Source organism: Ostrea edulis, chromosome 5, assembly GCF_947568905.1.
Source record: "Ostrea edulis chromosome 5, xbOstEdul1.1, whole genome shotgun sequence".
NCBI lineage: Eukaryota > Metazoa > Mollusca > Bivalvia > Ostreida > Ostreidae > Ostrea > Ostrea edulis.
The window spans coordinates 22,951,393-23,095,571 of record NC_079168.1 but is presented as its reverse complement, the minus strand read 5'-3'; the positions used below and the strand labels follow the sequence as shown (position 1 = coordinate 23,095,571).

Sequence of the window (144,179 nt, the reverse complement as noted above, 5' to 3'; positions counted from 1 at the left end):
CAGTCCTTTCAATGGGAAACATAAAATGGACCAATTCACATACCCCCAGGACTATTGTGCCCAGCCAGTGTGACAGTAAGTTGTCTGCTGATTTTGCTCTTCGAGAATACTGTTTAAACGATGCATTTTGTTTCACGTTTCATAGAGCGTTTTCAAAGAAAGACTAGTGTATCAGATCCCCTAGTTGTAATTCTCTCCATAAACGTATTTCAAATGCAAAGAAAATGCTTATGTTTTAGATATAGATCATTGCAGTCCAAACCCATGCAATGGTCATGAATGCACTGACAGAGTACGACGCTACACATGTCATTGTACTAAAGGCTATTCTGGTGAACATTGCGAGATTTCAACTGACTACTGCAGGGATACGCTGTGCAAAAATGGAGGATCGTGTCAGAATAGAAATAATACCTACACTTGTTTGTGTTCACAAATGTATAAAGGAAAGAACTGCGAAATTCCTATTGGTAAATTTTCATTTTACGATTCAGTAAAAATATTAGCTTGCGAAAGCTGACTCTTTCTGATGGAAATTTGTCCGTTGTCTGATCGTCCGCCTGCCCGAAAATCGGTTTATTTCAGACGGCTACATTCTGCAATATTAATATTTTGACCTTTTTGATTTATTCTCATCAAGAACCACTGGATGCATATAAACAGCTTCATGTATAGACGGTCGGATTTTATGTGAACAAAGAACCACATCCCTTTTGCATGCAGAAATTATTAAGAAACATCAAATATAGGGTATAATTATGTTTAAGAATGTTTCTCTTTAAATCGTTTCAAGCACCACTGCGCTTGATAAGCGAAATGTGTGAATCTAATGTATTCGAGTTGAACCCCCTTTACCAGGATGCAGTAGTGTTTTAAAGATTATAATTGAAATATACTTGATTTATTGATGATTGTTTCCATATGTTTTGAATTTTATGTTTTCTTATACAGTGTAGATCTAGGTAGGGTGTTGATATTGATAAATGATACGAATGGGTAAACTATTTTAGTGAATGGAGGCTGGAGTGTGTGGACCGAGTTTTCCGACTGTTCTATGTCCTGCAATGGAGGTCTGCGAACACGATCACGTGTTTGTAACAACCCGTCCCCAGATCCTGACGGTCTGCCGTGTGATTCTTCACAGTCAACACAAAGTATACCATGCAACACGGAGACGTGTCCCAGTAAGATGTAGTATATTGAGACATGTGCCAGTAAGATGTAGTAGTATATTGAGATGTGTTCCAGTAAGATGTAGTATATTGAGATGTGTTCCAGTAAGATGTAGTATATTGAGATGTGTTCCAGTAAGATGTAGTATATTGAGACGTGTGCCAGTAAGATGTAGTATATTGAGACGTGTCCCAGTAAGATGTAGTATATTGAGATGTGTTCCAGGAAGATGTAGAATATTGAGATGTGTTCCAGTAAGATGTAGTATATTGAGATGTGTCCCAGTAAGATGTAGTAGTATATTGAGATGTGTTCCAGTAGGATGTAGTATATTGAGATGTTTCCCAGTAAGATGTAGTATATTGAGATGTGTTCCAGTAAAATGTAGTATATTGAGATGTTTCCCAGTAAGATGTAGTATATTGAGATGTGTTCCAGTAAGATGTAGTATATTGAGATGTGTTCCAGTAAGATGTAGTAGTATATTGAGACGTGTTCCAGTAAGATGTAGTATATTGAGATGTGTTCCAGTAAGATGTAGTATATTGAGATGTGTTCCAGTAAGATGTAGTATATTGAGATGTGTCCCAGTAAGATGTAGTATATTGAGACGTGTGCCAGTAAGATGTAATATATTGAGATGTGTTCCAGTAAGATGTAATATATTGAGATGTGTTCCAGTAAGATGTAATATATTGAGATGTGTCCCAGTAAGATGTAGTATATTGAGATGTGTTCCAGTAAGATGTAATATATTGAGATGTGTTCCAGTAAGATGTAGTAGTATATTGAGATGTGTTCCAGTAAGATGTAGTATATTGAGACGTGTGCCAGTAAGATGTAATATATTGAGATGTGTTCCAGTAAGATGTAATATATTGAGATGTGTTCCAGTAAGATGTAATATATTGAGATGTGTCCCAGTAAGATGTAGTATATTGAGATGTGTCCCAGTAAGATGTAGTAGTATATTGAGATGTGTCCCAGTAAGATGTAGTATATTGAGATGTGTCCCAGTAAGATGTAGTATATTGAGATGTGTCCCAGTAAGATGTAGTAGTATATTGAGACGTGTGCCAGTAAGATGTAGTATATTGAGACGTGTCCCAGTAAGATGTAGTAGTATATTGAGACGTGTGCCAGTAAGATGTAGTATATTGAGACGTGTGCCAGTAAGATGTAGTAGTATATTGAGATGTGTTCCAGTAAGATGTAGTATATTGAGATGTGTTCCAGTAAGATGTAGTATATTGAGATGTGTTCCAGTAAGATGTAGTATATTGAGATGTGTGCCAGTAAGATGTAGTATATTGAGACGTGTGCCAGTAAGATGTAGTATATTGAGACGTGTCCCAGTAAGATGTAGTATATTGAGATGTGTTCCAGGAAGATGTAGAATATTGAGATGTGTTCCAGTAAGATGTAGTATATTGAGATGTGTCCCAGTAAGATGTAGTAGTATATTGAGATGTGTTCCAGTAGGATGTAGTATATTGAGATGTTTCCCAGTAAGATGTAGTATATTGAGATGTGTTCCAGTAAGATGTAGTATATTGAGATGTTTCCCAGTAAGATGTAGTATATTGAGATGTGTTCCAGTAAGATGTAGTATATTGAGATGTGTCCCAGTAAGATGTAGTAGTATATTGAGATGTGTTCCAGTAAGATGTAGTATATTGAGATGTGTTCCAGTAAGATGTAGTATATTGAGATGTGTTCCAGTAAGATGTAGTATATTGAGATGTGTCCCAGTAAGATGTAGTATATTGAGACGTGTGCCTGTAAGATGTAATATATTGAGATGTGTTCCAGTAAGATGTAATATATTGAGATGTGTTCCAGTAAGATGTAATATATTGAGATGTGTCCCAGTAAGATGTAGTATATTGAGATGTGTTCCAGTAAGATGTAATATATTGAGATGTGTTCCATTAAGATGTAGTAGTATATTGAGATGTGTTCCAGTAAGATGTAGTATATTGAGACGTGTGCCAGTAAGATGTAATATATTGAGATGTGTTCCAGTAAGATGTAATATATTGAGATGTGTTCCAGTAAGATGTAATATATTGAGATGTGTCCCAGTAAGATGTAGTAGTATATTGAGATGTTTCCCAGTAAGATGTAGTATATTGAGATGTGTCCCAGTAAGATGTAGTAGTATATTGAGATGTTTCCCAGTAAGATGTAGTAGTATATTGAGATGTGTCCCAGTAAGATGTAGTATATTGAGATGTGTCCCAGTAAGATGTAGTATATTGAGACGTGTGCCAGTAAGATGTAGTATATTGAGATGTGTCCCAGTAAGATGTAGTAGTATATTGAGACGTGTCCCAGTAAGATGTAGTATATTGAGATGTGTCCCAGTAAGATGTAGTAGTATATTGAGACGTGTGCCAGTAAGATGTAGTATATTGAGATGTGTCGCAGTAAGATGTAGTATATTGAGATGTGTCCCAGTAAGATGTAGTAGTATATTGAGACGTGTGCCAGTAAGATGTAGTAGTATATTGAGACGTGTCCCAGTAAGATGTAGTATAATGAGATGTGTCCCAGTAAGATGTAGTAGTATATTGAGAAGTGTCCCAGTAAGATGTAGTATATTGAGATGTGTTCCAGTAAGATGTAGTAGATTGAGATGTGTCCCAGTAAAATGTAGTATATTGAGATGTGTTCCAGTAAGATGTAGTATATTGAGATGTGTCTCAGTAAGATATAGTATATTGAGATGTGTCCCAGTAAGATGTAGTAGTATATTGAGATGTGTTCCAGTAAGATGTAGTATATTGAGACGTGTCCCAGTAAGATGTAGTATATTGAGATGTATCCCAGTAAAATGCAGTATATTGAGATGTGTTCCAGTAAGATGTAGTATATTGAGATGTGTCCCAATAAGAGGTAGTATTTTGAGACGTGTCCCAGTAAGATGTAGTATATTGAGACGTGTCCCAGGAAAATGTAATAATATATTGAGACGAGTCCCAGTAGGATGTAGCATATTGAGATGTGTCCCGGTAATATGTAGTAGTATATTATTGCTAGGCAGATACGGGTACTTAATTAAGCTATGCAGGAAATAATGGTGATAAAAATTTACATCTAAAAATGTAGAGAAATACTAATTATAAATTGTATAGTATGTAATGGGAAATGCTGTAGGCTAATTTGCTTTCAAATCAATATCTTCATGATGGAGAAAAACGTTTGTATGGCTACGTAAAATTTTCATTAATATCAAAATGAAAAAGTATATAAAATATGTTACGATAATCTAAAAAAAAATCCTATAAAAATACAAAATTAAGAGGAGGATATGTATGGGCACCTTGCCATACCAGGGGTGGGATCAGGTGCATAACAGGAGTTAGAATCCCCTGATTACCAGTAACACCAGTCGTGAACCCTATATCATCCTGCTCCTGGCAAACAGTCATACACAGTGAAAATTTGTATGTAAACAACTGCCTAACAATTGGTATGAAACACTTTCGACCCAATGAAAGCTTGTATGTGCAAGTTTGATCATTTTAACGACCATTTAATCTGCAAAATACTGACTTTCCTGTAATATCAACTTACTTGTCGGTAGCCTGCCTTGTTTTAAAAAAAAATGATATACAGAACATGCTATAACTTATATATATGCAGGTGATAATGGAATAGTGCTACACAAATATGGGAAGTTAACGATGGAAAACCCGAATCTCGTTTGTTATAAAGAGTTATTAGGTTATAGTTAATATCTGTATTCAATGAAATATCCAAATATGAAGCCAAGACTCTCTGTAATTTGGTCAACCATGATGGACATCAAATTCAATCTGTAGTTTTACATTAGGAAGACATACAGCGAATTATATATTGATATCTCAAAGTTTATCGATAAAAGCGCGAAAAATGGATTTTATGTATAGTCTTCATGACTATGTCTTGTAGACGTGGGTCAATTATGATGAAAGTAGAAATCGATTTAAGTTTCATATCAATAACTGATAACATAGTGAAAATGCGAAAAAGAACTGGGATCTGCTGATTTACGAACATGCATAGAAAATACCTATAATCACCTCTGATTTCGATAATAGTGAACTAAGAAAGATAATAGAAATACATAAACATAGCAAACCTGATATTTGATATCGAAACTTATGATGTCATAGTAGATGGTGCCATTTAGCTATATGAGATAGGCAAATCTCTTTAGGCTTTCGAACATGGGAGGAGCTAATTTCCCATGGTAAATGAAAATCTCCTCGGATCGAATGTTTTAGACATGGACTTTTCAAGCCCTGTGTGCATCCCAAACTGAAATAGTCAAACATTTGTACTAATTATTGACTTTTATACCCCCGTCATTAGACGGGAAGTATTTAGTTATGTGCTGTCCGTGCGTCTGTCCGGCTGGCTGGCTGTCCGTCCGTTCGTCCCGGGTCATGTTTTCCGGACTTTTTTTCGTAACGGATGCATGCACAACTTTGAAATTTGGTTACAATATCTCCCTAAAATTTTGTAAGAATGAGTTTGCATTTCAGCTGGATTCGTTGACTTATTTAGGGCTCAATAGTAGGTCAAATAGTTTTCCAGACTTATTTTCGTTACAGATACAGATATTGCCCTGATATTTAGTCAAAGGCTCTCTGTCCGACGGGCGTATATTGTACCGTTTGCGGTACTCTTGTTTATCATATCATAGAAGTAAATGATGTATAAAATACTATATTGCGTTACATTTTAATGACCTTCTTTTGTGAATATTACTGGTTTATAGATAAAATGTCGGATGTGTGTGCATGCCTCTCCAACCTTTCAGGCTTATTTTAACTTACGCTAGCTAACGTTTGTGAACTATTCTTCGTCACCAATCTTTTCGTAGTTTTGACTTCTACGGAACACATTGATTTATTTCGATACTGGTTAAAAGGATTTAACATCCACAGAAGAAATTCAAATGATGTCTTTAGTCCCAGTCTGTCTACCATCCATCCACCGTGTGAAATATGTTTTATTCTGCATATAGATGTATATGTATTTGCAAATGAACTGATTGTATCTGAGTCTCCAATTGTCATGGATATTTTGTGACGTATATATATTTTTAGAATCCCTAAAATTAAGAAAAACTCTATGTAGATTTCGAATTAGTGCACATGACCTTCGAATTGAAAGAGGAAGATATGAATTTACAAAAACCAATTCTGGCCAGAAGATTTCTTTAGAAAGAAACAAAAGAATATGTGAATTATGTAACCTTAATTGTGTTGAAGATGAATTTTATTTCCTTACTGATTGTCCATTCTCTGTTGAAGAGAGAAATATGATTTTAATGGTATATACAAGGTCAACAAAAATTTTATCTATCTAACAAATAAGGACAAATTTACTTGGTTGATGATTAATGAAGACAAACCAGTAATTGTCAAATTGAGTGAATATTTAGTGCAAACTTTCAGAAAAAGAAGTGATGCTTTAAAACTGCAAAAATCATTATAGTTTATTATTCATATATTGGTATAATACTGATACTGTCCATCTACTTGTATGCATACATGATTAGCAATTCATATATGTATGTACTTGTTTCCCCAACATGCTGCATCCACATGCAGTTTGCAGTCTATGTAACCTGTAGTTAATGTTGTAAACTTTCTTTCTTTTTTGAATTTCCTTCTTTATAAACTGTCTTACTGTTATGCCCTCTGGGCCCAAAATTGGAATAAACTTATCTTATCTTATCTTATCTTATATTAATTTTCCCAGTCGCCATAACTATTTTAGATATAAACTGCTGCACTAATATTTTGTCTTCTTTGTACCAGCATGTCCAGAACTCGAACTTTCTTTTGGTAATGTGAAGAACTGTTCTGACGTGAGTGGAGACACAGTGTGTGAAGTCTTCTGCCAACCAGGTTATACATTCGCACCAGACAACTTGCCTCTGATGGAGTACAGATGTGGACAGAGTACAGGTTACACGTGGAACGGTCAGACACCTGCCTGTGGAAGTAAGCTATGTAGATATATCTCAGAATTATGGAAATAAATTTGACAGTTGACGTTCGAATCATGCATGACTCGTTGTTCAACAGGAGCCAAAATGCCGAGTAGTTTATCAACAGTGTCATTTATACAGTACAACCAGCCTATTCAGTGTGATAAGACGTCGACTGCCTTAAGTATTGTTCAGGGTAAATTGGAGGCTAACCTGTCCTGTTATCAACTTGCGATTTGTACAGTAACAACAAAGATGGGCGGTATGTTTCAATTTGCTACACTAAGATAATAAAAGTTATTTTTCAACAGCTCTCTATAATTCGTCTCCAATTGTTTCTCTTGTAACAATCAAGCAGATAGGCTGGCTTGAAATATAAAGACGTGTATTTGGATTACTGCAGTTTTGTAATATAATCTAGAAAGATACTGTGCCATTTGTTTTAATTCATTTAATCTATGTGTGCTTAATTACATTTCTACAGATTGTCAAAGTTCTGTATCCTCTATCAAGGTAACATTGACTGCAACACTTCCGGAAAAAGATCTGGATCTGGAGACATACTATACAAGCGGAAAATGTTAGTAAACGAAACTGATGCTGAATATGTTATTGCATTTTGCACACGGTCTGTGTGTCTTTTTTAAAAAAGGAAACCATTTTAATTGATAAATATTTTCATTGATTTTAGCAGTTTCTCAAATTAGTGCCAAGTTTGTGCTCTTGTCGTGTAATACGAAACATTTTAAGAACAAATTGATCGTAGTTTGGGTTTGCTTATAGATTCCTCCTTTGAATGAAAGATTTTGAGGCTACTACTGAAATTATCAATTTTCAGGATTATATGACTGTAAAAACAAGTGCCTGCCCCACTTCTTTACATACAACCTCGCATTGGGTCAAATGCTGTTTGACGTGTTTCATACCGATTGTTAAGCCGTTCTTGGCGCACTGATTTTGTCTGCGGATAACTCCGTTTACCTGATCAGGATATGGGGCTCACGGCGGGTGTGACCGGGCAACAGGGGATGCTTACTCCTCCTAGGCACCTGATCCCACCTCTGGTGTGTCCAGGGGTCCGTGTTTGCCCAACTATCTACTTTGTATTGCTTATAGGAGTTATGAGATTGATCACTGTTCGTTATCTTCACCTTGCATTGACATAAAGAAATATTCACAAAATAATATTGCATCCTGTAATCTATGTTCTGATCATGCCACACTATAACGTCATCTTCACCATGTTGATAGAAGAGAGTCCTGATACAAGATTGTTCAAATGATTCAACTTTTTGCATCCGAATATGGATAAGCATGTAAATAATTAAGTTTTCCAATTTAGAGTTTTAAAAAAATACCAAACAACTACGAGAGGTTTTTTTAAGTGGAGGCGTAATAGCATACATATGTGAATTAACATTAGTATTAGTGGTCTTTAAGGTAGTTCATTACACCGAAATATTTAATGGCTAGTTAATGTAAAACTTATACGGTACCAATTTTGATGCACCAGATGCGCATTTCGACAAATAATGTTTCTTCAGTGATGCTAAATAGTTAAAACACCTCTTATAAAGTATGATTTCACAATCGAAAGAGTGATACAATTTCTCAATTATTTCATATGAAATTTTTTGTGATTTTCCCCGGAATGATAAAAAGTATATTGTTTGCAAATAAAATATTCTAGATTGTAAATTTTGTGATTTTGGTGCATGATAGGAATATCTAATTAGACATGCCTACAGGACTCAGATAGAAAAATATTGATGAAAATTGAAATCGTTACTTGGTATTTTTTTTTTGAAATCTACGGATAAAATCTTCAAAAAGCATGTCAGTTAGAATAGAGATATATCAAAGTAATATATCTTTAAGGAAATTGAAACAAAATTACCAAATTTCAGATATACCGCTATATTCAAACGATAAAAAAATAAAGTACCGATCGCGATCAAAATTAATGGAAATTACTAAAAAAAAATTCATAATGTTGCTAAGTGTATGCACTTTTCATCAAGAAATTAGTTTTATTTATACATTCATTTTATTTGTAAACCATTTTACATCAAGGAAATGTAGTCTTCTACAGTGTTCTCTATGACTACTTTTAAAAAGTCCGATCGGGCTAAGTTCAGATTTGAAAAATCGCATTATTTCTGAATTTTGACTATTTCATCTCAATTTCTTTTTTCAAAATATATTTCTCTGATATATCTTTTGAAGATTTTGTCCGTAGATTTAAATAATATTAGCAAGTAACGTTTTTAAGTTTCATAAATATTTTCTTCTTTAAAAAAGTAGAATGTCTATCTGAGTCGTTTAGGCATGTTTTCTTAGATATTCATTATCAGGCATCAAATCACAGCAATATTTGGACTCTAGAGTATCTTATTTGCAAACAAAACACCTTTTTTATCATTGCGGGATAAATCACAAAAATCATATTTATCAATTCAGAGCTTGTATCCCACCTCTGGTGTATCCAAGGGTCCATGTTTGCCCAACTATCTATTTTGTATTCCTTATAGGAGTTATAAGATTGATCACTGTTCGTTATCTTCACATTTAATGTACATGTACGTGTGGATAGAGATCAGTCTCAATCTCTTTTCAGTGAGTGAATCCCTTCAGACACTGGTAACCACAGTGGAGGAATTGGAAAATTCTACATTGAAACTTAATGGCACTGCTCACATACTTGAATTTGACATAGATGTCGATACATTTTCACCTACCGAGACACGGGTAACTGGAATCGTGGACTGTGATGAAGGACAAGGCAGTGATGTATTCATATGTCGTGAGAAAATTTTCTTGTTTTAAATATGAGAGAGAGAGAGAGAGAGAGAGAGAGAGAGAGAGACCAGTATTTTAACTATGTAAATTGCTATAGATTTGTAGTGGTTAATGTCTGCAGGCAATGACATAAGTGATTCAAACACGTCTTGTCGATTTTTGATGTCTGAAATAAAGAACTGCAGTTTTGTACCAGCTTTAAGGTAGATGACTTTAGAATATCTAACAAAAATATATCCATTCGTTCTTAAAGTACGATAAACTGATAATTATTATGATCTTCAAAACCAAACTTAAGATGCCGGATGAAATAACAAAACTGGGGTCCATATTTCAATGCAGTGACAACATGACTGAACATGATGATGCAGTTGTACATTTACATTAAGCTATACTTTCAATTCGTTTTATGTCTGTCACTATATTTCTCCCATAGAAGTTGATAAATACGATAAATATGGGAGTTTCATACATTTAAGAATACAAAAACCTAACAAAATATTTTTCTCAAGAACAAAAGGTTGCAATTGTTATCTGGAATAAATAAATATGTAAATAAATAAATATGTAAATAAATATTACCTTGCATGTAAGACTCTAAAGTGCGATGACCGTTCCAAAGTGTGATGGTCACGCCAAAATGCGATGGTCTGTCCCAAAGTGCGATGGTTTGTTAACGTTACGAACACCAAAGTACGATGGTCACGCCAAAGTCCGATGATGCGGGGTTCAGTAACGTTTGTGACGTCACGTCATTGTGACGTCCTTCTTAGCGTCTTTCAAATTGACATCGAATAAATACAACACGGACGACAGTAACGGCAAGGTTTACACTGTTGAGGATAGTGAAAATGACAAAATACATTTGTTGTCGAACTATCTACTTCTTCCAAACATTCTTTAATTCATGAGCATTTATTACTTGTGACGTACACGTAATAAAATCCTGGGGATATGTGATAATGCAAAACATTCTTCACGATTTCGCGTTGGAAAATTTTGTGTTTATTAACACGACACCTAGATGGTAACAAAATAAGTCGAACTTCTTATTTTTATGCATTAATTTTGCACTGATATTTTAGTGAAACAACACACGGTTGGTACAGTCTGTACCAAAACACTGTTTCGTTTACAAACCAATGAATTTCGGCGTGTCACACCATCGCACTTTGCCGTGTCAGACCATCGCACTTTGGCGCATGTATGTGCACCATCGCACTTTGGCGTGTCACATCATCGGAGTATTGCGCAGATCATCGGGGTTTGGCGTGACCATCGCACTTTGGAGTCCCATCGCACTTTGGAGTCTTACAAATATATATTGTAAATGTACAGACGTACCTTTGCCAAAACGTCATTATCTTTTTTTAGATCAGAGTTTTGACAATACATATGCTCATTTAAAACTAATCACGATATTGCAGTTGACTGTCCTATGGGGACCTACTCAACATCAGGGAAATGTAAACTTTGCGAAAAGGGAACTTACCAAGATGAAATAGGACAAATTACGTGCAAACCTTGTCCAACTGGTCTAACATCGAAATTCCTTGGATCTCAAGATGCATCCAGTTGTTCAGGTGAAAATAAGAATATTTTCATGTGCAAAGTTTCGTAAATTTACTGAGGAATGGAAACTTTGATACCAAAACAAATTAGTATTTTTCTTTGTTCTGAATACGACCATTTTTATCAGTATCTTCAGATGTTACCAGCAGTACACACAATGTTTCGAAACAAATCACAGAATCAGGAAAGTCGGGTAATTCTCTTTTAACACAATTTTCAAACCACATATTTTGAAGCGGATTATATGATTATTCAATTTAATATGAACATTACATATGACGAGATAATTTTGAAGTTCCCATCCAAATGTACAGTTTTCACTAGATTTCAACTGACTAAGTTTCAGTAGTTTTTACATACTTTGTTTTCTTTTTAGATTTAATCGTGGTAGTCGCGGCGACTGTTGTAGTAGTGACTGTTGTAATCTTCATTGGAGTGATCAGCGTGTTGTTTTACAAGGCTAAATGCGTCAAAGGGTCTGTATCACATATTATTTCTAAATAGCTGAATTGATACTCCCAAGTTTGTGTGTATAACTAATGTTTGTATATATACGTATTAACCAGCTGAATTTAAAGTAGTGCAAAGTACCGTAAATCTAGTTATTTTTGCTGCTGATTAATCTTTAGTGTTTTTGCGAGTCAGTTGAATTCGCAAAAATATTTTTCTCAAAAATATTGTTTCACACGTTTTTTCATGTTTTTACATAAATTCGCAAAAATAACATACACAAAAATAAATATATCGGCTGTTTATTCAAATTCGCAAAAATAAATCGACGCAAAAATATCCAGATTTACGGTAGTACTTCATTTTTATAAGTGATGCAAAGACTACCTACTTGTTTGAGCTAATTTCATACAGAAGCAAACGTCATTCGGACATAAAAGCTGAATGATTATTGCAATTACTTTTCTATCGACAGATTTCTGGGAAATATTTTGTTGAGGACTATATCTTGGTGACACTGAACTATTTCAGGATTTTAAATTGAAAATTATCATTTTAATCAAAAGTAAAATTTTAAACCGTTGGAATTGACAGTGATGTGTTCAGGTACAAGGGTAAATTGTATTTATGTGAACCTGAAGAATGAGATAAATATGATATGATTAAAATTGATAAATGTGACTTTTGATAAACGTACTGATCACTGTTGAAATTGAAAGAGATATAAAACAAAATATAAAACAAAAATTGGTACCGTATAAGTTTTACATATACGTGCAAGTTAACATATCTGAATCTGCAATAAATTTTCCATCCATTCATTTAGCTATGATAAGCACAAATATACTTCTATGATATTTTGTCGTTCTAAGTGCAAAAAGTTCATTTTCGTTTGTTGCATCATTTTTCTCTACATTAATCTTTCATATTGAAAGACATTGCATTTTTCTAGTTTAAAATGAAATCGTCACTTATACAAATATATATTCTATTTTATAAGTGAAAAAGAGTCTGAAAATATATATACACTCTGAATTAAAAGCGGATTTGTAATGTTTTCCTTGACACGACGGGCTCATGCACACAAAAATTGTGAACGAGTTTACCCACCTATCATCTTCACTTCTGCAAAATACATATATATTAAAAAACATACCTTTGTATGAATAGGTGAATATCTTATATACAAATAGTTTGTAAATTATGATTCTTTATTACCTAAGAATTAGATAGGTTACATGAGGAATATATTTTTGTTCCAGCTGACAACGCTTGTAACAACATGGTCCTTGTTTGTAAAGCCCATTAATACAATTGTATTTTAAACGAACTTAGCATTGATTCCACATTTGGTATTCGTACTTACACTCCAACTGTCCTTTCAAAAAGAAAATTCTTCAAAACCATGTTTCAGTTTTAGCCACATGAAAGGTGAAGATAACGAACAGTGATCAATCTCATTACTCCAACAAGCAATACAACGTAGATAGTTGGGCAAACACGGACCCCTGGACACACCAGAGGTGGGATCAGGTGCCTAGAAGGAGTAAGCATCCCCTGTCGACCGGTCACACTCACCGTTAGCCCTATATTCTGATCATGAAACATCTTAAGCTTAAGTCAAAATCTGAATATTGTGATGAAATGGTAGAGAAGTCAATCATTCCAAAATAGAATTGTGATTCAACATTACTTCATCAAATTTCTAGTGTCTGCAAATTAAGAGTTCCGGATAAAAAATAATGAACATTTTACAGGTGATTGGAATTTTGACTTAAGTCTGAGTTTGTTACATGATCCCAGGGCCTGGACACACCAGAGGTGGGATCAGGTGACTAGGATGGGTAAACATCCCCTGTCGACATTTAATATCCCAGTCAATAGATCGGATGAATATGTGTTATCTATTCTAGATTCCTAAACTTTATAAAACCCATACTAACAAAGATACATTGCTGGATCCAGTAAATGTTCCACCAAGCCCCAATCTTTGCTCCTCACGACAATATTAACAGATGTGAGAAAGAACCTTCAAACGTATTGTACGACTACTGTGCCATAAATGGTGTAAATCAACTGTTGATTCTAAAAAACGTAGTAACTTTGAAATCGCAAAATTTTCTCAAATCAACAACATCAAAACGACATGTATGACTTTTCAACACTTTAGACGACCATTCCTCACGATAAATCAAAGACTAGACTTTTTGACATCATAGACATTTGCTTCTTCAACAAAAATGGAAAACGGATATATTCATATTTTGTGATCAGTCATCCAAAACTTTTTTTTAATAACCCCCCCCCCCACTGATTTCACGCACAAGTATTCTGAAGTTGACATTAAAGATATGCTGGAATTCTTCATTGACAATATATTCGTGTATTTGGTGATCAGGTCTTCCAACAGTCTGTTGGAATTCCCATGGACACGAATTGTGCTCCTTTGTTATGTGATCTGTTTTTATATTCTTACGAGGCAGAATTATTCGAAAACTGCTATGTGAGAAGAACAAATCTCTTGCTGTGGTCTTCAACTGGACATTTAGATATATCAACAACGTCTTATCTATTAACAATAAGATCTTATTTTGCGTAAGATCAGTTTTTAAACTCAGACAGGCTACAGTTGATGGTACAGGAGTTTCAACAATATTGTTTAAAGTCAGCATTTTGCAAATCATATGGTTGTTATAACGATCTAGTTTGCCACTACATGTACAACATATCATTGGGTCAAATGCTGTCTGACGTGTTTCATTGTTAGGCTGTTCTTGGCACACTGATTTTCACTACGAATAACTCAGTTTACCTGATGAAAATATAGGCCTCACGGCGGGTGTGACCGGTCGACAGGGGATGCTTACTCCTTCTAGGCACCTGGTCCCACCTCTACTATATCCTGGGGTCCGTGTTTACCCAAGTATTTTTGTATTGCTTATAGGAGTTATGAGATTGATCACTGTTCATTGTTATCTTCACCTTTCATTATGGCTTTTGATCGTTGGTGACTCGGGAGAGTGCATTTTCAGAAGGAATATACAATACATGCCCCATGCAAAGTCATGATGAGATTAAGGTCTTATGCCAGACTCGTTGACGAATATGAAAATACGGGGTTTTAAGGAAAGCGAATGACAATGAATTAAGAGTGGTTTCAATAGAATATGTAGTATATTGTGAATACTGCAAATACGTAATACGATATGCACTATAAAACAAATAATGTATGATGGATAATAGCTGTATACTAGTAGTTGTAAAACCTTCTGATTATAATTTACTTTTGATTGTTTACAGACAGATATTGTTTACCAGGGGAAAATCATCCATTAGCATCGGAAGTTTATTGAGTCTTCGAAAGATTTCCCCAGAATTAGATACATCTAAGGCGAATGAATATAACAATGTGCCACCAAAAAGTCAAATATTATCTGTAAAAGATCTATGTGAGTGAAAATTCAAAGAAAGGAATTCATGGTAAGAGATTGGATTGCATAGCGGTATCATTGTAGAGTGTAAACCTTTCAATCTCATCGAAACTGAAAGGTTAGAGAGAGGATGAATAGTTCATTATCATTGTAGATAGAGACAATCCTGCCAAGTTCAGTATACATTTCAATTCTTGAACTTTGTGAAGATTATTTCATTATCAATGTAAACAGAGGCAATTCGACCAAGTTGAGAATACATCAAATTGATTGAATGTTCTGTAACATCAATATCGTATATTGAAACTACTCAGAGATATGTGCATTTATCATGGGGCCAATCGAAACATCGCTCAATCTTTTCCGTCAAGTTGAAAGAAAGAATTTGAATGTAATATGTCACCATATTGCACATACTTTGATTGACATGACAAGAAAAATGACGTCTCCCACAATTTGCACATTGTGAGTCATACTCTTCAAACTGTCACAGTAAAAGAAAAGTTCTTAACTGAACAAGGATTTCAATTCATGTTTCTTTTAAAATTGACATCATAGCATACTTTTCGTTTCTTCATCTCTTTGATAGCCTACCTCTTATATCGAAGTAAATACTTGGCCTCTGTTTTTTGAAAGTCGCCATCGTTTGTTTACACGTGATACCATGGGAAAATTGAAGCAGCTATTTATGGAATCCACTAAAATATATGTACTTATGTAAAACAGATCACTGTTGTCGGAAAAGCGCCCAAGGGGATTCATATTTTCACCTTGAAAATAGTTGAATTCTGAAACCTTTATTCGAGCTTTTTCTCTCGACTCAGTGGAAAAGGCTGAGCGATATTCCTACTGATCTTGGAATGTGTCTGCGATTTGCGTTTATACACTTTTCTGGATCTTATCGGGTTAAGATTGTACCAACACATACGCCACGATAACCATATGGCATAATTTTCGACTTTCTGGTCAGGTACATATACATACCTCATTTGCCATTGACTGTAAATATTGCATATTATATCGATATTTAGTCTTTATAATGAACGATGCATTGTACATTGCTTTATGACATGCAGTTTGTACCTACTTTCTATTCAACGTAATGTGACGTTACATACTCGAAAACTAACCATAGTGATTGTGCATTTTAACAAGATTGTTTGATCGTTACTGTTGTTGAATTCGTAAACTGTTTATTGTGGTGGTATTGTGAATACTTAAATGTGGCATCGTCATCCCCGCAGTCTGATGGAAATTAAAAATAAATTCTTAATAAATAGTGGGAATCTTGTTTTTTCATCAGGCATTATCAAATACTGTATTAGATCATTGGCTCAACAATTACAACACACAAAATTAGGTTTGTAATTACACAATGTACTTCTCTTCTGAATAGCTTCCCAAGCGGTTCATGTTTGACCACTTCTTAATTTTGTATTGCTTATGACGATACATTATTTGTCGAAATGCGCATTTGGTGCATCAAAATTGGTACCATGCAAGGTGACGATAACGAACAGTGATCAATCTCATAACTCCTGTAAGCAATAAAAAATAGATAGTTGGGAAACACGGACCCCTGGACATACCAGAGGTGGGATCAGGTGCCTAGGAGGAGTAAGCATCCCCTGTTGACCGGTCACACCCGCCGTGAGCCCATATCCTGATCAGGTAAACGGAGTTATCCGCAGTCAAAATCAGTGTGCCAAGAACGGCTTAACAATCGGTTTGAAACTCGTCAGACAGCATTTGACCCAATGCGAGGTTGTATTGACGAACTAGATCGTTATAACGACCGTAGAATTTGCGAAATGCTGACTTCAATCGAGACTGTTAAAACCCCTGTACCATCAACTTGTTTGTCAGTAGCTTACCTCGATTTAAAAACTGACTATACGGAGAACAAGCTCTTGCATATCGAATCAGTTGAGATATTATATAAACACCATATGTAGGTGATAATGGAATATTGCTACCGTATAAGTTTTACATTTTGGGAGTTTATCTTCAGCTTTAACTTGAACATATAGATATACAACCATATAAAATGTGGGATCGCCGATCAACAGGGCTCACCCACAGCAACAACATTTTCCCGTGTCGTTCGTAACGTCAAGTACAAAATGTAGCATGCTGAAGTAATATCAATCCTGCTACCGACACAATTACCATACAATATATTCAGAACTGTATTGAACTTGTACCTTATTGAAATTGTCTATATGAAATAAAATTAGTAAATCAACATCCATTTATCGACAATCAACATCACAATTCTACATTTAAATTGAAGTTGACAATTTTGCCTTGCACCATTTCCATTTTAACTCCGAATGTGACGAGTCGTGAAATAATGGAACATCCATATAAGCAGGCATCTAATGATATATCAAAAGAGAAATCTTGACAGCAGAAATACTGAACTGAAGGAAAAAGAAGAGGGTTGAGTGCGTATTTCAAATTTTCCGCTCTAAATTTTTACCGATCTTCTCGAATGCTGCAGTTTGGAAAAGGGAAGTGATACTGTGGTAAATTCTGAATGATGCCTATATATGAAAGTAACGAACAGTGATCAATATCATAACTCCTATAAACAATACAAAATAGAAAGTTGGGCAAACACGGACCCCTGGATATACCAGAGGTGAACTCAGGTGCCTAGGAGGAGTAAGCATCCCCTGTCGGAACAGAATTCCGGATTATACATCGTCTGACATTGATGCCTAAATCAACATGAGCTGCCTTAGATTAAACAGCACAAACAATAACCAAATAACACTTACTTACGTTCAATCAATGATACCCATAGAAGAGCAAATGCGGGCTTAGATAGTCTATTAACAATGATAGCTTTCATTCATATGTCGACTTGATATATCCCTGTGAGCTCGAAATAAAGGACACCACAGAGTCGTCAACTTCTGCTTCATACTTAGATATTTTATTGAAAGTAGACATTAACGGCAAACTGACAACTCAACTGCATGACAAACGGGATGATTTCAGCTTCTCCATCGTCAACTTCCCACATTTATGTAGCAATATTCCATTATCACCTGCATATGGTGTTTATATATCTCAACTCATTCGATATGCAAGAGCAAGACGGACGGCTGGAAACACCAGTGGGTGCGATTATACGCCTTTGTATACACTGTACCTGTCACACCCACCGTGAACTCTTCTTAATTTTGATCAGCTGATAAACGGAGTAATCATTAGTAAAAATAAGTCCAAGCATTTTGTATGAAACACGTCAACCTTAGAACGTTTTGATTTTGAATTAATTTAATCTAAACATTTCATTGAGAATCTCAAAAGGGCATGTTTTCAAAGGAGAGAAAGAAGAACGTTTTCTTAAAGGTGTTCACAATATAAACATGATGAATACACTAATGAAAAAAAAAACATGGTTGGAAAAATCTACTTTATTTTGTTCATTCCTTAACTGGCAGGGTAATTTGTTCTCCGTCACACAACCTATTTCTTGTAATATATTAGTTATTTATGAAATTAATCGCTATAAAGATAAACACATTTAATCTATAGGCAAGTGCGAAAACTCTTGCACCCTTGTTCTGTCTCAAAAGTTTTATTGACGACGAATTATTATTACAGTATACTGAAAAGTCAAGTTTGCATCTTTAAGGAAAAGGTTCAACTTTGAAACACACCTTAGCATCAACAATTTCTGTGGTCATGCCCGCAACGTTTCAACAGAAAGCAAAAAGTATGAGCTCTTACTAAGTGACACATGACAGCATTTAAAAGGCATACAACTTTAATGAAGCTAGGGAGGAAGAGACCCATCCTATGACCAATGTTTAACGACTATGATCATGCAGAGGGTCTTAACCAAAACACATGGAGTTCAGGATACTGTGGAGGATTCTGGTATTCCAAATCTTTATGTGATGTCTGTATCGTAACAACCCGAGCCAAATCAACCAGCCTAGTAAAGTACAATCCTGGGGTGGGGTGGGGGGTATATATCAGGTGATGACTGTATAAAAGGGCAATTTATCGGGGTATGTACTTTTGGGAACAGGTGCGAGTCGTGTATTCGATTCTATAAGGGATCATTTGCATCAAGGCCTTTGGGACAAAATATGGGCAGAGTAGTATATGTACATCGAGTTGGCTTTGCATTAAAACAGGCTCGAGATTTATAATCAGATGCTCATGTTACAGAGGAATTAGGCATTATTTTGAAGCATGGATTATTATCGCATGCTAATTATTTTGTCCATCGCCTTTCATAAACGAGTGCAAACGATTTTTAGGGGATTTATTATTTCTATTGGTATGTGTGCAGCGGTCATTTACAATTGAGCATTTTTAAACTTCTTATTGACTACCCTTTCCATTCTTTTCACGTTTGGCACAACACATGCATCTTCAGACTTCTGCGTTTATGCGAAAATTGAGTGACCACCCGATAATATCATACATGAATTTCTGAAAATTTGTAAAACAAATATATGTAAAAAAAAAATAAAATAATAAATTTCGTGATTTCTATTTCACCAGATAGCATTCATTATTTTAGAAAGAGTTTCAATTCTATAGAAATGTACAAATCTTGGTTTTTGTTGTTGTTGTTTTTTTTAATGGTCAATTTTATCACATTCATCGAGGATTCTTGAACAACGACAAGTATAAATAATCCACATTGTTGAGTGAGAAAAATTGTTTCGTTGTAAGCGTGTTTACTGAGTAAGGTGTAGAGAGTTTGTACCATGGTCGGGTCGGGATAAAAATAGAATTATTTTTCAAATCATAGAAATCAGAAAAATTTAGAGGGAAAACTTCCAAAACAATGTGATTGCGAAATAAAATAGTGGAAAGATAATGATTTGGAGTGATTAAGTTCAAAACAATATTTGGTAGCCCATACCATTGTTGATTCGGATATGGTAAACAGTGCCGACAACGAAAAATAGTATGATTGATTGATTGTATCTTACTTAACGTCTAGCTCGAGAATTTTTCACTCATATAGAGACGTCACCAAGACCGATGAAGGGCTTCAAATTTAGGCCTATGCTTGGCGCTTACGGCCATTGAGCAGTGAGGGTTCTTTAGAGTGCCACATCTACTGTGACACAGGACATCCATTTTTAAGGTGATCTCCGAGGACCCGTGACATTCACACCTGATGCCGAAAGTTTGGCGATGGAACTGTCACTCCCAAAAATAATATGATTGCCACAAGAACACGATTAAACAAAAACATCATCAAAGTCAATTAATAGACACATAAATCTTGCATTAAAATCGACAATCCAAGAGGTAAGTGGGAGAGACGTCTAAGGAAAAGATATTATATTATTTTTCAAGCTAATATATTTTTCAAGGTCAAACAAATTAAAGCCGCAATCTAGAAATTCTAATATCGCAACATTAAGAGCTATACGAATCCGAACTTATCTTTATTTAGAATAATGTATTATCACAGTTTAGAGGTCTCATGATGATATATTAATAATATACTAGTCTTCAAGGTCAATAAATATTTCCCCTTATTATCACCCCCTTTAAAAAAAGAATTAAAGCCCTAATGTCGAGACTAGAATATGAAACACACACACACACACACACACACACACACACACACAAACACACACACACACACACAGAGAGAGAGAGAGAGAGAGAGAGAGAGAGAGAGAGAGTTATATAAATTCATAATTGTAATGATTTCTTATAATGTTCTAACATAATAAGGAAGTATGGAAGGTGAAACAATAGTCGCAATTTTGGGAATCCTCATTATGGCTATATTAAGTAATTCAAGGTCAAAGTCATGTAACGAGGGAAACGAACTGTATTTCTATTAATCATACAAAAGAAGATATCTTACCGGGTGAATTTTGGCGATTAGCTGTGGAAATTGATTTTAACTAAGGATTTATCCTGAATTCATGCCGTGAAATCATTCAATCAAATTATTCATTCCACCTGGACGGAATGATTTCAAACGATGCACCCAGGATTTTATGTGGTCTTACTCTCTGCATCGGTCAATATTGGGTTATGATCAATAACAACCACTTGCATGTCTTGCGAAGTGTGACCTTCTTAGTTGAAATGTTCCCCTACGGGTTCGGTCACACGTTTGGTTTTGATGGTTGATCGGTGGTTGTTGGTCCTAAGTCTAATATTTGTAGTTTCCCAAACATATTGTTGTCCACATTGTTTACAATTGATGAGGTATATGCAGTTGTTGGTTTTACAGGAGAGTTGACCAAATATATTATAAGTTTTGTAAATGTTGTATTATAAATGTAGTTTATCGATACTTGTCGTTTTTGCGTGTTATTTGTTTATGTAATATATGCCTCTTGATGAAGACGCGGGTTGCGTCGAAAATTCGAGTTTTAAATAACCAACAGTGTCGTGGCCTTTTCAGTGCTTTTATAAATTTCTTTACTGGCCTTGTATCTTCTCAGATCCGACACTTTAAGAAAGTAGGGTGTTGTTGGGTTTTTGTGCTTACATATATACTTGTATGCTGAACACACTTCATCAGCATGTTGTGCACTTTTTTAATCCTTTAAATGTTGTCAATAATCCTCATACTACAGCTGGGACAATATGATATACAAAATGTTTATCACCAAACCATAATATTATCCAGCTTGAATGATAATTTACACAATTAACCAAAACTCATCAAAAAATCATATCTAAGTTGAGGACTACAACATTTCTAAGGCTACACAGTGCAATATATACATGGAGATAAAAATACAAATTTATAAAAAAAAATTGGCAAGGGAAAGCGTTTAGTTGTTAGACAATATATTTAGGTTCTTATACAGACACCAAACACCCCCCCCCTTGTGTAACAAGCTGGTTTTCTGTTCTTTAGTGGTTTCTTCCCATTGCTAATATAAAGCGTCTGTGTCTTCATTACCCATTAATTATTATTCTATCACAATCACACAAAACATATTCATCAGACAAAATTGCTTTTCCTTGTCCATGCAAGGTGAAGATAACGAACAGTGATCAATCTCATAACTCCTATAAGCAATACAAAATAGATAGTTGGGCAAACACGGACCCCTGGACACACCAGAGGTGGGATCAGGTACCTAGGAGGAGTAAGCATCCTCTGTTGACCGGTCACACCCGCCGTGAGCCCCATATCCTGATCAGGTAAACGGAGTTATCCGCAGTCAAAATCAGTGTGCCAAGAACGGCTTACCAATCGATATGAAACATGTCAGAGCATTTGACCCAATGATAGGTTGTATTGACGAACTAGATCGTTATAACGACCGTAGAATTTTCGAAATGCTGACTTCAATCGAGACTGTTGAAACCCCTGTACCATCAACTTGTTTGTCAGTAGCTTACCTCGATTTAAAATTGACAATACACAGAACAAGCTCTTGCATATCGAATCAGTTGAGTAATATAAACACCATATGTAGGTGATAGTGGAATATTGTTACATAAATATGGGAAGTTGACGATGGAGAAGCTGAAATCATCCCGTTTGTCATACAGTTGAGTTGTCAGTTTGCCGTTAATGTCTACTTTCAATAAAATATCAAAGTATGAAGCAGAAGTGGACGACTCTGTGGTGTTCTTTATTTCGAGTTCACAGGGATATATCAAATCGACATATGAATGAAAGTTATTATTGTTAATAGACAAAACGTCATCGATATATCTAAACGGATTTAACAAAATCTGGACTTCAATAAAGAGATACACTTACATTTAACTTTCATTAGTATGGCACTGCAAACCCTGACGTTTCGAGAGATATATGAAAGCGCCGACTGACCGCATTCCATTTTTCCAGACGTCATGTGAAGAGGGGAACTAGGGGCAACATGTACAAAGTCTGGTCAAATATTTAAACATTCAAGTACAAGGAAGTTGGAATGCATCCAATGGACAAAACGCAAATGGCAATGGGATTGAGAAGGTTCAGTTAGCTCCACAATGTTTCATTATTTGACGATAAAATTATCTTGGGTGTATTTATTAGCTATCTATACATAAATTACCTGATATGTGCATGTAAATTGTTAATATTTCTTGTATTAACTTTTCGACAGCTTTGTTGCTTTATAATCTTTACATTTTGAAATTACCAATAGAAGATCTCAAAACAGTAATTCATTAGAAAAATATCGCACGCAGTTTGCACGCTACTTGATTCTTGTTCAAATTTCCAAGACGGATACAATCATACTATGTATGTTGTACATGTATTGCAATATGTTAATAATCCAACTAAAGAGTTGGAAAATCAATTGATTTAGTTTATACAATTTAAAAGACATTGACAGTGTTCTATATATATAAACGTCGTCATCTTTTTACCTGGAAAGAAAGAAAGAGGAAGTTTAATACTTTTAAAACCTTAAAGTGCAGTTCTGTTAAAACTCTGCAAAAGGATTGTGAAATAGAATGGCGCGGTCGTTAATCATCAACACTTTTTGGATATTGTTTATGCAATTCATTTTGATAGTTAAAGGATTTAAGGTAATTACCTCAATAATGTTAGTTACATGTATCACAGATTATGTCAACGAGCAGGAATATTACAAAATTCTATTATGATGCGATTTATATCAACCAAAATTTCGGGTGTTTGAAACGAGAAGATGCAAGTAGCGTATTAAAAAATACAGATACCTGCACATGATGAATATAGTGATTAAACTTTCTTTCAAGCCAGAAGACACAGCTTGCGATGTTTTTGACTTAGAGCCCGGACGAGTTCTTCGATGTACAGATAAAGACAATATCCCCGTCACTGCTGCCTCAGAAGTTCCTCCTGGATCAACGTGTGACATCATATGTCCATATAAGGAAGTTAAAGCTTGGGTCACATGTGATGATGGGAAATGGAATGATTACTATTTGACTTGTATGCCATATTTGATAACCATTTATCGATCATTTGAGAATATTTTCAGATATTTATGAGTGATGTAATCCTGTGTCTGTTCTTCAGATTGTAAGGAGGCACTCACTACGCAGAATTCACGTCTCTCACGACCGAAGCGATGGTTCCGGTTTCGCAGAATTTTTCGGGCGATCGGTCGATTCTTCCGCTGCTTGTTTGGGTGTTCAAGGCGTCGTTAGTTTCAATTTCATCTGTCAAATTCAAGACAGTTACTCTAAAATTTAAAAAATTGAAGAGCAAAATTTATTGTAGTATAACTTAGTTATTCGAAAGCTTGTGCATGTGATTGATTCTCAAAAGTTTCTAAAATGATGGTGAAAAATTCAAGAAATCGAAATGTTTTAGACAGTTACCAATAACCACGTTAATTTTATGCATTTAAATTTTTGCAGGAGATAACACACCACCAAGCTTAAGATGTCCACAGAATATACACAAAATTGCCGAAAAATTACAGACATGGACAGTTGCTACTTGGGTGGAACCAACAGCGAACGATGGACGGGATGGAGGAATCACGTCAGTATATGCGACTTGTATATATATATATATATATATATATATATATATATATATATATGCAAAGTGAAGATAACGAACAGTGATCAATCTCATAACTCCTATAAGCAATACAAAATAGATAGTTGGGCAAACGCGGACCCCTGGACACACCAGAGGTGGGATCAGGTGCCTATGGGGAGTAAGCATCCCCTGTTGACCGGTCACATCCGCCGTGAGCCCCATATCCTGATCAGGTAAACGGAGTTATCCGCAGTCAAAATCAGTGTGCCAAGAACGGCTTAACAATCGGTATGAAACACGTCAGACAGCATTTGACCCAATGCGAGGTTGTATTGACGAACAAGATCGTTATAACGACCATAGAATTTGCGAAATGCTGACTTCAATCGAGACTGTTGAAATCCCTGTACCATCAATTTGTTTGTCAGTAGTTTACCTCGATTTAAAAACTGACTATATCCAGAACAAGCTCTTGCATATCGAATCAGTTGAGATATATAAACACTATATGCAGGTGATAATGGAATATTGCTACATAAATGTGGGGAGTTGACGATATATATATTCCAATGCAAGTTCATAGTAGAATATTAGCATGATAGACTATATGTAAGACCTTTATTTTTATTTTGATAATGATTATATTGGATATTTTTGTGAAAGTGAATGGAGCGAGCCAGTGAAAAACTAGTTACATTGTATTTGAATTGAAAATCAATAGTCCAACGAGGGAAGGAAAAGCATCTGGGAGTTACTTCAGTTCTGGTGTGACTGCTGTCGGATACTATGCTCGAGACCGAAGTGGAAATATGGCAAGATGCACCTTTACCATTACTGTCACAGGTATTTCATTTACAACATAGCGTTACCTATGCACATATAATCTAATCATCAAAAGGTGTACCTAACAAATCGCCATATTTATTGTTTTCTTGATGAAGTCGTACGTTGTCCTTGGCCGTCCCGAGTTAGTAATGGATACTTCATCTGTCACCCCAGTGACGATGCCAGGTATGGAGCGACTTGTCGTTTCGGTTGTTACCCTGGATACCAACTGGTAGGAAATACTCAGCTGGAGTGCCTTGTAACTGGACATTGGAACCATATTCCTCCACATTGCGAAAGTAAGTGGATTTCTGAGGAATTCAGTATTGTTATGTAATGACGGAATATGAGTAGAATGTGTTCTAAACTTTACAGAAATAACATGCCCGGTACTTCCACCACCTGTTGGAAATTTGAATTACGTATGCACCGACGATAACAAATTCCGCAGCATATGCACGTATGCTTGCACTGCCGGATATGACATCACCCCTGGTATGTCACGTGTTCGAGTCTGCACCGCGTATGGCATGTGGCGAGGAGCAGAACCTACTTGTACAGGTACATCTATCAACGTAAAACAATGTAAGATAGTTTAGTATTTACGTAACGTTTAGACACTGCAATCATACAATTCAATGCAGATATCGAGCCTCCCAAACTACAGGGATGCATGCACACAGTGTACGGTTTTGCGGACAGAAATTCGACAACTGGTGTGGTAACATGGAGAGAACCTACCGCCCTGGATAATCATGACGCTGTTGTTAATGTTGTAAAGGTGGGGAGTGTATCACCAGGTGACAGACTCCCAGCAGGAAGTTATAAAATAATATACAAAGCTACGGACGCCGCAGGAAACCAAGCGCAGACGTGTAAAACTGAAATTGCTGTGAAAGGTATATATTGCGTTCTAGAATAGAGTGTCAAAATGTGTTTTCCTCAAAACTTATGATTATGATTTAGATTTTCAAAAGCATATATTTCCAGTCTGTTGAGAAGGAAAATCGAAAAATGTCACAAATTTTGTTTCAGATAAAAGTATACTGACAATGCGCTTAATAATTGACTTTTGATTTCTCATTTTGCAGTTTTGAAGTGTCCCGTAGTATACCCTACGCCTTTCCTAAGTGTTACATGCCCTTGGGGGACAAAGTATGGGAGTCAATGCGAGTTTAATTGTGATCCCGGATCAGTGCGCAATGGGTCTAAAATTGTCGTCTGCGAAAAGAGCGGAAGTGGTAACTACGGATATTGGACGTGGGGAGACAGACAACCCTATTGTCAAGGTATTAATTACTGTAAAATTATGATTTTTTTTTCAAGTCGATCAAAATTTCTCACAGCTTAGCAAGGCTTCTGAAATATCGAATTCTGTTTACAAGTTATCCAGAAATGTATCAAAGAACCAAACGTTCCCCAGAATGGTGCTCTCGCTTGTGATTATTGGCTCGGTGGAAAATTTTGCCAAATGCTGTGTAAATCGGGATATGACGTACAACTTGGGCAGAGCTTTGTCGATATGCTTGTATGCGGTGATAGTGGTCAGTGGCTGCCAGCCGGGTCTCTTCCCCTTCCAGACTGCGCAGGTTAGTATGCTGAATCAATCATTGTGGAAGAAACTTGAGATATTTGAAAATATCATTTATAATATGTACTTGACATTGACTTTAACGGCAAACTAAGAAACTTATACGACAAACGAGATGACTTCAGCTCCTCTATCGTCAACTTCCGATAGCAATGTTCCGCTATAACCCGCATATGGTGTTTTGTCTCTCAACTAATTCAATATGCGAGAGCATGTTCTACATAAGATTGATTTTTCAACCGAGACAGGCTACCGACAAATAAATGTATGTAATAAGGATTTCAATAGTCTCGCATAAAGCCAGCATTTCGATCATTCTATAATCGTTATAATCTTTTTTGCAAACACTATCTGTCATTTTGATGAATGTTGTCTGGCGTGTTTTCTACATACTGATCATAATTATGAATCATTCCGTTATCTGTATCACCTGATTCTACCTTTGGTGTTTCCAGGGTCCGTGTTGGCCCTACTCTCAATTTCGTTTTCTATAGGATTTATCAGACTGATCATTGTTTTCTTCACCTTTTCATGTGAGAAATATTTCAATACCTTTCTACACTTAAAATCATATTTTTTGAAACGTGAAGCTTTGTTTCGTTCTTTTTAAATATGAAGAATTTCTATTTTCGTTGTTTCGTTTTTTCCCCAGCCAAATCGAGTTTTCTCTTTTACACTAACATATTGATTATTTTCTGTATAATGTAGAAAGTAGATTGCCGAGAAGGGGGAAAATCCCGATGTCTGCGACATATTATTTTACTGGGGATTGTACAGATCTGGCAGTCCAAGATAAAATCAAAGAAAAATTCATCCAAACGCTATCGGCATCTGTGTTTAAGGATGCATGCTTGATTCACGCAAAAGATTGTAATGTGGAAAATGTACAGGTACGTCATAGATATGTGATCGAAGTCAGACGTGTAACATTGCATGTCTCCGTTTAGTATATCATATTTTTTGATTATTTGTACTAACTTTATTATTCCCTTTACTATAATGTTTGTGTTGAAGTATTTTATTACTGTACCGTTTCAGGTGAAATGTGGTCAAATAGCGCGCAGGAAGCGTTCTATTGACGGGACATTACGTATCTACTTCGATATTGCAGCAAAATTCGATGATGCAACTTTTAATGAATCCTTCACACAATTTAGACGACATCAGTCTGAAATAATAGATATCATCATTGAGTCTAAAACTACAGGGACTTTAGATTTCAACATTAGTCAAATCGCTCTCATGGAGGCAACAGACATAGACAATCTCGATGTTGTGTTAGAATGTCCAGAAAACACAATACCGTCTTACAAAACTACTTCTTGTGGTGAGAATTTTCTTTCCTGAATAATGCATCTATAATAATCAATTTGTGATGTGATATATAGATCTATGTATCTATCTACATATACACGATATACTCGTATCTATCTATCTATCTATCTATCTATAATTTTGAGTTTCAAAGTACCACTCAGACAATTATTTTTCTTTCAGTTGAATGTCCGGAAGGAGCATTTTACAACAAAGCGACACAAACGTGTGAAATGTGCTCACGTGGAAAATACCAACCTTCCTCCGGACAGTCTTATTGTCTGTCTTGTCCATTGGGTCAAACTACTAGAACGACGGGGACACATTTCCTTTCACAGTGTGAAGGTTAGTGATATTTTGGTGTGAGGATTGACGTGATGTTGTGGTTCGAAGACCGATATAAATATCAACAATTGTAAATTTGGTAGAGGGATGTGAACCAGGCTCCTGGTCCCCGAATGGTACACCCGAGTGTTCTCTTTGCATGATTGGAACCTTCAGTGATTCATATGGTGCCTCTCAATGTACTCCATGTCCAGGGTCAAAATCCACAACAGAGGAGGGGTCAATAAGCATTACACAATGTCAAGGTAAAGGATCCATACAATAATCCAAACACTTGAAGCTGAGAACATATACTAATCACAAAATGCATCGCGGTTTAAATTCAAGAAAATCTTTAATGAAATATGTAAGCTGTTACCATTCTATATCATGTTTTTGAATGTGTTGTTCATCTTGCATCAATCAGATTTTGACTTACGCATGACGGAAGTTGGAAGTGAAGCATCAGCTGGCGTTGCTGTTCCATTTTCTATCGATACTATTATCACATTTTGGCTTCAGAGAGAAACCTTTACAGGAAACGATTTTAGACTTGAAATAGTCAACGTAAATACTGGTACTTTGACATTCTATCTGGCTTTTGGTGCGGAAATTAAGATAGGAAAACAAGGGTAAATATTTATTTGATGAACTTATATTTTGAAAAAGTTAAATACAAGAAGAATACATTGCAGTTCGCGAAAAATCAAGGCCCTTTCACACCATTGTAATATAATTTATTAAATGATGCTCTTGCTCTTTCGTATTTCAGATATGAAAACACGACGAACTATATTTCTGATAATGAAAGATGGCATTCATACGTGATAAAGCATGGCACCGACTCCACGGAACTGTACGTGGACGGAAGATTAGAAGCAAAATCATACTTAGCTATAGATTTCCGTGGGAATATGACGGTATCCCTGAAAGGTATGCATAAGACAAAAATAAATTCACAAAAATCTAGGAATCATATCGATGTTCCTTAAAATAACATGCATTTATATCATTGTTTTAAAGGTCGGGGAACCGTCTCTGGATTAAACATATGGAATATGAATTCAACCACTTTTACATTGATTATGAACAAATCCCAAAAATGTAACACTGGTGAATTGGGAGACTTGGTTAGCTGGAAAGCATTTGAACTTGCGTCTAATGACAATGTTTTCAAACAAGCACCGAGTGAATGTGACGGTACTTATTTTCATTATTTGTTTCCCTTTGCTATGTTACCTTACCTGATATATCTATTGTACATACGTGGGGTAATTAATCCATATAATTATAGATGTTAACGACTGCCTCTCCAATCCCTGCTTGAACGGAGATTGTATCGATCTACTTGGGGGACACGAATGTCATTGTTATTTTGGGTTTTATGGAGACAACTGTGAAGAGAACATAGACGATTGCATTGACCACGCATGTGAAAACAATGCAACCTGTGTAGATGGCGCTGCAAACTATACATGTCAATGTCAATACGGATATAAAGGAGAATTATGTGAAATAGCAATGGGTTTGTATCACAGTGGCGAAATCGAACAAGTGATGATAAATATGTCTGTCAATAAAATAAAACATATTTTGACGCGTGACCTTTTTCAGTTGATGGGTCATGGGGAGACTGGGGTGAGTGGTCGTCCTGTTCAGTAACGTGTGGGAATGGAACACAACAAAGATCTAGAATTTGTAACGACCCAGCTCCTGACAACGGGGGACTGGACTGTCCAGATAACAGCACAGAAAGTCAGATATGCAACGAAACAAAATGCCCAGGTAAGATTAATTGCAAACATCATTATTCTGTTCAAATATCAAGCCATTCTTGTTATATATTTAACATGAACCATTGTTTTCTTTAAAAATAGAATGCAGTTCATTAGAGCGACTTGACAACGTAATATGGACATGCACAAACGACAGCGATAATATAAACTGCACTATAGACTGTGCTGCTGGATATGACTTCGATCACGAAATCAAACCCTATTATTTATGTGGAATCGACACGTTCTATCTGTGGGATTTTCAGACAGATGACAATCCAGATAGGAAAATGCCTTCTTGCTCAGGTTTGCAAAATTAATCAATTCTAAATTACTTTGTCTATTCACTTCTCTTTCTTAGAATAGTAGCCAAACAGTTACAGTTAAGGTAAATCATTGAAGGAATCAGCAGGATTCCAGTTCCCCGAGAGAAAGCCTCTGGAATGAACTTACCATAGGAAAACTGAAATGACCCTCAATGATATATTCTAACCGTTTTGTTATACCGATACATTACTTCAAAACCAGAATAATACTTGAAAATTAGTACAATATTTTAAACCGGGACTCACTTGTCATGATCGTTGTCGTTTGTACCGTAAACTGGTTCTTATTGATGAAAGGTGAAGATAACGAACAGTGATCAATCTCATAACTCCTATAAGCAATACAATATAGATAGTTGGGCAAACACGGACCCCTTGACACACCAGAGGTGCCTAGGAGGAGTAAGCACCCCCTGTCGACCGGTCACACCCACCGTGAGCCCTATATCCTGATCAGGTAAACGGAAATATCCGTAGTCAAAATCAGCGTGCCAAGAACGGCCTAACAATCGGTAAGAAACATGTCAGACAGCATTTGACCCAATTGTAGGTTGTTTCAAGTATATTAGAACCAGTTATATCGTGCTGAAATTCCTTTTTATAACGAATATTCATTATTACTTTCGGAATATATCAGAACTTTTCATAAGAGGTTGCGTCCCATGGGGATCCGGGTTAGAATAGGTCATCAGTACCCCTTGCTTGTCGTAAGAGGCGACTAAATGGGGCGGTCCTTCGGATGATACCGCAAAAAAACGAGGTCTCGTGTCACATCAGGTGTGGCACGATAAAGATCCCTCCTTGCTCAACGGTCATAAGTGCCGAGCATAGGCCTAAATTTTGCAGCCCTTCACTGGCAGTGGTGACGTCTCCATATGAGTGAAATATTCTCGAGAGGGACGTTAAACAATATTCAATCAATCATAAGAAGTTGCTAGATGATTCGAATAGGTGTATATCAGTTCATCAATTACAAGAACAACAGTCATTTAATATGATTTCAGGATTTACTTTTACATAGTGAAAAATAAGAAGATGTATAATCTTAATTGGTGAAATATTTCCTTATTTCTAGAAATAAAAGATAGTAAAAAGTTGCAAGTATCGTATGTGGCATCTTATAAAGACTTAGAGTGTGACACCTCAATCAAATACAAAGATACACATAAATTCATACCCGAGGCAGTTCAACTTGGACTCAACAACATTGAATGTGTTTCCACTGGAGTCTGCTTCCTGGACAGAGTAACAGTCACAGAATGCAATCAACGACAAAAGAGGTCTACTGTGACGAGCAACGCGGGAGTTGATGTGTCTCTGTCATGTGATCCTGCCGTCCGTGAGTTTTACGTTAATGCTTACTTTTCTAAACTATTTTTAAAAACATTCCTAATACGTAGAAAAGTTAGATGCGATTGGAAAATAAGCTCCAAATGATAAGATAGAGAAAGAAAGAGAAAAATTGATACTGAGCGGAATAGGAAAGTTTTATTCTACCCCAAAAATGCATCTCTCAGGATGTCATCGCCCAATGTCATATTCATCATGATTTTGTCAATACAATTTCAGATGGAACAGAAACCTGTTACACGTTATTGTATGCAGCAGTGAATGATATACAATTAATGGCTATGAATCAAACACTTGATGTTGATATACAAGGAAGCATATATAAAATTGACCCAGACAGCGCCTCAGCTGATGGTACAGTGTCTTGTCCAACAGGAATGGTCCAGATGAAATTTTACTGCAGTACGTAATTATAGAATGGTTTTAATATCTATTCATATTTTCATACGGATCTATATTTATTTTTGTTACAGCAGAAACAATCGGATGTTTTTTTTCTTTTACAGTTCCGTGTGCTCCTGGGCGTTATTTTAGAGATAACGAATGCCTCGTGTGTGACTTTGGGACTTACCAAGATCGATCCGGGCAGCTTTCTTGTAAGGAATGCCCGGATGGAACAACCACTCCTGGGAGAGAGTCTCGGAGTGTGACTGAGTGCTCTGTCAAAGTGGATACCAGTGCTAATGGTAAACTCTTAGAACATGCGACACAAAACCGTGGACCTCAGTATGTTTGACAAATAAAAATGTTGTTTTTATTTCATTTTCAGAATCCATTCCAATAATTGCTGGTGTTTTGATATCAGTTCTGGTACTGACCATTGTTGTAATATCTACCATCGTTTTTAGACGATATTTGTAAGTATTTTACTTGTTTATTGACTGAAAAATATGAGTGTTTGAATGAAATAGTATTCAACCTTTTAAATGCTCGTAATTCTTTGCAGACATCAGTCCAACAAAAAGAAAGACATGGTGTCATCTTCCATATTGAACATACAATCTAGGGAGCGGAAATTTGTTTCAAAAACTTCCTTTGACCGTGTGTAAGTAACCGCACGCATGCCATAGAATGTCTTACCACTTGGATAATTTTGAATTTGAGGTTTTTGATTGTGTGTTCTGTTCTTTTTAGGCAATTGTCACGGACATGGGAAAGTCCCTCAAAACAATCAATCCCATCGACAATAAAAGACAGTAAAGAAAATGATGATATAGATGTGATCTATTTAGAAAAGTAGCAGAAACCATCTTCACTTTTCTGTGTACAAATTGATAGTTGTAGAACTTTTAACTTGTAGAAAGAACTTGATAAATTGTAAACAGTTACAAAGTACGAGTTACACTTCATTAGTAAGAGTGTGGGACAGGGAAATTCCACCGAGGGGACAACATTCGCAGTCTAGGACGAGGCTTTGCCGAGTCCTAGACAGCGAATCTTGTTCCAGAGGTGGAATTTCCTTATCCCACACGAGTAAATAATGAAGGATTATTTTTCTCACATTTTACCTACAGTTTAGTGCATAGATTTAGGAGCTTTGAGAAAATTCTAAATTATCAAAATCCTCATTTAAACTTCGATGCAAAAACTAATTAGATAGACAGAAAGAGCCTACCCGAAAATAGTTTACATTGTGTAAACTAAAAAACCCAAGGTTGTTCACCAGAAAGTTATACTACATTAAAATTTAAACAAAAAACACAATATTGTTTTTACTTCACCGCTTAACATAAATTTTCACCGGGTAACGTAAATCATAGAAAATGTATTACGTCACAATCAAATTACGTCGCAGCAGTGTAAGACAGAAAATCGCACATGTATGTCTCACATGAGTAAAGTCGATCTCACACTAGTGATAATGTGAGAAATATATATCATATACTTTGTAATGATTATGCAGGTTCTGCACTGCACCGTGATACCGGTGACGTCACAATAGCCAATAAGACCCGTCCAAAAATCCATATCACATATCAGACCGACGTGCAAAAATGCATATCAAGCCGAAAATTAAGTATTCGCCCGTAATAATCAGTGTATCAAAGTTTCTATCATAGTATCTGTCTATCTATCTATCTAACTATCTATCTATCTATCTATCTATCTATCTATCTAACTATCTATCTATCTATCTATGTATCTATCTGTATCTATCTATCTATCTATCTATCTATCTATCTATCTAACTATCTATCTATCTAACTATCTATCTATCTATCTGTATCTATCTATCTATCTATCTATCTATCTATCTATCTATCTATCTATCTATCTAACTATCTATCTAACTATCTATCTATCTATCTATCTATATATTGATTTTATTTACGTGCATAGATTGCAATACATCTAAAAAAGGATTCTTACATGTCCTTCTAAGGAACGGTGCTTATGCGTTATAACGCATTATAAATAAGTTGTTAGGACTTTGTACATGCATATATTATAACGCATTATAAATAAGTTGTTAAGATTGTGTACATACATGCATTATAACGCATTATAAATAAGTTGTTAGGACTTTGTACATACATGCATTATAAATAAGTTGTTAGGACTTTGTACATACATACATTATAGCGCATTATAAATGAGTTGTTAGGACTTTGTACATACATGCATTATAAAGCATTATAAATAAGTTGTTAGGACTTTGTACATTCATGCATTATAAAGCATTATAAATAAGTTGTTAGGACTTTGTACATACATGCATTATAACGCATTATAAATAAGTTGTTAAGATTATGTACATACATGCATTATAACGCATTATAAATGAGTTGTTAGGACTTTGTACATACATGCATTATAAAGCATTATAAATAAGTTGCTAGGACTTTGTACATATATGCATTAGCTCATATATATAGTATATCAATTTCACTTTGCATGTTCGATCTCATCATTGAAATATTTTCAAAACGATCAGTAAAGTTGGACGATCAAAAGGTTGATTTTTTGGAACATAACTGAGAATCTAATACAATACTTTATTACAAATTACACCCGGAAGTGTCCTTGATCGTACTAGCGCTTAGTGTCGGATCTAAAATGAAATGAATTATGACCTTCCGTTGTAGAATACTTTGAATGTGAACACCTATTTAAATGCCATAAACCGGTACTTAGCACTTCCAATCGGTTGTGAATATGATAGAAAATATGGCGATTTGTTTGGCACCCCCTCGTCTGATCTTAATCACTATTTAAGGAAACACGACATTTCACGAATATGATCATTAACATTTTCCAAATAACCTGACAGAGAGCCAAAATGACACGCAGTATCAGCGTCTTACTGAATGACCCACGTTAAATGAACAATGATGTAGTTTAAATACTATTTAAAGATCTTCATCATATTGAAGTTATCAAGTTGTTATGCGATTAACCTTTTAGTTACTTTCAGATAAGTATTTTGCTTTAGTACATTGTATTATTTGATCAGACAGAAAATTAATTTCGTTGAAAATGTTCTGAAGACGAGTTTGAATACAATAAAAATTCGAAGTATTTCTTTTTGTTTTTGTTGAGTTTGATATTAATTGAAGTAGTTGAGTTTTGGATGAACATATAAGTATTTTGAAGTGTGAATTAATGTAATTATACTGTATGTATGAAGAATGCGAGGCGAGTGGCTTTATACCTGGACCTCGGCAGTAGAATATCTGGTTGCTAGTCTAAAGAGTGAGGCATATCCCATTGTGATACACGCTCCACTAAGTTGGCTGTAGATGAGACTTTCCCATAGAGGAACACCCCTAATAGATCTAGTCTCCCACGTCAAGCTACCTCCCCGGAAGTCTGGTCCTAAAGTGAGACTTCCACCCCAGAGATGTGTGTCTACAGTGAGGTAGACCCATTCCATATCAATCTTTCCCAAAGGCAACGCCCTGTGTCTAGAATGAAGGTTTTCCCGTGAAGAAGATAAATGCAGAACCAGCCTTTCTTCCCCTGCCTCGAAGTGAGTCTGTACCCCGGAAGTCTGACTTTGGGTGGAACTTCAACTTTCCACACCAAGTAGGTTGGTTTTGGGGGTTATCTTCCCAGAACCAGTCTTTCACTATATCAGTGAGCTTCCAAACGGTCTGTTTGTGCGTATCAATGTAACTCAACAGTAAAAAAAAACCGTTAGTGACAATTTGACAGAATGACTGCCACCCGTGCACAGTGCAAATTCAAATTTGAATAGCACGTGATCGTAAAGGTCAGTATATAGATATTTGAGGACTTCGAAATAAAATGTAAGATTTTACAAGTTTATACGCATCTTTTGAAGCTCATATATCTATTGAACGTAAGATTTACCAATTTTATGGAAAATGAATTGATGCATATCTTAAAAACCTTACTGTGTTTAAATAAAACCGACAATATATATACAATAATAAGCACGTGACATGTAACATGCAGATAATAAGGGAAACATAACTGGAATTATACTGAAATTTAATTTACTAGCGATTTCTAAATTGCTTTTGGGATATTTGATATTACATAGTTTGTATTGTGAATAACTATATGTACATAAATATACATATATAATGCAAATGTGAAGCATTGCTAAGATGAATCAAGTAAGCTAGAGAAGCAGAAATATTCAAAGATATTCTAGGGGCCTCATTGTGGAGAAGATACATTATCTAAAACTATCGCTGACAACGACACACATCCAGGCCGCGCGTACACCTTTCAGTTTCTAAGTCTGGGGTTGATATGATCTTCATGAGAGATGTCTTGACCCAGAGCAGAGCTTTCCACAGCGCAGTAAAGGCAGACTTACAATAGACATGTCAGACATGCAAAAACAGACGTATATATCAACATGCAAAATCACATTTTCGTTAAAAAGAATAAGAAATGTTGAAATGACAAATTTTAAATGTCAACAGTTTTTATTTTTTTTTTAAACTGCTAATTCATAGATGAAAGGTTAAGATAATGAACAGCGATCAATCTCATAACCCCTATAAGCAATACAAAATAGAGAGTGGACAAACACAGACTTATGGACACACCAGAGGTGGGATCAGGTGCCTAGGAGGAGTAAGCATCCCCTGTCGACCGGTCACACCCGCCGTGAGCCCTATATCCTAATCAGGTAAACGGAGTTATCCGTAGTCAAAATCAGTTTGCCAAGAACGGCCTAACAATCGGTAAGAAACATGTCAGGCAGCATTTGACCCAATGATAGGTTGTATTGACGAACTAGATCGTTATAGCGACCATAGAATTTGCGAAATGCTGACTTCAATCGAGACTGTTGAAACCCCTGTACCATCAACTTGTTTGTCAGTAGCTTGGCTCGATTTAAAAACTGACTATACGCAGAACAAGCTCCTGCGTATCGAATCATTTGAGAGATATAAACACCATATGCAGACATATAAAATTTAGTTGTGGATATTAGAGAAATCGCTGTATATTAGACATGCAGTATAGTAAATTCCAGCATAGATGTTATTGCCCTTGAGAACGTTTTTTTTTTATCATAAATAATTGATTATCGATCGAAAATTAAAAACAATCAATATCAATAGTTTACCATATTTTCTTTTTTTCATTTTATAAAGTGAATAAAATTCCTCTGAAAAGTATATTTCTACCATGCCTCGCGTCTCAAAATGAGTGAAAAATTCTCAACGCACCAAACAATCACATTGAACTCCGTTTAAAAAGGGGATTTTTTCTGAAATTTCAATGAGCTGTATTTTCTACTATCATCAATAGATTTTAAGCCCATTTTGCTAATTAATATGACATGAATGGTGTATTTGAAAAGACACAAAATATCCTTGGACGTGACACTTTTTGTACTTAAATCAAATCAATCAAGTATTACCTTGAGATGCAGGTAAATGCCTTCTAAAGGTTTAAACTCGATCATGGTGGCGATATTGAACTTTTTCCATTGGCAAATAGTAATTGCAATCTACCCTGTGTGTCAGAAATTTCAATGAACAGTGTACCCGGAAGTGTCATCGATCGTCCTTGATCTGGATTCAAGACAAACGACAACTTAATCATGACCTTATTTGTTAATTCGTACAATTATTCAGTTAGCTTGAACGTCTATCTATTAGCTGCAGATCTGTAGCATGATTTTCTGCATTATACATAGAAGGATTTTTATAAGGGGTGAATCTGTAGCTCTGTGGTCTGTACCAATATTTTCACAGAGTGCTACAGATCAGAGGCTAATCTAGTCATATAACACAAGAACCATGTTCAATCTAAGACATAACTTATCGTGATTCAAAATATTGCATTTTCGCTGGAAAAAATAATTTTAGATTTCGTCAATATTTAGATAGCATTTTGTATATGATTCCAATAGTCAGCAATGTGTTCAAAGAGTCATACAGCATACTTAATATATGATTTGGGAAATATTTGACTTGTTACCATTATTTGTAATTTCAAACACCGTCTGTCTGCAAGTATGATCAAGCAATGATTTTAAAAAGGCAAGCTATTCTGTTCATTATGCATATATAAAATCATTTGCCATAAAACGAAAACAAATTAAGGACCTACAAAGCAAAAGAAGTCCAAGTTTCTACCGAGCACATTAAGTCCATAAATCTCCCATCAAACTGTTAATATGAATTGGCTTGAATATATTTCCTAACTGTCCATACACTTTTGAACATAGCTGTTAAGTTTTAATTGCCTTTTAATGTTGATATTGATGCAGTGTATAAACAAATCATAATTATTTGCGTAATATTACGTGAAACATCTATTAAATAATACAAGTCTGAATATGCAATGGGTTTCGCTCAATGTAGCGTGATATATATTACATTAAAATAAAAATTTGGCAATTTATAAAGCAAGTTCTTTTATAATTGCAGTTGATTAAATTCATGAAAGAACATTTTCTTATGCATCTTTGAAACTAAAATACATATTTCAAGTACAGATATAACACAGTTCTAATACGGTTGAATATACCTTGAAACTTCCAGCACAGTGCACAATGCATTGACCCACTATGCAAGTTTTTGATACTGGTACTTTTACAATGATTTTTCTTGTGCATTTTCTAGAAATGAAAGACAAGAAGGGCGGGTCCATTCTTGTCGGTGTATACTGACTAAATTCAATGTGATGTTCATTCCTAATTGTCCAAATCATAACAACGAATCACATATTGCGGGCCTAGGTAGACACTATTTTTATTTGAACAATAACATCGTATCATTTGTCCTTTTTTTTTTTTACCAAGGAATTCTAAAACATTTAACAAACTTGCACGTACATTTTAATTAGTATGATGTAATACCCATGTTGGTTTTCTATAGAATGACCGGAATCGTTATTACAACTTATTATCTCGTTATTACGGCTTAATATCTCGATACTACGACTTAGTATCTCGTTATTACGACAGATTATTTCGTTATTACGACTTAGTATCTCGTTATAACGACTTATTATGTCGTTTGTACGACTTAGTGTTTCTCGAAAGTACGAGTTATCATCTCGTTAATTCGACTTATTATGTCGTTCGTGCGATTTATCAATTCGAAATTACAACTTATTACCTCGTTTTAATAACTTATTCTGTCGTACGTACGACTTAGTATATGTCGTTTATACGACTTATTATCTCGTAATTACGACTTATTATATCGTTCGTACGACTTTGTATCTGGTACGTACGACATATTATCTCGTAATAATGACTTATTATCTCGTACGTACGACTTAGTATCTCATTCGTACGACTTAGCATCTCGTACGTACGACATAGCAAAAAATTATATCAATTGGCAGCAATACGCTTCCGTAAATTTACAATTGAAAGTTTGGAAAAGTTACCGGTTGTGTCCACACTAAAATAAAATTAATGCTACCACAAACTAAATGTCACCGTTATCAACGTCGACCAATTGATTCGAACTATCAACGCAAATTACATAGAATTACCATCATAGCGGTTCTCTATCTTTTGCGGGGGGGGGGGGGGGGGGATTGTCGCTATGCGTATATTATCAAAGACACCGAAATTCACGAGGTGATGGGATAATTGTTTCAAAAATATGCCATTTAGACTAAAGTTGGAGTATTTGTTCAAATATCGATCGTTCTTGATACCCTCAATCAAATATACAAACCAACTGGCTAATCATAACTATCGTAAAAAGACCAACGGCAATTAATATCAATATGAATTACTCTACAAATTATAAATGATTCGAAAATCAAAAACGAAAGTTGAAACAAGGAACCACTTCATTCAAACAATTCACAATTGCTCATGGAAAATAGATTTTTGTACTTTAAATAATCGACATTTTAATATCTTGCAAGAAAAAAGGTGTACTGTGCATTATATCCATGGATTAAAATATAACCCAATCTTCTACCTTATGGTAGGGGCCTCCGTGGCCGAGTGGTAAGAGCATCGCGCTCAAAATCACACGGCCTCTAACCTCTGTCGGCACGGGTTCGAATCCCGCTCGCGCCGGTTAAGTGAGAAAGTTTCCCAGTTTACTTTCGGAGGGCTGGTGGTCTCTTCCCAGGTACATTATATCTGGGTTCTCTCTTCCACCAATAAAAACTGGGCGCCACCAGCTAACTGAAAAATTGTTGAGTGTGGCGGAAAACATCAATCAATCAATCATTCTACCTTATGTTACCTGCATTAAAATTGGGACGAGACCACTTAGGGCGAATAAGTAATCGGGACGAAACCAACCGTTACCGCTATGAATAACCACTGTCTAAAAGGGGGATTTTTTCTTAAAAAGTTCAAATGAACTATATTTTCTACTATTATCAATACATTGTAAGCCCATTTTGTTAATTAATATGACATGAATGGTGTATTTAAAGGGACACAATATATGACACAGTTCGTACCTTAGTCCAATCAATCGCGTCTAACCTTGAGATGCAAATAAATGCTTTCTAAACGTTTAAACTCAATCAAGATGGATATATTGAACTTTTTTCCATTGGCAAATGGTTATTGCAATCTACCCTGTGTGTCAGAAATTTCAATTAAAAGTGTACCCGGAAGTGTCGTCGATCATCCTTGATCTGGAATGACAACTTAATCACGACCTTATTAGTTATAACTTAATTAATAAAATTATTCAGTTAGCTTGAACGTCTATCTATTAGCTGCAGATCTGTAGCATGGTTTTCTGCATTATACATACATGTAGAAGGATTTTTATAAGGGGTGAATCTGTAGCTCTGTGATCTGTACCAATATTTTCACAGAGTGCTACAGATCAGAAGCTAATCTAGTCATGTAACAAAAGAAACATGTTCAATCTACGACATAACTTATCGTGATTCAAAATATTACATTTTCGCTGGAAACAAAGCAGGTCAGATTTCATCAATATTTAAATGAAATTTTGTATATGATTCCAATAGTCAGCAATATGTCCAAAGAGCCATACAGCATACTTAATATATGATTTGGGAAATATTTGACTTGTTACCATTATTTGTAATTTCAAACACCGTCTGTCTGCAAGTATGATCAAGCAATGATTTTAAAAAGGCAAGCTATTCTGTTCATTATGCATGTATGAAATCATTTGCCATAAAACGAAAACAAATTAAGGACCTACAAAGCAGAATAAGTTCAATGTTCCACCGAGCACATTAAGTCCATAAATCTCTCATAAAACTGTTAATATGAATTGGCTTGAATATATTTCCTAAACTGTTCACATTATAGTCCATACACTTTTGAACATAGGTGTTGAGTATTAATTGCCTTTTAGTGTTGTTATTGATGCAGTGTCAATACGAAAAACATCCGAAATTGGTATAAACTACTGCTACTTTTTATTGCACCATATAAAACCGTTTTGGTTTCGTATAAACAAATCATAATTATTTGCGTAATATTACGTGAAACATCTATTAAATAATACAAGTCTGAATATGCAATGGGTTTCGCTCAATGTAGCGTGATATATATTACATTAAAATAAAAATTTGGCAATTTATAAAGCAAGTTCTTTTATAATTGCAGTTGATTAAATTCATGAAAGAACATTTTCTTTTGCATCTTTGAAACTAAAATACATATTTCAAGTACAGATATAACACAGTTTTAATACGGTTAGATATGCCTTGAAACTTCCAGCACAGTGCACAATGCATTGACCCACTATGCAAGTTTTTGATACTGGTACTTTTACAATGATTTTTCTTGTGCATTTTCTAGAAATGAAAGACAAGAAGGGCGGGTCCATTCTTGTCGGTGTATACTGACTAAATTCAATGTGATGTTCATTCCTAATTGTCCAAATCACAACAACGAATCACAACATTGCGGGCCTAGGCAGACACTATTTTTATTTGAACAATAACATCGTATCATTTGTCTTTTTTTCTTTACCAAGGGATTCTAAAACAGATTCATCAAACTTAAACTTGCACACACATTTTAGTTAGTATGATGTAATACCAATATTGGTTTTCTATAAAATGACCGGAATCTTACATGTATATCTCCTGAATTGCCAAAACCGTGATACACGTTGAAAATGACACCCGCAAAATTAATTAACAAATCGCGAAATGAATTGTATACATATAAGCTATATATGAGAAATGATCAATGTAAATAAATATAATGTGTTGATTAAAACACAAGAAACAACACTTAGGGATGAGTGGAAATAATTTCAAGTGTAGAATTGACTGGAATGTACTTTACTTTTGTGTTCTAGCAGTTCTATTGATAATGTATAAACTCTATTTAATACGATTTCAACAGAGTTAGGTCGTTTTTAAAATTAAAATCTCCTTTTTCAAAGTAGAGCAGACTTGGTCGTATCCTTGAACTTAATATTTATTGAACACACATCGTAATGGTTTTTCCTCTTGCCAATGTTGATTTTAATGATCCGTCTATTTAAAGACAATTTTTAGAGGGGGATTTCCTTTCAAATCCCAAAGAGATCGACATGCATCATAATATCCTGCAAAAAATTCTGGTAAATCCAATTTGTCCTAAAAATAAAACACATCGACGTTTTCCAATGTCTATAGACGGTGGCTTTGTCTATAGACGGTGGCTTTTAAAGGTAGGCAATTGAAGCATTACTTTATAATTCAAAATATATTCTTAAATAAATAATGCAAAAATATCAAAATAATGCATCTGTAATGAAACATCGAGATTTTTTTTCAACTTTTGTTTTAAAGAAATGCTTTTTGATACAGAAAAAAACCCTCTTATTTAAATCTGTACTATGTAATGTATATAGAATGTGAAAAGGCTTTTCATCTCTTATTTAGGTGGATCCTAAAGTGCTCAGAGAATGAAACCATTTGTTGAATTGCTTATTTTTCTAGTGATAACAATTGTAAATTCATATTCAGACAACACTCGAGATTTACGTGTAAGTACATCTACCATATATCAACTAACATTCAATATACTTTATGTTGTTTTCTGTATAATCAATGTAAAATCCATTACTTCTATATCATATATTATTTACTATGTATCTGTATTACGTTACAGTAATTCGGTACTTGTCATTTGGCTTAAAGAATAAACAAACTGTGAAGTCTTCTTAGCATTGATGTACACCCAGCTCCACGCATTTTGGAGATATAGTTTTAGCTGAACAAACCGAAAACATTGATCAAAAAGTCGAATTAGTTTGAATTTATCCTTTCCTTGTTTATGAACACAAAAAATTAAAATGTTCAACATTATACATCTATTGCATGGCTTCTTCGGGAACAGTCAAATTGTTGTCCCGGGGTAGGAGAGAAGACCTCGGAAACGCCGGTCTTGGCAACTATTTCCAAGTATTCTCTCCTATGCCGGGACGACCATTTGACTGTTCCCTAAGAATGTTTAGTACCTAACCTACTATATGAGTATTTAATTCAGCAATAACAATTAAAGCAAGTAATTGGTTTTTCTTATGATCCAATTATGTAACAATATCAACAGCATTTTGTATATTTTTTTATGTATTGGTAAAATAGATATGCATTTAAAAAAAAGAACCGGATAGTGAAATAAAAAATAAAATTCCATGTTAAATCAGAAATAAAATTCAGGCCCACTAGAAGTACATTTCATAATTCACTATAATAACAGTATGCATATATTTACTGTTCTTCTTATTACGTTTTTATACTCCATGACTCCGTTTTTCCTGATACCTCGGACAAATCGTTGTCCATTACGTCGTTGAATCTAGCCATACTGACAGTGAAATTGTCGTTTGGTCAACAACGTTGTGATCACTTGAGCGCTTGAACATTACCGACACGCTTTACGTGTAACCATGTAGCAGTTCAGTCTGTGATTGGGCATCGTCACAAGTTAGCAGGGGACATTAAACATGTGGGTAGGGGGTATATATCAAAGTTAGGTTATAGCAAACTAGCGAAGTCAATAGTCAATACTTTTGAAGTCAATAGTTGTATTTCATATTGATGTCGTTCGTAAAACATAACCCTAAATTACATAATCCATGCATACTGGTGTAGGTGCACAAAACATACTCTGAGAAGTTGCCCCTTTATCGTTTTGTTTATCTTGCATTTGGGCTAAGTCCGCACCACCCAAACCCCATCAGAGAGTACCGTGCGAGGTGATTTAGACACTTTGCAAAATCAAGAACTCTTGTCTTCCCTTCTTGAAACCGTTTTGACTGTTTCCCTAGTAGGCATGCATGAAATAATTGTTTCATTACCTAATCTGCTAATCGAGCAATAGTTTCTAACGTGACCGGGGAAACAGTTCGTCACGTGATCGGGTAATAGTAGGTCACGTGATGAATTATTTCACTTCTACTCATTTTGTGTACCTTTCTCTGTTAATTAAAGTTGGAAAACAGAAGGAAAAAATGTAATACCAAATGGATATTTTATATAATAGATTAAGTAAAAAAAAGTGTAATATCAATTTATATAATAGATTAGGTAATAAAAATGAAAAATTACATATACATGTAGCAGGAAAGCCAATGGCAATGATTACTACTGCCATGTTGATCTACCCGAAATGTCACTATACGTACTTATTGCCTGGCTTCTTGGAGAACAGTCAAACAGTTATGTAGGGATAGGGGAGAAGACTTAGGAAACTGTTGCCTGAGGTCAAGGACAACAGCTGCCCAGGTCTTTTCCCGTGCCCAGGGACAACAATTTGGGACAAGAGGCCACTTTTTTCTTTTATTACTCATCCTACATGTGATATCATTATTCTTTAATTCGGCAATGACAAAATATGCAATTATCAGCAATTATTTCTATCCAATGTTGTAACAACATCAACAGTGTTTTATATATTTTTCATATATTGGTAAAATGGAAAATTAAAGCATAAATAGAAAAATAGTAAAAAATAACATTATAATTCATATAGTAGGTTTGGTAATAATACATAATGTTGATTGAAAAATATATGTACACTGTAAGTATACTAGCAGTCTGTCGTATTAATATGCTAGTGATAACCGTTTATCATACATGTAACTGTCATTGTTTTGCGTTTATTGTATATAAGTTGTTTTGTGTACATGTTTGTGAGTGTGTTTTCGTATTTTCCAAGTTTTTATTCCCTTTTATTCCTCTAATAATAGACTGATGAATTGTCATATACCGACCCAGTTTTGTGTGATCTGAAGCAAGGTAGCGACCATGCCACACCTTTTTTTTTGTTTCCTTGTTTTTCATTTTCTTTAGAAACAATGACGTCATCTTTCATTATCAGACTATAAACTATTTCGGGTTCGTTGTTTATGTTATGGAATGAGATGTACATTAATTCGACAGACTATGGGCGAAATTCTCAAATATATGCCATAATATGTCGATAAAAACAGACAAACGAGATTAAGAGATGGTGTGTGAGAATACTGCATCCCAAACTGACGAAAATGCAGTTTAAAGATTAAAGTGGATAAATAAAGTATACTATTACACTTATACACTAAGTGTCAATAATCCATCAATGATAGATTTATATTCAAACTGATCATTGAAAAGAAATGATTAAAATACATAAAGGGTGTTTTGAACTATATCTATCTAAGCATTTCATAAAGTGCATATAGCATAAAAACTTACGTTTAACATTTTTGGATTGTCAGGAGTCTACATCGTACAATATTACTGCAAATACGAAGCTGTCCGGAGCTGGCGAAACTTTTCCCTTGAAACATTATGTATCAACTTCTAGCAAAACACGAGGTAAGCAGTTTAACATGTTTATGGTGATACCGTTGGGGCGAGTGCAGTCTGTGTATACTTTTGATTTATCCATAACAGGCACGTAGAATCAGAAAATTCCACTCCATCCACTACAGGCCTTTTTCATCCACCATTTTTGTTTCTAGTAAAGATTCATATTGTATTTCATCGCATTTGTTTTTCGTAACAACATTGTGCATTTCTAGTCAAGATGCTCGTATATCCCCGAGCCGATTTCGTTCTGTATGTTTAGGACTCACATTTTTCGTCATTACAAATAAATGGCAAGCTTTTACACCTCAACATGTTTTCTGTTATGATTTACATGTAAACAAACAGAGCTGAAATGCTTGAAATAACAGTAAAATTTTAACATAAACATTTGTATGTTATGCAAATTTACGTTCATTGTTCAATTCTTGCCAGGTTTGTACTTTAAAAAAATCTGGGCATGTGGTTACTCGAAAAAAAAAATCTCTGTTGAGGCCTTGCTCTACTAAGACTGGACAACATAAGAACTGTTTTACTGTCTTTCTATATTTATAGAACATTTTGCATTTGCAAAACACCTTGTGGTCAAAAGGGACACTTTCGGAAAATTCGGAAAAGGTTTCGTTGTTGGAACCATTCTCGGAGGACCCGTTGGTGGAATTGTGGGTGGACTACTTTGTGTAATCTTCTGTTCTGGTAAGTGTAAAGTTGAAAACTACGATGAATTAACACAAATCCCAAGAATCATACATGTGAGTTTTTTAAAATTCGAAAAACTTAATGTTCCAAAACTATTTATATGTCATACATATTGAGATATATCAAGACTTTCGATTGTCATAAAATGCGTAAATATTACGATAATCCCAAATCCTGATAGATAACATAATAGCACTTTCATGAATTGTCTCCCGCATTTAACTTTTTTGCGCTTTATGGCTATGAAACATGTTACAGTATATAAATACGATTTTTAAAAATGAAATCCAATTGTGAAAATGCGTTTTCTTAAATGTGAATCTTAAATGTGAATCACCAGCATGATTATTAGAAATAAAAAGTAGAAGATAGATGATCATGATCAGTGTAGAAGTAATCAGAATAATAGATAATCAGTTCCGTGATCAATAAACATTTAGATGATCATGATCAGTATAGAAGTAATCAGAATAATAGATAATCAGTTCCGTGATCAATAAAGATTTAGATGATCATGATCAGTATAGAAGTAATCAGAATAAAAAAAATAGATAATCAGTTCCGTGATCAATAAAGATTTAGATGATCATGATCAGTATAGAAGTAATCAGAATAAAAAAAAAATAGATAATCAGTTCCGTGATCAATAAAGATTTTCCTCATAGAAGATAAATGATTGATATCAAGAAATATAATCAAAGAATGCACTCGATATTTAGAATCGATTTGTAGAATGTATCTTCTTATTGTAAACAGATCCTCCTCCTCCAAATAATCCGCCAAGCTTTGATTCCTGCTATGGTCCAGAGGACCAACTTGCTGATTCAGAACAAACATCAACTGCTGTTTCATGGCCCACTCCTTCCGCCTCGGATCCGGAAGATGGATCTATACCGTAAGTCAGAAGTTTAACAAAACATGCAATTCTCAATGAAATACAAGAATAGACACAAGGATATATAAGACGATATACAATAGATCTGCGTTCCCTGAATATATATATATATATATATATATATATATATATATATATATATATATATACAAAGCAGTAAATGACCAACGACACGAACAGCCAGATTGTCAAATTTTCGGGACGACCTGTCCCTTCTTCAGGACAAACGAAAAGAATTACATAATGTGGCCAAAATTAACAGGGAATAATAACAAAAACTACATATAAATACATCTAGCACTACAACTACAATCTACAAACGTATTTACAACACAGACTACATGTTTGTTGGTTTTTAGGCTTGCTAATCAATGTTAAAAGCGGAGCCAATTAGGACATACCTTATTCGCCCAAAGAGCTGGACGAATAAGGCATGTCCCGATGCTTTGCAATGCATGTATGTATTGTATATATTTACCCAGCACGTCATTAGTACAAGGAAGCCCACCCGGAAGTGTCTTCGAGCGTGGATCACACACTATTATATATGCAGCATCGGACAGTAAAGGCGCCTCCACTCACTGTTATTTCTCTTTCAAGGTGACAGGTAAATTAATCACTGCTTCAGTAATTTCCGTTACATGAACATTGTTTAAACTTTGCAAGTTAATTATCATAATCTTCATAGCATGATCTCAGGAATGATATATTAATTATATAGTAGATCATGATATCAATATTGATGGAAAACATAATGAAAAAATGATTAATATTGCAATATTGTACATTTCATTTCGTCAGAACTTTGATTATGTGCCTTTCCATTTATTTCATAGATGCTTTATTTCTAGTGATTACTTGTGATCCTATCGTATGGCCGTTGAATGGATATGTTCGATGTGACAAACCGGAATTCATCTACGGATCCAAATGCTCTGTGTACTGTTTCGAAGGGTATGAAATGGTGTCTAATTCTACAGTGGAAACAAATCGAATCATGTGCAGCAAAACAAGTGACAATCAGCCAACTTTGGATAAAACTGTCCCACAATGTCATGGTAAAGAAGGCATTACTGTTTATCAACAACGCCGCGATACATGTAAATGTACATGAATTCTTCATGTATCTAGGATATATCAAACGGAAAGTGGACCTTAATATATGAAATAGATTCTGAAAAGGAAACCAATGGCCATGATGATTAAAATACCGGTTTTAAATGTAATATCATTATGTTTTACTTCCTGTAGTTGAATATCAGTAGTTTGATTCTTTTAGCGATTACCTGTCCGGCGAACGCCTCCGCCCTAAACCCAGAAAACGGACAAGCTGTATGTACACACAGCAACCACAAGTATGACAGTGCTTGTATAACTCAGTGCAACAGCGGGTACAGCTTATCATCTAGCCAGCTGTTTACATTTTGTCAATTTGACAAACAGTGGTCTTCTGCACTCCCAAATTGTAAAGGTATTGGTTTCGTAAATGTCTTCAAATTATCATTCATATACAATTGATTCATCAATAATTGAATTATTTTACATTATCATCATTTCTTTTGACTTAATTAGATAGCGAATCACCCGAGATGAGCAACTGTCCAAGTACAATATTTGCATATACCGATCGAAACAGCCAATTCACAGTTGTTAACTGGTTGGAACCGACTGCGACAGACAACAGTGGATCTGTAGATGTATCGAGGACGAAAGGACCCGCTCCAGGGTCCACCTTTCCTCTTGGATTAACGGAGATTAAGTACCAGGCCAAAGATGATGAAGGGAATGTGTCTCCAGAATGTGTTTTCTTCGTCAATGTAGAAGGTAATTGAAACATCCACTCCTTTTTGTTTATCAAACAAGATGTGATTGTGAAACATTGATACCCGCGTATAGCAGCAATTTTGATAATGGTAAGGTTAAAGTTGTCAAACGCACGTTCAAATATAAGTACTAAAAGAAAGGTGTGATCACAAGAAATGCACATGTGAAATATGAAAGCCTTATCACCATCCATTCAAAAGTTATGGCAAACATTGAAGTTTTCTCGAACACACAGACAGACGGACAGACCAAAAACTATATACTCCAGAATCTCCAATTAAGGGCATAAAAAATTTGCATTTTCTTTCAAAATATTAGAGTTAAATCAAAATTTATTTCAGAAAAAATATTTTGATACATACATTTGTACTAACAATACGTTTGTAATAATTTTTTTCAGACATTCGCTGTGATCCACCATTAATCGTGGACAAATATCTGTTTTATCAATGTCCAGATGGTTACACGTTTGGCTCCACCTGCCAATTGAACTGCATGGGAAGTTTTCCTCTTATTGGTAATGACACGATCACATGTGAAAGAAATGAGAGTTACACCCCGCCCCGTGGGTACTGGAATATGGATGACGTCGAGCCATTTTGCCAAAGTATGAGTATTTTATATTTTAAAAAATCATAGCCATTTTCGTTATTTTGTTTTTCAAACTGTTTCAAACAACGCTTTGTTTTCAAGAAAATCCCTGCGATAAACTTCCGCCACCAGAAAATGGCGCAATTATATGTGACACCTGGTTATTTGGAATGCAATGCCAAATGCAGTGTTCCGATAAGTATGACATACCATATGGTGCAGTGGGCTCCAATGGCGTTCCATTTACTGGACGCTTTACCTGTTCTGAATCTAAAGGAGAGTATACACCATCTAATACAGTGCCCGGATGTACACGTAAATAAAATTCAATTTCTTTCTCATTTAATGGGTAGCGAACATACTACTGTAGTACTGTACTTATCACAATGCGTTGTATCCAAGGATGTCTTTCACTGTCACTCTGAGTTGAACGTTTCATTCCAGAACTCCGTAGACCCGGAATGACTACTTTAATCGGAGAATTCTTTTATTACACCGGTGACTGTAACGATCCTACTGTTTTGGACGAAATCAAACATAATTTCATCAATCAGATGCAACTCCTTGAAGCCCAAGGATGGAATGGTGTGTGTCCATCACAAATTGACTGCAATGTCAATAATACAGAGGTCACGTGTGGTCCTGTAAACGGTAAGAAGAAGCGTGACGTTTTTAATATCCTCCGGGGAAAAAGAAGTACCCATGAGATACGGGTTGAGGTAACAATGACAACAACATGGTACGATTTTAATTCAACTGGAGCAACAACCTTCTATTTCCTTGAAGACGTCCAAAAGAACATGTTCAACGTAATAAAATCGGTTGCGTCCAGTGGTGATCTAACCGTTGGAGGTATGGTTCCAGACACTAACAGTTTTGCAATTGGGTGGAGTGATCCGAATTGCCCGGAGGGATCCATCGTGAGGTGGTCAACATTGACATGTGGTAATGGAATTGATCTATTCTAGATACATGGACAATTTTGTAAATTTACCAAAAGAAAAGATTGATCTGGATATTTGCGAAATTTGTCTAATGACTTTCAACTGTTTCAGTTCCATGTGCTCCCGGAACATACCTTGACAAGTCAGATCCAATAAATCCAACGTGTAGAAATTGTCCGGTAGCCACATTCAAAGATAACGATGTTGATACTAGTTGTACTCCATGCCCGACAGGGACATCAACATTGACCACTGGGTCTGAAAACACCACTGATTGTTTACGTGAGTTATAAATTTCATTCACGCGTGCACCCAGCTTCACACACACTTACACACATACATATGCACCCCCTGTTGACCGATTATATCCGCCGTAAGCCTGATATGATTGATGTTGCTAAAACTCGGAACGGAAAACGGAACGGTACGGAACGTAGAATCTGCATTAATACATATCATTTGACACGTTATGTGTATTGTAAATTTAAAATACTTATCATCAACACAGGAAGCAGAAATTGCATTTCTTCAGAATTACAGAGAGAACGGGAAATAATTTATGTCTCATGCTGTTATCCTTACAGAAAACACCTCACCGAAGCTTGTTTGTGCTTAGAATAGATCAAAATACAGCAACACTGTGCAAGAGTAAAAAATGGCATTTATTAACAAAAATACCGAAAATAAAGGTTCAAAAAGTAAACAAAGCACAATCAGCAAATTATAAAACATTGTCATATCATTGCACCAATATCTGTCCTGAATTCGCCCATAAATAATGTACCCAAAACAACACTACTACTGATTAGTTCAAACAGGAGAAAATCAGCAGATATAAAACATCTAATTCAACAGGATTTCAACACATGAAAGGTGAAAATAACGAACAGTGATCAATCTCATAAGCAATACAAAATAGATAGTTGGGCAAACACGGACCCCTTGACACACCAGAGGTGGGATCAGGTGCCTAAGAGGAGTAAGCATCCCCTGTCGACTGCTCACACCCGCCGTGAGCCCAATATCCTGATCAGGTAAACGGAGTTATCCGTAGTTAAAATCAGTGTGCCACTAACGGTCTAACAATCGGTATGAAACACGTCCGACAGCATTGGACATGTTTCATACCATCTGACCTGATCCCCCGAAATGATTATCACAAATAGCAATACTACTGTCTAGACTTAAACCACTGCCTAGTTGAAAACTTGTTCAAAAGCGTAAAAAGGAAACAAATTATGACCTACGATAAGGGCAAACATTTTCTGGTTCCACAATTTGATATACTTCATAAAATATACGCATATGCATATAAGGTGAAGATAATGAACAGTGATCAATCTCATAACTCCTATAAGCAATACAAAATAAAAAGTTTGGCAAACACGGACCCCTGGATAAACCAGAAGTGGGATCAAGTGCCTAGGAGGAGTAAGCATTCCCTGTCGACCGGTCACCCCCCTTGAGCCCTATATAATGGGTCGACAGGGGATGCTTGCTCCTTCTTCGCACATGATCCCGCCTCCGGTGTATCCAGGCGTCCGTGTTTCCCAAACTCCCTATTTTGTATTGCTTATAGGAGTTACGGGATTGGTCTCTGTTTGTCATCTTCACCTTTCATTAAGCACACGATGGGAAACTCGTAAAATATTGTCGTTTTATAACCATATTACTGAATTCAAGTTAATATACATGTAGCAAAACGTCTCCTTGTGGATCCAAAACAGGCATTGGGTGTTGTTGGAATCTATCTTTATTTTCTTTATTTAAAGGAAAATGCAAACCTGGGGAGTATTCAACCACTGGTCTAGAGCCCTGCCACCTATGTCCACAGTCAACCTATCAAAATGTAGAAAATTCCACGACATGCATAGAGTGTCCGGCTGGTCACGCCACGACCTACCCAGGAAGTACTACCTCTAGTAACTGTTCATGTAAGTCTCACTATCGAATTAAATTTCATCATTTAATGAATTCAAATTAGGTATTGCCGTAACGAAGAAATGCTTGGCGGTTTTCCGTATTCATATCCTAACAAAATTTGTATAATGATGAAATAGAAAATTTCAAATTGTAAAGGAAAATAACAAATGAGTGGCTGTAGCGAGGGAAAACCTAAATACTGAGCAAAGTCGCTTGAAATTTCACTGCAAGGGGAGAATCCCTAAGGGTTATTAGTGTGTATGGATATTTATAAATTGCTTATAAAGTACTGGCTTGGTCAGAGCGGAGGTGTAACCGATAGAATGGCATGGTAGGATTGACCAGGGGTCACTCGTTAGTTTGAATTATTTATATGAAATAAGAATCATTAACATTTAAGGAGATTTGGAAGAAGGAATTGTGCAAGTTTGAAATTCGAAAGTAAAAATTACAGTCCTTTAGAAAATGATAAATAAGTAGGGACTTTTGAAACTTGTGCGGTGGTACATGTCTTAATGCGAGGAACAGGAACACAGAATTTTGTTTCATTTGTACAGGTCCCCTTCACATAGCCTGCGGAGAGAGCTGATTTAAGAAAAGGGCATTTAGAAATCCTGGATAATTTATTTTGTGTTTATGAATGACAGGCTTTGTGTCATAGTTTACTATACTACACCATTATAGAACAGTTATAAGGAGTCTGATATTATAAGTGGTGGATAATCCGGGTGTCAGATTTGGGACAATATGTGATTTTTGTGTCATTAGACCTCTCTCACTCACCCCTTAGGAACAACCAAAGACGGGGAAAAATTCATTTCGTTTTTAGTCTTTCTATTGTATTATTTCTATATCTTGTACACAAATGTCAAAGTAATTATCATTGTTTCTGTTTTTCCTAGATTTTGACATAGTGCTTTCTACAGCTAACTCTGTAGTGTTATTTGAAAATCCCTCTTCCGATCAATCTACAGCATTTTCTTTGATGACATGGATTTTTCCTTCTCTGACGAAGACTAACTTTAGCTTGTTTCAAGTCGATTCGGCAACGGTTTCAATTAACGTACACTACACAGATAAATTGGTTGTGAACATTAACAGGTAAATCAATCCTTTTTTCGTCTTCTGAAATACATTGAAATATACATTAGATAATTATAGTCTTTATAATACGTTTAATGTATGATACATATAATTGACTTTGATATTCTAAATCTTAGCAACATTGTTGATGTTGGTGTTACATTTTCGCCAAATTTATGGTCACATCTTGCTGCCCGTGTCAACTCCGTAACGTCATCAATGGATATATTTGTAAATGGTGTCCCCGTGTTCCAAACGTCTATTTCTGGATATGTAGTGGTCGGAACTTCAATAATTGACAATACGTCCAAACTAAGCTTGGGATTATATGAAGACTCCAAGACAGGTAAAACAAAATTTTATGAAGTTCGCATTCTCTTTTATGTACATGTATGACAATTATTGATAAAAACCAATTCTTCTGGATAACTTAATGTAGATTCTTCATTTGATATATTTACAGGTTACTCATTGTCGGGATATCAAATTGAGTTCACTGCATTATCTGATACTGACATTGTTAATATTGCCAACAAGTCTTGTCAGATTACGAGAACACAGGCGCAAATTACAATGGACGATTTGAAAAATATTACCAACGTATTTGGGAACAAGATTACACTTCAAAGTCCGAGCCTGTGTGATAGTACGTATTTCTTGTACTTAAAACTGAAGTAATTCAGTTTAAACCCGAATGTTTCCATACATAATTCCTTTGGTTTCCTGTTAACAGATCAATAACTGATAATCCAGTGAAGTGACTGGTGAACAATTCAAATTGTAAACAAATAGGACAGCATATATACTAGTACATGAGTATTTACAAGTAGATAGTGCTATCAAGCGTAGTAACCCTTAATGATATTCAGTATATGTATATATCTTATTATCTAAGGCAAGAATGAGGCTGGCTTCACAATGAGTCTCGGAATTTTGCGTTTTGATAGATGATAGCACCTGGTAACGCCCTCGTTATGAAATTCTATAAATCCAGTTGAGAGTGTTACCTACTTTACATTCAAGGTCTGTGTGATAGTATATACAGTGTACATCTGTATTCTGAGTGTCTTTGAAGTCCGTGTTTTTATCTTCTCTTGTACAGCATGTCTTCTTTTTTACCATCAGATATAGATCAGTGCATTCCAAATCCCTGCAATGGTCATAGATGTCAAGACAAAGCGAACGGCTACAAATGTTTGTGTTCCAGTGGATATCATGGAGAAAACTGCCAAAATCAACCAGACTACTGCAGATACAATCCATGTAAAAATGGAGGCGTGTGTGCCACTACCGAATTTAATTTTACTTGCACATGTCAGGATGGATATAGAGGAGGAATATGCGAAATCGAAACAGGTATATCGTACTGATCACATTGTGGTTTTTATGCATCCCATACTCTTTGATTTCACAAAATCACGGTTATATTAAAGGGACACTAAAGAATAAAATAACTTTAATTAGTTTCTATTTTGTTAGAATACCTAATGATATCAATTTTGCATATAATGCTTACAATCTAATTAAAATCAGATCTTCTCTAACCGTTACACTGGAGACAGTGTAACGGTTAGAGAAGATATGATTTTAATTACATTGATAATGCTTATGTCCATGTTGTAGCGAAAAGATTATTGAGCAAGGAAAAATCCAAGACTATTAATCATATATTTAGCATTATGTTCAAACAATTGCAGTTAATGGTGGATGGAGCGCCTGGGGGTCGTACAGTGAATGTTCAGCGTCTTGTGGAGGGGGGCATAAATCGCGATCTCGTCTTTGCAATAGCCCAGTTCCAGATCCCGATGGCATTCCCTGCAATTCAACAGAATCTAATGAGACGATAGAGTGCAATACTGATGCATGCCCAAGTAAGATTTAAAAAATACAATACTTCTGGTTTTCATAACTAACTGCAAAATATCCATCTTTTGATCTCCTCTAATTATACTTACTCCTCCTAGGCACCTGATCCCACTTCTGGTGTGTCCAGGGGTCTGTGTTTGCCCAACTATCTATTTTGTATTGCTTATAGGAGATATGAGATTGATCACTGTTCGTTATCTTCACCTTGCATGTGTATAAGAGTTTAATAATAAAGTTCAGAGTTATCTTTCATATAGGTTGTCCCTCCATAAAGAGAGGATTTGGAAATGTCCTCAACTGCACAGACACGACAGATTCACACAGGTTATGTACTGTGAGATGTCGAAATGATTTAACGTTCATGTCAGGAAATTTACCCCTGTCTGTGTATATCTGTGGAAGAAATACATCGTACGTATGGAACGATGACCCGCCTTCCTGTGGAAGTAAGCTGTGAAAATATTTAACTTAACTTCTATCGTATCCCTGATTTAATACATATACTGATTAATTTCGTCTTCACCTCAGTTTTGAGACAATACTAATTATAATTTGTGTATTTCTAGGAATATTCAGTCCTTCTAGGATATCGATAGTTTCCACTGCAAGATACAGGACCTCCATTCCGTGTGTCAGTGCGTCCACTGCTGCTGCCAATCTTAAGAGTAGTATGGAACATAACCTTCAATGTTCAATGAACCGTACCTGTTCAGTTGATGTAAACGTCCCAGGTACGTGTAGTACATAGAGTTCTCACTTTATTCCCCATTCACATTATTAGGTGTGTCTTGTGTTTAAAGGAATTCGAAGTATCTATGATTTATGTTGTAAATCCTCCTACGAGAGAAAAATTACTTTTTTAGGATTATAGTAAACTTGTAATCGTTACATTCGTTATCTTCACCTTGCATTCAATAGTGCAAATGTTAGGCATGTTGAAATACCCATGACTTGTTGTGTTTCGGAAATAAGGATAATAATTGTATATATTCACATTTTTTAAATCAAGATATAGAGTAATTGATATGACAATGGTTAAACAGGGGATGTTTACTTCTCTTAGGCACCTGATCTCACCTCTAGTATATCCAGAGGTCCGTGTTTGCCCAACCCTCTATTTTGTATTGCTTATAGGAGTTATGAAATTGATCACTGTTCGTTTTCTTCACCTTTCATAATATTGTACAACAATAGAAAAAATCTTTGATCATTATAGGTTGCTTGGCATCAGGTCGCCGACGACGACGCTCGACAACATCCGACACACAGACAATCACATTGTCGTACAATCTTACTGCTGGGGACAACCTAGACTTACAAGTGTTTTATGAATCCAATACTGGTAAGGAAAACTAAATAAACTGACAATAATCTGTTTTCTCATCAATAATAAAAGACAATAAACAGCATAAATCAAATTTTAGTGAGCCAAAACCTCCAGGATTTACTTTTGGGTGTGTCGGAGCTAGAAGCATCAGCAAGTCAAATCAATAGTTCGCATAGTATTTTGTTGTTTGAATTGAATGGGGTACAATATACATCAGAAGCAGTGTCAACAGAGGCCATCGTAGAATGTTCTACTGGGCAGGGCAGACAGGAGGCGTTTTGCAGTATGTTTTTAATTCATGTATTTAATTTACCCGTTATTTCTCTTGCTCTAGATCATTAGAAGACGTGTAGTATTCTCATTTCACATGTGTGTGTTGCAGTCGTCTGTCCACCAGGTACGCATGCTCAATCGAATTCATGCTCACTGTGTCCTTCGGGTTCGTATCAAGACGAGGATGGTCAAACATCTTGTAAGCCATGCCCAGAGGGATTGACATCGCCAACAGAAGGCAGTCAGAATATCTCAGATTGTTCAGGTAATGAACTATTTTTGAAAACAATAAATGCATAAAAGGCCATACGCGCCCGTGTTTATTTCGCGCAGATGCATTGAAAGACTATTTGGTTCTTATCTCAAAAAAGAACAATAAGTTGATTTAACAGTAAAAATGTTCCAGATTATAGTATGTTTATTAGCAGATCTTTACTTACCTTAATGCTGGCTTAGTAAATTTGCATGTGGCTATTCTAATGTAGTACTTGCAGAATCAACAAGTGCTACATCCCTTACCTCGACAACTACGGATTCTCCATTAACAACGTTACGGGAAACAACAACGCCTTCTAAAACAACGACACTAACAAGCATGCATTCTCCATTATCTACGACATTTGCAACAGCTACAACTTCTCCATCAACAGAAATATCATCAACAACAATGATTTTTCTACCAACATCAGCAACCACGTCTCTTATTTTAACAACCACGCCTTCTCAATCAACAACAATGTCCTCAACAACCACGCATTCTCCATCAAAAACGACGCCTTCTTCATCAACAACATCAACAACCACGCCTTCTCCATCAACAACACCATCAACCACGCCTTCTTCATCAACACCAACAACCACGCCTTATGCATCAACAACATCAACAACCACGTCTTCTCCATCAACAACGACGCCTTCTTCAACAACATCAACAACCACGTCTTCTCCATCAACAACGACGCCTTCTTCATCAACAACATCAACAACCACGTCTTCATCAACAACGACGCCTTCTCCATCAACAACACCAACAACCACGCCTTATGCATCAACATCAACAACCACGTCTTATGCATCAACAATGACACCTTCTCCATCAACAACGACACCGTCATCAACCACGGTTTCTGTATCAACAACTACACTATCAGCAACCAATTTGCTTTCATTATCAAGAACACCAGTGACATCAATATCATCTAATATGCCTGATACAACACTTGAATCAACTTATGCACCAACAAAAACAATAAATTCAAAGAGAACATTTCAGGAAGGTATTGTACATAAAGAAATAAATTTATATCATTAATGTAGAGAGCAAAACCCATTCTGAAATATTGTTATAGTTTGAAAGTAAGTTGATTTGAATTTTGTTAGTTAAGTAATTAAATTTGAAACCTTTTCCCTGATATTTAGATGAACGTACAACAGCTCTTGCAGTTATAATTACGTGTACGATAATTGTAATCGTGGTATCAACAAGTGCACTGAGTATACTGGTATATAAAAAATGGCAGAGGTAAGACAAATATCCAAATATCCATCAATATACTATTTTTAAAAGCAAACAAATCTTAACAAAGCTTCATTTTTATTTTATAGAGCTCGACATCGAATGAATCCAAACTTGGTAGGAAGTTGGGTAAGCCTAAATATGGTGAAACCACAACGTCTTGGCATGCCCTCAAAGCCAATCTTCAACAAAAAATTGCCGTTCAGTGACCAAGAAAACTGGCTTTCAAAGCCAGAAATATAACGCATGATAGGACATGTAATTAAACACTGAGTGTTTCATTGATGAATTGTGTCCCTCATGCAGTTAGGGCTTTGTGTTTTGAGAGTATAATGAGCATGTGCATGTATAATGTATAAGTGTGAAAATCCAAAAGCAAACACTCACGCGCATTTAAATATGCACATGTATGGATGATTCTCAGTGACCAAATCAGAATCATGTTCAACTCAATTCAATTTCCATGGACTAAGTTGTATGATTTTCTATGCACCTGTTTTGTTACTTAACCTTATTCTTATGTAGTATGTATTCTCCTTCAACTCCTCGAATCAATTTTGGACTCGTACATAGTGTGCAAGTTAGAATAATGATTGTCGTTTCATGTAATGCTCATAAAGCCCTTATAAGTTTTTCTTATTTATCAAAACATGCTAAATTGAAAACAAAATATATTTGTGTGATGATACTGTTTACATTTAACGAAAAATATATTTCTGTTTTTCAGTTTAGATTTGATTATGAATTATTTTTCAGTGGAAGTTTTCTATTTTGTCTTTTGGGTATCAAAGAAAGATGAATGTGTAATGCGGCTCAGATAAAAAGTTCCTCGCAATATATTCATGCGCACTTTGCCTGATGACGTAGGAATCTGAACTAAGTTCAACTACCAAAAGTAAAACAAACAAACCTCTACTTACATTCAAGAATTGCAGCAATTATGATTGGCTCTTTTGTTTCATGCACTACTATTTGATGTTCCGTGTGTAACGAATATTGTACAACTTCTTTATGCATGCATGCATCATCTCTAGTATCTGATGATACATAAATCCACACTATGATTGTGAAGATAGCATACATGATATGTTGGATGAATACCCCATTATATCCATATCTCTAATTGTTTATGTATGTATTACGATTCCGAATTTCCTCTACGAAACGAACCCATTTACACCCATCCATATTACAAATGGATGAAATAATAACGTAAACTTACCTATTTCTATAAAGGCATCATTCTAGGACTTTATTCACCCATCCGTAAAATATAACACCTTATAATTGCTGTATAAGAGCCCCTTTTTCATTATGAGCATTTTGTGTACTTCCCTTCGAATATGGCGCCAATTCGTTCGGTAGCGTACGATTTGCGCGTGGTTAAGTTCGGCCCTGCCAGACGTTAGGTATGTAAACGCTGGCAGAGAGGAGATCGGGTAGTACCATCATGGAGCCATCAGAGCCCACAAGAATGGTAATTATTTTATAGATATAACCCGAGTATATAGGTTGGGTAAGTCTGATGCCATTTCATACCCAGTACATTTGGGTCCCCCATCAGTATTCCATTCAGTTTAGACACGTTGGGTAAATTCCCAACGTCATTGGGTATATGTAGTTTTGTTGGGTAAATTCCCAACGTCATTGGGTAAATTTTATACCCACAGAAGATACAAATCATTATATGTAATATATGAATGCTATTTCATGTTTGATATATTTCATGCATTTACAATAATTAGTAAATTAATTCCAATCTAATAAATTCATAGAAAATCCAATAGCTTGTTTTTGTTGGGTAAACAGAGATAAGAGGATCCACAAATATTTTTGTAACTACACAAGACGGAAAACGTTACACGTGTAAAATCAGATCGCTCAGAACAATTTCATTTGGCAATTAGTAAAAAAAATTATACAGGCTGTCCGTATTTTTCATTGACTGAGCTTGGCACATGAACACGTCATATAACAAACAATCAGTGGTCATAGATTATGTCCTAGCGTTCCATGAGTGGTAAAGAAGCGATGTTTCCGACATTGAAGGAAGGTCAGAAAAACTGAATGATATGCTAGATAAGATCGTTATTAAGTATGCAACTTGTCTCCCATTTCCTTACAAAAGATGAAAAGAGAATGATTTAACATATGTATCATTTCACAAGACATGCTCAGTAGAGGAAAAAAACCCATCATCCTCTCATTTGTAAGGAGTTGTTGTTTTGTGGGGGTTTTTTTTGGGGGGGGGGGGTCGATTTGTGCTGTATTTGCATGAGATACAGGGTATCGATTTGTTTGTTTCTAATTCAAGCATTAAAAGCAGCACTTATTACTATGCATGTATTGCCTGATATATATTTGTTTGTTTTCCTTGTTTCCTAACTACTTGAGAATTTTTCATTGATATCGAAACATCACCAGTTGTAGGTAAAGTGCCATAACAAAGCAAGAAAAAAGCAATTACGGTTCTTTATTGTGCCAACACCTGTCGTGACGCGGGTTAAACTAGGTTTTTAAGGTCGCATCCGAGAGAACCGCAACTCTAGTGCGAAGCATTCGGCAAACAATCTTTCACCACCTATTCCTACGTTTTAGGTTTGACTATGCCAATTTATGTGCTGGTCTCGAACTTAAAAACCATCCAGTCACAAAGTGAAGGTATATTGTGTACATGTAAGTAGGTAGAGGATACTAAATATAACGATCTAGTTCGTCAATACCACCTGTCATTGGGTCAAATGCTGTCTGACGTGTTTCATACCGATTGTTAGACCGTTCTTGGCACACTGATTTTGACTACGGATAACTCCGTTTACCTGATCAGGATATAGGGTTAACGGTGGGTGTGACCGGTCGACAGGGGATGCTTACTCCTCCTAGGCACCTGATCCCACCTCTGGTGTGTCCAGGGGTCCGTGTTTGCCCAACTATCTATTTTATATTGCTTGTAGGAGTTATGACATTGATCACTGTTCGTTACCTTCACCTTTCATCAACATCACAAAATGTATTTAAGGTTTTATTTGTATTCCAAGCAGTTGACTTTCATCCATAATTGATAAAAGCATTTCTGTAAACAATATCTTACTATTGAATGTCTAAAATTTCGTCTGCTACAACTTTACCCTGGTCATCGGTGATGCAGAATTGTACCTACTGCTAGACGATGACATTAGGCTTTAGCAAAGAGGTCATTCGCAGGATATATGGCCGATAAGTCGTCAAAGTGCATTAAGACCTACATACCACACTGTCTCCGTGCCACAGCAGCCATAGGTGAATGATGTCGGTTTCCAGGTTTATTTCGGGACACCGAAGCGAGGCGTCGTTAAAAACCTATTACAGCCCTTAGGGCTTTATGGAATTTGATCACGTGACCAACCCGTATTTATATCCCGATAGATATTTTAAAATGATACCTTATTTCTTAAGTAAATCAGGATCTCGTATCTTTTAAGATAAAATGTATCATTATGTGTTTGCCTGTAGTGATATGCTGTTCGGATTATTGACAATGATGACGTTACTGATATATTTAGTTAATAGACAATTGTCTTCTAGCTGCAATGTGCCTCCATCACCCTGGGTTAACTGGAAAATTGCTGATACCATTTCGAGGCTTATATACACTTAGTACACTGTATCGGGCGGTTCTAGTACTCTTACGGAGTACCATGGCAATGAAAACAGTGGCATAGTTTAATCAAATAAAAACGATATTAAAGTTTTAACATTATCAGAGCAAAAGACAGACAGACGAATTACGTTTGCCTTCAAAAAGCGGTATGTGAACGTTTGTTGAATGTGAGGTTTTTTGTAAAGTTTTTGATCACGTGCAATTATAATCGGTATTTGAAAATGAATGACATAATCTATCGGACGTTTGTTTTTGTATTTTCGTTACAAATTTTCCAATGAAAATGTCCAAAGAAGTTAAAACGTCAGCAATATTTCCTTTTGAAAGCGGGGTGTGTTTGGGAACCAGACCGGAACTCAAACTTCTATTAACGCACTGATTAGCGCTTCATGAAACGTACGCCAACGTGAAGTGCCGCAGTCCGCCTTGGGCATTTTTAAAACAAAATTCATTTCTTATATTTACATTCCATTTCACTTCTGTCGGAATTCCTAGCCGTTACAATATACGTACTACATATGGTATATGTATCTGTACATGTATTCATACGGACATTGTTTGCAACTGCGGTGCGTTAATGAGGAAGTTTCTCTCATTACAATTTTTAAAGATATGAAAGACAGAACATTTTAGAATTTAAATATATTGATATAAAACAACCACTATATTTAGATTCGGTATCATCACTTGCGTCAGAAACCCTTAGTGAATAAACAATAGACGTGACATGCATCAGTCTAATACATGCTATAATCAAAGCAATATTTTGCTATCATTATATTCTCACCATTGCATGTATTATATAAGAATATATCAATACAAATCCATAGATATGAATGAGTTGAATTTTTTTCTGTAAGGGTCATTTCATTTACTAAGATTATACTCTCATTATCAATTGTGATGTAGTCGTCATTCTAAGTGAAAAAAAAATTCGTCGAAGTCACGTGGTTTCTTTTATGACTTTATATAAGATGGAACATTCATTAAACTTTATAAAGTATGCGATTAGTCAAAGGTACACACATGAATAAAGCAAGGGAGTTAATTAAATATGTTAATTTACTGCACATCGTACAATTTATCAGCATGCCACGTCTACATTTGCCTCGGAACACAAACTGCTATATTTATCACAGAAATAATTGTAATTAGACGTCTTCAATTTCTCCACATATGACCTTTGTATTCTATCCGTCTCGTCCGAGTCCGAACAATCACTAAATCTGTATGTACTGAAGGAATTGAGTACGCCATTCGTCAATATCAGATCTGAAGAACATAAATACTTATTTCAAATAAAAACTCGCTACATCAATTGAATGAGTTTTATTAGATTAGACTTACGATTAGATTTACGCAAATCTATTTCAGCCCCTGGAATCTGATGAAATGGGTACTACGATGTACGCGTTAAAATTAGGGAATTGTATTAGTACTTTTCATTTTTATTTATTTATTTTTTTTTTTTTTGGCTTTCATTAACCCTTATTTTTCCAACTTTCATTTTGGCTTTTACAACTTTCATTTTGGCTTTTCCAACTTTCATTGAGGCTTTTCCAACTTTCCTTTGGGCTTTTCCAACTTTCATTTTGGATTTCCCAACTTTCGTTTTGGATTTTCCAACCTTTTTCTTTATCTTTTTAAACTTTAATCTTGGTAAGTCGAAGTATTACTAGGCCGAATCATTCGTAAGACTCAGTTCGATAATAAGAATAAGACACATTCAAACTATCATGACTTTTACAAGGAAAAGTCTCTGTGCAAGTTCCATGAATCATGGTACAAATAGAACAGTAACTGTTAAAGAACATATTCTAATATTGATATTCTACTCACCTTCCTTTGACCCGAAAACAACATTGCTCATTCTTCCCAACATGAGAACTTCCTCAGATATATATACATGTATCAATCCCTACCCCCAATTCCCCGCAAGTTTGCAAGATCAAATGCTGTAAATGATTATTTTACTTTTCTTTATATTTTCTTTTATCGTAATAACTTACACCCAATGATATTTTCCAAATATGTTTACGTCGTTAAGTCCTTTCAGTTTGTTATCACGACGATTAAATAAAATTTAAGATTGCAAAAATAATAATAATGATAATAAAATTAAAGCACCACGCGATTACAATTGCAAGTACATCGCATTATATCATTTCTATACATTCAATTTAAACAAAATTTCATGAATATGAACGGTTCAAAAAAGTTAGATAGAAATTCAATGGCTAGATCACAAATTCATAAACTTAGGAACTCTCTCTCTCTCTCTCTCTCTCTCTCTCTCTCTCTCTCATTGCTAAACGACAGTTTTATGCATAGATGAAGGATAGGTAAAGAAAAGGAAAACGCAGAAATAGTTTTTATGATTTTACTCAGAAAGAAAAAGCTGAAAAAAGATCAAATATGGAAAAGTCAGTACAATCGGAAAAGCCAAAAAATTGTTGGAAAAGCCAATAAGTTAACAACCTGATGGTAAAAATGAAAGAAATACAACATAGCATTTATACGCTTACAGGTACGAAAGAAAATGTTTTTGCATTTTATCTCCACCCAAATTTACCTGTACAATTTGGTAACGGTCCACTAGCAATCCAATTCCCGCTGGATCCACAAACATACCACTGACTGTGATCATACTGCAAAGCGAGGCTGTAGTTCCCGCCACAATATACTAGACAAAACTGGCCGAAGTCGGTTTTCCATCCATTACAAACTCGGGCACCATTTACTGGTACGTTCAATTCTGGGCACTGATGTGCTATATAAATAAAAAAAGATCTGATGTGCTATACACAGGCAATTGCGTCGCTTGGGGGTCGAATTTACTATATAAAGAGTAAAGGTATAGAACTCTAAATATAGGGTACCCAAGTTAGCCGATGTAAAAACAATAAATTAATTTATATAAAATTCTACTCGGTATTTTAATTTATTCATACATAATCAATCTACATTACTACCAAAGTTCATCCCAAAATTCCGTATACTTCCCAAGATATGCAGAAATGAACTCCGAAAAATGCCTATTATTTTTTGGTTGACTTTTAGCTGGGCCCTGACACTATACGACTACACAGAGTGTTTGAGCATTGCAACAAGCTATCAAATAGAATGTGCATCATAAAATGTCATTTCTAAAATGAATTTCTTACCCCAATTCATAAAATGAAGTCCGTAATAGCTCCAAGTGACTGAAAACTTAAAACCGTGTGTACTTTCATTTTATCACAGTCATTTTCATCGGTGCCACTAACTACCCACTTTGACATCATTATTATCAATCGTCAAACACCTGTGATACTGTGATTTAGATAAAAATAGACATAATAAGACATTTGTATATTTATAAAGGCTTGTTATTAGCATAATTCATGTACTATAATGAATCAATATTGATCATTATTAGTATTTGAGTATCTAAATCGTTATGGGTCCTTCCATCTCTTTTGGGTAATTAGTCATAACTACCGTTAATGGTTGGGATTTTGGAAATACAGACGGTTTAAAAATGTTCAGTCACTTGGAGCTATTACGGACTTCATTTTATGAATTGGGGTTAGAAATTCATTTTAAAAATGATATTTATGCTGCACATTTTATTTGATATCTTGTTGCAATGCTTTATATAGTAAATTCGACCCCCAAGCGATGCAATTGCCTGTGGTGCTACATGTATATAAATAAAAAAGATATTTCACATCAATGCTTTATTTGTTTAACAATTGTTTAAGAATAATAATATATAAAGTAACGTTACATACGTCTTATTGTGATATTGAAAGTGCACTCTGTTCGAAGGCCATTGGAGGGTTTTAATGCCACGTACTGGGCTACATAGTCTCCCCATGGAAATGTCCAACTATCGTCCGGATAATTCATAGATACTTCGATGCTTTTACCAACAGGATCATAAAAAGATGGCGCCGTCCAGTTAACAAAAATTGTCGGTTCGTTTGAGAATATAGACATATCGCTCGGGCAGTTCGTCATTACAGGAGGCTGAATATCTATAATTCACATATAAACATCAACTGAAAGCCATCCAAATTTTACCTCACGCAAGGTACATTTATTACAATTCTTACCATTTTCACAGTTGACGCCATTAAAACTTGATGTACACAGGCAGTCGTACCTATCTAACCCATTCACGCACGTTCCACCATTTAAACAGGGATTACTAGCGCAAGAATTCACAACTACAACAAACGGTATGGATCAAAATTCAAATAAAAATCAGATATAATAAAAAACAAAGAATACTTGATTATAGAAATAAGATGATAAATATTTATAGTTTAATGATACAAAGTGCTACATCAGCCTCACATGCACATCTTGGTTGCGTTCCAGACCACACCTGGTTTGATTGGCAGGTTCTAGAGACCGATCCACCAGTCAAATTGTAGTGGGCGTTACAGGAATACGTCACGGTTTTACCGTACGTGTACTCGGATCCTGTTACAATTCCATTAGATAAAACAGAGCCTGGATTCCCACAAGTTATTTCTGCAATGTTAAAAAAAACTATGTGTGAGTTTGAGTCTTTGTTCGAGATAGATAGAAAACTTCCCGGGTGTGTTACAAACAGTATTCATTTCATAATTACTGAGCGATATGTGGCTATATGATATCTACAGTATATTTCAATCGCAAGCTTCATTGGCAAATTCAGTATAATTATCACACAAAAATAGCATCCAATTATGCAGCATATTAAACAAAAGTAAGTTTTGCATAAATTTTTAGTTTGAACATATTTCATTGTAGTTATGATGTACAAAATGTTTGAACACAATTTCTTACAACTTACGAGGTTCACATCTTCATATGATAGATTGCAAATTGTCATACACTATGGTATATGATAAAACAAAACAACAAACGCATACATATACTCATGCATTCATATAAACATGTATATAGATATACACATGTACACACATATTCACAGTATATATTCACACACATACACATACTGACAGCATGAAATATATTGATTATACTTATGTGAATCTGTTAGAATTCAAAGTAAATCTCTGTACAGCAGAGTATATTTTACTATTGCTTTCATACTCTATTTTTTTCAAAAGCCGGAAGAGAAAAATACCATTCGAACAACAGCTTCCGTACCACCCTGTCACACACGAGCAGTACCCGGAAGTTGTGTACGTTCCTCCATTATAACAGATGGTGTTACATTTTTCGTATTCGTATCCCATATCATCCGTGGCACAGTTGTTAAAGTCAAGAGTACATATATCAGTCCGCATCCACACCTCTCTGGTCCGGTACCTTTCACCTCCACCACAGGTCCTAGAACAATCCGACCACGCCATCCAATCGGCCCATCTGCAGTGACAATGGTCCCATGTCAAAGCATATCCACACCAAACGACTTCTACGGTGAGAGTAAGGCTGATCAAGAATAAAATGTATCTGTCAACCATTGATGGTGGTACCTGTAGAATTAAAAGAAATAATCCTCATTACATCGTGGAGTGTCGTTTGATACTTCCTGGTTTGAAATAATCCTGTCTTTTTGCAGCCATTATTTAAAGATGTTTTAGTAGAGGTCATGTCTACTAAATTTAAGATGTTGTTCTCCAAAATATCAATAATATTATGTTCGCCCTTATTACCATGCTAAACGTAGTAGACAAACGGAAGGACCTCCTAAACGTAGCAGACAAACAGAAGGACCTCCTAAACGTAGCAGACAAACAGAAGGACCTCCGAAGATTGATCACTGACGAGCATGACACACCACACATGGATATTTAAAACTTTTCAATGTATGTCAAAACTGAGTGTACATTTAAATAGCCCAATGTGTTTGAAGAAACTTCAATGCCGTGCAATCATGTTACAACTTCAAACTCATAATAAATGGGAAAGCTTGATCTATCCAAATTTAAGTAGTCTTTAGCTTCTTGCAGAAATATAGGAAATTCAATCGCAGGACTTTTACCTTACGAAAATAAATATGTGTGCTTTAATATACTGATCTTGATCAAAACATATTTATAACCTATACTGTCACTTCCAAACACAGCTCCACGGTGCGATTAAAGAGAAATGAATCAATATTTGGTAAATCAAGGTCGATGTAGATCAAAACATGATGTTATGGAATGACAATTCTTTCTTTCAAAACTTCCTTTCTAGAAACAGAGTAGTGGTTTCGCAGAATCGCAGATATTGGGTCTGTTAAGAATACAAACAAAGTCTTTAACTACAGGCTTCAGAACTTTTAAAGAATCCAGGAAGTTGGAAAAAAGCCATCGGATGGCATTTGAAATGTTTGTAATTACATTGACACAGGGTATTAAAAGTTAAAAGTATGTCTGTCAATCATCACATTCATAACTCGCTATAATACAGACAAATCCAGTCTATAGTCTGCGTATTGCTAATTGATTTTCATACTTCATTTTAATATATAAATCCCTCATAGTGGTCCTATTATTAAATGGGGGGGGGGGCATGAATGTGTTTTTTAATTTATCATAATCAGAGTAGTAATTTTGTGACATGATTTTAATCAACCCCTCGACAACAGTTTGGCGGGATTGAAATTAACATACATTAAAGTTTTGTGGATTTGGGTTAACATAAACTGTGCTGTTTCATATTACATATATTACCTCCACCAAATTGGTAAATCTTATTCGTGCCATGCAGAGTTACACGAGAATGTTTTTTTTTTTTTTTTTTTTTGCTTTGAGGAAATCCACTAAATATATGTATCTTATCAAATTATAGGATACAATCTGAACATTTTCGAATAATTTACGATTTGCTTTTCCTGTAAGTCCTAATTATGATTCAAATGAATGAAATATGATTAACATTTTTTCAAAATTACTTTTCTTTAACATTTGTTCACAAACAAGAATACTGATGGATGCGCCCCGAACTGCGTCTTCATATGATGAATGTACTGCACGAGGATCAATAACTGTTGAAAATATTGTTGAAATGAAGGTTTTGTCATATTTAAGGTATATGTTGGGTGACCTTGACTTTTCAAAATGAGGTTTGAGTGAACTTTGTCTGAAAGCCATTTGTCTATTACTCATTTGTGTGACATATGATCAACACCTTTTAAAAAAAACGAAAAAAAAAAAAAAAAAACTGTTGAAATAAGGAGCCTTTTCCTCATGTAAGGTACAAGTAATGAGTGACCTGGACCTTTCCAAAATGACATTGAGAGACCTTGGTCCACAAGATCAATAATTGTTGAATTATTGTTGAAATGAAGTTATTTTTCACATTTATTTTATATTGTTCTGAGTGACCTTGATCTTTATAAAATCATCTTGAGTGACCTTTGTCTAACAACCACTTGTCTATTATTTACTGTGATACATGATCAATACTTGTTAAAATCTGTGAAAATAAAGATTTTTTCGTTATGTATATGTTCTGGGGTGACTTTGACCTTTCCAAAATTACCTTGGTCTAAAAGTCCCTGTCCCAAGCAAGATTTTTTTTTTTCAATTATGACCAATTTCTGATGAAAGGTTTAGGAGATATGAACTCGGACGGACGGACACAGCAGCGACTATATGCTCACCCGAAAACATTTTGAGAACATAAAAAGGCTAAACATCTTCGCGTAATCATACAAAGCATAGCTTAGATCCATCCTGTAGCATTCTTTCATGCAAAATTGTGCAGCATAATGTATTTGAAAAATTAAACATTACATTAATCTAGCTGCAATATTGATTTAAAAGTAAAACAAGAATACACCCATATACTTATTTAGAGCACATGTGGACAATTTTGGGGTTTGTGATGAAATATTGTGTATAACAATATAATACAGATGATTATATTGTTATACACATATGATTATATTGTTATACACAGATGATTATATTGCTATACACAGATGATTATTTTGTTATACACAGATGATTATATTGTTATACACAGATGATTATATTGTTATACACAGATGATAATATTGTTATACACAGATGATTATATTGCTATACACAGATGATTATATTGTTATACACAGATGATTATATTGCTATACACAGATGATTATATTGTTATACACAGATGATTATATTGTTATACACAGATGATTATATTGTTATATACAGATGGGTTGTAATATCCAGTGTTATTTATTTGTTAAATAAAGAATATCATCATTTAAAGAAATGAATCAAACTATTGTGTAGAAAATGGTACAAACTTTAATTTGAGTGCTCAAATTGTGCAAGAACTTTAAATGTTTAGGAAAATAGATATATCTCACATTATTTAGCTTCTGTTATAAGGATGAATAATTAAGATATAGGCCAATTTCAAGATCTGCGTACAAACTACTTTGTCAGAAAGTGACCTAATCGTTGCTAAATGATGTGTAAAAACTTCCATTAAAAGTGTTTATGAAAGCAATTTTTTTTTCTCAGAATTCTATTCTTAAAACACCTGGAATCCCTCACATCATATACTTTAAATCTCTCAGGGAAATTTAAAAATTTCCCGAATGAAAATGGATTAAATAAATTTGCTTTGGTTCAACGGTCGTTGAGAAAACGGAAGTTTAAAAATTGTTTATATATATAAGTTAAAATGGAAATACAAATTATCAAAGTTCATTAGAAGAATAAAAATGAACACCGTTGCTGTTATACTAGGTCTGTCTTTGTGTCATGTAACATTATGTAGCAATACACAGAGTAAACTAGCGGATGTTAATATAGAAAAGGTATGATACCACTTCGTTTGTAGTTTAATTCACTGTATTTTTATACCCATCACATGCACGTTTTCATTCCATTTTTCTTATTTTCTTGATCTATGCCGCTGTTCGTCTTGCTTTGTCTTTATTTATTTATTATCCTTGAGCTTAATTTTTTAATGCAATATTGAAAACTGTTATCTCCATGTACACGTTTTATGTTGACTCCAGGGCCTACTCTCATTTTTTTTTAATACCTGTCCAGCAGTGCTTTGGGGTTATTTGTGCACAAGACGTTTTATACATGTAAATGTTCTTTAATGATAATTCAGTTATACATCTCTGAAATTCACCTAAATCATTTATTGACAAACGCAACATATTTCGTTATAGTCATACTTAATATGTACAATTACCAATCGTAAACTAGGTTACTACAGCAACCCGAGGATGCCGGGTCACAGACCTGCACGTGGATCGGGACCTCGGAAAGATTGTTCCAGATGGACGGCTTTATTCATTCCAGGGAACACTGTACTATTGCAATGAAGGTTTATGGGAAATCAAAGGTATCGTATTTAAAGATAAAAAGCAAGTTGATTTATTTCATTCTAGATAATCCTCGTGTTTTAAGGGTCTTCTGTTTATCTAAGAACTTGACAATCGATGCTTAAGGACCTGTTCGTTGAGCGTCAGTTCCACAAACTGCTCTGCAACTAAGAATATGCTCCAAAGTACACAATTTTCCTAAACATATTGTTTAATATAGAAACAAGTTATATTTGATGATTGTGTAAACTGAGAATAATCTGTTTCTTGAGAAAAGGCAGTGCAAGGCATTTATATCAGTTCTCTTTTCAACGCATTTCCTTTTAATGCTGACCTATTTTGTTGTGGTTGTTTGTTTGGTTTTTTTTTGGTTTTTTTTTTTTTTTTTTTTTTTTTGGCTCCTTTATATTCATATTAAAGAAAATAGTGGGGTAATTATATTGGTTAAAGGTTACTTTTTACCCGACACATTGTAAGTATAAAACAGGTAGGTATGAAGAATAACCACACCACACTTATCATTGGTAGCTTACATGTAACTACACGTGCATCATAAAATATGTTTTGAATATAGCGAATAGTTTCCTTAATAACCCTACACGTCACAGTAACTAAGGGAACCTGTGCAGAAGGGGGACTAACATGTTGACCAAAATTACGTCGAGTTACAAATGGAAGTGTACTAGGTTACCTGTCTCGTCTGGTGAATCTCCGCAGCGTAAAAAAAAAAACCCAAAACACCCCAAGGGTTAATCTCAGCGAGATTCGTCGAGGCTGAATATTTGGACTGACGCCTCTTCCGAATCTCAGACCAGTGTCACATAAAGTGATTCGGGAAATCTTGCCTGAACTTCGGCCGCTTGTTACGATTAAAATGGGTTAAATTGAATTTCTTGTCCGCTTCAACTTTTCGCCTTAGACATCCTATTAACTCCCTATCACAATGAAACATGCATTTCTTACCTTTACAAGGTGTAAATCCCACAGTAATTCAAGTTGGATATCTAAGGCAAAACGTTGAAGCGGACAAGAAATTCAATTTAACCCATTTTATTCGCAACAAGCGGCCGAAGCTCAGGCAAGATTTCCCGAATCACTTTATGCGACACTGGTCTAAGATTCGGAAGAGGCGTCAGTCCAAATATCCAGCCTCGATGAATCTCGCTGAGATTACCCGAGGGTGTTCTTCTGTAAGAAGACGATTTGACTAAAACCCATTTGATTATTCGATTGATAACAAATAAGAATATAGAAACTTACTTAGTTATTCTTGAAATACGTCTCGTTATATATGCATCGATTACCAGTTCAAAGTTATTACGTTATCACGGGGTCTTGGTTTTTGCCGTCTCACCCGATTTAGTCGCCACTTACAACAAGCCAATCTCTCACCAGAGGCGTATTACGCTGCGCTACAACACCTCTGTCAACGTCTAAATGTCAAGATTCTTGGCAAAACTTACCTATAGCATCATGGATAATAATTTTATAAGTTTAAGTTTTAAACCTATAAATCTTAAAGTAGGTTCACAAAAACAACGAATTCCATGATTATACTAGTATTATTGAATGAATGAATATTTATATAAACCTTCTAATTCGCTCAGGTGTCTCATATTTACCATCTTCTGATTTTTAAAAATTCAGAGAAGTGTTTGATTTGCTCAGATATTATCATTACAGTTCGATATGCTAAGTTAGTTTTTGTACATTTTGATATAACTTTTTAGACGTTGACAGAGGTATTAGTGGAGCGTAGCGGGAACGATAACTCTTGGTAGAGATTGACATCAAGCAAGGAGTACTGAGGACCTACTCTAACCCGGATCCCTATAGGGTTGTAAAATTTTGAATAACCTACCATTATATAATGGTATAAAATCAATAAGAAAATAAGCTTATTTACAAAACAAGTAAGGAATAGTTACCAGGGTATCCTCCGCAATCATTAATGTAAATGGGGAAAAACGCAACCTACATGTATATGTATATATACAAAGCTCGGAAATAGCAATGAACTCTTAAATAAACATAACTGCCCTAGGTGAAGAATTGTTTAATATAAAGCACAGAAAATTTCACTTTATTTGGATACCACTTCCGCCCCTACCCGGGTTTGAACTGACGACCTGCGGAACCAAATATCCCAGCAGCAAATAACCATATGTGTATATGTATGTCTTACATCATGTGATGACTGGACTACATCACATAATGACCGTTTCACATCGTGTATTGATTTTATCAGGTAACTTAATGACTGTACTGCATTACACAAGTCTTTTCATGACTGTACAGACTTATTCATGCATTGGTTGACCGAGGCCGTAGGTCGAGGCCAACTAACGTCTGAACATGTCTGTATCGTTTTATAGGCTTTGTCAGTCAATACTGACCAAATACGTATAGTTACGAGTAGACAGCTCTGCTTTATTAAATTATCAGGAATTTTACAACAGTTTTCACATGTTTTCTTTAAACATTCAACAAATAGAACATGTGCATTATAACAATGTTTCAATAATGTAAAACCTATAGGCTGTACCAGTAATAAAATGTATTTTTAATTTGTACGGTGTAGTTCGAGTGGTTTAACCATGATTAGTAATTTTCGGTATAGACATTCACGGCATTGAATTTGACTTACCAATATGGACTTTACAAAGCGTAATTTGATTGGTCGATGAAAATGTCATCAAATCTTAGGTATATTAACAGGGAATCCAGAAAAAACCTCCCCATTTTGATAGTTGGATGAACTCATTCTGGGTTCAGACCAGGAGGGATCGTCTGGAACTATTAAAGCACATCAAACTTTTCCATCATTTTTAAAATAACAAAGACAGTACCACTGTACTACATCACGTAGTGACTGCATCTTACATGCACCATATGAAAAACAGCTCGATATCCAGACAGCTATAATGTTCCATAGAACACGTATCTATAGATACCGGTACGTGATAGAACGCGCGCAGACTCCAATACCTTGATGTGCCGTGTGATTGGGTTTCTGCGTTTTATAATTTCTTTAACAGTGTTTGATTAAAAAGATGTATTTATCTGTATTTGCTAGTTTTGGGACGTACAACATAAACACCATAGGCACGATATAACTGCCTGTGATAAACACCATAGGCACGATATAACTGTCTGTGATAAAAACCATAGGCACGATATAACTTCCTGTGATAAAAACCATAGGCACGATATAACTGCCTGTGATAAAAACCATAGGCACGATATAACTGTCTGTGATAAAAACCATAGGCACGATATAACTGCCTGTGATAAAAACCATAGGCACGATATAACTGCCTGTGATAAAAACCATAGGCACGATATAACTGCCTGTGATAAAAACCATAGGCACGATATAACTGCCTGTGATTAAAAACCATAGGCACGATATAACTGCCTGTGATAAAAACCATAGGCACGATATAACTGGCTGTGATAAACACCATAGGCACGATATAACTGCCTGTGATAAAAACCATAGGCACGATATAACTGCCTGTGATAAAAACCATAGACACGATATAACTGTCTGTGATAAAAACCATAGGCACGATATAACTTCCTGTGATAAACACCATAGGCACGATATAACTGTCTGTGATAAAAACCATAGGCACGATATAACTTCCTGTGATAAAAACCATAGGCACGATATAACTGCCTGTGATAAACACCATAGGCACGATATAACTGCCTGTGATAAAAACCATAGGCACGATATAACTTCCTGTGATAAAAACCATAGGCACGATATAACTGCCTGTGATAAAAACCATAGGCACGATATAACTGCCTGTGATAAAAACCATAGGCACGATATAACTGTCTGTGATAAAAACCATAGGCACGATATAACTGCCTGTGATATAAACCATAGGCACGATATAACTGCCTGTGATAAAAACCATAGGCACGATATAACTGCCTGTGATTAAAAACCATAGGCACGATATAACTGCCTGTGATAAAAACCATAGGCACGATATAACTGTCTGTGATAAACACCATAGGCACGATATAACTGCCTGTGATAAAAACCATAGGCACGATATAACTGCCTGTGATAAAAACCATAGACACGATATAACTGTCTGTGATAAAAACCATAGGCACGATATAACTGCCTGTGATAAAAACCATAGGCACGATATAACTGCCTGTGATAAAAACCATAGGCACGATATAACTGCCTGTGATAAAAACCATAGGCACGATATAACTGCCTGTGATAAAAACCATAGACACGATATAAATGTCTGTGATAAACACCCTAGGCACGATATAACTGCCTGTGATAAAAACCATAGGCACGATATAACTGCCTGTGATAAAAACCATAGACACGATATAAATGTCTGTGATAAACACCCTAGGCACGATATAACTGTCTGTGATAAAAACCATAGGCACGATATAACTGTCTGTGATAAAAAAACAACAACAACAATCCAATCGGATTCTAATTATTTTGATAAACTAATATTTCTATGGTTTTATTATTGTTCGATGGTTTATGTACCAGGTATTAGGAATTTAACAACTGTAGTCCTTTCAGTGGATCGAATCGTTTGCTCAAAACAGATTAGTTTGAAATTATGATGTTGTATTTCAATATACAGGTCAACAAGAGTGGAAGTCGAGCAAAATACAACATGCTAGAATCAGAAGAGGGTGGTGGAAAGAATTTCGGTGTAAATGGCTTTCTGACAGTTCTGCTTGTCCAGATGAGCGTAAGTCCAAATATCGCGTGCACTCGTGTGTGTGTGTGTGTGTGTGTGTGTGTGTTCGCGCACTATGCCGACACTTACGACACGTATAAGGTTACACACGAGCAACCTACGACATTTTCAGAACCTACGACACAAAAGTGTGTCGTAGATTTGGAGACCCCTTGAAATCGGAATTTTTCATCGTGTTTTACCCAGAAAATACAAAATTTTGTATAGTGTGAGTTTCCGGGTTACACACGACTTTTGTTACACACAACACCGAGCCATAATGGGGTGCTTACACACTTTGCATCCTTGCCACATTCTCGCGCATGCGCAAATTCAACTTCCTAAGGAAACGAGGTCGAGTGGATGACAATGCAAATGTAAGTGTTTTTGTTTATCTAATTGAATATAAGTAGTCAATTAATGATTTAAAATTGATATTTTTGTTCCCGTCCGTTTAGTTTGAATACATTGGGGTATGTGATGTATCGTTATTCTGCAGTAATGGTGAGAAAAAGTAAGTTGACCTTTGACACGACTAAGATACAATTAGATGCGTGTAAGCTTAAATAGTTCAATGGTTTTCATTTTCTGTATGTTTTTGTGTTTGTTTTATATCATCATGATTATCTTCAGTATTTTGGTTTATCATTGATTTGACAAAATGTTTTACAAATACAGAATCAAGGAATAGTTAGAATTTCCTCTTCAATACAATATCGGTGTACACGGTTTTTTTTAGACATATGAACATCGTTAAAAGCAACAATTCTCTAAATATTAAATGAGAATTGAATTATTATACACAGTATATTTGTCATTCTTTGATGAATATGCGTATCTTAATGTATAACATTGATATATAACAAACTGACGAACAACTGGAATTTCCTCTTTAGAATATTCTATCTTAGCTTGGCAAAATATTTTCAATATTTTCAAAGATATAAACCCCGTTTCAAAGCGACAATATCAAAGAAAATTAAACAAGTACATAGCTCCAAAAAATTGGGTCTTTATTACCACTATTTTTGGATATTATTAACTGGTAACCGGTGGATAGCTCCAGCCTCTTTCCCCTTAATAAGGAAGGTGTGGTCAAGCGCGGTTAAACAAGTTCTTGGGGAAAATATTGTTTACCTTATTTTAAGAAATTGTTTAGATTTCATTTTGTTCCAACATCGACCAGTTGCAAAGATTTTGGGTTAATTTATCTGATGGTTGACTTTACGCCATGGCTATAAACAACTTTATATAATATGTTGATTTATAGGCGTTGAAAGAAATTTCCAAATAAAGGGTGTTGAAATCAAATGGGACAAGGACATTTAAAGTATGTGCGGTTCAAGTGTCTCTCATCAATATGAATAGAATGAAAAATAAAGTAATTTGTCCCAAAATGAAGTCCCCCCCCTTTCTTCTCTCCAACCCCATCCCCATTTGTGCATGCAGCTAGATCCAGTGTTTTCATACCAGACCAAATTCATGTTAAATTATCAATGTTTGTCCTGTTAAGAAGATATACTTTTTAAGTAAATGTAAACTCCAATCTAGTTCACTGAATTTATGAAAAGGCAAGAGCAGATCCGGATTTCTATCTCTCTCTCTCAGAGTGTTGCCAAATCGGTGTAACTTACATTAAAAAAAAATAAAGGGGTTTCGGTCAAGGGCTACCGCTATTTTTAGAGCGACCCTGAACACTAGCGACAGCGATCACCGCAACACCGGCACCAGAACATGTACAGACTGTTCAATCGAGTGGGGAAGATCCCCAGGGCTTTTTGTAAATTTCATATAAAGTTGCAGAAATGACATTTTTTATCTTTGTTTATTTTTTTTACTTATTCAATTGTAAGAAATCAGATACTATTTATATGTATTTCTAAAAATAAAATTGAAAAAAAAATAATAAATCCATTACGAGATTCGAACTGGGTACATGTTATCGTGAGTTTCATAGACATCTCTAACGATTACGTAACAGTGTTTTAATCTTCACACTCTTGTTATTTCACACTCTCAAATAAATGAAGTTATGTAAATCAATTTTGTGTAGCCTATGTTTCAAAATATTATCTGTATTTTGCACCATTTACAAATGTAAAATAGTATTGTTAAAAATTCAGAAGTTTTTGAATTTGTCAGCACTTGGAGATTATTTTTCTCGTGCCGTAGACCGACTGAAGAAGAAAAAAAAGGGGTCAGATTATTTTCTTAGTGCTGTGTTTAAAGTTATGTATTAGTAAGTATAAAATGAGGATATCATTGTTTATAGACATCAGTCAGTGCTGCATATACATGTATTACCATTGTCTGTCTGTCTGTTTACCAGTATTTACAGGTATCTGAATTTTTAATCAGCTGTTAATCTGTAAATGGATACAAATAGAAAAATGGGAGGGGGGATGCATATAGATAGATATATAGTGTATTTATCATCTATTTATAGAGATAGAGTTTTTTCCTTTTATTTATTTATATATATTTATTGATTAAAATACCTGTGCAGTATAATGAGTATTGCCCATGTCTGTTGTAGGGGTAGTGGTAAAATAGTATGATATACATGTATGTATGATATTTTAATAATATTAACAATGAACCTACATTGTAATATTTTTGCCATAGTGTGTATATGAATTCTAGGTATCAGGACAACTCGCCCCCAAGACAACTCACCCCCTCATCGGGACAACTCGCCCCTAAGACAACCCGCCCTCAAGACAACTCGCCCCCTCTTCGGGACAACTCGCCCCCTCTCTTGAGATAATTCGCTCCTACATATCATACATGTTTACAATTATTATTTTTGGTCTAAATCCAAGAGGTGTATTACCAAAAATTAATGAATTTCTTATAGATAGTATATACATCACAGACAATAAGACGTGTTCACATTAACACCGAACTTCATGTCTTTTTATGCAAGACGAACGATTTTAGTGGAAATCCAGTGTTTGGGTTCAGTAAATTCATCATCACTTTTATGTACATGTAAAATATATAATTTCAGCGGAAACAAGTTAGCGTTTGGTATAGGGAGAGTATTAGCTTGGTCTACAGCTGACGTAGTATAATTATCAATAATCTGCGTCTGTTGTTAAATCTAATTGTTTCATTTCCCCCAAGCTGTTATAAATTTACTTCAAACGTTATGAGTTACTCATCATCAGAGTTCTTTACACTTTGAAATCACCGCGTAAAAAGAATCACACCGTGTAAAAAGAATCAGTAAAGCAAAGCTGTTATAAAATTTCTAAAATGGGAATTTTATTTTTCAACGGGTATTAGTTGAGAAATGCATTAAAAGATAATTACATGTATCAGAATATTCATGCTTCACCTTTACACTTATGTATACTATATCGATAAAAGAAACACCCACACCCTCAAAATTTTCTCAGTATTAGAGACATTTAATCAATTACCTGAAGATCAGTAAATATAATTTTCCTTGCCAATTGATTTATGAAAAATATAACTTTTTCTGAAATGCAATAATTAAATATAGGTATAATTCTATTAGAATTTACCATTCGTGTTAAAGTATGAAAGAAAAAGACGTATCTTTATAATTGTAATTGTAATTAAAAGATTTATATAGCGCCCTATCAACATTAGTTCTCTAAAGCGCTTTACAAATGTGAAAGAAAAGATAATATAAAATGGATGTGCACATACATGTGAATAAAATATTCATAGTGTCAGAATTAAAATGCATAAATATTATTATTAATATATAGCGATATGATATGATTACCCTAATAACATATGAAACAATTTAAAACAACCCTTAGGAATAATTAAATACATAACAAGGACATAGGCATAATAACAAACAGCAGGGGTTTTTTTTTGGGGGGGGGGGGGGTTGTTTGTTTTTTGTTAACAGCACTGTAAGAGCTGTATGTAAGAGCACTAAGTATATAAAAATAATCACAAATTAAAAGCTAATTTAAAGAGATGCATTCTGAGGTCCACTTTAAAATTAGACAATGAAGTACATTGTCTGAGTTTAAAAGGCAGAGAATTCCAGAGACTCGATGCAGCTTTGTCCAAACGTCGATCCCCATATGTTTTCGTACGTGTCCGAGGTACCTGGAGAAGATGCAGAGATTCGGATCTTAGTGATCGTGTGGGATTGTAAACTGTAAGGATATCCTTTATGTAAACTGGAGATAGGTTGTTGGGAGATTTGAAAGTATGAAGGAAGTATCTTATATTGAATTCTGTACTCAACTGGGAACCAGTGAAGATCTATTAGAACAGGAGTAATATGGTCGGATTTTTTTGAGCGTGTTATTAATCTTGCAGCTGTGTTTTGTGCCCTCTGAAGTTTGCTGGTGTGTTTAGAATGAACACCATAAAGCAATGCATTTCCGTAATCTAATCTGGATGTAACTAGCGAGTTTACTAGAGTTTTACATGCTTCATCATTGATAAATGTTAAAAGTGTAAATAACACACACAAAATAAAAATAAAATGTGATAATATATTTATATATAATATTGGGGGCAGGGTTTGACACTAAGGCACGCCCGACCGACCGAGACTACTAAATGATAGGTCTGGTTGGGTAAAATGTTTATTTACTAGTCCGACTGGTCGTGTTAAAAATATGAACAAATTTAAGAAACTTTACTTTAAATCATAAAATATTTTATTCATAAAAAAAATAACTGTAAAGAGTTTGCGAGCAATTTAATGAACCGCATGATGACATAATCTCTATCTTTAGTTCTAATAAGTCGCGGTCGTAAGTGATGTTCTACGACATCTACACATTGTTAATGTGTGTAAAGTTATGTTTTGGTTAAATAGAATTATTGAATTCACTTTCATTAAAAAAAACACCAAAACAGTTCATTTGAATTGAATATAAGAAAGTGTTTATTAAACATATGTGCGGGAATGTCTATATAATCAAATATGAAATCTCGTCCTCAATGAAAGCAAAAGATGTCTCAAGAAAGAAAAAAAAAGGAAAACGTTGGGAAGAAACAAAGCAGCTAGGGCTTATGAAATAGAAATTTAAAAAAAAATATTGAGGTCAATTTATTCTAAATGGATTAAAGAATTTCCGTGCCGGTAAAAATTTAATGAAACTGAAAATAGGGTTGAAAGTAAAAGCATCAAATTGAATGACGAGATTAAAGATTTTTTTGAGACAATTAAATGCATTTTAGTTCAAACTTAACGTTTTTCATTTAAATTAAGTACATGTATTTAGATATGGAGAATCTTATAAAAAAAATTTCTGGAACGTTGGTCAGGGCTAGTGGATGTAAGGTCAGGTCTAGCAAAAATCATTTTAAGTAGCCCGATTGGTCTAGTGCCCCAAAAAGTTAATGTCAAACCCTGGGGGGCGAGTGTCTCAAGAGAAGGGGGCGACTTGTCCTGAGAGAGGGCGAGTTGTCCTAAGAGGGGGCGAGTTGTCTTGGGGGCGAGTTGTCCAGCATTCGAATTCTATTGGTATCAATTATATAGTAGGCCTAGTAAGAATACTATTCTACTTCTATTCAGTAGAAATAGAGCAACACATACAAGAATATTTAAGCTTACATTTATGTATAGTAGTCTGGTACCACTAAATATATTAAGTTGAGTGTTCATAATATGTTAAAAATTCAGATCATGATGTTTATTTACATGTCAGAGGGCATAAACATGCACCATACTTTTCATGAAGCATCAACACTCTTCATGAAGTATGCTGGCGTAAAGCGCAGCAGTTCAGGGTACCTGTAAAGTGCGAAACAAAACGAAATATACCGAAACGAAACGAAATCCACCGAAACGAAACGAAATATGTCGAAAGGAAACGAAACCCACCGAAACGAAACGAAACCTACCTAAGCGAAATGAAACAAATTGTATAACCAAACTCTTTTAATTATAATAATTAAAAATGGCATCTTAGGCCCCTGTGAAAGTTACCACATATCAATAAAATTCGCCTCCCCTTTGATGTAGGCCTTCGGCTTAACTGATATAATTAAAAGAGATCGGTTATACAATCTGTTTCGTTTCGGTAGATTTCGTTTCGTTTCGGCGGATTTCGTTTCGTTTCGATTTCGTTTCGCACTTTACAGGTACCCAGCAGTTCATGCCCTTAAATACTTTAAAAAATTAAACTTATTTCTTAAATATGCATACATGTATTTGTACTTTAATAATCCATGTTTAGGAAATATTTCCATGTTATATATGTTAATCATATGTGTCACCATGCAATGTTAGATTGAAAAATAATATAAATACATGTGTATATGCAAGCTAATGTTTCATTAGATTCTTTGCATTTGATTTTAATGTCAAGTTTCTTTTTCATAGTTGACGCAACAGATTATGAGATACAGATGAAACATGCAGGGAACCATGTAAATGATTCTGAAAGTGGCTACCCAGGTGCTGTTTAAGGAAGCTTGTAATAGGAGTGGAAAACCACCCAAAAACTATGTGTCTCAAAATGCCAGTAGAGACATAGAAAGAAGAGAGGAACTAGCTGGGATATCATTATGAAGAACCTAACCTCCTTGGAGTCAAGTATGTGACAAATTATTCATATAAATAATCATCCATGTCACCATGAGATCGAAATTAACTTTTTAACCACAAGAAATTTTAGGTACTGTATTCTTTTCCTACTAGGCTCCAATTCGAAATTTAACCAGCATTTTTCTATCGATTGCTTTTTTCAGGAATTTAATAAACTAAGCACCCCTTTTATCAAAATAAATGAGAAGAAAGTGCAATATCAAAAACAAGATTGGAATTTCTTTCCTTTAACATTTTTAAATGAATTATCAGGCAATGTATCATTGGTGGGGGTCATAGGGAACATCTATGCAGCATGTACTCACTATCCAGAGGTCCTCCACCTACAATTTACAGCATTATGTGGCTTGAACCTTAAGACTTAGTGTGTATTTAATTCTCTCTCTCTCTCTCTCTCTATATATATATATATGTATATATTTCTATTTACTCAATCCTGTGTGTAATCATGCTTAGCAACTATCCAGTATGTTTCTGTGTAACATATTCTCAGCCATGCGGATGTTTTTCGTTAGATGTCATTTTTTTCCCGACGAGTGAGGGGAAATCATCCCCTTACGAAACAGCCTGTAGAGAAATAAATGTTATGTGATTGAACTCCATCTGATCATCAATTTATATATATATATATATATATATATATATATATAATCCAAATAGAAAGAGTTGATATCACACAGTCAAAATAATTAAATAAAAAAGCAGGAAAATATGCAGTTCCAAAATATATTCAAATCGCTAGTGCTTTCTGGATTTTAACATCCATCCTCAGGTGAATACAAATATTGAATACAAAGTTGTTTATCTTATATTGTTGTATATGTATATCTAAAACATTTGGAGATTTCATCACAGTGGCTCATCACAAATTAACCCTCTCTCTTCTATATTTACATGGGGGGGGGGGGGGGATCTGGTATCCCAATAATCACTCCTTCAAATTTCTATTATGTCTCCTTTATTTTACTGACATAAGATTTTACGACCCCTCTCAATCGATCAGAGAAAGACCATAGTTTGTAAAAATACTTAGAATATCTGTTCGCACCAACAATATATTTGAAGGAACAATGCATTTTCTATCGTTTTTAAAACCACAGGAACTTTTCATCAATCACTCAGAATGGAAGACAGACTTGCATTGGTCAGTTCAAGTTGCTCTTCAGTTAGGATGTGTGAGAGTAGTTTAAGCAAACATCCCCCCATTTAAGAAATTATGTCATTGTGCTTCTGCACAACTAATCATAATCTTACGTTCTAAGTTTTTATAGTATGTACCTGGAATATGTCAATATAATTCCATTTTTCTCATTCATAAGAGATTTACCAGTTATCTAAATATTACGTATGCAACTAATCAGAATGAAATGCTTGACGTGTGCATGTGTAGGTATTCATATTGTAAATCAACAGCAAAAAATCATTTTAATTTAATTACCCTTTAATAAGAAAGTTGTGGTCATTTCAGTACCAAAAAATGAAAGAAAGCAATGCACGTTATGTGCATATGTCAATCTGTAATTCTGTTGATGTCATCCAACAGGTATTTGTATCATGTACATATGATTAGCATAATTAGTTTGAATTTCATGTTTGCATCATATATAAGAAAGCTGTGGAGATTTTGAAATTGTCTAATCAAAATTTAGCACAATTGTGCATGCACATGCTCAGGCTAGTAATTTTAACCATACCAATTTGTAAGTGCCAAGACATACTAAAATCCTCAACTTCAGAAGAATTTAATGAAAAACATAAACATTATGGTCCTTGAAATATAGAAAAAATATAGAATCTTCAAAAGACAGGATATGCATATACTGAGTGTTGGCATTTTTGTATTACACCAATCTATATAGATACACAAACTATCTACTATGCTGTGATATCAACTCATTCACTTTATTCATAAGAAAGTTACAGACATTTTAGTATTAAATCCAATCAAAATGAAATTTTGCATGCATGTGCAGATTGGTCATTTTGAACATGCAGATCAGTTAATAAATATCTTAAAAATATCTTAAAAATAAAAATCTTAAAAATTACAAGTCTTAATTAATAAATGCCTACAATATGAATATTAAACAATCTCAAAGAACAACAAAAAATTTAGACTGATTCCCAAGTTAGTGTACCAAAATCCAATGCATGCACATTCAGACTAAAATACTATCTTTCTGCACATCCAAATGATATACATGTACGTACAATCATCTTAAAAAGATTGCATATAAAGGATCTCTTGTATAGTTATTGAGAACAGAGTATACCCTAAGTTCTGGGAACATAAATATAAGGAATCACTGTCTAGTTTGTCAGGGTATATGAGGTGATTAACAAATTAACATCAACTGAAAATATGAGAATTCATGCATAACAGCTTCACCGTTTATATAGTTTGCATGCATGTATCATGTTCATGCTTTTATGGGATCTTTGTGAATTATGTCAAGGATTTGGATGATTTGAATATATTATAAAAGTGGCAAGAATGAAAATAACATGTTCTGCCATATTTTTGTTTTCGACAGTTTATTTTATTTTTCAATGCGTTGTTTTACACCAGTTTTATAACGTATGCAATGCAGTGTACACCAGTTTTGGACAAATGAAATTGGCCTTTAGTTTGCTTCATCAATATACAGACTCTATTTCAATTGATTATATATTAATAGTGAGGCTCATGCCAGTATAAGGCAATATACATCTTTCTCACATAATCACTAGTGTGAGACCAACTCAACCCATGTGAGACAGCCATACAAGATTTTTCTGTCTTACACTGCTAAGACATATCTTTGCTTGTGATGTACATATGTATGTCGTATATTTTCTGATTTACGTACATTACACGATAAAGAAAAATAGTTTGTATTGTTTTCTTCAAATTTCAATTTGATATATATTATGTATAGCTTTTTTATGGACAACCTTGGGTTTTGTACTTTACACTTATATTGTAAACCATTTTCAGGTATGCTGAGATCTTCATACTGTGTAATTAATTTTTGCATATATTCAAAGAAGGATTTCAATAATTTTGAATTTTCTCAAAGCTCTTGAATTAAAATACTGAACTGATAAAATGTGAGAAAAATAACACTTTATTATTTGCTCATGTGGGATAGGGAAATTCCACCTCTGGAACAAGATTCACTGCTTAAGACTCAGCAAAGTCTCGTCCTAGACTGCAAATCTTGTCCCCTCGGTGGAATTTCCCTATCTCCCATTCATACGAATGAAGGATTCCATTTATCACACACATGCAATGCACACGTGATATCATGCCAATATACATATGCATTTATCACACATGTAGCAAGTTTCAATGTTAGAACACATCTGATATATGCAGTGAGTTTTATGTCAATATATATTTATCACACACATGCAGTGAGTTTCAGTGCCAGTACACATTTGCACACATGTAATGAGTTTCAGTGCCAGTACGCATTTATCACATGCGTGTAGTGAGTTTAAATGCCAGTACACATCACACACATGTAGTGAGTTTCAATGTCAGTACAGATCAATACACATGTAGTGAGTTTCAATGCCAGTACAGATTTACCACACACATGTAGTGAGTTTCAATGTCAATACAGATTTATCACACACATGTGAGTTTCAATGTCAATACATATTTATCACACACATATATTGAGTTTCAATGTCAATACAGATTTATCACACACATATATTGAGTTTCAATGTTAATACAGATTTATCACACACATGTAGTGAGTTTCAATGTCAATACAGATTTATCACACACATGTAGTGAGTTTCATTGTCAATACAGATTTTTCACACACTTAAACTGTTAAGTGAGTTTCAATGTCAATACAAAGTGATCAATTCTTTTGAGAAGCCTGTAGTAACCAACCATGTTGATATCCAAGAACTTTTTAACATTGTTATCTCTTTCTAAAATATTCAAAGTTTATATTTGGATTTCAAAAATCTTTTGTCTCTCAATCAACACATTGAAATTTGGTTTAAAGCATGTTGAATTTAGTTTCACAATCTTGATATGATTTAATTGTGATGATTTCAAAAATAACATTCCTACTCACCACCCTGCACCTCAGAAATTAAAATGTAACTTAGAAATAATGAATGCATTTAAAAAAAAAGAAAGATTTAAAAACATTCAATATTTAAAATGATTGGACCAGTATTTCCTAATGTGAAATAATGTTAACGTGTACTGTGTTTATATTTAACAAGGAAAAAGTTTTTGAATAGGTATTGACCATATATTACACAGATAAGTTAAATAGGCAACTTAATAAATTTCAAATGATTAGGTCACTAAAGATCATTTTGGAAAGATCAAGGTCACTCAACATGTACCTTATATAGAAAAGAACCTTTATTTCAAAAGTTATATATCATTGTGCAAGTCATTTGTTACATGAAGTAGTTCAACTTCATTGGTTAGATGCAGTTTGGGGAAGCAATTACTAATATTCTTGTTATTGGATTTCACTCAAATAGAGACATCAACACTTGCCCGAGTCCCCACATACACAGGGTGGAAGTAACTTGTTTATGTGTTTGGAAAACGCGATATGTATATTACATATTTAAAGTTCATTTACATTTTGTTAATAGTAACTTACAGCAGTACAAACATTTTAAAGCTTTATCTCTTCAATGTTGTAGACTATATTCAGAGGGAATGCAGATACTGAGGCACCCTAGCTCATCTAGGAAGTCGGGAAGAAAAAAGCGAGGTATTTGTATGTCATAATTTGTATTATATTTTGTTATTCCCAAGCAAATGAAGTTTAGGAGGGTATATTAGAATCGCCATGTCTGTCTGTTGGTCTGTCTGTCGATTTGTCTGTAGGCATAATTTTGGCTGTACTCATTTTAGGAGACTAGCTAATGGAATTTTCTTAAAATGTGTACACTCTCTCAAATCATAAAGACATATAAAAATCTGCACCTAGGGTTTTCATAATGATTGGACAAAGTTTACTTAATTTAGATCATTTTGTTGTTTCTTTGAAATTAGAAAAATTTTGAGCCTTGTTTGCTTTAACTTAAGGGTATGTCCTGACCTTAGCAGAGGGTCATTTGGACAAGATTACAGATATTTTTATGCCCCCTAGATCAAAGATCGGGGGGGGGAGGGGGGGATATTGTTTTTGTCCTGTCTGTCATTCTGTCTGAAACTTTAACCTTGCTAATAACCTTTGAACAGTAAGAGCTAGAGCTTTGATATTTCACATGAGTATTCCTTATGACAAGACCTTTCCGTGGGTACTAAACCTTTTGACCTTGACATTTGACCTACTTTTTGAGAAAAAATTGACATTGGTCATAACTTCTAAATGGTAAATATTAGAGCTTTCATATTGTACATGAACATTTCTTGTGACAAGATCTTTCTACTGGTACCAAGATATTTGTCCTTTTGACCTTGGCCTTCTTCAGAATTGGCCATTATCGGGTGCATTTGTGTTTCACAAACACATCTTGTTTGTCCTTGCCATAAATTGCAAGATGAGATAAACAGGAGAATGATATACTAGGTGCAGAGGTTGCTTGTGTTCAAAGAATGTGCAACAACCAGCATCAGATGATAATCATTTGGACAAGCTAGGTCAAGGTTTCTGGGTGTGCAATGCAAAATTCTTCTCTATAATGTAATTTTATTATGAAATAACTTCAGAAAATTATACAAGATTAATTAAAATATGATCAAAGAAATGTCATGACCCTGAACACAAGTCATTCAGACAAGTTTAGGGGCACAGTTTAGGAGTTTCAGATTATGAAGTCTTAGGAATGTTAATATTCTAAGTTAGAGGTGCATGGAGAAGTTATACTTGACACAGAGGCTGCTTATAGCCAAGAAGTATGTCATAAACCTTATGCCCAGGTTATTTGTAGAGGGTCATGATCACATGACTCAAAAGTCAAATGTTCTTTAGGCTGCACCAATTTAATGCTGGGATTTTGGACAGTCATATTTTTCTGTTACTCTACTCAAAGTTTACTCATGACCAGACTTTTGGACCAATGTCATTTTGGGAAGGTCAGGCTCACTCAGAATATACACCTTATATATAAGGAAAAGTGCCTTATTTCATTAGTTTTTAAACAAGTATGGATCATAAATCGTGCAGATAGGTAATAGGCAAATGGCTTTCAGACAAAGGTCACTCAAGGTCATTTTGTAAAGGTCAACATCACTCAACATATACCTTATATATGATAAAGAAACCTTCATTCCAACAATATATCAACATTTATTGAGCATTGTGTGAATCATTTGTTATTTGAAATAGTTCATTCAGGTGAGATGTATTTTGGGGAGCATACATCAGTTTTATCAATATTCTTATTTTATATTAAATATCTATTGGTAGTTTAATAAAGGTTTAGGATAGAACATTTAAAAAATATATTATTGATTTGAAATCATTTACTTTAAGTTATGGTAAATGATAGAGAAAATGAGTTGGACAATCTTTCAAGAAACTGTTGTACAACTGTTTCAAGTGATATGTACTGTCCATTCTTTATTACAGCCAATGTTCAGTGCCACACTTGGACCACTGCAGAAAAGGCAGCTTTGTAAAGACAATTTGAGACTTTCATCAAACTAGGAAAAACTCTGGCTCAGGTTGACTGTCTAAAATCCATTTGGAAGGAGAAATCGCTGTCCAGTTTAACATGGTGTCGTGGAAAGTTTGCTGTTAAAAAAATTACTTCCTGGCAGAGGTGTTACAAAGAGTTAATCCAATTTTTATGCCCCCTCCATTTGAACGAGAGGGGACGTATATATTGTTTTACATGACTAATTCGGTCTGTAGAGCAAATCTTGTCTGCTCAATATCTAATGAATTCTTTTGCTTGACTGTTTCCAAACTTGGTACAATGATTGCCCCTAGATAGTGAATGAACCATATTAATTTACAGGTCACAGGGTCAAGGGTCAAACTGGACACAGTAAGATATTGTCTGTTCAATATCTTGAGAACGCTTTCCTGACAGACATCAAACTCGGTATACTGGTTTCTTTTAAGAAGTAGGTGGTTTCTTTTAAGAAGTAGATGGTTTCCTTTAAGAAGTATATGTCCCATAATGTCCCATATTCATTTTGAAGTCACAAGGACAAAGGTCAAACTGTACATAATAAAATATTGTCCACTGAATATTTAAAGAACCAACCCTTTACCTGACAGTTACTAAACTTGGTACAGCGGTTGCCCCTAGAGAGTAGATGACCCCTACTGATTTCCAGATCCCAAGGTTGAAGGTAAAATTGGACATAGTAAGATACCGTCTGTTCAATATTTGAGAACCATTCGCTTGACAGACATCAAACTTGGTTCACTAATTTTCCTTAAGAATTAGATACCCCATGGATTTTGAGGTCACAAGGTCAAGGGTCAAACTGGACATGACAAGATATTGTCTGCTCAATATATTGAGGACTCTTTGCTTGACAGATATCAAATCAGGTACACTTGTTCTACCTAAGGAGTAGATGACTCCATTTGATTTTGAAGTCACAAGGTCAATGGTCAAAATGCTACGGACATAGGTATTGTCTACACAATATCTTGAGTTTGCGTTTCTTGACAGACATCAAACTTGGTACACTGACACATCATAAGTGTAGATATCTAGTATTCATTTTAAGGTCAATGGTCAAACTACTCTGGACATCAGATTTTGTCCATTCAGTATCTTGAGAACCCTTGTTTGACAAACATCAAACTTGGTAGTCTGGTGCCGCCTAAAGAATAGATGGCTCCCATTGGTTTTAAACTCTCAAGTTCAAAGGTCAGGACTCAAATAACTGGTTATTTGAAAATATCTGCTCAGTACCTTTAGAGATCACATATAATGGTTGCCTCTGACTAATAGATACATTGTAACTTTTGCTACAGACATTCTAAATGATCATTTTCAATATTGTAATATGGAGGGCATATATGTTTCTTAAATCTTTCTTGTAAATGGTTTTGATACTAGTTTTATATACAAGATGTATTATCAGCATTTGTCATTCATTGTACACCATACATTGGTTCATTCAAAATTGATAAATATATAATCAACAGCAGTACACATGAAATAATTCTCCATCTATATCTTGAATTGAACAAAAAGTTTAATGGTATTCCAAGGCCTTATATTCATGTGCGATTGAAAGACTGAATGAATATACTAAGATAATATAACAGTATTTAACTAAAACTAATTGCAGTTTAACACTAATGTACTTATAATGTAATTGATAGTACCATGCTCTTACTTGTAACTTGTTTTCATTTATATTCAATAGATATTTCAAGTTTGATAGCTAACTCAAATTTCAAATATGAATGAACATTAAGTGTCTGCTGTTTTAAGACTAAAGAGTAGCTTTATTTACATCATATGAGGTTTTTTGAGCTAAATTGATCAGCTTTGTATGCTTATGAAATAAATATGTACACCTATATTTTGCAGTTGATTGTACTTTGCTTTAAAGAAGTCTTAAAATTGGTGTAGTTTTCATTAGGTTTGGACTTCGCAAGTGACAAATTGGATTAGGAGTATTTTTACTCAGTGTCTTCTCAAATACTAATGAAAAATCAAGACAATTTAATAGAGTCTTATAAATTCAGTATCTCTTGATAGATTGCTGAAAGAGTAGTACGAAAGAAAAATCCTGAACTCTGAACGATCAGATTCATGATGGATGCAGGGACACACAGTAATTTTAAAAGTCCTTGGTACAAGTTCTTCCTGTGACTTGAGCAGTGTCTGTATTCAGATATTTAAAAAAAAGATCTTTAAAGCACTGTAGTACACTGTCATATAACCAGGAATATTTCCTGTATGGTCACCTTTAAATGGCCTTTGGTGTCGTATTTCGACATAAAGGACATCCAGGATACAGACGCCTTTGAATGCAACATTGGTTATATTACAAGTGTGACTGATAAGGAGCGCCAAATTAACAAAAACTCAGATAAAAAGATCAGTTCAATTATTACCCGTAATAATCAATTGACGTGCGCATCAAATCAATCATTGTTCTCATCAATTGATTAGGTGTTCACATCAATTATTGCGCCCATATATTAAATAATGCGCGCTGCCCATCAATTCAATGTATGAGAGCAATAATGGGTTTGCTGCGCGCATTTATTTAACTGATGACTGCAATACTTCAGCGCGGCATGTGATTTTGAGCTCCGTATAATTGATTTAATAATCTCTTTAATTCAATTGAAAATATCTTAATTATTTACAACGATTTTTGTACAAGAAATTAATGAGCACATCAACTCTTATATAGAGAGAAACACTTCAATTAATATAATGAATTCAAGACAGATCTAATTAGATAGCTGTTGTATCTAGAAGAAGTATTGCATGCATCAATTGAATAAATATCAATTCAATTGAAGAGAGCAATAATTAAATTATTACACACAGTAATTGAATTGAAGCGCCAGTAATTGAATTAAAGCTTTTTTTAATTAAATTGTGGAGGGCATCAATTCAATTGTTGATATCAGTAATTCATTTGAAGAGAACAACAATTCAATTATAGCCTAATCAACACATCAAAGTATTCAATGCTATAAAGAATTCAATCAATGCGCGCAATAATTCAGAATTGTAGATTTTAGTAATTATCTGAACATGTTTCATTGAATTGTTGCAAGCATCAAATGAATTGATGATATCTTCAAATAATTAAACTTATCTTGAATTTAGCTTCTTAGACTGAAAACCTTTTTCAAATCTTTTTAACATTAATTTCTGTTACAGAAGAGTATATTTTAGTTCAACTGACAAAACACTAGACAGCCTCTCTCTCTCTCTCTCTCTCTCTCTCTCTCTCTCTCTCTCTCTGATATTTATATAAATTCCCCAAAAAGTTGTTTTTTGAGAAGTGGTTGAAACACTTGAGTTCCCTTTTAATTCCTTCAATCAACCGCCAGACTAAATGTAGTGACTTTCATGTAATATATCAAGTTTATACACTCTGTAGTGAGTTTCCGGTGTGTGTTCACATGTGACATGGTGTCGTAGGTATCAGGTGAAAATTCAATTTTGTTAAAGACGGATTTTCTATATTTTAAGTATCAGAGCAATATAAACAATTTAATCAATGCGCGCTAGAAATTAGAATAGTAGATATTATTAATTATTTGAAGAGATCTTCAATTGAATTGTTGCACGCATCAAATGAATTGATATTTTCAAATGCTTAAAGATGTCTTGAATTATTTGAGTTTACGTTGATTTGGTGATTCATAGACTGAACACCTTGTTTAGATCTGCTTAATATTAATTACCGGTATTATATAATGAGACTCCCCCCGGAAAATTGGCTATATATAGTAAGCCCCCCTCCCCCGGAGGAGTCTGGCAATATAGTTAGACCCCCCACACCCACACCCACCCCACACTTATCAATAGTGAGCCTCCCTCCTTCGTGATTGGTCTGGATTTCCATCGGAAGACTGGCTATGGTATTTAGTGAGTCACCCCCTTTGAAGGGTGGCTATATCCCCTAGCCCTAGTAGTGAAACTTCCCTACAATACACATACGTGGTTGGTTGCAATTTCATTAATATCTTTGATATATTGATTAAAGGGGTAAATTCTTTTGGCAGTCGTTCAACTACTGAATTGAATGCTCATTGCGCTTATGAAGGATCATTTTTTAATAAGATGCATTTTGCTATATAGCCAAATTTATTTAGGGGTAATACTGATAGTTAGCCAGGTTTCCGGTGGATGTGGTAGGGTTGCTTTATAGCCAGAATTTCGGGGGGGGGGGGGGTAAATAGCTTGGGGGAAAAGCTATTCTTGTACTCTGTACAAGGACACAATGCATGAGCAGATGAATACATTTACTGTATATGTACATTTTCAATATCCACTCTTCGTCTTTTCATCAGACCTTATTTTTATTTGATATTATTGTGTAACACAGGACATATTATAAAATCCAACTTATACTGTGACATAGAAAATGTTAAAAACGGATATTGAACCAGTATTCGTGATTCGATGAAAGACCCTATATTGTCGAATGATAAATGAACCTTTTTCACAATTTATGTCGGGGAAAAAAATAGGAGTTTTTCCTTACTTTTATACCAAACACATAAAAAAAATTAGTTTAATCTCAATTTAAAAGGACTTTCATACAATGATAGACGATTAATAAAATGGTAAATAGAAACGTTTTAAATTTTCAACCTAGGACGTAAATATCCATCTGGATCCTCCATTATCCTAAATTCTCTGAAAGTAATTACTAAATGGCTAGGCATAAAGCAGATTTTCCGGAGGATGAACCTACTGAAGGGGGTATACGCTACAACACCAGGTGTCTCATCCCATGCCCCACCAGGGCTTAACCATGGACGCACTGAAGGCATAACGCCGGACTATTTAGACCCATTGCCTCTGAGGATTGGTACACGTCCTCCAACCCTTGCATCCACTCCTTGGTAGAACATCAAATACCTTATAAACATAACTTATGATCAAATATATAGGTTACAATGTGACACTTCAAACCAAGGCTCTTCTTCGGATATGAAGGTCATTGAAATATGAAAATATTCATTGCTAAACACAACCTCGTGCACTGGCCGAGAAGCCATATCGTCTGATATATATAAAAAAAAAAATAGTTCTTTTAAAGGTACCAACTTTCCGGATAATATTTTGTGATAAACTGAAGTAAAACAATGCATAAAAGACTGGGATTTTATTTCAATAAACACATGTAAATTATAGCGAACAGGACTATTCCGTATACCAAAGTAAAGACCCCCCCCCCTTTACTTTAGTATCCGGAATAGTCCTGTTTGCTGTAAAGGGGGATACTGTAAAATAAAAATTGTTGGGTTTTGTTTTGTTTTTTTGAAAATGGTTGAAATGCTTGAGTTTCCTGTGCTCTCAATCAATCGCCAGACTAAATGTAGTGACTTTCGGGTAATATATCACGTTTAAACACTCTGTAGTGAGTTTCCCGTGTGTGTTCACATGAGTCATGTGACACCGTGTCGTAGGTATCCGGTGTAAATTCAATATTTTTAGAGACGGCTTTTCTATATTTCAAGTATCAGAACAATATACAGATGTCCCACATTACGTAAAAATGAATTTATATTCTGGTTAGCATAACTAGAACATAGTGTAGTGAGTTTCAGGTGTAAAGTCTTGTGTAGTGAGTTTCGGCATTATGCACGTATGTGTGTGTGTGTGTGTGTGTGTGTGTGTGTTGGGGGGTATATAAATATATATAAAATATATATAAATAAAGTTAAAATTTGATAGCTCCATTAAAACTTATACAATCATTGATTAAAATGTACAAAATTGGAATCAGTACCCGTAGGGGGAGTAAAGTACCATTAAAATCTAGATTTTGTGAATACCAAAAGTCGCATTAGAAGTATCCCTGATACATGTAGCAGCAGATTGTGACTGTCATGAAAATACTGGACATTAAAAAGACAAAGAAACTGCAAGAATACAGGATATTGCTGTTGTATTTCCCGGGACTTCTCGGGGTCTCAGATGTCTTCCAGATCCCATTCGTAACAACAAGTAACCCCCATCTCAAAATCCCTAGATTTGGGCCTAGAAACGCATTCTGTGCGAGTTCAATAAAGAACATGACCCACAATATGCCATTTTTGGCCTACCAAATTTGGAAAAATTAAAGAACACTTTAGAATAAATCTAAGATTATATTTTTTATCCATAACATGAGCTAAGTTGTATTGCGCAATCGTTTCCTCACACCGGATGTTTAAAGCACTCAAGTAAATGCCCAAACCTACCGCAGTTTCACGTTTTCCGGGAAAATCGCATAAATTTGCCAACTTCAGTCTATAAATTCACATGGGCCGCATTACTCACGACTCAATTTTGTAAACTAAAATTAAAATGCAAAGTTAGATTAACACTTTCCATCAAAAAAATTAACTCGTAAGCAATGCGGCCATGTCGAAAAAAAAAAAATAATAACAAAAGTGTCGTCTGGAAACGTCAGATTCCAAGGACGTCAATACATACATCTAACGAAGTTGATACGACTCAAAAAGAAACAGCAAAGAGGTGAGTTTTTATGTTGTTATATATTTTTTAAAATAAAAAATCAATATCTAAACGAGTAAATATGAGAGTCATGGCCTATGGTAAAAAGGTACGGCGCGCGGGGGGGGGGGGGGGGGGGGGGGGGGGGGGGGGGGGGGGGGGGGGGGTTACACCTATCGTGTATGTTTGATTCCGAAGTCCGTTCCGATGGCTTTAAAAGTACCGATTTCCCTACCTTTTGTTACTTTAAAAATGATATTGTTCGAAACAGAATGAATGTTCGAATCAAACGTACAGTACAAACTTATACGGCCATACGGAATACCCTAGTTAGAATAATCTAACTGTGTCTCGGGACAGGCCCTCACCACAATCGGTGCCGTAGGACATTATCATTTTAACGAAATATTTCAATTACACAGGCCCAGCATGTACACATATATTACGCATGGAGATGTGCGATATATATTCAGACAGTATGATCTATCGTATGAATTTGTCCATTGGTTCTCACAACTTTTATAAATTTTGTACGTTTAATTATTATAGGCTACAGTTCAAAGTTTCTTATAAAATATGAAGTCTCTCAATCGTAACTGTAAAGTTGTAGCAACGTGTTACATTAACAAATGTCCGAATATTACGGCAATGTCAAACACGGCTGTGAGCTCTATCTATTTTACATTTGTACTTGAGAATTTGAACACACAATTTTCATACATCGAACGGAGAGGAAACAATTATTGTTTTGTTTTCAACTTCAACTATTTAAGTTCGTAAATTCATAAGTCCCTTGTATATACGTGGAAAGAAACCTACAAAAACACAAAGAAAGTTTGTTTTTAATGAAGTAGGTCAATTTAAATACATATCAAAATATATCTTGTTAAATAATATTTGACATAACTTGTGTTGAAATGTAAAGTATTCATTTAATTATATTTACTTTTTTCATTTGAAGGGCAATAACTCTAAATGGAAAACATAGTTTACTAGTGGAGGATCCTATTTTTTTTCTTCTTTCGTTTTGTTTTATATATACACACGAAAATCAAACGCTTTCATTGATTTTAGAATTTTTGATTTTGTGCTATAGACAAAATTGATATTGAAAAGATATGTTTTAAATGTTAGGAAAAAAACCCAATCTATAAAGGTGAAACGGCAAACCCCCAAACCCCACCCCCCCCCCCCCCCCCGAAAATGTATTACAATACTACTGATAATTTTTCTATTATTTATATTATTTCATGTATGGAGATGTGCATGGTTTTTGCACCAGTTTTCTTTTTGGATTAGGAAAATGGTTTACTTTTTCCTTAAAAAAGGACTTTGGAAGGGTCCATTAAACAGACCCAGGTTGGGAGATTTCAGGCTCTCATGGACTTAATTTCCGTGGAAACGAGGGGGTTATTTATATTCGGTCTTTCCTACCCCGGGATAGGAAAGACCGAATATAAATAACTTCCTCGTTTCCACAGAAATTTACATGGACTACATAATAGAAATAAATTAACCATGTAATATACATTGTTGTAAACCCCATACCCCCTCTATATTTCACACTGACATTAATCAACAAAACATTTGAAGATACACATTTTCAGTTTATTAGTGGAAAAAAAATAATTTCAAGTTTTTGAATACAATTTATTAATTGATTCACCAAGCATTAATTAACAAGTTAATTGATTTATAATTAGATTTTAGGAAAAATAACCTAGGCTAATGGGTTTTAACATGAAGATAAGATTTTCATCCAACCCAAATTGTATATTTTAATTACATGTATATGACATAAATATTTCAGATATGCCAAGGAGTGGTCCCTAATTCTTTCTCTGTTTCAACTGTCCATGGAGAGTAAAACCAAAACACAGATCCAGGATTTCAAAGAAATATAGGACAGTGATCACCACTCTGATAGGGAGGGCACCATCTGATCATGATTTTCTGTGCAATATATGCCAGAGTGTGTGTGTTGCTCCCATATTAAACAGAAGAATATCAAGTCGGTTAGGCAACAGATTCAAGACAGTCCAGCACCACCACCAGCAGTAGCAGTTCTTCCAATTAGTCCCCCTTCTGTATCACTCCCATCCCCATGTACATCAAGAGGGCACACTTCATGCTGTATCTGCGAGTGACCAGGTCCAAAGTTAGTTGTAGTCCCAGTAGGAGTAAGGCATGAAATCTTAATTTCAAAAGAGGCCATCATTCGCTTCTGTACAAATCACCTACAACAAGACATAGAAGAACTTGAACCTATTGCTGACAACACCATGTTCAACAAAACAGGAGTGACATAATTAATCAAACAAGTTTTTGAGAGCTGAAATTTTGAGAAAAGAGAAAATAAGGTTGGATTTTGACAACAGTGAAAGTCTAACAGTGAGCATCAGAATCTCCTGGGAACCCCTAAAGCTGCTTTTGAGGACTTGCTGACATATGTAAACCTGTAGAATATGGAAACTTGTGCTAGATAAAAGCTTTATAACCTTTCTACCAGTGATGTATTTGTTGACAATAAAAAGGGTATTTGATTTTAGCATAATAATTACTTATCATGAACTACTAGTATTATCATTATGATACTTTTAACTGGCAAATAACAAACAACAAACATGATTTGTAAATGTTATTTCCTGTATAGATCTACATGATACTTCTATTTTGGGAACATTATGAAAATAGGCCAATTTAGATTATTTCTCATTCTGTGGCATTTACAAGCATGTATAAATTACATGTAAATGCAATATAATCCAAACAATTTAAAACTACAGTGCCTTAGGATATATTCCATTTCAAATATGTATCTAGATGTAATTCTATTCAAATCTATATTAATGTCTGGAAGATTTTTAGATCACAGCTCATGAATTACGTTCTGTCAGTCAATAATGTATTGCACACTGCAGGGCCGTAAATTAACCTTCAATTTGGAGGAGGCAGGAAATTAGGAGGGGGTCTGGGGCCCCAGGCCCCCAGACGTTGAGCACATTTTGTGCACACTGAACACGTTTCGTGCAAAATCCTTGATTCTAGGGCCTTCTAAGATGTTACTTGACTACCTCATTCTAAAAGAAAGATTTGGAATGCTTTTTAAGGGAGGTATCATGTTCTTAGTTATTGGAAACAACATAAATTCTATATGAACTTTAAATTTTAATTTTTTTTGGCTCAAAAGTTGGAGGAGGCAGCTGCCTCCTCCGCCTCCATGTAATTTACGGCCCTGGCACAAGCATTTAAAATTGTTGGTTAAAAGACCTCAGTATCTTTACATGATTAATACGTATAGGAATATGCAATTATTGATCAAGATAAATACAGTAAAATTTATACAGTATCATTTCTCAAATCGTATTTTCAGAGTCAATAATATACTGACTCTGATCCCCTATATCGGTGTTGTGTTGTTATTATTCACGCTATGAAATCTACATGTACATGTAACAAAAAAGATCATTTGATACTTACTATTAGGTGTCTACAGTAATTTTCCTTTAATCAGGTTTCACAGCAAATGCTCGTTGACCGTGTAATTCCGAGTAAATTCGAATTGAACATGTTTTGACGAGACGCGGTGTCAACTTATTTCGTTACCATTGATATCGATACTCGGTCGTTTTAATACAAAAAAACAAAACAAAAAACAACCAAAAAAACAAAACAAAATCCAAAAACCATGGAATATGATATGAAACAGAATTGTTCCAATGATTCACTTCTTTCACCATGTAAATAGACTACATACTATATTTATTCTTATTTCAGTATTTCAAAATTCAAGTAAAAATAATTTAAAAGTAAAGTTGAACAATCACGGCTTTGAACATCATTTCCAAAATATTTCTTATTTCTATTTCCCATATTTGGTCAAAAATGCTTATTATGATCATTGAATTAGCCATTCTAGCTATTTGAGTGCATATAACTTGATATATTCAGAGATTTATAGGTTCATGTACATTGTACATGGTCATTGCAGGTTTATTGTTGTGACGTGTATCCCGAAATGTTAATTTTTTAACATTAAATACCACAATATTCAACGTCATATTAACAAAAAAGTATAGAATATATGAAAAAAAGAAAAACATTTCTAGAAAGCCTATATCCAGAAGATTATTATATACGGAAATTATCAATATCCCAGGCTAGGCCATTTTTCATGGTTCGTGGGTCATGTTCTTTAAGTTGTACAGTAAATGCCAAATATTTAGAGTTTTATGCATATTATTTTTTGCTTTATATCATCCAACTATAATATTCAAAGACATAAATATGCAGTGGCATATTTATTTATATTCTTTACTCGGTTATGCGATTGGATTGCCGACTTAATAGTGTTGTTTCCTCATGTTTGAAGAAAATGTTCAATGTACTCGAACATGAGACTCCGCTACCATAAATGATTGTAAAGAAACTTATCACATGTGGTTTAAAGTAAAAGTTATGCATTAAACTAACAGTTATATCCTTGTTGAGTATATATTCTAGTCATTAAAATGTGATTTTACATCACAATATAGCTAACAGTCCTCCGACAATCAGTGGTTGCCCGCCCAGTGGAGCGGTAATTTATGCAGATAAATCAAAGACATCAACTACACACACTTGGACAAAACCCACTGCAAGTGACCCAGAACAAGGAGCTATCGGGTATGTACTTATATATCATTATGTAAAAAAAAAAAAAAAAACCACTCACGTCATTCTGAACATGGAAATATCGGTTATATACCTATATCATTATGTAAAAACAATCACGTCATTCAGAACAAGGGATTATCGGGTATATACCTATATCACTATATAAAACCACTGACGTCATTCAGAACAAGGAATTATCGGGTATATACTTATATCACTATTTAAAAAACAATCAAGTCATTCAGAACAAGGCATTATCGGGTATATACCTATATCACTATTTAAAAAACACTCACGTCATTCAGAACAAGGAATTATCGGGTATATACTTATATCACTATTTAAAAAACAATCAAGTCATTCAGAACAAGGCATTATCGGGTATATACCTATATCACTATTTAAACAAGAGGCCCAAGGGCCTAGAATCGCTCTTCTGATAAATTGTACAACCTCACCATTTCTATTCTTAGCCTCTTAGTATTCTAAATCTTTAGTTAAATCCTAAGAATTCAAAAAAAGTAGGTCAATGTGACCTACTTTTTGGTTTACACATTTTGAGAACCCAAGAAATATCAACTGACAAAGTTTGATGATTTTAAGCCAATTAGTATCTGAATATTGAAATATAGCTGTCAAATTCCAATCGTAGGTCATGGTGACCTACTTTCTGGTCAGCGAACTCCGAACATGCAAGACCCATCAACTGACAAAGTTTGATGACTGTAGGTCAAATAGTATCTGAAATATATAAATATAGCCGTCCAATTCCAAAAGTAGGTCAAGGTGACCTACTTTTTGGTCAACACCCTTTGAACATGCAAGACGCATCAACTGACAAAGTTTGATGACTGTAGGTCAAATAGTATCTGAAATATATAAATATAGGTGTCCAATTCCAAAAGTAGGTCAAGTTGACCTACTTTTTGGTCGAAACCCTTCGAACATGCAAGACCCATCAACTGACAAAGTTTGATGACTGTAGGTCAAATAGTATTTGAAATATATAAATATAGCCGTCAAATTCCAAAAGTAGGTCAAGGTGACCTACTTTTTGGTCGACACACTCCATTGACTCAAGATGCATCAACTGTCAAAGTTTGATGATTGTAGGTCAATTAGTGACTGAAATATATAAATATAACTGTCAAATGCCAAAAGTAGGTCACAGTGACCTACTTTTTGGTCGATACACTCCGAAGACTCAAGATGCATCAACTGACAAAGTTTGATGATTGTAGGTCAAATAGTGTCTGAAATATAGTAATTTAGCTGTCAAATACCAAAAGTAGGTCACGGTGACCTACTTTTTGGTCGACACAAACCGAAGACTGAAGACGCATCAATTGACAAAGTTTGATGATCCTAGGTTTTACAGTGCCCAAAATATGCATCTAAAATTGAAAATGTGAAATTTGAATAGCTGCAAAATTCAAAAAGTAGGTCACTGTGACCTACTTTTTAATAAATATGTTTCAAGGCCTCAAGATGCATCAACTTACAAGATTTGATGATTCTAAACCTCTCGGTATTTGAAATAACAACTTAAAATATATCTATAAATGATATGCCATAAAATTCAGAAAGTAGGTCACGGTGACCTATTTTTCAGTTGACGCATTTCAAGGTCCCATGATCCACCAACTGACAAGTTTTGATGATCATGGGCTTCAAAGTGTCCAAGATATGCATCAAAATTAATTTTAAAATAAATACCTGCAAAATTCAAAAAGTAGGTCACCGTGACCTACTTTTGAAACAACTTAACACAAGGTCCTAAGATGCATCAACTGTCAAAATTTGATGATCCTAGTCCTTATAATGACTAAAATATCTAAGATTTAAGGAATTTAAAAAAAAATTAAATTTAGGTCAACTTTGAAGTGACCTTGAGACCATGCCCTTTGCCCCAGGGTAATGCCTTGAACAATTTTTAATCTACAACATATCCTCATCCTTATGTGTAAGTTTGGTGATAATCTGCCCTGTGGTTCTTGAGAAGAAGATTTTTTAGCAACCACTACTTTTTTTTGTATTTTCCTGATTATCTCCCCTTGTTAAAGGGTCACATCCCTTTATTTAGTATGTATGAAAGCCCTTGGGCCAATGATACCCTGTAACAAATTTGAAAAAAATTGGCCAAGGGGTTCTTGAGTTATAGCCCTTTTTCTAAAAAGTTTACGCACACCGCACAAATGGCCATAGCATTAGCTCTTTGAGCCTTTGGCTCAGAAGAGCTAAAAACACTCACGTCATTCTGAACAAGGAATTATCGGGTATATACCTATATCACTATGTAAAACCACTGACGTCTTTCTGAACATGGGAATATCGGGTATATACCTATATCAATAAGTAAAAAACACTCACGTCCTTCAGAACAACGAAATATCGGGTATATAAACATACCTATATGAAAGGTGAAGATAACGAACAGTGATCAACTCTCATAACTCCTATAAGCAATACAAAATAGATAGTTGGGCAAACGCGGACCCCTGGACACCCCTGGACATACCAGAGGTGGGATCAGGTGCCTAGGAGGAGTAAGCATCCCCTGCCGACAGGTCACACCCGACTTGAGCCCTATATCCTCATCAGGTAAACGGAGTTATCCGTGGTCAAAATCAGTGTGCTAAGAACGGTCTAACAATCGGTATGAAACACATCAGACAGCATTTGACCCAATGATAGGTTTTATTGGCAAACCAGATCGTAAAAACGACCATCGAATATACAGTGGTAATACGCATACCTATATATCTACATGTGTATGAAAATCATTCACGTGACCTAGAGCAATGAAATATCGGGTATATACCTATAGCTCTATATATGAATCATACACGTGACCTAGAGCAATAAAATATCGGATATATCCCTAAATAGCGCTATATGAAATTCGTTCACGTAATCTAGAGCAACGGAATACCAGCTATGTACATTTACATGTACCTATATACATGTAGGACTATATAAAAACCATTTACATGATCCAGAACAATTAAGGTAATATCTCGTATACTCGTATATCCATAAAGCATTCACGTAATCCAGAGCAAGGAATTATCAGGTATGTACATGTAAAGCATTCAAGCGATGAAGCCCAAGATAATATCGGGTATATACCTATATAGCTCTTTATATAAACCATTCACGTGATTCAGAGCAAGGAATTATCGATTATGTACAGTGTACCTATACATGTAGCTCTATAAAGCATTAAAGTGATGAAGACCAAGATAATATCGGGTATGTACCTCTTTAAAGCAATGACATGGAATATCGGAGATGTACCTACATCTCTACTTATAAACCATTCACGTGATTCAGAACTAACTCTATAAACCATTCACGTGATTCAGAACTAACTCTATAAACCATTCACATGATTCAGAACTAACTCTATAAACCATTCACGAGATTCAGAACTAACTCTATAATTAAAACCATTCACGTGATTCAGAACTAACTCTATAAACCATTCACGTGATTCAGAACTAACTCTATAAACCATTCACGTGATTCAGAACTAACTCTATAAACTATTCACGTAATGAAGACAAGATATAATCGGGAATGTACCTACAGCGGTATTAATCAACCACTCACGTGATTCAGAGCCAGGTAATACATGGTTGGTGCCTTCTAGCTCGATCAACCATTCACAATCACATTATATCTATGACGAGAAGATGCCAAGTGTTTTTTTTTTTGTTTTTTTTTTTTTCTTGTTTCGATTCATTGGTTGTTTTTTATTTCACCGGGAACAATTAATTTCTTCATTATAGTGTCACCCTGGTCTTCGGTGAGAATCCTGGCTCGGGATTTAGTAGAGGATATCATTCAATAACGTATGAAGCTTCTGATAACGCAGGCCAGAAGGCAACTTGCACGTTCTCTTTCACAGTAGAAGGTAAACGTGACATCTCCATTTATTACATTTTTTGTTTTATTATTATCATTATAATTATGAAAATGCTGATGTTTTTATTAAAATCTTCATGTTATTGAAGTAAAAGACAAAAATATAATGCTGTTAGGAAGCATTACTATAAGGTACAGTAATGTAAATTGCTTAGTAATACCTTGAATTCGGGTTTATCATTCAAATGGGAAATTTTTGAAGACAACATTTGTACCACATGCTCCCCTGCAACTAAATGAAAACAAATCTTAGAATACAATGAGCTTCCTTTTATGTGTGTGCATACAATGGGCTTCATTTTGTGTGTGCATACAATGGGCTTCATTTTGTGTGTGCATACAATGGGCTTCATTTTGTGTGTGCATACAATGGGCTTCATTTTGTGTGTGCATACAATGGGCTTCATTTTGTGTGTGCATACAATGGGCTTCATTTTGTGTGTGCATCCAATGGGCTTCATTTTGTGTGTATACAATGAGTTTCATTTGAATATCTTTCAGTTATATCATGCGACCCTATCCCCTGGCCATTACACGGAACAGTGAATTGTCATAGTGGGGAATTCATTTACGGATCCTCATGCAACGTACAGTGTGACCTGGGTTATGAAATGACACCTATGGCAATGAATGGGAGCCAAACTATAACTTGCAACGCTAATGGTCAAACAGACTCCGCCCCCAACACATGCCAAGGTAATGGTCATCATTATCCTCACCATCATCATCGTCGTCGTCATAAAAACAAATCAAACCGGATTGTTCTATTAACTGATCAAACAACAATGGAAATCGGTCATTATCAATATATGAAATGCACCAATAAAATGATGTTTTACAAATATTTCAATTTTTGGGTAATGTTTTCCATTGAATTTTCAAGTAAAGATTTGTGAATAAAGCAAAAATAAAGATGGTTTCATAGGAACATGTGGTAAATATGAGGTTTTAGCATTGTGAAAACATATACAAATAGTTCTAAAAGATTCTATAATATTGTTTTGGGGTATTCTGTGTCCTTAACTGTTTTAAATCCTTTGTGACAAAATCTAAAGTTTCAATGGCATTGCAGGTTAATGCAAGGTGAAGATAACGAACAGTGATCAATCTCATAACTCCTACAAGCAATACAAAATAGATAGTTGGGCAAACTAATTTAATGCTTACCCTTTTCTGTTACAGTCATTAAATGTCCAGATAATGACACAAATCTTCAAGCAGAGCACGGCTCCATTTCCTGCACTGATGAAAATAAATACAACAGTTTATGTGTAACTCAATGTGATAGTGGGTATGGTCACGTGACAGGGGATGGTACTGTTTGTAATGAAGACAAAACCTGGTCCAATAAGATATCAGACTGCAGAGGTAATTTAGAAACTGTCCATTTATTTGGAGGCTGAAATATATATGTTGTATGATAATTCACGGTAAAATGCAATGCTCTTTGTAGTGATTGCGAGTTATTTACATTATTATTTCTTTATAGATGTACAACCTCCATCTCTGAAACATTGTCCCGTCAATATAGTCACTTATGCCAATAGAAATAACCAATCTAACCCTGTTACGTGGACAACGCCATCTGGTGAGGACAACTCAGGAACATTCTATGTCAATCAGACCAGCGGACCGTCCAGTGGATCCAAGTTTCCGGTGGGAAATACAGAAATTCGATATGTTGCATTTGATTTGGACGGAAATGCGTCACCAGAATGCGTATTCTTTGTAACAGTGGAAGGTAAAATTATGCAAAGACTGTTATAACATAATTCTAATCAAAATCAAAACACAATAAATGTAATACATGAGTAATAAATGATAGAAATACAGTTTTATTCCATAATCATCAAAATAGTAAGTCAGTCTATCCGTTTCCACACGAGCTTTCTATATTGTGTATAGCTAAAATGAAAAATTCTCTTCATGTTTACAAATGGCTAATTTTCGTTTCTTTTCATGTGTATTTTCAATTGCTAACTTGAACAGTTCAACCATTTGACTTATAACAACACAGATTATTATAATGAAAGAAATTCAAAACTCGAATGACCAGTTTTGGTTTAATAGTCTCGACAAAAAAACCTACCAGTAAACATGAAGAAATGGCTATTACAGCAAAATCAGGATCTATATCACAAAGAAATAGAAATCTAAAACAAGAGGCCCATGGGCCACATCGCTCACCTGAGTCACTTTGGCCCATATCTGAAGACTTTCCATATATATTTGCATGTAAAACCTTAGTCCCTATTATGGCCCAAACTACCCTTTGCAAACTTGAATCTACACTATGTCAGAAAGCTTTCATGTAAATGTCAACTTCTTTGGCCCAATGGTTCTTGAGAAGAAGATTTTTAAAGCTTTTTCCTATATTTGTATGTAAAACTTTGACCCCCCCTCCCACTTGTGGCCCCATCCTACCCCCCCCCCCGGGGGGGGGGGGGGGGCATGATTTGAACAAACTTGAATCTTCACTATGTCAGAAAGTTTTCTTGTAAATATCAGCTTTTCTGACTCAGTGGTTATTGAGAAAAAGATTTCAACTATATATTTGTATGTAAAACTTTGATCCCCCTTGTGTCCTCATCCTACCCACAGGGGCCATGATTTGAACAAACTTGAATCTGCACTATGTCAAAAAGTTTTCATGTAAAAATCAGCTTTTCTGGCTCAGTGGTTCTTGAGAAGAAGATTTTTCCTATATATTTGTATGTAAAACTTTGATCCCCTATTGTGGCCCCATCCAACCCCCGGAGCCCATGATTTGAACAAACTTGAATCTGCATTATGTCAGGAAGCTTTCATATAAATCTCAGATTTTCTGGCTCAGTGGTTCTTGAGAAGAAGATTTTTAAAGATTTTTAAAGTTTTTCCCTATATATTTGTGTGTAAAACTTTGATTCCCCCCTTGGGGCCCCATCCTACCACCGGGGGCCATGATTTGAACAAACTTGAATCTACACTATGTCAGAAAGTTTTCATGTAAAAATCAGCTTTTCTGGCTCAGTGGTTCTTGAGAAGAAGATTTTTAAAGATTTTTCCTAATAAGTATATATTTGTATGTAAAACTTTGATCCCCTATTGTGGCCCCATCCAACCCCCGGGGCCCATGATTTGAACAAACTTGAATCTGCATTATGCCAGGAAGCTTTCATGTAAATCTCAGCTTTTCTGGCTTAGTGGTTCTTGAGAAGAAGATTTTTAAAGTTTTTCCCTATATATTTGTATGTAAAACTTTGATCCCCCCCCCCTTGTGGCCCCATCCTACCACCGGGGGCCATGATTTGAACAAACTTGAATTTGCAATATGTCAGGAAGCTTTCAGGTAAATTTCAGCTCTTCTGGCCCAGTGGTTCTTGAGAAGAAGATTTTTAAATGACCCCACCCTATTTTTGCATTTTTGTGATTATCTCCCCTTTGAAAGGGTCATGGCCCTTCATTTGAACAAACTTGAAAGCCCTTTACCCAAGGATGCTTTTGGCCAAGTTAGGTTGAAATTGGCCCAGTGGTTCTGAAGAAGAAGTCGAAAATGTGAAAAGTTTACGGACAGACAGACAGACGGACGGACAGACAGACGGACGCCGGACAAAATGTGATGAGAATAGCTCATTTGAACCTTCGGTTCAGGTGAGCTAAAAAAAATTAATTTAAACAACTGTTATGCTCGTGGTTAGCTCACCTGGGTTGAAGGTTCACGCGAGCTTTTCTGCACGAAGTTTGTTCATCGCCCGTCTGTCTTCCGTTCTCTGCCCATAAACTTTTCACATTTTCAATTCAATTCAAGAAGCACTACATGTATACCATTTTCAATTATTCTTACTGCAAAGCATACTTGTTCAAATGAAGGGCTATATCCCTTTTAAGGGGTGAATAGTGTAAATTGGATTGTGTTTTTAAAAAACTTTCTTCTCAAGAACGACCCAACAAAAACAAAACCTATTTAAACGTATGTGAAAGTTTTCCTACCTAAAGTTCACATTTGTTCAAGTCATTAGCTTTTTATTTTACATTTAGAATATAGAAAGGTAGGAAAAATCTATGAAAATTTCCCTCTTAGCAAGGGTATTACTAGTGTCAAATTGATATTCAAATATTTTCATACAGTTTAGAATCAATTTTGTTTACACCATGATCAAGATTTTTTAAAGGAAATTCTTTTAAGAATCTTCTTCAGAACCCCTAAGGTACGATGTGTCAAAATACTATTCACGCACTCAGTTTAGTGTAGATTCAAAATTCACCCAGCTCGGACATTAGAATAAGAATGGGATCGAGGAGGGAGTTAGGAAAATGTGAGATTAAGTCTTTTTTCAATGACCACAAGAATAAAAGATGTCAAATAAAGATGCAGATATCCTCATATACTATCGATTTTAATGTGTTCACACCGTGGCCCCTGGGGTCAGGGGGCATAATGGGGCTTTTAAAATGCTTTACATGAGGAACTTGTGAACGATGTGGCTCATGGGCCTCTAGTTATCAAACCAGTATATTCAACGTATTATATATCGTTGCTGTCTGTTTTTTCTGTCTATAAGTTTGTTTTATAAAATCTACAGATTAAACATAATTCTATTCACAATGTCTTGGAACAGGATGGGGCCTAAGACTTCAATAGGTATTCAAGTTTTACATAAAAGATAGCAAAAATCATTATTTAAAATATTCTAATTGATAATCCAACATATTCAATGCAGATTCGGGTTTCTTAAGAAAAATGACCAAAATGGAGCCAAAATTATTAAGATGATTGTTGTCTTTATTATTTGAAGACTTCTTTAAGTTTTATGATACTGTATAAAAACTAAATGCATATTTAGGAAAAGCAGAAAAGGGTGTACCAAAATTGTGAATTTCACAACCCCAGGGTTTTGACTTTAGGACGGCTCCAAATTAGTCATATGGTGTTGATTTTACACACATTATGTAAAATCTTTCATCAGTATAGGTAATTTCGGGGCCATTTATGTTTTAAGAACATATCTTGTTTTATACTGCTGCTGAATATTAGAATTTAGCTGAGATATTCAGAAGAGGAAATATTTTTCTACATTTGATAGCCCACTTTTAATTAATACGTATGTACTCATATTAGTGAGAAAGCCTGTGGGCCTCTTGTTCTTAATCCAATGATAACACTTCAAGTATATACTAGTATTTTCTTTAACGATCTTTTGAGATTCATGTGAGAAAATATGCCATATAAAAAGAAATTTGTTTGACAAAATGCTTAACTTTTACTTCTCATTTCACATTTCTTAAAGTTCTTCATAAAACATATAGGAAATCAAGATTGAACCCACATAAATCATGATTTATTTGATCTTTGTGGCAAAAATCTTTTTAAAAAATATTCTAACGTGTTACAGAAATAATCTGTGAACCGCCGAATATACCTGATTCATACATGACAATCAGCTGTCCAGATGGATATACCTTTGGTTCTGTTTGCCATCTTGGATGCAAGAGTGTGTTTCCTTTAATCGGTCAGAGCAACATTACATGTGAGCGAAATAACACAATGTCCCCACCAAAAGGCTACTGGGATATGGGAGGATCGGATCCGTATTGTCAGAGTGAGTAATTTTTGTGTATATCACGCGCTCGCACGACCGAGCGGATATGAATAAATTAAACAGAACTAATGTGTATGAATGTATCGTGGTTATGTATTAATGTACTATAGCAATTCCTTTATTCTATATATAGAAAATCCTTGCGACCCATTACTGGCGCCTCTTAATGGAGCCATTGTGTGTGACACCTGGTTGTATGGTCGCCATTGCCAAATGCAGTGCTCAGATAAATACGACATACCATATGGAACAGCTGGAACAAACGGTGCATCCTTCACGGGGGCTTTTACTTGTACTGACCTTCGAGGAACATACATGCCTTCAAACTTTGTACCAAACTGCACAGGTATTTATAAATTATAAATCTCATCTCATTTGCATTTGTTTCTTGGAAGAAAGCAAAATCTGTGGAAATATTTTGTCAGAAAAGAAGCTGATTTTATATCTTATTGTTTCATTGACTAGATCGAAGAAATCCCAGAAGAACGATGCTTCCTGGGGAGTTTTTCTACTACACTGGAGACTGTTCCGACCCTACGGTTCTAACAGAGATTAAAGATAATTTTATCAAGCATATGCAGAAGGAGGAAGTCAGTGGATTTGGGGGTGTGTGTCCTTCTCATATAGAGTGTAACGTTAATAACACAGTTGTCACGTGTGGTCAGATTTCAGGACGAAAGAAAAGGACAGTACGCGAGGAAAGGGGGGTACATGTACATAAAAGAAGCACTCATGAAATACGCGTGGAAATATCATTAGATACAACGTGGTACAACTTCAATTCATCCAACGGAGACACGTTTCGTTTTCTAGAAAATCTGCAAACTAAAATGTTTGATGTAGTTAAACAGCTAGGAAGCAATGGGGATCTAACTGTGCGTGGCCTTTCCCCCGATGTAAACAGTTTTCAGTTAGGGTTCAGCGACGCTTCCTGTCCTGATGGCACTGCCCTTAGATGGAACACCTTGACCTGTGGTAAGCGAAATCTATGCTTTATGGTATTTGTATATTGGAAGGGGGGGGGGTGAGACAAACATTTTTCGTACATGTATATCATGATCATTTAGATTGACTTTAGCAAAGGATTGTCCATATTTTGAAATCAATTTATAGCACTAAATATGATAAATGAGATATCTGTTTTATACGCAGAACAATACATTATAATTATAAAGTATACATCACTCACTTTTAATGATATTGTTTCAGTTCCATGTTCTGTTGGTAATTATCTGAATAACACAGACCCATACAATCCTGGCTGCTATGATTGTCCGAAAGGCACCTACAAAGACAATGTAGATACTCTAAAGTGTTCACAATGTCCGACAGGAACCTCGACACTGAAGGAAGCATCAACAAGCAATGACCAGTGTATAGGTATTTGTGGGGAATGATATGATAGATAGCTATGTGCACTTCTTTATATCAACAGTCAACAAAAACAAAATCTTACACCTTCAGCAGAAGAAACAAAAGGCATAGCAATACATGTACTTCCTTGAAAGTCATATTCATGAGGTAATCCTAATTGATAACTCTCCAGTAAGGATTTGGTATTGTTTATAGATCAGTGTAGGCCCGGTGAATATTCAGCAACAGGCCTTGTACCTTGCGTACCCTGTCCAAGATCCACCTACCAGTCACAAACTATGGCTACGTCTTGCAGTCCATGTCCTTCTGGAAAAACTTCAACCCCTGGAAGTACTTCCATCACTGACTGTAAAGGTATTCATCAGTAGATGTACTTTCTTTAAGATATCTCTGGGTATATTTTACTGTGAATTGTTGACACAAGCGTTTAGATAAAATATTACATCGTTCCAGAATGTTAATTAACTTTATAGTATAAAGTAAATCGTATGTAAATGTAGTGTAAATTAATTTAGATTTACATATCTTTTAAGATTTTGATGTAGTCTTCAAACACTTGGGAGACAGCATAAATTTTGCTCCAGTGGTAACATCAGGAGAAACGGCACTTACCATTACAATGTGGATAAAACTGGCAAATGCAACAAATAACTTCACCCTCTATAAAGCGGGAACCGCATCCTCCGATATTGAAATAAACTACAGAAATAAATTTTTCATTATTGTTAATGGGTATGTATTAATTGAAAATTGTGATTTTGACAAAATCATAATTCTCACATTTTTTCCAAAGAAACAATAATATTTCACGAAGTATTTGAGATTCTCACCTTTTATATATGAAATCTCTTTCTATATTTTGATATCATTTTTAGAAACGAAATCCCTTCAAACCAGACATTGATATTTGGTAAATGGATCCATGTCGCTTTTGTACTTGATTCAACCAATCAGATGGCTCATATTTTTGTGAATGGCAGCAAGCCATTTACAGCAACAATTCCTGTGACGAACGGGATATCCTTGATAGATTCACAATCCTTCATTACTGTTCAACAAAACCAGGAGGACGTGAATGGTAAAAAGTGTACATGTAATTCGGTTCAATTTTCTTTCGTTGTATCTTGTCTTTTGTTTACTTTATCGTATAGAACCCATTTTCACAGGTGTTGTTTTATCTGGGTATCACGTATTGAGCGGTGTATCTACTGAATCTGAGGTAGCACAGTTGGCGACAACTTGCCATGCTGCAATACCGTCTCTAACCAATATCACAGTAAACGTGTTAAGAGGTGCCTCTACAGCCGTACCAAGCGCTTGTGATGGTAAGCAACTTAATTAATATAAAATACTTATCTTAGATCCTAATCTCGTCATGAAAATTGGTCATTGGTGTACTCTGTATGTGAAGATTTGTTTCACACAAAGCTTATTCAAGTTATATTGCATTTGGTTTTCACAGGTTCAAATCAATGCGATCCTAATCCATGCAATGGCCATCCATGTGTAGACGAGACGAATAGTTTTGTGTGTAATTGTATGAATGGTTTTACTGGTAACACATGTCAAACAAAGCCAAATTTCTGTACTGGAACACCTTGCGTAAATTCAGGCACCTGCCAGAGCAATGAGTCTAACTTCACCTGTATTTGTCCCACTGGGTATCTTGGGAAAAGATGTGAAACCAAAATAGGTACAATGTAGTTTATGCATCATCAAATTATCTTACTAATAAATTAAACATAACTACATTTTTGAATTCACTTTATTTTGATAGTAATGAATATTTATGACCTTCATGATAATTTCATAAACAGTAAATGGTGGGTGGAGTGAGTGGACAGGATATACGACATGTTCTGCTTCCTGTAATGTTGGCACAAAAAACCGAACTCGGGAGTGCAACAATCCACCTCCAGGCCCTGGCGGTATTCCATGCAATCCGCAGCTGTCATCAGAAACTGTATCATGCAATTCTGATCCATGCCCGGGTAAAGAAAATGTCCTAGTGTATAAAACCTCACAGAAAACCGTATATCTAACAATGACGTTTGATTTTATTTTATGTTTTAATCATTGTCATTTTTTTTAAAGTATGTCCACCACTACAGAAGGGATTCGGAAGTACGTCTAATTGTACTACAATGGCAGATGGAACTATCGCTTGCACACTTTCCTGTCGGCCTGGTCTAATGTTCTCCGCCTCAAATCCCCCATTGAAAGAATATAAATGTGGACCGAATTCTGCATATAAATGGAACGGGATTCCCCCAGCATGCGGTCGTAAGTTGTTTGTCGTTGTAGTTGTCTGTGGTCGTTATAAACATCACACATTCTAGTAACTGATTGACAGTGTGGACCAGCCAATCATTGATGATGTTTTGCAGGTGGATATGGTCCTCAGAGGATGGTGTTAACAACTCAGGTGTCATATAGTCAGTCCGTGCCCTGTAATCAAGCTGCCTCTGTATCACAGTCTTTGAAAAACAACATGCAAGGTGGTCTACGGTGTGCACTCAACAACATCTGCGATGTGCAAGTGGACATTTTAGGTACACAAGCTATTTTCAAATTTGAAAATTCTGTTACATGTATATGCTGTTGACGTTCAACGAAAATATTTTCTATTCTGTGTGTTTTGAAGCGTATTAAGCCTATGATAATTAATAAAACCCCATTATTGAAACATAAGCTTTACTTTACTGCAGGTAAAGGGCCGTGCTATGCAGAAGATTAGTTACTTTGTATGGTCAATATGAAATGTGAAGATAACAAACAGTGATCAATCTCATAACTCCCGTAATATGTGACGTGTTTTTGAACGTCTGAAAAGTTTCGTACTGCAAATGCGCACGGTGATAATGCAAATTGAATGTGATGCACTGTTATGATTAAATACACTGTATTTGGCTTTACTTGCATTTTTATGTGTCTCTGTTTAGGTTGTTCGGGCATCGGACGGAAACGAAGATCAACTTCGAGTGAAATTGTCATAACCCTGTCTGTAACCTTCACCAATACCGACATTGATTTGGCTTCTTACCAATCCTATGAAAATAGTAAGTTACCGGTCACGGAGGATTAACTAGCAAACGACAGTCCAAATAACGCCGACGACTCGAGTCACAGTCAAACCTTATTAATGCTATGGTAATAGATGTAGTTGATATTTTTTATAGTTAGCCAACCTCTGGCTGAACTTATAACTGCCCTGCAGGAGATGGAAGCGTCTGAATCGCAGCTGAACTCCACATACAGTTTGTTCACTTTCCTTGCTGATGGAATCCCATTTTCGTCATCTGTTGTCTCATCGTCTAACGCTATTCAATGCGAAAACAATTTGGGAACATCTGGCAGTCTCTGTGGTAGGGCTTCCACCGTGTGTAGAACTCCTGTATAGTTATGAGATGTATACTGGCAAACTGAATTTATTTATCGCTAATGAAGATCATTTAAAAATCATAGATAATATATATGCTTAAAACGGGTGGTATGATAATTCTCGTTTCAGTGGAGTGTCCCAGGGGAACATATCTGTCTTCTGAGAGCTGTCACGTGTGCTCTATTGGAACGTACCAAGACAGCGCTGGTCAAACGTCATGTAAAAGTTGCCCAAGTGGTTATACAACGCATTTTGTCGCTAGTCAAGACTCATCCGCTTGCTCAGGTTGGTACAGAATTTTTTACTTATCATTATTCATTTAATTAATTATCTATTATTATTCATTTATTTATTCTGCTTTTATTTAAATGTCTATAATTACTCATTTATTTATTCTGCTTTTATTTAATTATCTATAATTACTCATTTATTTATTTTGCTTTTATTTCTAAATGAATACATATAATGATATGCGATATAAACAAATCTGTAGCAATTTCCATTTAGAAAAGTATTTATTTTACTGCAGTGCCAAGTACAAAAAGCCCGGTGACGAACAGTGGGAGTGGGGATGTTAAATGTAAGTAGGATCCGCCAACATACCGGTTTCCATGTAATGCTCCCGTTGTTCAGTTGAGACCATATCGATATTCTCTTCCTCATATTAATTTCAAGTGGCGCCTTAGCTGCTAAAGTCATGTCGGCCAATTATCACCCAAATGACTAAAATGGCTTTATATGGCAACACAATCACCACAGACGTATCAAAATGTTTACACCCTGCAACCTTTTGTTGTGTTGTTAACAAGAATCTTCCCTAAATATTGATATGGAAACTATGACTTACGCATTATTGTATGGAAATTATTACAGATTATTGCAGAGGAATTTTACATCATATTTACGATTTCCATACACAATAATAATGATATATACAAATAAAATAATTGTATTCATTTTTCAATAAAATTAAAATTCAATTACTTCATATATAAATTTTATCTTTTGATTTTCTTTTCAGCTTCAGAAGACAGAATTCTTCTTATGGCGTGTGTTGTCGCAAGCTTGAGCGTCGTTATTTTATTGACCTCAATCATCAGCATTTTTATATACAGACATGTAAAAAGGTATTAAACATAACAGCCATTTCTATACCAACATGTCAATTTACAGAGGAACTGAATTGATAATTTTTAAAATCATATTTTAGTTTAAACGATGTTTCTATTTAGTCGATTTACAATAAAAGTATCCTCATACAAACAATTTGAATATATGAGACTAGGAGATAAGCCAGCAGGCTTATTGATATAAATTCTGCTCTCTTTAATTTAGATCTCAGTTTAAACGGACTAAAGAACAAACCGGAAGCTGGGCAAGTCGGAGTATGGTTGGTCCTAACGGCCCGCCTCCTCCCTACACAGCTTGCACAAAGATGAAATAACACTGGATTGAATTAGCATTTATTTAACAATTCATAATATTCCAACACGTACATTTGTAGCATCGTTTTCAAAATGGGAGGATCAACCGAAGAAGTTGACTTCACAACAGTGTAAAAACAAAATGACACAAAAAAAACAAGAATGAAAATCCTAAAACTGGGGGATGCTTCCTGTCTCGTCTCTCCCCTTGTTGCTGGGGGTCTGATATTGTGTAGAAACAATATATCATCTCTGATTATTGTCATCATACCAAACGTGATTCATATACACAATAATTTTTATCACTATGGGCATCGCTATTTTGACAAAAAGTATGGATTTATAAAAAAAAAAAAAAAAAAAAGGGGGGGGGCTAACACCACAATTTATTCATCCTACTTTTATTTCACTGCAGAATATTGAATTTTAATTGTACATTAAGATTCATTTGCTAATGTAGAAAATATTGCTTTAAATTATTTTAAAATTTTGAACAAATTTGGGGCCTTTGAACTGATCAACTTGTCACTGCACACCATTGACTTTAAATGATAATGATGATTCAGTTGCTGACGTAGAAAATATCACGTTCAATTGTTTGGAACAAAATGGGAACCATACACTACTAAAAAATTTTTAGAATACGCAGGCCAGTATACCGCTTGATTTGATTTTAGAAGATAAAAATTCTTTGACAATATTTTCTAACAAATGTATGTAAAATACACACTCTGTAAATAATCTATATACAATCGGATTTTCACCGAGAATTTCTGGAAGTGGGATTTAGACATACAAAGGACAGATATGTTGCAGGGTAATTTTACCACATTTGGAAAAAGGTGGATAATGGATGTAACTTTTCACCATTTATTACAAACATAAATGAGGAATAGGAACATACTTTGAAGGGAAAATTTAAAAAAAAAAAATGCGAGCCCTGCCCGACTTTTAACGTGTATAGGTGGTAATATAATTATAATTATGCGAATACATGTTGCTATGATTATTGTTTCTCTGCTATAGCTACTGAAACAAACTGCTTCAAATACGTATAGGGGGTGTGTTCAAAGTAAAGGCTTACAAACCCGTTAGTGTGTGTTTTATGGATATATGTATATGCATACATGTTATAATTTGTAAAGGTCCAAACGGCTATGTAAAATTGTTTCATATACAAATGCAGTTAATTATAGTGCTAGTTTTTTAAATTATTATTTTTTTCTACATTGTTTACACCATTATATATCTGGGGCGCGTTTTACAAAGACCTTACGACTTAAGGCCAACTTTACATACTGGAATTTTCCAGTTTATTGTAAGATCATTCACTCCAAATGCAAAATATCTTTTTTAAAATGTTGAAAATTAAGCCTGAGAAAAGTTTTACTTCACTCACTCAAAGTAATAACTGTGTAATACAATTTAAGACTTGCGACTTTGTCATAAGTTGTTTTGTAAAACGCGCCCCTGGAAACTAGTCGCCTCCATGATAGACATATTTTCATGTCGTTAGTCAATTTTTGAGATTAGTTTGTGTATTACTTTATCTTGTAATGATTTATGATAATTGTTATGAAAATCTAATATTTTAGAACGTACATGTTTGGTGTTGCTGTTGATTATGCATTCGTATACATCGTGTCAAAATGTATGGATACGCGATAGCTTCATAATGTAAGTAAATGAATATTCATGAGCCCTCCGTATTTACTAGAAGTGTTGCATACAGATAGAATGACATGTAAACTGAAATGGAAAACGTCTTTTTGTTGGATGTAGGAATTGAATGAAATAAACCTAATTCTAGAATATGTCAACTGTCAAAACGTTTCTTGTCCAAAAGTTTGTCAATTGTGTACAACTGTCTATAAAGTTAGTCAATTAAGTACAACTGTCAAAAAGTTTGTTAATTAAGTACAACTGTCAAACGTTTGTCAATTAAGTACAACTGTCAAAAAGTTTGTTAATGTAGTATAGCTGTATACAATGTAAGAAGAGTAATTTGAATCTGATGGATGGGGGGGGGGGGGTTATGATGTGCTATATTACCAAATATTCAATCACAAGAAACTATGGATATATACAACTAATATCCACAAAATTTTGTAATATCCACTCGCCAAATTACACCACTGCATTGCTTCCTTCAGTAGATCATTAGAAGAAAACGGCAGCATAATTGTTGTTTAAAAAGAACTTCATATGATTTAGTATATTGATTTATTATACAAAAAATAAAAGTGATGCAAAACATACTTTGCGTATTGTTTTTGTTTCTCTCGGATAATTGAAAAACACACGCGCGCGCGCACACACACACAGAGAGAGAGAGAGAGAGAGAGAGAGAGAGAGAGATCGTTATGCCAAAGACACTTGAAGAATATTATTTGTACAAGAATGTTGGTTCATCGGATCTAAAGTCATCCATAGAGTCCATATTCAAAATAAGGTCATCGTCATCCTCTTCTCTTAGCCTCAGATGCCTGAAAGATTAGAGAGTCTACATATCAACGGTTCTGAATACATTTTCTGAGTCGAAAGACTGTCTGGTGCGCTCATCAAACAGCAATTTACACACATCCATCATTGTACCCCTATTCGAAAAACTTTAGATCGGTACGAAAATTCAATAGTCTTTAGTAATAAACAATAATTGCTTCCCGTGTTTTAACACAATCACGTACATTATTGAAAGGAATATGAAATCACAAACGATTGAAATTATATATTTAGCAGAGTACAGAAGGAAATGGGCCCCGCTTTGTGGCATTATTTACCAAGATCCAAGATCTATAACTCTAAAAAAAAAAAAAAAAAAAAAAAGAGCCCAAACTCAAACTTGATTTGCAATATACTGATATGAGTTTATGTCTATGTTTTTTATTTAATATATGCCGGAAAACTGTCAATTTCCTGAAATTTGTTAAGCTCAAAGTACGTTACTCTTTCAAAAAGTTGTGTATATTTTTTTGTATTGGACAGATGCAGGGATAGCCAAAATGTCCGGAAAACTGTCAAATCCTTGATATTGGCTAAGTGCGAGGTCCATTATACATGTACATGTAACTCTTTCAAGAATAGGTCATGAAAGCTAAAATTTGATCTGTACCCCATCGAGATAAATTCATTATAAATTTCGATTCAGTAGATAATTATGTCTGGGAAACTTTCAATACATGGACAAGCTGATCACTACACTACTCCTGCCTTTAGACGGGACACTAATAAAATTAGAAAGCGTATTTCTCCAATAAGCATCTAAGGTCAAAGAAACTACCTCATATTTCGTTGCATTAATATATGTACCTGATAACTTTGGTTTTTCTACTCCTAATCAACAGTACTACAATCCCTAGCAGCAGAAGAAACACGGCTAAACAGCCAGATATAACAGCAGCCGTCACAGCAGTTTGATCTATAACATAGATGGGTAGGTTTAAAAAACTATATGTAAAAGACGCCACTAGGAAATGAAGACAAAAGCAATGTCTATTGGAGTCGTTAGAAATAGTTCACCTTCACTTTGTTTTGGAACATTTCCTGGGACGTCTGGTATGGGGGATGTTGTAAATAGATGCAGTGTGGAAGGAGATGAATTAACACGTGACCCAGTGCTACTAGAATCGGTTGTTTCCACTGTCTGCTTAGTTTGTTGATGCTGCGGATTTTCAGGCATAGATCCATTATTAAAGGAAGAAGTCACTTCATTATTCTTCGTCGTAATTTCGAACGGTGTCGTGTTTGTCTGGACAGGCGACAATGTCGTTGTGAGGACGGCTAATGTGGTGGGATTCGTGGGGCTTGGTGTTGTTTGTGATGTATTTTGGGTGCTTGTACTCTCCTTCTGTTGATCCGTTGTTCCTGTCAAACTTTCGGACACCATTTCTGATGATTCGACCGAAATTGACTCTGTACTATGCGAGGAACAACCCATTGTTGTAGATTGTGACGTCAGGGATGATGTTTCCTCTGTTGCCGTCGTGACGATAGTTTTCGTTGACGTCACCGGGGTGGTAGTTTTTGACGGCTGTTTTTGAGGTGTTGTTGAACTTGGTGTTGACGAATGGACAGATGTCGTGTTTAAAGTGGTATCTGTGTTGGCTATCATATGTTCTGTTGAATATGAAGCTGTTGATGGTGTTGGTGATCCTGTTGCGCCAGGTGATACTGTTTTAGTAGACTGAAATATACATTTATGTATAATAATTATACATATGGGAAATGATAGTTCAATTATTTGAAAAAGCGACCTACAGTGTAACATGTTCTTTATATCACAAATCATTTTTTAATTCAAGTACGTACATGTATATTCATTAGGTAAACACAATGTGTACACGGCAAACGATTTAATATAGGAACCTCAATGCTGTACGGAAAATGAGGGTTTACTTAAGAAATAAGGTATCATTTAAAAATATTTATCGGGATATAAATACGGGTTGGTCACGTGATCAAATTCCATAAAGCCCGAAGGGCTTTATGGAAAATTTGATCATGTACCAACCCGTATTTATATCCCGATAAATATTTTAAAATGATACCTTATTACTTATATTTACATTTTTGGTCGGTAACATTGCTGAATTGTGTTAACAACACGTTTCCATACATTTCAAATTGTTGACGTCCACAACGAAGCGTCATAGATGTTCAAAATGACGGCAACACAAAACAAAGTTCTATAAAATGAAGAACTGTTTTAATCATTAAGACGCTAGAAAGCAAGTATATCAACATATACTTATACATTAACTCGGGAGTATATAATGGAAAACTCTTCCATATGTCTAATTTTAGGGGGTGGGGGAATTATGATTTAAACGGGGATGCGCAGTGTTACACTTAGAGTTGTGATGCGCTTTGACTTTTGAAAAGTGAAGACGTTGAAGACCGACTTTGAAAGATATTCTGTGGATATTACGGAGTTAACAGAAGACTGAGATGGAGGAACATGAAGAACAGGGCGGCAGTCGTCAGGTGTAGGCAAATCATTTATAGACAGGACAGAGGACGCAGCTCAGATGAATCTCCGGAAAGAACTGAACATCGCAGAGAATGTGGAACTGCACGAAGGTAAGGGACGGTTTGGATTTGGATATGTAATTGTTGATAAACATGAGCTCACTGAACGCTTCTTTTGACTCGATAATTTTTTGTAATAGGTTTTTAACGACGCCTCGCTTCGATGTCCCGACATAAACTTGGAAACCGACATCAAGCACTATGGCTGCTGTGGCACGGAAGCAGTGTGGTGTGTAGGTCTTAATGCACTTTGACGACTTATCGGCCATACATCCTGTGAATGACCTTTTTGCTAAAGCCTAATGTCATCGTCTAGCAGTAGGTACAATTCCGCATCACCGATGACCAGGGTGAAGTTGTAGCAGACGAAATTTTAGACATACATTAGGCCTAGTAGGCTAGTAACTAAAGACATTGTTTACAGAAATGCTTTTATCAATTATTGATGAAAGTCCACTGCTTGGAATACAAATAAAACCGTAAATACATTTTGTGATGTTGATTTCATTTATTGAAAGATTTCTGTAGTAAGTGAGAGCGATTGCTAGATGTGTATTGCCTTAGTAAAAGTTGTACCTGTTACCTACTTTTAACAAATGTTCATACGCACAGCCGTGACCTCTGTTGACCCCGTAGTAGATTTATCCAGAAATAAATACGTATTGCTCGTAATAGTGTTATGTAGGAGAAAACAGTTGCAAATGTAAATATATTACATTCAGGTCACGTTGGAAGTCATATTTTGTAACGAATATATCATAAACACTGACGTCTCACTGCTGGGTCATAAAACTGATACAAACTTACATTTGATCATTCAAAATTGTCTTGAATTGTAACTAAAGGATATACATGTATGTAATAAAGTTGTGGTGATGGCAATTTCAAATTTTGCCTAATGTAGTATAAACTGCAATTTTAGTGTAACATCATTGAAATAATAAATTAAAATCTCTTCGAGGTTTTAATGGGCGGTTTACAGAATTTCAGCTTAATAACAGTGGATACTTAAAAATGTTATAGAAAATTGTGAAAGAGTAATGATGTCCATATTTGGACGATAGTAAAGGTAATTAGTTCAAGAAAGACAAACTCTAAACTCATAAAATAAACCATCGTATAAAATACGCAAGTGTTCTCTATTATTCTAAATTCAAATAAAATGTAAAACAAAAAATACACCATTTTCCTACAATTTAAACAATACCGCGAAATAGGTCACGAAGTTCTTGAAATACGGACAGACGGCACTAAAAACCGGATCTAACTAGATTGAAACAGAATGTCATAGTTGCAAATAAGAGGTAATGGATTTCAATAGAAATTAAGCAGAATACACACAACACAGTGAATGCAAGATATGACTGAAATCACATACTACAATTAAAAATATTTGATGGATTCAATTGTTCCAAATAGAATGGTTAATGAAGAATTTCAGTGTATGTTTACACGTAATCGTGGCAGTATTGATAAACCCTCCAACAAGCTTATATATTATACTGTTGAAATGGAATGGTTTTTCATGTCATTGCCACAAGCATACATCGAAAATGTCTGAAAATTGCATTGGTAACGTTGGAAAATATTATGTAACGTGCCAAAAAATTCCTTTTTACTTCAAAATATTTACATTTCCAATGTTTTGCCATCGATATCGTTACCAGTTAAATAATAGCCATTTCCTCCTGAACGTTAACAATGAAAGTATGAATCTTGATAAACATACTACGTCCGTCAATTTTTACTGCTAGAAGTTTGGGACAGAAATGAAAAAAATGTAAATATCTCTAAATAACTAGATGTGTCAGCACGACACGAATGCCCCCCCCCCCCCCCCCCTTAAGTAAATTCAAATGTAGGAAATCCATCGAAGTATAGCATTGGTTTAAACAGTATTTTATTATGAATAACATGATAAGGATTGGACAGCAGGCAGCACCTATGTAGGACTTCTCCTTAAGTATAGAATCGAATATGGTATTCAGATTGTATGTTCGTAATACACGCATTTCGTACAATGAAGAACTCAAAAATAATCCTTTATATGTTTTAGAAGCCATAAAATAAATACAACTCCATAAAAAATTAACGAACCGGAACAAATCTCAAATTTGATCTGTAACTCATCAATATACATCTGTATACAAAAAAAATCAATTCAATATCTCAAGCCGTTTAAAAAAATCCGGAAAACTGGGTGTCGCGGAAGGACGGACAAGGGTAAGATACGCTCACAATCGCTACGCAAGGTATACGGCGCGGATCTAAGAAGTCTGATTTTAACTAGATTGGGACAAGGGTAAAACTATATGTCCTCACCACTTTGTGGCGGGGGCAGAAAAATTCATTTTTAAAAATACATGAAGGTATGAACAAGCCCGTGGGGATCCGGGTTAGAATAGGTCCTCAGTACCCCTTGCTTGTCGTAAGAGGCGACTAAATGGGGCGGTCCTTCGGATGAGACCGCAAAAACCGAGGTCCCATGTCACAGCAGGTGTGGCACGATAAAAATCCCTCCCTGCTCAAAGGTCATAAGCGCCGAGCATAGGCCTAAATTTTGCAGCCCTTCAACGGCAGTGATGACGTCTCCATATGAGTGAAATATTCTCGAGAGGGACGTTAAATTATATTCAATCAATCAATCATTCGTATATGTTGAACTTGGGAAGGAAAAACGGGAGTACTTTTTGATAACATTTGATAAAGTGTTGTTGCTTAGAAACCAAATATATTTGAATACAAAAAAAAATATTTATTTTAGATTAACAATAAAGATCTTTGTTTTAATTTACTAATCATCATGCAATGTAATTATGTTTAAATTGTGTCGAATGGATGCAGAAAGGCAAATTATGGTCTAGAAACTTCCCCTACAGTCCTGTAGAGGATCAATGGAATGGTAAATAATTGTATAATAACTCAAAATAAATGAAATGCAAAAAAATTAAAAATTGTCGGGCATCGGAAATGCACAAGCCGAGTTGCGCAAGGAATGGGCATAGAGGGAACCGGCAGAAAAGTTTTCAAGAATTATCAAGCAGGGAGCAAAATTTTGCGTACATAAATTTCAGCCGACTTAAATCCTTTGTGACCTTGACCTTTAACCCTTGACCAAAATCAATAGGCTTCTTTGTCTCATCAAGGGCGATAATCCATCTAAGTTTAATTGAGATCCTATCATTTGTTAAAAAATTATAGTGCAGAAAACAAAATTTTCTCCAAATTTCAGTCTATTTATAGCCACTGTGACTTTGACCTTGTGACCCCGGAATCGATAGGCTTCTTGTCTTACTTAATCGATATAAGTTTGATTGAGATCCTATAATTCGTTCAAGGGCTATGGTGCGGAAAACAAAATTTTCTCCAAATTTCAGTCTATTTATAGCCAGTGACCTTGACCTTTGACCTAGTGACCCCAGAATTGATAGGCTTCCTCATCTTACTGAGGGTGACAATCCATCTAAGTTTGAATGAGATCCTATAATTTGCTCAAGAGCTATGGTGCGGAAATGAAATGTTGATGCGTGCCCGCCTGCCCGCCCAAAGGCACTTCATCAGATCATATGCCGAGTTCGACTTCATCGCAACTCCGCTAAAAATGAAACACTAGTCAAATAATGTTATTTATTGCCAAGGTATTTGGGATATTATACTGTGGCTCAAACAGGGGGTGAATGAACCTGACAGTATGGAAAGCATATAGTGGAATCAGACTTGTGATGCTGGAAATCTATAGTGATTAATAAACTATACATGTACAAGATCCATAACTTTTTTTTTTTTCAGTTTGTGAGGGAGAATCCTCATGTCTCTTTCATCTGTAGACAAATAAACAATGTGTTTTGACCAGAGCAATTTCCAATCCTTTTTGCAGCATAAATTCAACATTGTGGCAACTGGGTTAAACTTTGATAGTGAAGTAAAACATGGCAGCACCTTATCCCATGCTCTTAAAATTTCTGTTTGACACACTCATGACATCCACTCAAACATTACAGAGTGCAGCAAAATCCCATTGTAATAGGGGATTCAAAATGGATAACTGGTACAAAATATGGTACATACTATTCAAAAAGGATAATGAATTTGACATATTGATGTCTTGGAAAAGGAAATTCTGACATCGGGGCTCTAAGCGTTTTCAAACATTGTCATTTGATAAAAGTGTTCTACATTTTTAAAAATAGAGATTAATATGTCTTTACATACATAGGTGAGAAAGTTTCCATTATTCCTAGCCGAGACATACCATGTATGCTTAAAAAATTCATAAACAAATATCACACTACTCGCGTAGAAAATGTGGACCTTACCGTCAGATCATCAAGCGCAGCGAAACACGCCATTTCGAGATTATAGTCGACGAAAGCTCGGTAACAGTAATGAATAAGGTACACTCATTTTGTATCTATTTTGTGACTTTCTTTATTAAAAGGAACAGTTCTCTAATGTGTAACGTGCAATTACTACGTAATTCAATAACTTGAAGCATGAAGCAGTTTCACTTTGCCACCGGATATAAGAAATTTTATTTCGTATTCCGATCCCAATCGAAAGTTGTTGACTGGGAATGACGTGTTTTAATTCAATCTACATGTAACATCAAGCATTTTTTGTATCACATTAAAAAAAAACCAAATATATACACATACACAATGTTGTAGAGTTATTTCTTGTAAATTTTCTGAGGTTTCGCACCATATTCGATATTTCGCGCCACGGTGTCAATAGGGCTTGTGTGCAGTTGTCGTTCGTTTCCCTATCAATGTTTATAGGTGACGCTGTGCTACAAACGACAATTTTCAACCTTATCTTTTATTTTTCTATGTCTATCAGTATCAATTTGATCGAAATCTTGTATTCAAATTGATTTGAATACAATATCATTGCATTTATTTACATGTCAATTATCAAAATTAGATTAATTCAGAAAAGTTACATGGATTATTTAATGGCGGATGTTTATAAAAGTTTATGTTGATTTACCTAGGAGTAAATCAGCTGACACAGAACCCCCGCTGACGACCACTATACAAATCAATACAAATTACTGCGCAGAAAAGTGCGTGATGACCCAGGGAGATTGAACATAGTTCAACTCCCAAAAATGTCATATCACAGATCATAATATATTATGATCTGTGATATGACATTTTTAAAAACAGTTTCTATGCGAGATTTGTGTATTCCATTGAAATAGATAAACTCTGAAGTTACATATTTTATCAAAAATACGTCCGAAATACCCAAGGAATTGAACATTTAAAAATAAAAGAAGGGGGGTACCGGAAGTCCTGTCCACAAGCACCTGTGGTATTTACATGTAGCGTGTTTTGAATCACAACAAATTGTGTTTACCGTTAGCAATCACATTTAACAAAATAGTAGTAGCTCTGTTCCTAGATTTATTTCAGGTTGGGAAGAAATAATGTTTATCTGCAATGTCGTCGCGATATGTGAGAATGAGTAAATAATTCTATAACTCGCAAGAGAGTGAGTGTATACGTCCGCGTCACGTTCTTACAGGTAATATAGAGGTTGCAGGCATGTATATATAAGGAAAAAAACACGTACCTGTTGCGCACCAGTGGGTGACAGTGTGATAAGCCCGATAAGAACCAGAGATAAGCCAGCCTTCATCTTTGCTATTTCGATTTTACTCCCTGCTACAAATTATCAAAAAAGGTCAATTAGAAAGCTGCATTGATATCCATGTATAACCACTTCAAATTATCCGCTTTCTTATTTTCTTTCTATTTCAATATCACCAAGCTTTGACACACTTCTTGGAATATAAAAAAAAAAGGATAAATAATCCCGAAGTCAGATGTTTTTTTTTTTTTTTTTTTTTTTGTCTCGTTTGCTTTACGTTTCTTTTGAATTGGTACATTGTATACATTACCAAGCAATTTTAATTGATGTATCTAAATCCCCTTTTAAGATTTTCTACACACAATGTCAAAAGGTCTTCAACATCTTAAAAATACTAACTTGTCAGAATTCCGTTTGTTTATACCCAGTGTTTTAAAACAACAAAGCAAGATTTTGACATCTTGTACTCTTGAAATCAATCTTTTTGCTCCCCCCCCCCCCCGTAAATATTTTTGATAAAAAACACTTTTTTGCTGGGTAAATGTAGCTCAGAAAATGAAATGATAAATTTTATTAGTTATCATTTAAAGTATTTTGTATATTGTTGCAAATGTAGAGGCAATCCGTCTTTGTTAAATAACTTTGTTACCACTTGGACAAATGTATACAAAGTAAAATGTCAGTTACCACGTAAAAATGATCATGTTGATGTTTTTGAGAAGAAATGGAATGCATTTCATAAATTAAAAGATTTATAGTTTTAGATAATCTAGTATATATATGTAATTGTATACATTAGCATTTGTATCCTTTAATTTATTATTAATGTAATAACAGTACATTTGATATACATCTGTACCTTTTAGTTTTGACAACCTATATCAGATTACCATTATCTTGTACATATGGTAAGCCAAAGTAACTTCATCCCTTTCTAACCCTCTCCCTCTTCTTCTATCTTTGAATGAGTGCCTAATAGAGTGAACGTGTGAGTAAATGGTAGATAAAGTACTCTGTGCCCCCTAGTCTGCTGGGTTTGTAAGGGCATTATGTTAAAACCCTGACTTTCATTATGTAAACAAATATTGTGTGTGGGGAAAATCTTTTTGCTCAACTTTTTTATGTTTTTAATTCTTTTGCTCTCAGGGGATATTGAAACAAACCCGGGTCCATCTTTCGATAAAATTTCGATATCTTGCACCTCAATATCAGAAATAATGATTCCCCGCGCACATATATACGCCACTGTACGTAGTTCAAAATTTTGAATTTCTATGGTTTAGTAAAATCCACGTGGACCCTAGTGTCACAAATTATAATGTGGTTATTGAAAATTTTAAAAACATTTTTAGAAAAGACCACATTCTTGTGGAGATGTTTTGATTTTTGTAACAAACTGCCTCAAAACCAGGCGAAGAGAGAATTTAGAACCTATAGTGATACTGACATCATATGGGTAGAAATAGCAGAAATTACTGATTATCGTCTGTGTTGTGTCTACCGTCCAACCAATTCCGAAAGTAATTTTTGGCAAAATCTTTCTTGTAAAAAATTTAGAACTTTTAAGGTTATTCATTTTTCTTTTATATGAAGGTGGTCGTTTTTCAAAAACAAAAATTTGATTAGGAACTTTTGTTTGTAATGAAATATATGATGCTCATTAAAAAACATATGATGTATAATACATGTACTACCTTTATAATTTCGTAAACACAAATTACAGACATTTATTTATTGTATTTCTTTGTATTGATATTCTATATGGTATCATATAAATCATTGAATTGGGAGAGACACATCTAAGTTTTTAAACTTGTGCATTATCTTTTTGATGTTTTGTCAATGAAATACAATTCAAATCAAATGTTTCTAATTTGCTTATACATGTACATGCATGTTATGTTTAATATTTTGAAAGCTATAAATCAAAATATATGAAAATACGTGTAGTTTTAATTAATTAAGTCAAGTTGCACTATATCTTTATTCTTTGATAGTTTAGCCTTGATTTACAAAGTGATGTCCCTTCCCTACGTTGATTTTTTCGAATTTTTAAAAAGGTAATAATTTATTTACATATGTAGAAGGAATGGAAGCTTTTTTGCTTGAGACAAATACGTACACATGGATTTTCTCAGTATATACTGCAATAATAATACGTACCCAGGAATTTACTTTATTGCACACAGTATATACTGCAATAATAATACGTACCCAGGAATTTACTTTATTGCACACAGTATATACTGCAATAATAATACGAGAGTATGTACTGCAACTATAATTCGAATATGTAATTTCACTAGGTAAACAAACCTACATGTATCAAAAATGAAAAGTTTGCTTACATTCTTCACCAATACAAATTTCAAAAAGAAATAGGTGAGTGTCATTAATTGATTTTTTGCAAAATGTCATAATTTGCTCATGCTGTCGATCATTTGGGAGATAATAATTTACTTTTCTACTCGTGTTTACTGTAACATGGGTATAATTAAGCAATGATATCGCAATTCAGAATTTAACAGTGAAACGAGAGAGAGAGAGAGAGAGAGAGAGAGAGAGAGAGAGAGAGAGAGAGAGAGAGATGTACTGTCAGTTAGTCATGAATAATCATTAAAGCTTTTAGTCAAACCGCATTGTTCTGTTATCAGCTAATTTGAATAGATATCGTTGTAAATATGGGGCACACATCAATCTGTACTGTACATGCTGTTTTCATATGTACATATGTGTGTGTGTGTGTGTGTGTGTGTGTGTGTGTGTGTGTGTAATCGATAAACGTTATGCAATTACTGATAAGGTTTGTTTTAAAAAAAAATATACGTCCCGCGTTGAACAAATGTACGACCGTCTACAGTACTTTCGAGAATTAGATTTTTCTCATTTCAATGTTTTATTAAATTGCACCTATATGGAGACCTGTTTTAAAACTAGCGTGCAATATAACAGGGCCCTGCAAGGTTAAAAACTTGTATAATTCTTGCAATATAGTATAATACAGTACAGTACGTTCTATTGTTGAACTGATGAAGAATTTGTTTTTCAAACTATTTTAATGTTTTCAACTTTACGTACACTCTGTTACAAAAATAGCATGGTTAGAATAAGGGGAATCGTCAACCTTTTGTCCTATCCTGTGGAGTAATCAATAATCATGGGAGGGGGGGGGGGGGGTCAGTGTCGTTTGCATGGATTACTAAATCAATATGATAATATTTTCTAAGACTTGTCTGTACTTGTAGACGAGTCAAGATATGCATGTAAGTATCACTACGTGACAATAATACATGTAACAAATGGGCTCAAATCGGGGAAATCAGGTTCGATCTAAAAAAAAATATTTTTTTTTTTTATATATTTAAATGATATTTGTTTACCTTTCAGTGTACTGCTGTCCTTTATGTTATCATTTCTACATGCAAGTGCGTGTTCTCCGCATTGTACCTCTCCCTCTTGAAGGCCAGTTTACATCCTGTACATCGGAGCATAGATAACGGTATTTAAATGTTATTAACCTTAACATTGTTAACATGAGAATACCGGAAGTAAGTGGATTTAACATTGTTGAAAGCAATAGAAGCAGATATTGATGAAGTCATGAACAGTTTTAAATCTTTCCACACCTTCTTTAAATATTCAATTAATATATTGTAATGCATGTAGATCTATCAAATATATTTCCGGAAAGATAATACCGACCATGTTCTATTTTAAATTTTCATACCGCTTCTAATTTCCAGTGAAAACAAAAATCGATAGCAGGATGCCTGGATCTGTGCATAATTTATTTCCCATAAACAGCAATTTTTTCGACGAGTTATTGCTGAAATATGTAACTTCAAATATGGTAAGGAAGACGTGTGATACTTAGAATGTCGCATTATATGAAAGCAGAACGCAAACAATTCGTGCGGAATCCGACAGAATTCATCATCCGTCCACTTCAAAGACAAAGGGAGACTGGGGAGCTCTGCGACATAGTGCTATGTTTACACGGGAAGGAGTTCCGTGCTCACAAGGCAATTCTGGCTCTGTGGAGTCCGTATTTCTTATCCATGTTTACCTGTGAAATGAGAGAAAAAACATGCGAATGTATTAATCTTTCAGAATCATTGATGTTAGAAGACCCAGAAATATTCGGATTGGTGTTAGATTATCTATACACTGGTGCAATCACATTAAATGTTTCCAATGTAGAAGATGTTTTGAAGATATCGGATTTCCTTTTGCTAGATGACGTGAAGGATTTCTGCAGGCAGTTTTACTTGGATTTGGGAAACCTTGACCTCTCAAATTGCCTAAGAGTGAATTTTCTGGCGGAAAATCACAATCTACCAGAAGTAGCAAGTTCATGCCAAAAAATAATTGAGTCCAGATTTCATGACTATTTGATTTTCCATGAAGAAATATTAGACTTGTCGCCTCAGAATCTGTTCAGACTATTGGAATCTCCAAGAGTTGTCCACAATACAAATTACCATGATTTGAAAAGGTTGGTAAAAAGATGGATAGATCATGACAAAGCATCACGTGCTGTTTATTTTGATGACCTTGTATCATGCATCAAACTCTGTCTATATGATTCATGTGAAGTTACTAGTACCATTGCAAGTTTTGAAACGAAGAGGAAGACTCATATGCAGTCATCACTGTGTGAGAAAAATGATGAGAAAGCTGTAGATCAGTTGAGTCATAGACGTGAAAATGCCCTGCACAGTTCCATTAACTATGGTGATGGTGTCAGCCCTGTCCTATATGCAGTTGTCAGTAATCCAGGGATGAAATATTTCAAAATGCTTGTGTACAGCATCATGGACCAAAAATGGTGTCATTTCAACATGCTAGGAGATAAACTTATCCATTTCATTCCTTCAAGGCAAAATGTGTCCAGCATGGTTGCCCATGGATATTGTTTGTACTTATATCTCTGCTCAAGCTTTCCATACCCAACAGACATGTTGAAAATTAATGTCCTTGCACTGGATCTGTTAAAAGGGCAGCCAACTCTTTACTCATTTAAAACAGGAGATTTTTACAACCCTTGCTATCGAACGACATTAACTAACCACAAATCAGTGCCACCTGCCATTGTTGCTTGTGGACCACACCTCTACATAATAGGAAACAAAGAAGGAACGGGAAATTTGTTTTTGTGCAATATGAATAACTCGCAGTACAGGTGCTTTCAGATTCCAGGGGCAAGGTTTATTTCCCTTGCTCGGATGGCTGTGAAGAGTGACAGATTCATTTTTTTGTGGTTCCGACACAGAACAGGTCCTTCAGAGGAATTCTGTATAAAGAAGTCAGTGGGATTTGCAATGTTTGACTCCAGATTGAAGATCTTCAATTCATGGGAAATTTCCCCACCAGAAATATCATATGATGAATTTGCAAAGCCATATACTCTCTGTGTTCGTGATGAAACACTCCTGATATTTCTCCCGGGAAAACCAGCTCTGGTATTAGATGAAGTCAGATGCAAGTGGATAACGTCATTGAGGAAGCTACCCAGTACTGGTCTGCAAACAGACATTCATACAGATTCCTATGGCTTCCATATACAAGCTGCAACAGACTCTGGCATATTCCTCCTGAGCAATGGGGCTCCTTTTACCACCTCCATGACAGAAATCAGTGAAATGTTTCCTTCTGCAGTCATTCACAAGCCGCCTCCCATTGACAACATCTCCTTAGTGACCACGGGACAGATGAGTCGATCAGACATCCAGGAACTAGAGACATTCTCACGATATGATGATTCCTACACTTCAGCACTGCAGGTCACTATGAGGTTCTCTGACCACGAGACAGAAGAGAGTGGAACTTCACCTTCAGAACAGGACTCGGACAATGCTTATGAATATGATGATGACATCTATGATTATGACTATGATATCGATGGAGAATTTGGGTTCTAATTAATTATTTGTCTTGTGAATATATCTATATATACTCTTGTTGTTTTGATATCATGTTACCTACACCCTATACCCCCTCCAAAGCAGTATGAAAATATACCACTGTCCTATTTTTCATATTTGTAATACATGTGATATGGAAATTATTCTTGACATATGCTTGCATTATTTTGTTTTGAAATGTTCAGCCTTTATTTCTTAATTAACATCTGGATTCTTCCTGCTGTTTTAAACAATAGTATAGCTGTAAGATATTATGTGTTGTAAGCATGATATATTGTATCGCATAATCCTATTTAATTATTATAACCTACAAGTTTCTAGTCATTACACATGTTGTAGCAGAATCTTATCCTATATTCATTTTACATATGTAGTACGAAGTACATTTTGAGATATTGTTCAATGTTTTATTTGGTTAATGCTCTTACATGTTACATTTTTCAGACAATACCTCTAGTCTTTTTGAAAATGATTATTACATGCTTTTCTTTTTGTATAATATACAACATGTACTAGTCATTATACATAATGTTGCAGACTATTTTTACAAAGAAATATTTTGATTTATTTTACCTTGTAATGTTTTGCTTTATTTTACATTGTAATGTTTTGCTTTATTTTACATTGTAATGTTTTGCTTTATTTTATATTGTAATATTTTGCTTTATTTTGCATTGTAATGTTTTGCTTTATTTTACATTGTAATGTTTTGCTTTATTTTACATTGTAATGTTTTTAATGTTTTGCTTTTTTTCTGATTGGTTAATATTCTCGCATATTTAAAATTTCATACTGTGTAAAGTGAATGTCTAGTCTGTGTAAAGTGAATTTCTAGTCTTTTTTTTCAAAATTACATGAATGAGTTATTTACAGAATTCAGAGAGAGAGAGAGAAAGAGAGAGAGAGATTTAGAGATTTGCAGAATTCAAAAAGAGAGAAAATGTTGATCTGCTTAGGTACATGCACAGATAATAACTTTTCACAACAGATTTTGGGAGTGAAATGGTAACTTAGCCTTCATTTGTATGTTGTGTTTTTGTTGATTCAGGCTTGACCTGGCTTATGTACAACATTTCAGCGGCTTGTACAATGTACATATTTAGCCGTGCAGGAATGACACCTTTTATGAAAACATTGGTTCTTACTTGTTTGTGAAAGGTGAAGGTCACTGGAAATAAAAAAGTGGACAATGTTAAAGTCAACTTTCTGAACCAATTATTAGTCAGATTTGCAGGAATGTTATCTTCAATATTTTGTTTTTTACAGGTCACATGTGAAATATTAAAGTCATTTAAAAGAATGTTTGTGAAAATGTGTTATATCTCCACTAATATAATGATGATGAGACAGTTGTTAATTCGATTTTTTTTCGCTACTATTGTTTATTTGTCCAAAATAAAGTCCATTTGAAAATTTGTCATCCTGTATAATAATTGCACAAGCTTCTATCACTCCACAGTTCTGATAAAGAGCAAAGGGAGGTAAACAGCTTTATATGCCCAACCATTTTTTTCAAATTTTAAGACATATTTTAAGTTCATTCCAATATTATTCATTGAATTCTTTTAAAACCATTGAATTAAATGTCTTTGGTTTGTTCTAAAGAGTTATTCCTCTTTGATTTTGGCATTTATTTTTAAGATTGGATAAAATTGATCATTGTTGCCCCTTGTTTTTTACAACTGTATTTAAGAAAATGTGTTTCATACAGTAATATTAAGAATGAAGGCCTTATACTCACAGTTGTGTGGTGAGGGTGTTCAGATCACTATTTAAAGAGATAAAGATCTTTTCCCCATGACATATCTTAAATGATTTACATTTGTATGAAACTCTTTAATTTATTTAGACATTGTTTTTGGGTAGATAATTTGTCATTATCCCAAATATCTTGGTCAAGATCAGAGTCACTAGTGAAAAAATTGAAATAGTTGTCCATGTCACAACTTTGATTGTTTTGCTGTTTTCCGCCACACTCAACAATTTTTCAATTATCTGGTGGCGCCCAGTTTTTTATTGGTGGAAGAGAGAACCCAGATACAATGTACCTGGGAAGAGACCACCGACCTTCCGAAAGTAAACTGGGAAACTTTCTCACTTACTTAGAGGTGACGGAGAGAAATGCGTATGACCAAACTGTTTTGGCTCTGAACTAGGACAGGTCACAGGTAAAATAGGTAAGAAATATTTCTCGGGACATTGAAAGAGAATTTGAAGTTCAGACGAGACGAAATGGTCGTATATGATCAATCCTGAATAAAAGGTCATTGGTCATCGTCAAGGACATCAAAATATTTGATTGTTTAACGTTTCACTAGAGAATTGTTCACTCATATGGAGACGTCACCATTGCCGGTGAAGGGCTGCAAAATTTAGGCCTATGCTCGGTGCTTGCGGTCTCTTAGCAAGGAAGGGTCTTTAGAGTGCCACACCTTGTGACACGTGGCCTCGATTTTTGTGGTCTCATCCGAAGAACCACGCCATTTACGACAAGTAAGGGGTACTGAGGTTCTTACATAACTTTGTAATGCAAAGATATCAGTAATATTTTACTGAAACTGTGCTTGTGACCAGTGTGTCAATCGACCAAGAACCATATCACCATCCAAAAAGATACAGGTGTTCGTCTTGGCCATAATTAGTTCATCTGAGTAAACCCAGGTGACCTGCAATTGGTCTGCGTCAGGCGACGTGCATCATGCGTTAACAATTGAACATTTTTACCTTCTTGATAACTACTATTCCAATTGTATGAATCATCTTTGAGACGGGGGGGGGGGGGGGGGGGGGCATACATTGTAAACAGAATTCCTGGGGCCTTAGGGGCGGGGCAAAACTACCAAAATTGACCAATTTCCAATAATCTTCTCTACGACTGCATATCTTTAAGAAAAACTAAATGCATAGTTATGGAGAGCAGGAAGGTCTCTACCAAAATTGTAAATTTCATGATCCATGGGTTAGGGGTTCTGCATGACCCCAGTGCGGGGCCAAACTTGGTATATAGTGTTTATGTGTAAAACACTTAAATAACATCTTTAGTGCTATTGATACTAAATTTAAAATAAATGGATATTTAGAAAGAGCAGGCAGTCCTTTACCGAAATTGTAATTTTGATGATCCCAGGGGTAGGTGTTTTGGTATTAGGGTGTGGCAAAAATTGTTAGTTATTGAATGTGTTAACAAATGAAAATTTTTAACTTCTTGATAACTACATCTCCAATTCCTGTCAAATTTGGTATGAAGCATCTTTGGGACGAGGGGGACATAAATCGTAAATTTCAGGACTCCTGCACCCCTGGGGCCTCAAGGGCGGGGCTTAAACTGCCAAATATTGACCAATTTTCTAAAATCTTCTCTTCAACCGCACATGTGTAAGAAATACTAAATACATAGGAAGGCCTCTACCAAAATTGTAAATTTCATGATCCCTGGGGTAGGGGTTTTGACCCCAGATGGGGCTAAACTTGGGATTTAGTGTTAATGTATAAAACATTTAAATAAAATCTTCCGATTCTTTTCAAATTTTGTATGAAACATCTTTGGGACAAGGGGGACATAACTTCTAAATTTCAGGACTCTTGCACCCCTGGGGCAAAAACTGCCAAAAATATACTATTTTTTGAAAATCTTCTCTCTGACTGCATATCTTTAAGAAAAACTAAATGCATTGTGATATAGAACAGGAAGGCCTCTACCACAATTGTACATTTCATAATACCCAGGGTATAGGTTCTGACCCCCAGGACAGGACCAAACTTGGTATATATGTATACAGTGTATATGTGCAAAGCATGTAAATTATATCTGCTTTAAATAATTATTATTCTAGAATGTGTGATATCAATTTTAGAAGTATATCTTTTGTCTGTGATGAGAAAAAAAGATTTAATTGCTAAGATTTTGTCTCAAATACCTCTACCACAAAATATACTCCCTTAAAAAGGGTGGGTGTGTTTAGTGCAGTAAATTTGCAGTCAGGAATTGTCAAGATATGATTGTATAAAAAAAATTCTTATGAAATCCTGACACACATACTTTACCAATTTGTACAGAAAATCTTTGTAGAATTATTCCTCCAAATATTCTGCGGACTTTCAAAAAGTGATATTTCATTCGGTAATGGAATTACACAATTAGACAGAAATTTTTTAGAATTGGGCGTAGGCCATGGTGTAATTTTGGTGGAAGAAAACATTTCTAAATTTATATGAAATTGGTGTCTGCGCCTCCACAAAATTTTGATACACTCATACAACACACACAACAATAATATTGTTGAAGAAATCCCTTCTCTGCCATTTTGTGCATTATTGTATGTTTGCATTTAAGCCTCAATATGTCTTTTGTGCATATGTCACAATTTGTGATAATGGCATGGAAATAATCCCTCGCTGCAAACCGTTCTTTGAAGAAAGATCAAGAGTATGTGCAAATAAGTTTATTATCGTGCTCACTAATATAGCAAGTAACATCTACACTCATACACACGCATGCACACAACAACACGCATACACACAAAAACAAAACAAAAATATAACAAAACAAAAAAAACATGAATTTACAGACGATTACACGTGTACCCGACTAAAGCTAAATGTTACGTTATGTTGCCTTATGTAAGAAAACCAGCAGACTTGTCTCTCGAATTCGAAATATGTTACACAGGATGGCGAAACAAAATACGTTGACTAAAGAGTTATCACACTTTACACAACAGTTGTTGGCTGTCTTCAGACACGTGGTGACACTTTGTCCATCGCTCGCTCAACGTTTCTGTAGACGTGAACGTATTTCCTGTATTTCTATAGGTCGTTCTCCAACGCTGTTCAAATATCTCAGAACGCCATGTTATACATGTTGCGAGCACCTGCTCGAGCCATACAATGACACACACAGCTGGTCACCGCTGTCGAAATGCTCAAAATTGTGTTCTCACTTTCCACACAGGAACATCATTCGAACACCCGTACTAAATGTACATACAACGCAGGCCCAGTAAACCACACAGGTAAAACTCTCGACCACACAGGTCTATCATTTTCTCACATTGGGCGGACACGCCTTCCCACTTCCACGGCCTGGTCAGAACTAACACGTAAGCATTTACAAACCGGTCTGACAGCCGTGACCAACTCTCCGTAACGACTATATGATGAGAACAAACTATGGAACGCCATAACAAGCATAATAAAACAAACTCAAATTGTGACAGCATATTTTTATGATCTTTCTAAATATGCATAGAATTCCTATTGAATTACAGAAGAAGAAAACATGGAAGTTTGAAGCATGTAAATCATTTAGATATCCCACCACCACCATGCAAATCCTGAACCCCTGACCCATAGCATGGGTCGTGAATTTCACACTTTAAGATGAAGACATTACCGGCATCGTACCCGTGCATGTAGTTCATCTCCCATGACTGTGAAAGTAGAGAGGAAAAAATAAATGTTTAATATATATAAATTTTCACGATGTGGCCATATTGGCCCCGCCCAAGGGCTTGAACTCTTGTCTTAGTTTTTCTCAAATATATACATGTGTAAGAGTAGAGAAGAAGATTCTTTATGATTTAATACATGTTCACTAGATGTCCTATTGGCCCCGCCCTAGAGTGGCCCTCTGACCCAGGAGTCATGAATTTCACAATTTAGGTAGAGAGCTTCATGAACATCATAATCATGCATTTTGCTTTTCTAAAATTTATATGGAAGTAGAAAAGATTGTCTAAAATTTAATACATGTTCACTATATGTCATAGTGATCCAGCTCCTGACCCAGGAGCCATGAGTTTCACAATATTTTATTCGAGGGCTTGATGGACATAATAACCATGCATTTGGTTATTGTTCAACATATGTGGGAGTAGAGAAGAGGATTTTCGAAACTATGACATTTTTTTGTTGTTGTTTTTTTGTTTTTTTTTGCAGTTTTGGTGCCACACACGAGGTCGGCTAGGAGGGAGCTAAGATAATAAATTTCACAATTTACATTCCTCTTATACTAAGGAAACTTTACACCACAAATAGTAACAACAAGTGACTTAAGAAAAAACCGTTCGTGTAAAGAGCGCTAATGTTTGATCATGACTGTTTCAGTATATGTGATATGATTAATGCCGGATCAGACATTGTTCATTCAAAATTCAATAACGCAGGTGGTGAGCAAGGTGTCACCGCGCTATCGTTACATGGAGATTTTATCGAAATAAACTCAAGATCATACCAAAGTGATAACCTAGCTAGCCCCCCCACCCCCCCCCCCCCCACCCCACCCACCCCGACCGAGTAATAGATTTGAATTAAAGATTCACTTATTCCTTCGTTTCGTTAAAGGATACTGATACATAACACATAATCTTATTGATATATTTTTTATCAAGCTGCGATAAATATCTAAGAAATGACTTCATCTAACATTTTCTAGGATGACAACGTTACATGTACGAGTACATTTGTATCAACCAAAATATAGGACGGAAATCTGCATCAATATGATCAATGTACGTAGCACGTTGATGAAAAGTATTTCGTTTAATATTTCGGTTGATAGACTAACCTGCGTATTAAATTAACCTACAGGTAGCAGACCCCATCAACCTTCTTACAATACGGAAATAGCCCATATTTGAAGTGATACTACATGTGTAAAAAGGCGTAAAATAATTTTATAATACATGACAAGTATGGCGGAGTGCTAATTGATATACAACATGAAGGTGTCGCCATGCATGATTCCTAGCAAATACAAATGAAGACACGTGGTCAGTTGCTGGAGAAATTCGGGTAAAACATGCATGGTCCAGCAAAAGGTCTGTAGCTGAGAGGGAAGGTGGCTGACCCAAGATGAAAGGTAGATTTTTAAGAAGGGCAGACAGAGTTCTTGATTGTGCACAGTGTCTAAATCCCCTCGCACGGTACTCTGATGGTGTTTGGGTGGTGCGGATAAGCCCAAATGAGAGAAACTGATCAAGTGAGAAAAGGGCACCTGCTCAGAGCATGCTTTGTGCACCAGTATGTATGGGTTGCATGTAACTTATAATAATTTTAAAGTGCAAATTTATGATTTACTAACTACACTAATAAGAAGTGCAAAATTGACATAAAAGGGAAATGTGATTTTTCATTAGTCCGTTATAATCTGAGTTTGATGTATACCCCCTTCCCACATATCTCAGATCCAACACAACTGCCCCCTGTCACCAAAATTAATTTATTTTCTATTTTATAGAGGCAGTTGTACGAATATTTTCAACTAATTAGTGTTGAACATGCAAGTATTTACCGGAAGGTGAACATATGGAAGTATTGTACCAACTTTATTACATAGATATCAATGCAAGGACTTCTGAGTTTGATTAACTCAAGAATAGAAACATTTTAAAATGCAATATTAAAGCGCATTCAAAGTAAAAAAGCAATGTAAAATGCACATTATTTGTATCCACTGTATTTGTTATAAAGCTTAAAGCAATCTCTCTCTCTGTCTCTGTCTCTCTCTCTCTCTTAATATCTCCTTTACACACAGACATATTTATATACATAGCTAAGGATATTACTCTCTCTCTCTCTTTCTCTCTCTCTTTCTCTCTCTCTTTCTTTCTCTCTCTCTCCCTCTTAATATCTCCTTTAAATACAGACATATTTATATACATAGCTAAGGATATTAATCTCTCTCTCTCTCTCTCTCTCTCTCGATCGATCGATCGATCGAGCCGACCAGGACGTCCTCACAATGTGTAGAAGAGAATACACACATATATTATTCTAAAGGCAAAAAAGTACTATGTTAAGTATAGCTATAGGGATATCTATAAAAGTTTATCTAATACTCTCTTTTGAATTATGAAAAAAAGGTTTTTGAGAGAGAATATTAGTAAGGACATGTCCTCACACCACTTGTCCTCACTAAGCTAATATTTTGTATCTACATCTTTCACATGCTGTAGGTCACATTTATGAGGACGTAATTGTGAGGACATTTATTTGTCCTCATAGTACAATTCTCCTCCTCACAACGTCTGTCCATTGGTTGAAATTTGTCCTCACTTTACACGTTTTACTGCCCCCCCCTCTCTCTCTCTACGTTCTTGCTTACATATTATCTAGTATAATTAAGTCTCCCACACGAAGTTTTGAGACTTGTTTTTGCTCGGTTCTTCTTCTTCTGCCGCTTCTTTCTCGCGCCTAAAACTGTCCGACACCGTTCTCTGTAATAGATATTCAAGGATATGATAGACCAATGTATCAATGTTTCTGTTTTCAGATTGAAGGGGGTTTAGGGTACATTTTGGGGGGATCAAATGGGAGTGGGGTTTTACATACATGTAGAACTCTATGGGAGAAAAATTAGTTCCAAAATTCAACAGATATAACTTGACAAATATGATAGATACATGCAGAGTCCTGGGGTCTTCGGAAATGAAAAGACGATGACAGGGCCTATAAATTAGTTTCAAGGTCAAGTGACTCCAGTGACCTTGACCTCTGACCATGAACATAAAAACAATAATAACTTTAAAACCGGGACTACTAGCGACATTAAATCTTCAGAAATGGTAAGAGGATGACAGGACCTACAAACTAGCATCAAGGTCAAGTGACTCCAGTGACCTTGACCTCTGACCATAGAGCATAAGATTGGTATTACTTAAGAATAAGGTCGGATAGAGACATGGAGTCTTCAGAAATGATAAAAGTATGATGGGATTTACAAATTTATATCAAGGTCAAGAGACTCCAGTGACCTTGACATCTGACCTTGAACCTATAAAGTCATAAAACTTTAGAACTGGAATTGATAGAGACATGGGACGTTCAGAAATGATAAGAGGATGATAAGATCTACAATCTAGTATCAAGGTCAAATGACTCCAATGACCTCTGACCTTAGATCATATTAGTATTACTTAATAACCAGGTCTGATAAAGAGATGAGATCTTCAGAAATGATAAAAGGATGATGAGATCTACAAATTAGTATCAAGGTCAAATGATTCGAGTGACCTTGATCTTTGACCGTGAACATACAAGCTCATATAATTTCAGAACTGGAATTGATAGAGACTTTGGATATTCAGAAATGATGAGAGGATGTTAAGATCTACAAACTAGTATCAAGGTCAAGTGAGTTTAGTGACCTTGACCTCCAACCTTAGGTCATAAATTTAGTATTATTTAAGAACTAGGTCTGGTAAAAAGATGGGATCTTCAGAAATGATAAAAGGATGATGGGATCTACAAATTGGTATTAAGGTCAAATGACTTCAGTGACTTTGACCTCTGACCTAGAACATACAAGCCCATATAAATTTAGAACTGGAATTGATAGAGACTTTGGATCTTCAGAAATGATAAAAGGACGTAGTGACCAACAAACAAGTATATCCAGTGACCTTGACCTTTGATCTGATTTTAAAAACTCGTATGAATTTAGAACTGGGACTGAATGAGACATGAGATTATAAAAAATGATGAGAGGATGTTGGGACCTACAAACAGTTCTAGGATCAAGATCAAACGACACTAATTTCTTTGAAGGGAAAAAAGGGGATTTTTGAAAAATTTCAAAATTTAAAGTATTTAGATTTTTAAATAAAGTTAAAATTGGCATGGATTTTGTCAAGGGAGGAAAATAGTAGTACTCAGAAAAAGCCACATTTATACAATCAATATTTCGTTTGGGAGACTTTATAATCGGTAGATTATAATCATATTTTGTTTTTCTTTTATGAATATCTCTTTGTCTCTCTGAACATCTCCTTACTGACACACTATTGAATTCAACAGCGTGCTGCGAAGAGTACAAGTAGGAACCAATGCAAAAACTTCTGACATTATACATACATATCATTGTAAATCACTATTTATCAAAATGCACAAGCCAGTGTTATACATCAATACTAAGCAGAATAGTTTTAAAACACAGGTGGGCCAACATGAATGTTTCCGATCATTATTGTTTATCTCTGTCATGCGGTGCGATGAAGTTTAGGTCCAGTCCAATGGAAACTATTTCGTAAGAATTTTAGGGAATAAGCTAAATCCCTGGAATTTTTAGAGAATAAGCTTACTCCCTGCTTAAAACAGAGGTTAAGCTTAATCTCTGAAAATTTCAGGGATTTTGCTTATTCCCTAAAATTGTTGATGCTTTCTCCTCCGCTCCTGATCCCACCTCTGGTGTGTCAGGGGTCCTTGTTTATCCTACTCTTCAGTTTGAAGTAGTATATGGATTTACGACATTGACAGGGGATGCTTAATCCTCCTTGGCACCTGATCCCACCTCTGGTATATCCAGGGATCTCTGTTTGCCCAACTCTCCATTTTGTATTGCTTATATGAGTTATGAGATTGATCAATGTTCGTTATCTTCCCCTTTCATTGATCACTGTTTGTAATCTTTGCTTTTAATCTCTTTTTACTCTCTTAAAAGATCTCCCTTCCATACAGATATCTCTAGAAATTTACGGACGG

General features: G+C 35.1%; 7 protein-coding genes and 3 long non-coding RNA genes across 18 annotated transcripts in view; 6 read left to right on the top strand and 4 right to left on the bottom strand.

The window, feature by feature from the left end:
- LOC125652081 (sushi, von Willebrand factor type A, EGF and pentraxin domain-containing protein 1-like) overlaps positions 1-16,694 on the top strand; it is a 61,304-nt gene extending 44,610 nt beyond the window's left edge. The window contains exons 17-27 of the mRNA XM_048881045.2: positions 1-75; positions 240-470; positions 1,011-1,184; positions 6,990-7,175; positions 7,260-7,424; positions 7,647-7,742; positions 9,780-9,965; positions 11,389-11,544; positions 11,661-11,726; positions 11,910-12,009; positions 15,284-16,694. The exon at positions 1-75 is cut by the window's left edge and continues 96 nt beyond it. Coding sequence (XP_048737002.2) covers positions 1-75; positions 240-470; positions 1,011-1,184; positions 6,990-7,175; positions 7,260-7,424; positions 7,647-7,742; positions 9,780-9,965; positions 11,389-11,544; positions 11,661-11,726; positions 11,910-12,009; positions 15,284-15,440 — 1,592 coding nt within the window. The 3' untranslated portion in view covers positions 15,441-16,694. The remainder of the gene's footprint in view (positions 76-239; positions 471-1,010; positions 1,185-6,989; positions 7,176-7,259; positions 7,425-7,646; positions 7,743-9,779; positions 9,966-11,388; positions 11,545-11,660; positions 11,727-11,909; positions 12,010-15,283) is intronic.
- Positions 16,695-23,786: 7,092 nt separating this feature from the next.
- Positions 23,787-35,897, top strand: LOC125652083 (sushi, von Willebrand factor type A, EGF and pentraxin domain-containing protein 1-like). Its single transcript, XM_048881050.2, has 26 exons — positions 23,787-23,922; positions 24,115-24,310; positions 24,398-24,523; positions 24,742-24,868; positions 25,593-25,714; positions 25,813-25,995; positions 26,072-26,257; positions 26,341-26,595; positions 26,788-26,985; positions 27,082-27,285; positions 27,996-28,177; positions 28,326-28,614; positions 28,785-28,946; positions 29,030-29,191; positions 29,353-29,557; positions 29,698-29,858; positions 29,949-30,125; positions 30,220-30,450; positions 30,540-30,710; positions 30,803-31,006; positions 32,102-32,365; positions 32,596-32,778; positions 32,883-33,062; positions 33,146-33,233; positions 33,323-33,421; positions 33,511-35,897. The coding sequence occupies exons 1-26, from the start codon at positions 23,848-23,850 to the stop codon at positions 33,614-33,616; spliced, it is 4,536 nt and encodes a 1,511-aa protein (XP_048737007.2). The 5' UTR covers positions 23,787-23,847; the 3' UTR covers positions 33,617-35,897.
- A 7,497-nt stretch (positions 35,898-43,394) lies between these two features.
- On the top strand, positions 43,395-61,300 carry LOC125651264 (serine-rich adhesin for platelets-like). 3 transcript variants are annotated; one of them, XM_056164443.1, is made up of 27 exons: positions 43,395-43,448; positions 43,663-43,766; positions 46,485-46,584; positions 47,131-47,271; positions 48,031-48,169; positions 48,652-48,776; positions 49,021-49,227; positions 49,449-49,640; positions 49,742-49,993; positions 50,394-50,600; positions 50,687-50,899; positions 51,029-51,529; positions 51,640-51,810; positions 53,301-53,462; positions 54,354-54,552; positions 54,672-54,880; positions 54,998-55,180; positions 55,660-55,890; positions 56,232-56,405; positions 56,658-56,846; positions 56,967-57,131; positions 57,617-57,742; positions 57,825-58,010; positions 58,110-58,265; positions 58,495-59,277; positions 59,420-59,522; positions 59,606-61,300. In XM_056164443.1, the coding sequence occupies exons 2-27, from the start codon at positions 43,686-43,688 to the stop codon at positions 59,757-59,759; spliced, it is 5,349 nt and encodes a 1,782-aa protein (XP_056020418.1). In that variant the 5' UTR covers positions 43,395-43,448; positions 43,663-43,685; the 3' UTR covers positions 59,760-61,300. The 3 variants fall into 3 exon arrangements, with proteins under 3 accessions (XP_056020418.1, XP_056020417.1, XP_056020419.1); XM_056164442.1 differs by having other exon boundaries at positions 58,486-59,277; XM_056164444.1 differs by lacking the exons at positions 43,395-43,448; positions 43,663-43,766; positions 46,485-46,584; positions 47,131-47,271; positions 48,031-48,169 and having other exon boundaries at positions 48,652-48,769; positions 58,486-59,277.
- On the bottom strand, positions 56,231-58,173 carry LOC130054490 (uncharacterized). The gene is made up of 3 exons (XR_008802799.1): positions 58,041-58,173; positions 57,106-57,237; positions 56,231-56,349 (listed from the first exon to the last, which is right to left on the bottom strand). It is a non-coding gene; the product is annotated as an uncharacterized LOC130054490 (long non-coding RNA).
- A 2,807-nt stretch (positions 61,301-64,107) lies between the features above and the next one.
- On the bottom strand, positions 64,108-69,248 carry LOC125652090 (sushi, von Willebrand factor type A, EGF and pentraxin domain-containing protein 1-like). Of its 2 annotated transcripts, XM_056164449.1 has the most exons (8): positions 68,902-69,095; positions 68,811-68,871; positions 68,279-68,630; positions 67,498-67,677; positions 67,254-67,367; positions 66,930-67,175; positions 65,729-65,926; positions 64,108-64,428 (listed from the first exon to the last, which is right to left on the bottom strand). In XM_056164449.1, the coding sequence occupies exons 1-8, from the start codon at positions 68,940-68,942 to the stop codon at positions 64,241-64,243; spliced, it is 1,380 nt and encodes a 459-aa protein (XP_056020424.1). In that variant the 5' UTR covers positions 68,943-69,095; the 3' UTR covers positions 64,108-64,240. The 2 variants fall into 2 exon arrangements, with proteins under 2 accessions (XP_056020424.1, XP_048737016.2); XM_048881059.2 differs by having other exon boundaries at positions 68,811-69,248.
- A 2,483-nt stretch (positions 69,249-71,731) lies between these two features.
- LOC125652082 (sushi, von Willebrand factor type A, EGF and pentraxin domain-containing protein 1-like) lies at positions 71,732-118,967 on the top strand. Of its 6 annotated transcripts, XM_048881048.2 has the most exons (26): positions 71,732-71,902; positions 72,306-72,444; positions 77,065-77,175; positions 101,347-101,476; positions 105,259-105,383; positions 105,896-106,090; positions 106,577-106,762; positions 106,884-107,135; positions 110,767-110,973; positions 111,107-111,319; positions 111,439-111,948; positions 112,183-112,353; positions 112,543-112,701; positions 112,881-113,079; positions 113,223-113,425; positions 113,514-113,672; positions 113,810-114,040; positions 114,165-114,338; positions 114,442-114,630; positions 114,735-114,899; positions 115,290-115,406; positions 115,527-115,712; positions 115,859-116,014; positions 116,259-116,309; positions 116,751-116,856; positions 117,065-118,967. In XM_048881048.2, exons 1-26 carry the CDS (start codon positions 71,807-71,809, stop codon positions 117,171-117,173), a joined length of 4,539 nt encoding a protein of 1,512 aa, XP_048737005.2. In that variant the 5' UTR covers positions 71,732-71,806; the 3' UTR covers positions 117,174-118,967. The 6 variants fall into 6 exon arrangements, 2 of the variants coding, with proteins under 2 accessions (XP_048737005.2, XP_048737006.2); XM_048881049.2 differs by lacking the exons at positions 71,732-71,902; positions 72,306-72,444; positions 105,259-105,383; XR_008802794.1 differs by lacking the exons at positions 71,732-71,902; positions 101,347-101,476; positions 105,259-105,383; ... (19 more) ...; positions 116,751-116,856; positions 117,065-118,967 and adding exons at positions 83,495-83,707; positions 88,391-88,461; positions 90,268-92,192 and having other exon boundaries at positions 72,418-72,444.
- Positions 98,398-101,012, bottom strand: LOC125647784 (uncharacterized). The gene is made up of 2 exons (XR_008802798.1): positions 100,292-101,012; positions 98,398-99,048 (listed from the first exon to the last, which is right to left on the bottom strand). It is a non-coding gene; the product is annotated as an uncharacterized LOC125647784 (long non-coding RNA).
- A 392-nt stretch (positions 118,968-119,359) lies between the features above and the next one.
- LOC125652093 (uncharacterized) lies at positions 119,360-131,298 on the bottom strand. The gene is made up of 5 exons (XM_048881064.2): positions 131,157-131,298; positions 127,759-127,850; positions 120,673-121,336; positions 120,463-120,571; positions 119,360-119,639 (listed from the first exon to the last, which is right to left on the bottom strand). The coding sequence occupies exons 2-5, from the start codon at positions 127,822-127,824 to the stop codon at positions 119,540-119,542; spliced, it is 939 nt and encodes a 312-aa protein (XP_048737021.2). The 5' UTR covers positions 127,825-127,850; positions 131,157-131,298; the 3' UTR covers positions 119,360-119,539.
- LOC125652104 (uncharacterized) lies at positions 121,601-122,670 on the top strand. Its single transcript, XR_007361480.2, has 2 exons — positions 121,601-122,232; positions 122,322-122,670. It is a non-coding gene; the product is annotated as an uncharacterized LOC125652104 (long non-coding RNA).
- On the top strand, positions 131,160-135,117 carry LOC125652085 (uncharacterized). The gene is made up of 2 exons (XM_048881052.2): positions 131,160-131,275; positions 131,520-135,117. Exon 2 carries the CDS (start codon positions 131,652-131,654, stop codon positions 133,695-133,697), a length of 2,046 nt encoding a protein of 681 aa, XP_048737009.1. The 5' UTR covers positions 131,160-131,275; positions 131,520-131,651; the 3' UTR covers positions 133,698-135,117.
- Positions 135,118-144,179: the final 9,062 nt, after the last annotated feature.

Coding starts and splice junctions, on each gene's coding strand:
- LOC125652085 (XM_048881052.2), top strand. CDS start 131,652: ATGTCGCATTATATGAAAGCAGAACGCAAACAATTCGTGCGGAATCCG.
- LOC125652090 (XM_048881059.2), bottom strand. CDS start 68,942: ATGTGTGGTGTGTCATGCTCGTCAGTGATCAATCTTCGGAGGTCCTTC. Junction 68,631..68,810: donor TGTCTACTACGTTTAGCATG/GTAATAAGGGCG, acceptor TTAATTCTACAG/GTACCACCATCAATGGTTGA. Junction 64,429..65,728: donor ACCGTTACCAAATTGTACAG/GTAAATTTGGGT, acceptor TATGTTCTTCAG/ATCTGATATTGACGAATGGC.
- LOC125652093 (XM_048881064.2), bottom strand. CDS start 127,824: ATGAAGGCTGGCTTATCTCTGGTTCTTATCGGGCTTATCACACTGTCA. Junction 121,337..127,758: donor CACCCACTGGTGCGCAACAG/GTACGTGTTTTT, acceptor TGTATATTTCAG/TCTACTAAAACAGTATCACC. Junction 120,572..120,672: donor TGTTCCAAAACAAAGTGAAG/GTGAACTATTTC, acceptor TCTATGTTATAG/ATCAAACTGCTGTGACGGCT.
- LOC125651264 (XM_056164442.1), top strand. CDS start 43,686: ATGAAACCATTTGTTGAATTGCTTATTTTTCTAGTGATAACAATTGTA. Junction 48,170..48,651: donor CCGGAAGATGGATCTATACC/GTAAGTCAGAAG, acceptor ATATTTACCCAG/CACGTCATTAGTACAAGGAA. Junction 54,553..54,671: donor TTGGTTGTGAACATTAACAG/GTAAATCAATCC, acceptor TCTAAATCTTAG/CAACATTGTTGATGTTGGTG.
- LOC125652082 (XM_048881048.2), top strand. CDS start 71,807: ATGAACACCGTTGCTGTTATACTAGGTCTGTCTTTGTGTCATGTAACA. Junction 112,354..112,542: donor AAGCAATGACCAGTGTATAG/GTATTTGTGGGG, acceptor TATTGTTTATAG/ATCAGTGTAGGCCCGGTGAA. Junction 112,702..112,880: donor TTCCATCACTGACTGTAAAG/GTATTCATCAGT, acceptor ATATCTTTTAAG/ATTTTGATGTAGTCTTCAAA.
- LOC125652083 (XM_048881050.2), top strand. CDS start 23,848: ATGGCGCGGTCGTTAATCATCAACACTTTTTGGATATTGTTTATGCAA. Junction 23,923..24,114: donor TGATAGTTAAAGGATTTAAG/GTAATTACCTCA, acceptor CTTTCTTTCAAG/CCAGAAGACACAGCTTGCGA. Junction 29,192..29,352: donor AAGCATTACACAATGTCAAG/GTAAAGGATCCA, acceptor TGCATCAATCAG/ATTTTGACTTACGCATGACG.